Source organism: Bactrocera neohumeralis, chromosome 5 (assembly GCF_024586455.1).
Source record: "Bactrocera neohumeralis isolate Rockhampton chromosome 5, APGP_CSIRO_Bneo_wtdbg2-racon-allhic-juicebox.fasta_v2, whole genome shotgun sequence".
Lineage (NCBI taxonomy): Eukaryota > Metazoa > Arthropoda > Insecta > Diptera > Tephritidae > Bactrocera > Bactrocera neohumeralis.
In genome coordinates this window covers 9,709,040-9,850,868 of record NC_065922.1, presented here as the reverse complement: position 1 = coordinate 9,850,868, position 141,829 = coordinate 9,709,040, and the positions used below count along the sequence as shown (strand labels likewise).

At 36.0% G+C, this 141,829-nt stretch overlaps 17 protein-coding genes across 19 annotated transcripts in view; 5 read left to right on the top strand and 12 right to left on the bottom strand.

Annotated features, from left to right (window-relative positions):
- LOC126759041 (CAD protein) overlaps positions 1-17,177 on the top strand; it is a 23,958-nt gene extending 6,781 nt beyond the window's left edge. Inside the window, exons 2-8 of the mRNA XM_050473600.1 lie at positions 1-891; positions 951-3,946; positions 4,015-4,119; positions 13,294-13,433; positions 13,910-15,779; positions 15,842-16,225; positions 16,808-17,177. The exon at positions 1-891 is cut by the window's left edge and continues 114 nt beyond it. Coding sequence (XP_050329557.1) covers positions 1-891; positions 951-3,946; positions 4,015-4,119; positions 13,294-13,433; positions 13,910-15,779; positions 15,842-16,225; positions 16,808-17,008 — 6,587 coding nt within the window. The 3' untranslated portion in view covers positions 17,009-17,177. The remainder of the gene's footprint in view (positions 892-950; positions 3,947-4,014; positions 4,120-13,293; positions 13,434-13,909; positions 15,780-15,841; positions 16,226-16,807) is intronic.
- LOC126759047 (uncharacterized) lies at positions 4,846-10,512 on the bottom strand. The gene is made up of 4 exons (XM_050473611.1): positions 10,106-10,512; positions 8,219-8,350; positions 6,203-7,985; positions 4,846-6,060 (listed from the first exon to the last, which is right to left on the bottom strand). Exons 1-4 carry the CDS (start codon positions 10,495-10,497, stop codon positions 4,948-4,950), a joined length of 3,420 nt encoding a protein of 1,139 aa, XP_050329568.1. The 5' UTR covers positions 10,498-10,512; the 3' UTR covers positions 4,846-4,947.
- Positions 17,060-52,566, bottom strand: LOC126759107 (uncharacterized). Of its 2 annotated transcripts, none has more exons than XM_050473725.1 (4): positions 52,548-52,566; positions 31,874-32,077; positions 17,990-18,119; positions 17,060-17,913 (listed from the first exon to the last, which is right to left on the bottom strand). In XM_050473725.1, the coding sequence occupies exons 2-4, from the start codon at positions 31,971-31,973 to the stop codon at positions 17,589-17,591; spliced, it is 555 nt and encodes a 184-aa protein (XP_050329682.1). In that variant the 5' UTR covers positions 31,974-32,077; positions 52,548-52,566; the 3' UTR covers positions 17,060-17,588. The 2 variants fall into 2 exon arrangements, with proteins under 2 accessions (XP_050329682.1, XP_050329681.1); XM_050473724.1 differs by lacking the exon at positions 52,548-52,566 and adding an exon at positions 37,663-38,226.
- Positions 52,567-77,052: 24,486 nt separating this feature from the next.
- LOC126758184 (histone H1.0-like) lies at positions 77,053-78,024 on the bottom strand. Its single transcript, XM_050472294.1, has 3 exons — positions 77,887-78,024; positions 77,614-77,807; positions 77,053-77,385 (listed from the first exon to the last, which is right to left on the bottom strand). The coding sequence occupies exons 1-3, from the start codon at positions 78,022-78,024 to the stop codon at positions 77,130-77,132; spliced, it is 588 nt and encodes a 195-aa protein (XP_050328251.1). The 3' UTR covers positions 77,053-77,129.
- Positions 78,025-78,798: 774 nt separating this feature from the next.
- LOC126759111 (uncharacterized) lies at positions 78,799-80,629 on the bottom strand. Its single transcript, XM_050473729.1, has 3 exons — positions 80,013-80,629; positions 79,770-79,949; positions 78,799-79,714 (listed from the first exon to the last, which is right to left on the bottom strand). Exons 1-3 carry the CDS (start codon positions 80,076-80,078, stop codon positions 79,502-79,504), a joined length of 459 nt encoding a protein of 152 aa, XP_050329686.1. The 5' UTR covers positions 80,079-80,629; the 3' UTR covers positions 78,799-79,501.
- Positions 80,630-90,723: 10,094 nt separating this feature from the next.
- On the top strand, positions 90,724-91,492 carry LOC126759108 (protein singles bar). Its single transcript, XM_050473726.1, has 3 exons — positions 90,724-91,096; positions 91,202-91,342; positions 91,403-91,492. Exons 1-3 carry the CDS (start codon positions 90,785-90,787, stop codon positions 91,478-91,480), a joined length of 531 nt encoding a protein of 176 aa, XP_050329683.1. The 5' UTR covers positions 90,724-90,784; the 3' UTR covers positions 91,481-91,492.
- Position 91,493: 1 nt separating this feature from the next.
- LOC126759064 (anoctamin-8) lies at positions 91,494-96,474 on the bottom strand. 2 transcript variants are annotated; one of them, XM_050473656.1, is made up of 12 exons: positions 96,377-96,474; positions 96,147-96,312; positions 95,718-95,812; positions 95,553-95,659; positions 95,021-95,291; positions 94,743-94,955; positions 94,396-94,669; positions 94,073-94,338; positions 93,711-94,007; positions 93,515-93,648; positions 92,123-92,299; positions 91,494-92,070 (listed from the first exon to the last, which is right to left on the bottom strand). In XM_050473656.1, the coding sequence occupies exons 2-12, from the start codon at positions 96,187-96,189 to the stop codon at positions 92,040-92,042; spliced, it is 1,908 nt and encodes a 635-aa protein (XP_050329613.1). In that variant the 5' UTR covers positions 96,190-96,312; positions 96,377-96,474; the 3' UTR covers positions 91,494-92,039. The 2 variants fall into 2 exon arrangements, with proteins under 2 accessions (XP_050329613.1, XP_050329614.1); XM_050473657.1 differs by lacking the exons at positions 96,147-96,312; positions 96,377-96,474 and adding an exon at positions 95,898-96,056.
- A 558-nt stretch (positions 96,475-97,032) lies between these two features.
- Positions 97,033-99,137, top strand: LOC126759069 (mitoguardin). Its single transcript, XM_050473663.1, has 4 exons — positions 97,033-97,120; positions 97,195-98,085; positions 98,151-98,459; positions 98,736-99,137. The coding sequence occupies exons 1-4, from the start codon at positions 97,052-97,054 to the stop codon at positions 99,042-99,044; spliced, it is 1,578 nt and encodes a 525-aa protein (XP_050329620.1). The 5' UTR covers positions 97,033-97,051; the 3' UTR covers positions 99,045-99,137.
- Positions 99,138-100,159: 1,022 nt separating this feature from the next.
- On the top strand, positions 100,160-100,978 carry LOC126759110 (uncharacterized). The gene is made up of 3 exons (XM_050473728.1): positions 100,160-100,406; positions 100,480-100,659; positions 100,733-100,978. The coding sequence occupies exons 1-3, from the start codon at positions 100,353-100,355 to the stop codon at positions 100,970-100,972; spliced, it is 474 nt and encodes a 157-aa protein (XP_050329685.1). The 5' UTR covers positions 100,160-100,352; the 3' UTR covers positions 100,973-100,978.
- A 3,056-nt stretch (positions 100,979-104,034) lies between these two features.
- On the bottom strand, positions 104,035-119,124 carry LOC126759109 (uncharacterized). The gene is made up of 4 exons (XM_050473727.1): positions 118,987-119,124; positions 105,239-105,415; positions 104,758-104,931; positions 104,035-104,682 (listed from the first exon to the last, which is right to left on the bottom strand). Exons 2-4 carry the CDS (start codon positions 105,353-105,355, stop codon positions 104,485-104,487), a joined length of 489 nt encoding a protein of 162 aa, XP_050329684.1. The 5' UTR covers positions 105,356-105,415; positions 118,987-119,124; the 3' UTR covers positions 104,035-104,484.
- Positions 119,125-125,571: 6,447 nt separating this feature from the next.
- On the bottom strand, positions 125,572-126,372 carry LOC126758183 (hsc70-interacting protein 1-like). Its single transcript, XM_050472293.1, has one exon. The coding sequence runs from the start codon at positions 126,370-126,372 to the stop codon at positions 125,572-125,574; it is 801 nt and encodes a 266-aa protein (XP_050328250.1).
- Positions 126,373-126,485: 113 nt separating this feature from the next.
- LOC126760772 (uncharacterized) lies at positions 126,486-130,032 on the bottom strand. The gene is made up of 3 exons (XM_050476669.1): positions 129,516-130,032; positions 129,333-129,448; positions 126,486-129,081 (listed from the first exon to the last, which is right to left on the bottom strand). Exons 1-3 carry the CDS (start codon positions 129,695-129,697, stop codon positions 126,716-126,718), a joined length of 2,664 nt encoding a protein of 887 aa, XP_050332626.1. The 5' UTR covers positions 129,698-130,032; the 3' UTR covers positions 126,486-126,715.
- Positions 130,033-130,165: 133 nt separating this feature from the next.
- LOC126760776 (selenoprotein BthD-like) lies at positions 130,166-131,320 on the top strand. Its single transcript, XM_050476672.1, has 2 exons — positions 130,166-130,312; positions 130,419-131,320. Exons 1-2 carry the CDS (start codon positions 130,271-130,273, stop codon positions 130,881-130,883), a joined length of 507 nt encoding a protein of 168 aa, XP_050332629.1. The 5' UTR covers positions 130,166-130,270; the 3' UTR covers positions 130,884-131,320.
- LOC126760773 (probable tubulin beta chain CG32396) lies at positions 131,283-132,973 on the bottom strand. The gene is made up of 2 exons (XM_050476670.1): positions 132,705-132,973; positions 131,283-132,645 (listed from the first exon to the last, which is right to left on the bottom strand). Exons 1-2 carry the CDS (start codon positions 132,759-132,761, stop codon positions 131,353-131,355), a joined length of 1,350 nt encoding a protein of 449 aa, XP_050332627.1. The 5' UTR covers positions 132,762-132,973; the 3' UTR covers positions 131,283-131,352.
- A 100-nt stretch (positions 132,974-133,073) lies between these two features.
- Positions 133,074-134,206, bottom strand: LOC126760774 (signal peptidase complex subunit 2). Its single transcript, XM_050476671.1, has 2 exons — positions 134,034-134,206; positions 133,074-133,880 (listed from the first exon to the last, which is right to left on the bottom strand). The coding sequence occupies exons 1-2, from the start codon at positions 134,073-134,075 to the stop codon at positions 133,341-133,343; spliced, it is 582 nt and encodes a 193-aa protein (XP_050332628.1). The 5' UTR covers positions 134,076-134,206; the 3' UTR covers positions 133,074-133,340.
- Positions 134,207-134,493: 287 nt separating this feature from the next.
- On the bottom strand, positions 134,494-136,014 carry LOC126760237 (ubiquitin-like modifier-activating enzyme 5). The gene is made up of 2 exons (XM_050475718.1): positions 135,628-136,014; positions 134,494-135,546 (listed from the first exon to the last, which is right to left on the bottom strand). Exons 1-2 carry the CDS (start codon positions 135,882-135,884, stop codon positions 134,625-134,627), a joined length of 1,179 nt encoding a protein of 392 aa, XP_050331675.1. The 5' UTR covers positions 135,885-136,014; the 3' UTR covers positions 134,494-134,624.
- A 1,188-nt stretch (positions 136,015-137,202) lies between these two features.
- LOC126760236 (synaptic vesicle glycoprotein 2B) lies at positions 137,203-140,699 on the bottom strand. Its single transcript, XM_050475717.1, has 11 exons — positions 140,465-140,699; positions 140,098-140,382; positions 139,156-139,318; positions 138,909-139,087; positions 138,574-138,755; positions 138,216-138,463; positions 137,964-138,135; positions 137,787-137,898; positions 137,565-137,724; positions 137,378-137,505; positions 137,203-137,302 (listed from the first exon to the last, which is right to left on the bottom strand). The coding sequence occupies exons 1-11, from the start codon at positions 140,496-140,498 to the stop codon at positions 137,247-137,249; spliced, it is 1,719 nt and encodes a 572-aa protein (XP_050331674.1). The 5' UTR covers positions 140,499-140,699; the 3' UTR covers positions 137,203-137,246.
- Between the last annotated feature and the right edge of the window lie 1,130 nt (positions 140,700-141,829).

The following is a 141,829-nucleotide window of genomic DNA, read 5'->3' as shown; positions in this document are numbered from 1 at the left end:
TAGTTTTTCAAACTGGTATGGTGGGTTATCCCGAATCGATGACCGATCGCTCATATCGTGCACAAATACTGGTACTAACCTATCCGCTAATCGGCAATTATGGAGTGCCAGATGAGAAAGAGCTCGATGAACATGGCCTGCCGGTAAATTTTGAATGGTTCGAAGGCATTACAGTAGCTGCGCTGGTGGTGGGCGAAGTGTGCGAATCACCCTCACATTGGCGTGCAAACCAGACGCTGTCACAGTGGATGGAAGGTCATGGTGTACCAGGCATTAGCGGCATAGATACACGTGCACTCACGAAAAAGATACGCGAAAATGGTTCCATACTGGGTCGCATTGTTTACGAGAAACCAACAAATTTGGGTAGTCTCACTTTTGCCGATCCAAATTTGAGAAACTTGGTAGCCGAGTGTTCGGTTAAGGAGCCACGAGTCTTTAACGCCACTGGCACGCCACGTATTTGTGCCATCGATTGTGGTTTGAAGCTGAATCAGATTAAGTGTTTTGTGTCACGTGGTGCGCGTGTCGATTTGGTACCTTGGAATTATTCACTGAAAGAGGAGGAGTTTGATGGGCTCTTTATTAGTAACGGTCCTGGTGATCCGGTTGTCTGCAAGGACACAGTTACGCAGGTACAACGCGTTTTGAAGAATGGCAAGAAACCGATCTTCGGTATTTGTTTGGGTCATCAACTGCTCGCAACCGCTATTGGTTGCAAAACATACAAAATGAAGTATGGCAACCGTGGACACAATCTGCCATGCGTACATAACGGCACTGGACGGTGTTTCATGACCTCGCAAAATCACGGTTTCGCTGTGGACAGCAACACATTACCAGCTGAGTGGGAGCCGCTCTTCACCAATGCCAACGACAACACTAATGAAGGTACCAAGAAACAATTCACCAATTTTTTTACCATTAGTAATTCAATAAAACTCTTTTAGGTATCATTCATACAAGCAAGCCATACTTCTCGGTACAATTCCATCCTGAGCATACCGCTGGTCCTGAAGATTTAGAATTGCTTTTCGATATTTTTCTCGATGCCGTTAAACAGAAAAGTCTTGCAGGTGACGTGAGCTTACGTCAGAATTTGATCAATCGTCTTACATACCAACCGAAATACGACACCATACCCGAAAAACGTCCACGTAAAGTACTCATACTCGGCTCCGGCGGTCTGTCAATTGGGCAAGCGGGCGAATTCGATTATTCCGGCGCGCAAGCGATCAAGGCAATGAAAGAGGAGAAAATACAAACCGTTCTGATAAATCCCAACATCGCCACCGTACAAACATCGAAGGGTCTCGCCGACAAGTGCTACTTCCTGCCATTGACGCCAGAGTATGTGGAGCAGGTTATACAAGCGGAGCGTCCAAATGGCGTGCTGCTCACGTTCGGCGGTCAAACAGCGCTCAATTGTGGTGTCGAATTGGAACGTGCTGGTGTCTTCGAGAAATATAATGTACAAATATTGGGTACACCCATACAATCGATTATCGAGACGGAGGATCGTAAAATCTTCGCCGACCGCGTGGCCGAAATTGGCGAGTGTGTGGCACCATCAGAAGCTGTCTACTCTGTAGAAGAGGCATTGGAGGCCGCTAAACGTTTGGGTTATCCAGTAATGGCACGTGCGGCATTCTCATTAGGTGGTTTAGGTTCCGGTTTCGCAGACAATGAACGCGAACTAGAGACACTCGCACACCAGGCATTGGCACATTCAAGTCAGCTGATTATTGACAAATCGCTTAAAGGTTGGAAGGAGGTGGAGTATGAGGTTGTGCGTGACGCCTACGACAACTGCATAACGGTTTGTAATATGGAAAATCTTGATCCTTTGGGTATACATACCGGTGAGAGTATTGTGGTGGCGCCATCACAGACACTCTCCAACAAGGAGTACAACATGTTGCGTAGCACTGCCTTGAAGGTGATACGTCACTTCGGTGTGGTCGGCGAATGTAACATACAATATGCGCTCAATCCACATTCTGAGGAATACTACATCATCGAGGTGAACGCACGTCTTTCTCGCAGCTCCGCTTTGGCTAGCAAGGCTACGGGCTATCCGTTGGCATATGTCGCGGCCAAGTTAGCACTTGGAGTTTCCCTACCATCGATTAAGAATTCCGTTACTGGTGTGACCACAGCGTGCTTTGAGCCCAGCTTGGATTATTGTGTGGTCAAGATACCCAGATGGGATTTGGCGAAATTCATACGCGTCAGCAAAAATATTGGTAGCTCAATGAAGAGTGTAGGCGAGGTTATGGCTATTGGACGCAACTTTGAGGAGGCCTTCCAGAAAGCATTACGCATGGTGGATGGCGGCGTAAACGGTTTTGATCCCGATCAGCATCCATTGTGTAAGGAGGAACTAACTGAGCCGACAGACAAGCGTCCATTTGTGCTTGCGGCGGCGCTAAAGGCCAACTATGGTGTTGAGGAGTTACATCAGCTAACCAAAATTGATAGATGGTTCTTAAACAAGATGAAGCACATTATAGAGTTTCATAATAGCTTGGAAGAGACAGGCAATCCACTGTCGGGCGCACAAATCTTGCAAGCAAAGCAGATCGGCTTTTCTGATAAACAAATTGCTGAGGCTATTAAGAGCACGGAGTTAGCGGTACGTAAGCAGCGTCAAGAGCTGGGCATCAAACCTTTTGTCAAACAAATAGATACCGTGGCTGGCGAATGGCCTGCGGCTACCAATTACCTCTACCACACTTATAATGCTAATGAACACGATTTAGAGTTCCCAGGCGGTTTTACGATTGTGGTTGGTTCGGGCGTCTACCGTATCGGCTCATCGGTGGAATTCGATTGGTGTGCCGTTGGTTGTTTACGTGAATTGCGTAATCTCGGCAAACCCACAATTATGATAAACTATAATCCGGAGACAGTATCGACCGATTATGACATGTGCGATCGTCTCTACTTTGAGGAGATTTCTTTTGAAGTTGTCATGGATGTTTATGAAATGGAAAATTCTGAGGGAATTATACTTTCGATGGGTGGTCAATTGCCAAATAACATAGCCATGGATCTGCATCGCCAACAGGCCAAAGTGCTCGGCACATCACCGGAGTCCATCGATAGTGCTGAGAATCGCTTCAAATTCTCACGCATGTTGGACCGCAAAGGCATATTGCAACCACGTTGGAAGGAATTGACGAACTTAAAGAGCGCCATTGAATTTTGTGAAGAAGTTGGCTATCCCTGTCTTGTGCGTCCGTCTTATGTGCTCTCCGGTGCCGCTATGAATGTGGCCTATTCCAATCAAGATCTGGAGACCTACTTAAACGCTGCATCACTCGTAAGCAAGGAGCATCCAGTAGTTATATCTAAATTCTTGACAGAAGCAAAGGAGATCGATGTCGATGCCGTGGCGGCGGATGGTGAGATTTTGTGCATGGCCGTTTCGGAGCATGTAGAGAATGCTGGTGTGCATTCGGGTGATGCTACTTTAGTAACACCACCACAAGATCTAAATCATGAGACTTTAGAAACCATTAAGCGTATTACACGTGATTTGGCCGCTCTACTCGATGTGACGGGTCCATTCAATATGCAACTGATTGCTAAAAATAATGAGCTCAAGGTTATTGAGTGTAACGTGCGTGTCTCACGTTCATTCCCCTTCGTATCGAAGACATTGGATCATGATTTTGTGGCAACAGCAACGCGTGCCATTATTGGCATAGAGGTGGAACCGGTGGAGGTGTTGCATGGCGTGGGAAAAGTCGGTGTGAAGGTGCCGCAATTCAGTTTTTCACGTTTGGCTGGTGCCGACGTACAGTTGGGTGTGGAAATGGCTTCCACCGGTGAAGTGGCTTGCTTTGGTGACAATCGCTATGAGGCCTACTTGAAGGCTATGATGTCTACCGGTTTCCAGATACCGAAGAAAGCTATACTACTCTCGATAGGCAGTTTTAAGGTATATTCTGACGATGAATAAGTTAAAATTGTGGAGGTATAATAAACCGTAAATTTAACTACTTTCAGCACAAAATGGAACTATTGTCCTCGATCAGAGACTTGGCGAAAATGGGCTACAAGTTGTATGCTTCCATGGGTACTGGCGATTTCTATGCGGAACATGGTGTTGATGTGAGTACAACGAATTAAAAAAACTATTTAGATTTAAGAAGACAATTCCATATGGGGCTTAGTCGATTCCACATAAATCTAAACACTTTGGGGGTCTAAGTTCCTCGATCTAAAAAAAATTGTGAGTGGATCGACTTTCAATCTAGTTTAAGTCGAAACTAATGAGTTAATGGCTACGTTATGCCTTGCTGTTGTAGTACAAAAGCATTCCCCAAACAATTTTTAGGATTGCTGCCGAGTTGAAAGACATTGGCCATAAAAAACTTTTGGTTCAATTCTGTTATAGGTTAGGTAAGGTTAAACTGGTAGGCCTATAAGCCACGCATAGGTCAGTTTTGGTCCTTTGTAATATCAGATGGAGATCAGTTTATAGGTCCAAGAGAAATAGTCATCCTTTAGGATTCCTGCGCGTGAAGCGAAATTTAACAGACTCTGCGGCTTCACTGTCGATACCTCCTACAGTGTATCATACCACGTGGTACCCCAGAAGCTTATAGCGTAGTCTTGCCAAGAGATGATCCACTGTTTCCCTGGCGCCCTGCTCTAAACATTTCCGGCAGTCTTCTCGATATGTCAACCCCATTCTACGTGCATGTGTCCCTGAACCCGATATTCATTAGTTTCGAACAACTTAATTCAACTTATAAAGAACTCTACCTTCACACTCCATAATGGAAAATGGTAGTTAGGACATTTCTATGCAATTTTAAATCTCTTTATTTAATTTTAAGCTTATGATAATACTTTCGATCTTCTTCAATCCAAATATGTACATATACATATATGTATGTATGTACATTGCCCTTAAAAAAATAACTTAAATCAATGTCAAGACTCCGAGCACTGATTGAAAGCACCTTTCAGCTGAAATGTTTTGCGTCTTATCACCTCTTTTAACTGCGAACGTGTTTCTTCCGAGGCCATCGAAACGAATAGCTTTTCCGTTGACGTTGTAATATCTTTAATGACTTGCGAATTGCCGTGCGTTAGCTTACGCAGCATGCCAATTCTTTTACTAAAATCACCGAGTATTCTATCATCACTTGGCGTCTTTACTGCAGAATTCCGCGGGCTATCAGTTGTCTCTGTCGCTTCATCTTCGCCTTCCCCTTCCACTTGTGATTTATTGACTTCTTCACTTCCCACAATGACATCAATACGATTGTTCTCACCAACATCATCGTTCAAACTGTAGTTATCAATCGATTCATAGCTCTCATAAGCGACCTCCCGCTTGTCTCTTTCAACTGCAGGTGCATCACAAATTTCCGTTACTTCGGGATTGAAGCGCAAAATACCAACCAAACTCTGTCCCTCAGGCTTTTGTATTGGATTTGTGTCTCCTTCATGTACTTCCACCACATGTTCGGTAAACTTAATAGACTTGCGTCGCCCCAAATTGGGTGTTATGTTATCCACTAACTCGAGATCATTGTAAGAATGTGCCTGCTCAACGCTCTCCTCCAACGACTTTGCGGTGCTTTTTCTACAAGTCGCTGGAGAGTTTCCTCTTTCACTGTGCGTTACTTCAATGTCGACTCTTACGGTACGCCGCACGCTCTCTAAATGCTCGAAAACTTCTTTGGTTAGCTTAGTCTTATTGCTGGTCTCTACACTTGTGCGTATCGGCAAAGTTGGCGGTAAATTTTTAAAATCTTCATTCGTCTGCAAACCGGCAATTTCCTCCTCCAAACTACCGATAGTGTTGAGGTACTCTCTAGCACCCATATCACAACCATAATTATTGTAGAATTTGCAGAGGCGCCTCGCGTGTGCCAAGAACGTTTTAGCCAAATAACAAACACGAAACTCCATTGCCTTTTCGGTCATCGCTATTAGATGGTCGATGATTATTTCGAGTATATTTGTGCGTCGTAAGTTTTCAACACCCTGATTGAGATGCTTCAATTTGGAGTTTTTTATATTGCGCCGGAAGAAAAACTATAAGAAGGGAGAGGAAATGGTGGATTGTTTATGAAGTAAAGGATGACAGAAGAGATCATAAAATATTTGAGATCAAAGTCATGAAATATCTTAGTGATAAGTTCCAAAATATTTCCACCTCAGTGTGTTTGCAACTTACCTCGATATCTATGGACTCCTCTGACAAGCGACGCCGTTCATATTCTTGTTTCTTCTTCATTTCAATATTGTGTCGCATCACATGCGTCTTCCTTCGTAGTTTACCGTTGGTTTTCTCACGATGTTGCTTCATGCCGACCAAACCCTTTGCACCTTCGTCTTGCAAGAGTGCCGGTTCATCTTCCGCCGCATCCAAACCAACTAGACTTCGTGAATTTTTCGCTTGTATTTTCAATTTCAACATATTATTTTCGGAAATATTTTCAAATATCTTCTTAAAATTCAATTTTGGAAAAAAGTCTTCTTCAAAATCTAGATTTTTAAGTGCCACCATTAGATGCATCAAAGGATTCGCCACAATATCGGCCAGTATTGAGAATAACATGACCAAAGAGTATTCCGGTATGCTCTCGAAGAGATTACGTTCTTCAATAAAGAAGTCCTTTAAACATTTTTCGCGCAGTCGCTGCATAAATGTGCTAATAAAACGCAAAAGCACCTCACCGAGATACTCCTCCGGCCAGCCAGTGTAGTTGCGCTCGCATTCCCAGAAGAGATGCATGCGCAGATGCTCCATTATGAACGAGAGCGCCTTATGCTTCTCTTGTGGTTCGACAAATGTCTTCACCAAAGCCTTGGTCATCATGAATACTTTCACTTGTGTATTTGTTAAATGTTGCTCCAAGTAGCGTTCCGCTTTCGGAAAAACAATACGCCATTCGAGCTCACGAAAAGGATTCCGTTGTCGTTTGGGCGCATAACCAATAGGTATGACATGAAAGCCAAAAGTTTCGATACGTCTAATCATCGAACGCGTTGGCCACTGAAATTGTTGTCCCGTTAGTGGATTGGTGGAGATAGGACGCTCACGTATGCGAAATTGAAATGCGCAATCCGGCCAGTGTTGTGCATTATGCGCCACATAAATGGCGGGTATGAGTTCGAAGTATTTTGTGTAGATCGATGAACCGCGATATGTGCCCTCGCTTAATTCTTCGGGGAATATTTGTAGGCGATCGGCAAGCTGTTGACGTACCAACTCACCAAAATAACGCATAAATTCTTTGGAGTTAAGATAACATTGCTGCATCAGTACCTGACGTCGTTCCTGCTCCAACTTATACAGGCGTATGGCCTCCAACGTCTCGACATCTCGATATCGTGTCTTCTCATTGGCTCTCCTTTGCACGCCATTGTAACCTTCATCAGCGCTGTCTTCATCATCGGACTCCGGCTCAGTTTCATCTTCATCGTCATCATCATCGTCGTCGGTGTCTTCATCATTCAATGGTTCAGCAAACTGCCGCAAATTGGATACACATGAGTCTGGCAAGACTTTGGCATCCAATTTATAGTTACCACGTTGATTGTGCATCTTAAGCTCGGACAATGGATGATGTGTATTCAAATGCGCTATGTAGGTGTAGTCATACTCAGATTCAGTGTGATTTCTTGGCGCTTTAAGACTGTAGACACTCGTCGTGCTATAACCCGAGCTGCCGTCCGTATACACATCGCCATCGGTAGCCGCAATTCGTTGGGTTTTTGGCTCTTCACGTAGTTTCAGCCGTACATAGCCCTTCCATTTTGTCTCGCGCAACATTTCCACGTAGTCCTCCTTACAGGGCGTTGTGTTGTAGAAATCCGTGTCCAAATCAACTTTGCAAAGTGGTGAAATTGAATCGTAATTCGCATCGTTCGGTCGCGCTATATCGATATTTTCGAATATCACATACATTGCCAGCGGCTGGAGCGGTTGAGGTGTGTGTTTCTCTGGACCGTGGCTGTGAAGATATTGGAGAATGATTACCAAATGTATAGAGGAAAGAGTAATGTGAATATTTTTTAAACTCAAAAAGAGGATCTCATTATGTGAGACATTTTATCGAACACTGATTTTCTCTTATCACATTTACTTAAGAAAGCATCATCTAATTATCGGTGAAACACCAATGAAGATGCCACATACAATTAGAGTGTCATGAGTTTTTCTTACTCGATTTCACTTCATACTCACACTGGTTTGTATTGCATCCACTTGGAGACAGCAGCATCCAATGGCGTCGATAAGAGTATTGAATGCTCCTCGAGATTCTGATTCAAATCATTCTCTTTGGCTAGCAATTCCTCAGAAATGTTTGCCAATTCACTGGAACAATGAAATAAACATGATTAAATATTAGATAAATAATTAGTAATGTACATATGTACATATATGAAATGTGTTTATAACGCGAAACCAGAGTGTTGCACTTGCGAACCATATACCCAACAGTTACGATAACATTTGAATTGATAAGACTTTCAAGCACTTAGAAATCAATGCCAATTAAATTGCAATATTTTCAAAGAGCTTCCGGTTTTAATGGCTATTTCCTATCTCAAGTGTTCTGATGACAATTGGTTTGCGCTTGAACGAAAGCACTTGGTCTATGAAAGAGGGACTATATTAAGGAGAATTTATGGCCCCAATTATTGACTCCATTAGAGCAGTTGGAGAGTTAATCATAGTGTCAAATGACGAGAAATCGATGAAGTGACGAATTTGGTTCGCGTATTTTATTCAAATATTAATGGGATGAAACGTAAGTCCTTATTACTATAAGTTCACAAAACTGCGAAATTGAAAATTGTGTCTATAATAAGACCCTGAAAGTAAGATGTCTCCATTAACGTTTGATATCAAATAAATTTTAACTATGGGAATGGATAAAAAGAAAACCAGGAATCAAGTTTCACATTACTACGAAAAATATTCGAATTTCGATTCGATTTTCCATCATGGAAATATTTAAAAAATATATCATAAATTTCAATAATATCTTAAAACAATTACGATTTCTTTAAAAATTCCTGATCAGTGAAAAAGCACATATGTCTTGTAGAAATATTAAGTTTTTTCGAAATTGGAATATTTTGAAACAACATTCCAAATCTGTACCAAATTTGGAATTTGAGGGCTTAGAATGCTCCCACTCTTTAATTGACAAAGATTTCGAAATTAGATGTATAATTTTTTATTCTCTCTTAACATTTCATTCTGAATATCGAAAAATTTTTTTCGAAAACATGAACTGTCACAACATTTTTATAAATACATTTTATCGAATTTCGAAAACGCCTTAACATTTCATTCTGTATGTCGAAATATTTTTTTTCGCGTTTTCGAAAAACTAGTTGTCACAACTTGTTGATTAATAAATTTTTCTATATTTCGAAAATGCCCGTACATTTCATTCTGAATGTCGAAAACTTTTTTTTGAAAGCACTACATTTTTTCGAATTTCGAAAATGCGTTAACATTTCATTTTGAATTTCGAAATATTGTTTACGAAAACACGAATTGTCACAACTTGTTTATTAATACATTTTTTCAAATTTCGTAAATGCATTTCATTCTGAATGATGAAAACTGTTTTTCAAAAACAAGAATTGTCACAACTTATCGATTAATATTTTTTCGAATTTCAAAAATGTCTTTACGTTTCTTTCTGAAATTCGAAATAACGTTTTCAAAAACACGAATTGCAACAACTGGTTGATTATTACATTTTTTCGAATTTCGAAAATGCCTTAACATTTCATTCTGAATTTCGATATTGTTTTCGAAAACACGAACATCCACAACTTGTTGATTAAAATATTTTTTCGAATTTCAAAAACACCTTAACATTTCATTCTTTTCGAAAATGTATTTCATTCTGAATGTCAAAAACTGTTTTTCGAAAAAATTAGAATTTTTGAAAAGAAATTTCGAAGATCTACAAAATTTCAGAGTGACATCATTTTCGAAGCACTTTTTTTAACACGAACACAACTCTCGCCAGCAACGCGAGCTCAACTAGTTCCTCATTATATATGCTCAGTCTAATCTATACATTTTCACCACCCATTCACCACGTACTTTTCATAATTTCCGAAAAACTGCAACGTTAACGACACCTGATTCATGATGAATGTGCAGAGATCGCTATCCAAATGATTTTGTATTTGCTGCTCGATTTGTCGATTGAATTCTTCCTTATTGATTTCGTAGCTTGTGCTCTGCGAATTCAGGCTATTCGTGCGCTTCGTGCCACTAGCGTGTTTCGTGGTTATGGAAGTCTGCTTTTCGGGGTCCTTGCTCTGTTTGCTCTTCCTTTTTGTCTTCTTCGCTTGCTTCTTTTGCAATTTGGCAATTTTTTTTAGTTGCTTTTCTTGCTTGCGTTTGCGTTGCTCACGCTTACGCTCCTCAAATTGCAACTCCTGCAGAGGATTGTTGGGCGTTTCCAGCAATTTAGAGCTGGACCGACCCATTTCATAATTTCTTTATTATTCTTATGCGGATTTTTTTATTTTTATTTTTTTAAGTTTTTTTTTTTTTTGAACCTTCACATTTAACAGTTTTTTTTATATTATCTGCACTTTTATATATTTTTTTATTCATGCGCCCGTTTGCATCCACCGCCGATCGTTCTTCTACTGTTCGCAGAAATTCGCAATGATTGCAGATCGCCCGGCGAGTTATCGCTTTTTGCAATCTTTGATCGAATCTTATTTTTTTATTACTGTTTGCTGTTGTGTGTTTAAAATAGATATTCGAATGCCCGACTTGCTACCTTCTTCTGCCGCATACTTAAATTGCAATGCATTGGCTAGTCACACGCACACAAACAAAGTTAACTTCATATCGTTTGGCACGTGTGGTTGTGTTGTTTTTGTAATAATTTGATTTGATTTTCTATGTAATTGATAATTTCTGTTGTCATTTCACTTAACTTGCAGTTGTTAAATTTTTTTCCTTCATTTTTCTGCATGGTACTTTGTGATTTTTTCGTCCCTCTGAGTAATGAGTGGTGAATGCAGATGTTTATTTAACTTTATATATATATGTTTGTACATAAATATGTACTCATATGAGCACGTACAGTGCTCTCAACATTTAATTTCTGCGTAAACATCATAAATCATCTGCTCAAATAAGAGTATAGGTTAGCTGTTGGTCTACAGTTTAGGTCAATGCTACATAGTATGCAGTATCAAGGACAGCATATAAAATACCAGAAACAAGTAAAAAAATTTCCTTCGGTATTACACCCTTCACAGGTGAGGTTCTTACAGCATACAATTTTAAAAATGATATTTTTGATCGGTCGTCTTGTATGTCAGCTATATGCTTTATTGTTCTGATCTGAACATTTCGTTCGGAGGATGCAGCGAGAATATTTTCGACAATAATCTGTGTCAAAATTCGTAAAGATAACTTGTTAAACAAACAAATTTTTCTAACAGAGACTAACAGGGACTTCGATCGATCAGATTCTTTGGCAGCTATATCCTATAGTTGTCCGAAGTTAACGGAACAACTTCTTGGAGAGATGATGTAGGCAAATTTCGGGTCTTAAATCGATATCTCAAAATTGAAGGAGTAGTGCGCATATAAATACACGGTCATGACTAAATCAATTCAGCTCGTCACGTTTATCATATAAGGTGAGCCATTTCAAGGTTCTCCACTTTTTTTAAAGAAAAAACACAGAAACTTCAAATTTAATGTGGAATTTTTATTATCATTCGAAAGAATATTCTTTGACATTTATTTTATGAAGATTGTCTCTTTCAAACGTTGGCCGCGGCTACCTCTCATATAGTTCATCCGTTGAGTCTAATTTTCGATGACTTGTTCGAGCATTTCGACTGGTAACTGGCGTATGCCACGCGTTATGTTTTGCTTCAAGGCTTAAATCGAAGCAGGATTGTCCGCATAGACCTTAGACCTTATATATCTGCACAGGGAAAATTCTAACGGTATAATCGACCGGCCCAAAAAGTGAAATTATCTGCTCACCGAACTATTCTCTCAAAAAATCCATTGATAGGTGCGATGTGTGTGAAGTGGCGAAGCTTTGTTGAAACCAAATGTTGCCGGGACGAGCTGCGCTTTCAGACATAAAATAGTCGGTAATTACGGCCGATAACAGTCCTCATTGACGGTTATGTTCTCACCGGCATTATTTTTGAAGAAATGTAAACCAATGATTCCACTTCCCCACAAGCTACACCAAACCGCTGTTTTTTCTAGATGAAATGATCTTAAATCCCTTCAGGTTGCCCTACGTACCAAATGCGACAATTTTGCTTGTTTACATGCCCATATACATATGTACAATATACTTATTATGATGTCTAACGTTTCTCTCCGGGTGTTTCAAAGTTCATTCCAAACTTCCTCTGTTCAGGGTATAAAAATATAGCGCATTGTTTTATCTACAGATAGCGAGAAAATAATCGAGAATCGATACAATATTTTATTTATACTGTTAGTTAAATATATAAGTATATGTATAAGCCAAGGCAAATGGTATTGTAGCTCCAATGAAGAGTTAAAGGAAAGGTAAAGGTACAAATTTAAGCTCTTGGGCTCCTTTTTTTCGTGAGCGGTGAGACGGCAAGATCTGATTTCCAATTTGTAGAAGAATTCTCGATACTCACGTTTAATCTGGCCCTTTAGCATATCTAGCTCGGCTTTTTTCAGAAAACATTTCTTTCAAATAATTGCCATGAAATGGACTGCAATAAATCTATGTGTGATGAGCGATAAGAAACCATATTCTGTAAAACAAATTTCTCTCTAAGTATTTTCTACGGAAGGAGATTAAAAACCCAAAAAGTTGCCGATTTAATTTGCTCCTTTATATAGCAAAGACGAATAGCTGCGAAACGATGTAAATTCTATAGTATATTATATTTACTACTTCGTACTTTGGTATTTCTTGCAAAAAATTATGTTGAAAGTTCAAATCAGAAAGACTTGACTTTCCATGTTGATCCCAATTGGCATCAGTAAGCCTATATTCCTCAATATCAGTTCAAGACAATTTAGTAAAACCATTTAGTAAATAATAGGGACACTTATAGTATTTTTATTCGCTTCAACTTAGTGGGTCCCCTCACTTCCAACTTACTACGAGCTCTCGGGCTGTTTATAAATATTAATCTCACTTCTTTGCACACATTTCGACGGACAGTTTGACCGATATTTATCCACATATAGTATATTGTATTCATGTAAAAATGTATTTGTATGATTAAAATCGTTCTTATCTTCAACAGGTGGAATCCGTACAATGGACTTTCGATAGGCAATCGCCGGAAGATCCCAATGGCGAGCTGCGTCACTTGGCTGAGTTCTTGGCGAATAAACAATTTGATATGGTCATCAATTTGCCAATGAGAGGAGGAGGTGCAAGGAGGTGAGATATAATTCAAGCGTAATTAATAGTTTAATAAGCTACCGGCTTGGATATGGCAATAGAAAGGACGGCATAAAAGAGAACGAAGAGCAGTAAAGATAGAAAATAGAAGTCAAGTGAAAATTAGCTTATGCATAAAATTATCTGAATCAATTCTTTTATACATATAAGGCAGCTTCTTCAAGTTAAAAGTAGCTTGGTCATCTGAAGTTCAGAGTATAATAAGTAATCAAGGCGCCCTAATAACTCCCAAGCACATTCGAACACCCACTTTGCAAAATTTTTTAAATGCAATTTTTTTTTGGTTTAAGGAGAGACTACGTATAGTGAAGCTCGTATCATAAAATTAAAAAAACATCTTTAACATCGCCTCCTGACTTAAGTTCATGGGAAACTCGTTCTCATGGTGCTATTTTCACTGACTTTTAAAATTATCATTAAAATCTATTAATTCCGTCCTCTACTATTTCTTTCAGAGTGTCTTCCTTCATGACTCACGGCTACCGCACACGTCGTCTCGCTGTCGACTACTCCATTCCGTTGGTGACCGATGTCAAGTGCACAAAACTTTTAGTTGAGTCCATGCGCATCACAGGCCGTCGTCCAGCAATGAAGACACACACCGACTGCATGACTTCCCGCCGTATTGTTAAACTGCCCGGTTTCATTGATGTGCACGTACATTTACGTGAGCCTGGCGCCACACACAAAGAAGACTTTTCAACCGGTACTGCAGCCGCCTTGGCTGGTGGTGTGACACTGATTTGCGCTATGCCCAATACAAATCCTTCGATTGTGGATCGTAACAGCTTCCAGGTCTTCCAGGACCTGGCCAAGGCCGGCGCACGTTGCGATTATGCGCTCTACGTTGGCGCTTCCGACTCAAACTGGCAGCACATTGGCGAACTGGCCTCACAAGCTTGTGGTTTGAAGATGTATCTGAATGATACGTTTAGTACGCTGAAAATGACCGACATGACAGTATGGGAGAAGCACATGCAAAACTGGCCGAAACGTGCGCCAATCGTATGCCATGCCGAGCGTCAAACTATGGGCTCGGTTATACTAATGGCACATTTGCTTGATCGTCCCGTACATATTTGTCACATTGCGCGCAAGGAAGAGATTATGCTGATACGCGCAGCAAAGGAGAAAGGCATACGCGTAACCTGTGAGGTTTGCCCACATCACCTGTTCCTCTCCACAGATGACATTCCCGCTATTGGGGACGGGCGTGCAGAGGTACGTCCAGTTTTATGTACACCAGAAGATCAGCAGGCGCTGTGGGACAACATGAACTATATCGATGTGTTTGCTACGGATCATGCGCCACATACGTGGGAGGAGAAGAACTCTGAGAAGCCGCCACCGGGTTTCCCAGGTTTGGAAACCATACTACCACTGTTGCTCAAAGCTGTCGACGATGGTCGCCTGACATTGGAAGACATACAGAATAAATTCTATCGCAATCCGAAACGCATTTTTAGTCTACCCGAACAGCCCAACACCTACATCGAGGTGGACTTGGATGAGGAATGGACGATCAATAGAGAGGAAATGCATTCGAAGGCGAAATGGACACCATTCGAGGGCATGAAAGTGAAGGGTAAAGTGCATCGCGTTGTCTTGCGCGGCGAAGTCGCTTTCGTTGATGGTGAGGTACTCGTGCAACCCGGTTTCGGGCAGAATGTACGCAGCCAATATGGACGCAAGTCGCTAATGCAACAATCCATGGAATCACTTGATATTTTCGCCTCCATTGACGGTCTCGACAAGCCACAAGATCGTAGTACCGACTTTCTTTCCGATTCACAGGCCAACGAAGCGTTCGCCAAGCTATTGGCTGAACCACCATCAAAGGTGCATTTTGCAGGTGACCCCAGCTTATTACGTCCCATCTCACCATTGCCACGCATACGCTGCGACTCAGCTAGCAATTCGACGCTGCGTGAGCTGCTACCTAAAAGCCATCCCAATGCGCCACCAATCAGTCCCGTGGTACACAGTCTACTCAACAAGCACATACTCTCCGTTGACATGTTCAGCAAGGAGCATTTGAATGAAATCTTCAATTTGGCACAGTTACTGAAGAGCCGTGTCTCCAAAGATCGCCCACTGGATGACATTTTACGTGGCAAGATTATGGCGTCCATTTTCTATGAGGTTAGCACCCGCACCAGTTGTTCCTTTGCGGCTGCCATGCAACGTTTGGGCGGACGCGTCATCTACATGGATCAGACAAGTTCGTCGGTGAAAAAGGGTGAAACTTTGGAAGACAGCATCTCCGTCATGGCCGGCTACTCTGATGTGATTGTGTTGCGTCATCCAGAACCGGGTGCAGTTGCAGTAAGTTAAAAGCAATTTTCTCAGTTTTCTTTCTAAATAATATTATTTTTCGTTCCTCACAGCGCGCCGCTAATCACTCACGTAAACCGATCCTCAATGCCGGCGATGGTGTGGGCGAACATCCAACGCAAGCGCTGCTCGACATCTTTACCATTCGTGAGGAGATCGGTACCGTTAATGGCCTCACCATCACAATGGTTGGCGATCTAAAACATGGGCGCACGGTCCACTCGTTGGCACGTCTCCTTACCCTATACAATATCACTTTGCAGTATGTTAGTCCGCCGAATCTTGGCATGCCAGAGGAAATCGTTCGCTACTTAGCTACAAAAGGTGTCATACAGAAGACTTTCAACTCCATGGAAGAAGCTTTGCCGACAACAGATGTACTGTATATGACACGCATACAAAAGGAACGTTTCGCCACCGAGGAGGAATACAAGAAGGTAGGAAAAATATTTCAGATGGGGAGATGTAAAGGAGGAAAGTTCGAACTCGTTTTTTTGACGAGTCTATTTGGAACTTAATGGATATTAGGTTTATAGGGACAAAGGCTATACAGGTTTATCCAAATCATAACCAGATATACATATTGAACGAAGGTTTTAGTGCGTAGAGGCAAGTTTCTTGCAAAAAATAACCCAAAATACATTGCTAGGACCCTTATTCCAACTTTAAAAAAGGTTCGAAATTTGAATATTGTCTTCTAAGAGAAGATAATGAAAGAAAAACGAAACACTTTGATCTTTAGTAGATAGAATCTGTCAAGATCGAACGATCAATTACTTGGAAGTCTTTCGTTCGTATGAGGGGAGCTCTGCTCCGCTTCGCGTTTTCAATAGCGTTGAATATTCAAAGGTTTTTGCTTCAGAGAACATGTTGCTAAGGTCGCACAAAAAATTACTAGGGTGGCAGTTCTGAGCTTTTCAATGCTATTTTTTTCAGTGTACTATAAAAAAATTAGAAGATGGCTACTTCTGTAACTCTGCTTTAGTATATCTAATTTTCTCTATCTTCTCTTCTACCAGGCATGTGGTCACTTTGTTGTGACTCCCAAACTAATGACTCTGGCGAGTCGTCGCACAATCGTTATGCATCCGCTGCCACGTGTCTTCGAGATCAGCAAGGAGTTCGACTCAGATCCGCGCGCCGCCTACTTCCGTCAAGCCGAGTATGGTATGTATGTGCGCATGGCATTGCTGGCGATGGTCGTCGGTTCGAGAGGCTAAATGCCTACAGCCAATTTTTCCTACCCAATGCGAAATAAAAGACATTTTCGGTACAGTTATGTGTGTGATTTTACATATATTTTTTATAATTTGTGTAATCTTTTATAAACTAAGCAAAATATTTTGTAATAAACTACAATTTGTTGAAATAAAAAACAAATAAGTTCAATCGTGTTTTTGCTAAAAAATATTTGTTTAAAGTATTTATGATATTTTCATAGCTAAAATGCATTTAGAGATATTAACGGTGCTTATCGTGAAAATTAATTCTCCAACTATATTTACAGTTATCAGGTAATCATGTGCTTAAACTAATTGTTTAGTAATATTTTCCTTGTTACTTTTTGTGCTTAAACTGCTAAACATTGATTGCTATAAAACTAAAACAATAACAAAAAAAAACGAACGAAGTAAGCTTTTGCGAGAAAAACCTCTCCAAATCAGTCTTCACATTTCCACCAGCGCGCTCTGAACATCAACCCACACAAGCTCAATTCGCGCATGCGCATAAATTCAGCTTTATTTTACGAAATTTATTTGCTCCAACAATTTCTTCGAAGAAATTCTTCCTTCTTAAGCTTCAAAAACGCTCGATATCCACAGCGGTCTCCTTCACATGCACTTTCGCATTCACCTCGTCACTCCAGTGCGTCTTCTTTTTTGGCTTCGACAGCGTGTTCGTCAAATTCAACTCACTGCCCATAAATGCCGAGTTTAGATTACCGGAGAGATTACCAGAAGAAATCACCGAAACGGCTGGATTATATATGGGCGTTGGTGGCACGGAGTTGCCCTCTTCGAGGCTTGTGGTCGAACGTGTACTGTTCTCATCCAAACTGCAAACGCGTGCGGTGTTGCCAGCTTTTCCATTTGCGGTGCGCGGACAATTTTTACAATGTCTTACTCTGCAAAAGAGGCGGAGAGAAAAAATCCATCAATTAATTTAAATATCGGTGTTTAACTTTTGTTTATGGCACTTACTTCTTGCCGCTCTTGCAGCTCACTAGGGATACTAGTACAGCTAATATGACCATGGCAGCGAGAAGTCCAGAGAGTCCGGCGATCATGGTCATCATCTCGTGTGGTTCGCCATCGGAAGTCACTTTGGTTACTGAAATTATATGAAGAAAATACAAAATTTAGAGATATTGTTTATTTTCTTTAATTGAAAACATTAAACATTTTAAGCAATATTTATGCCTTAATCCTATTACTATAATTGATCAATTTAAAAACAAGTTTCAAAAAAAAACTATTTCTTATTCTTATAGATCATGAATATTCCCATAAATTGTTCGCAGATTGGTTAAAGTCATGGAAGAAGATATAATTGCTTGTTTTGGTAATTGTTCTATTTTAGATCTTGGGTTCCCTAAATATACAAACAGAAGTTCCAAAGAACTTATCACTCGGTGGTTGTTATTCCAAATAGTCACAATCTCCATTGATCAGTGTGGTAACTATATTAAGAAGCCTACTTTGTTCTGATTAGGAGACCGGACATTTTAGATGCATGCCCTTAAATCGTAATCCTTAGTACGTTTGCAGTGGTCGTCATCAAAAGGGGAGTATCTCAGCCAAGCTGATTTTTTCCTTTCATTCCGGGTATTTCTTTATGTTACGGGTCCTAAACACAACTCACAACCCTGGAGAGCGATGTTTCGCCTTCTTACTTTAGCTCGCCTTCAAACGGATGTTTTTTGGCTATCCAGAGGATACTTGGTCAAAGACCGGAAGTCGTGAGTTGCTTGAGCCATATGTAAGAGAATTTTTGGCAACTCCCAACTGAATGGCGCTCAGAGAACTTTCCTCACTTGCGTGAACCTCTACATCCATTCAAAAGAAGAAGTTTGTTCAGATATGAGAGCTTCAGGATCAGGGCTCATAGCCACTATATTTTATAAGAAATTATATAACTTTAAAATGATATTATATTAAGATTTCTGTAGGCTCTGAAGTGACTCTGATTCCAATACGAATGGTTGTTATAATTCTATGGTTGTTAAGTGGTTAAAATTCTCAAAGAGTTTCGATATTACATTCATTTAATGCGGTTTTTTTCGGTTATGTTGAAAATTTATATAACCTTAGATTTAAGAACCTTACTCTAATGGTGGCATAGTTAAGCTATTTCGACTTTTCTGATTATCTTGAATAAAGCTTCTTCAATCTATCGAAGTTTTATGAAATATTACTCGTAAAGTGTACAGTTTCATATCATGGAATAAAGAGAAATCGTAAAGACACCCAAGAATATTTTGTTAATTATGATCTTTTTATGCTAAGATTGAGTTGAAATTATTCGAAACCAAGTTTTTCTATGAAAAATTCCAGTTATCTGCTTGCATTTAGTTGGTTGTTTTCAATATCAGTCCCCCATAACCCATTCAATCAAGCGCAGATGAACTTCAGAAACAAGAAATAGGCGCGAGATCACACTCGTTGTGAAATATGGTAAATAATTTGGTATTAGAAGACCTATGTTGCTTTTTTTCGATTTATTTAGTATTATACATTGTGACAAAAAAGCCCCGGAAATGGTAATTAAATTCCCCGGGTAAATTAGTTGGTAGGAGTGTTCTTGATTAATATGCCAAATACCAGCGCGATCCGTCAATCAGTTTGTTTGCGGCAGCTGCTTAAGTCGGTACACCTCAGTAGTGCGTTACGATTTTTACAATGGATAGAAATATCGAACAAATAATTCATCTAAAATTTTGTATTTCTAACCAAATTTCGTCTACGGAATCGTTGCAATTGTTGGAAATGACTTATAGTGATTCAGTTTTATCAAAAACTCAAGTTTACGAGTGGTACAAAGCCTTCAAAGGTGGTCGGGAGACCGTTGAAGACACGCCTCGTTCTGGACGTCCTTCGACCTCTCCAACTGATGAAAATAATGTATTACAAAAGTTAAGGTTATAGTGCTTAAAAATCGTCCGACAGATATTAGAAAGATGGCAAAAGAGCTTGACAGCTCTCGCGAGTCCATTCGAATGATTTTGGCGAATAGTTTGGGTATGAAATGCGTTCTTGCTCGACTCGTTCCTGAATTTTTCAAAACGAGTACCGTAAACAGGTCTCTTTGGACACGCTTGATCGTGCGAATTCCGATTTCACATTCATGTAGAGCATTGTAACTGCCGATGAGACATGAGTTTAAGAGTTTGATATGCAAACAAGTAAATAATCATCGGAATGGAGGCGAAAAAAACGAGTCGTTTATGGTTTGGTGCATCATGAATTTGTTCTGGAGGGACAGAAGGTCAATAAGGAGTTCCATTTGGCCGTATTGAGCAGATTGCATGGGAACATTCGTTGAAAATGGGCGGAATTGTGAAAGAAGAAAATTCGGTGAAGGAGCAGAAGGCCATCCAAGAAAGAGCATATTAAAATTATTTCGAGGACTGGAAAAATCGTTGGCCTAAGTGTATTACATTTGGTGGGGACCACTTTGAAGGCGACAAAATAAATATTGATGAATAGTTTCATATTACCCGTTTTATCTACAATTTCCGCATACTTTTTTATCACAATGTATCAAGTTTTGGGTTTATCATTAAATATATTTATTCAATATCATAATTTGCTTGCTGTTCTTGAATTGAACTTAAAATTTGTAAGACGCATTTTCTGCAACTTGAATTTAAACTCGCACCAAAACAACATTTGCATAATTTTTTTTTATTTTTTTAATATTGTTTAGAATCTTATAAAATGTATCGTAAATACCAAAATAAAAAAATATGATAGTGTATCAAACTCATATGCAAATATATATATTCATATACCATATATATTTATGTAAGATCAAACCAAAAAACACGAATCATTAATTAATTTGGCGGCTAAACACTAATTTATTATTTGTTTTGTTTTGGCTGAAGGTCTCAATCATCTTAACTCAATCATCACCCACGCCTCAAGAGGTCAAAAAACTATCGTCACACATTATTGTACAATATAAATGCCGTTAGAAAGATATGCGAACATTTGTGTTTGGCTAATTAATATGGACACATGTCAAGCAATTTATGCAAATTTTACGGCTCATTGCTTTAATTGAGAGTTGTGTAGGAAAAATGATCGATTATTGTTGCAAATTAATATGCCAATTATAGGGCAGCTGGAAACCGCAAGGGAGCATTAAAATACCTAAAACAACAATATGCTGGTAAAAAACAAACGATTAATATGAATGTTGAGTTGGGAAACAATTTGCGCGCCCACTTCGCCGGCGCGTGTTTACACTGGGGCTGCTATCTAGAGCTGGGAGCCATTGTATGTGGTTCAAATGAGTACTAAGTGTTTGTCCAATTGCTTGATGTCACATTTGTTACAAATTACATCAGTTTCCTTATCGGAACTACATTTACCTACTAACTAACTACTTCATGGAAATACATTTGAATAAGTATAAAAATGCAAGAAATCGTAAACAAAACTAACAGCCGGCGACTGTCGTAGGATTGTGAATTGAGTGCGCGACTACTAGACAAAGTGTTAATAGCTCGAATCTCGTTATAAGGCAGTATAAACATGTAGAAAAAATATTAGTGTCTAAAAATTTTCTTAAAGTGTTTATAACATAAAGAAGTGTAATGAAAACAGTTCACCATATGATAAATCTCATTACGTATAAGGGGCGCCATATATTTGTTAAGCGCCGCGGCCCAGCAACTTTCAACTTGGTAGCGTTAAATTAAATGTGTTCTCAACTAAGAAATAAACACTTTCAATTTTCAATTGACCGCTTGTGTTGTGCAATTATGTAACTTATGCTGCTGCAATTTGCATACAACATTTGACATTCTCATTTGATATAATTTAGTACTTCCCATGACATTTCACAATCATAGTGAATACTTTGGTTCTGTACTCCTTTCACTAATCGCTTTGGCTTCGGAAGTTAATTCGATTTTAGTTGACAAACAACAAATTTAATGGTAGAATGTTGACAAGCTGACTGTATACACATATGTATATATATTTATATATTTACAATGTCGTGTAAAATGCGTGTCGGAAATGCGTTGGAAAGTGAAAGTTGCCTGCGTTGACATAACCTATTTTTAGCAACAGCCGCTGAATTTCCTAATTTTATAATTTAAAGCGGTTACTTAGAGACATGTGTCTAGTTAATCATTATTTTTAGCGAAGTATGATAATAAATATTTACAATAGTTTAATTTATTTCAATAAATTATTGCCATTTGGCTTGTAAGTCGGGCAGAACTTGCCATAAATTAATTTCCTTGTGTCGTTTTAGAAAGTAAACATGGAAATTTGCACTGTTTCCAACTGAAAGGAGTGTCTTAAAGTAATTTTTCCTGTTCCAATTTTACTTACAATCTTAAAACAATTATGCTGCACAGTGGGCTAAGTTCTAAACATACTATATCGAAAAAATAATTTGCTCTTAAACTTTTCAGAAATATATTAAAATTCTTAGTTCTGTATAAATGTATATAAAACAAGGAGTCCAAAAATAATGAAATGTATGCACATATTTAATAAAGGAAAGCATATAGATTCCTATATTAAAAAAAAAATTATAGGAAAACATATTTACCGCCTTTATATATTTTTCTGTTAATTGATTTTAGCCTGTCTTAAAGTTTTTGATCGAAAATTTATTACTATTAATTGAAAAAAAAAATTGTTCAAAAAATTATAGGAAAATTATTTTTTGCGGTCCTTATATGTATATTTTTTAACTTTTCATTGATTTTAGTCTGTTTAGAAGTTGCTGCTCGAAAATTTATTTATTTTTTATTATTTATTTATTAAAAAAAATGTTATTCAAAATATTATAGAAAGAAATATTTTTTTTGCGTCCTTAAATATTCATTAACATTATAGTTAATTTAGCTTGTTTAGCAGTTTTCTTTCGAAAATTATTCATTTATATTGTTATTAATAAATTTATTAAAATATTTTTTAAAATTATAGGAAAAATAATATTCGGCGGTCCTTGTATACTTTTTAACTTTTAATTGGTTTTAGTTGGCTTATAAGTTTTTGCTTGAAAATTTATTTATTTTCAATATTAAAAATTAAAAAAAAAAATTAAAAAAATTATAGGAAAAATATTTTTTGCACTCTTACATATTTTTTAAGTTTTCATTGATTTTAGCCTGTTTAGAAGTTTTCCTTCGAAAATTTATTGATTTATACTATTTATTAAATTTAACAAAATATTTTTCAAAAAATTATAGGAAAAATTATTTTTGGCGTTATTTTTATATATTTTAACTTTTCATTGATTTTGCTGGTTTAGAAGTTTTTGCCCGAAAACTTATTTATTGATATTATTTATTAATTAGAAAAAATATTTTTCAAAAAATTATAGGAAAAAGTATTTTTTGTAATCCTTAAATGTTTTTTAACTTTTCACTGATTTTAGTACCACTGTAGGCGTTATGAAAATGGTATTTAAAACAGCCGGCCAAACTGGTTGCTTGCAGACACTTGATCACAGCTTTCTTTAAAGTAACTACTTTTTAAATTATTTTACTATATATTATTATAAAATCAATAATGGTCAATAGGTGATTATTTATGCATTTGCTTGTCAATATATTATTCGCTGAATATGCATATTGATAAATTAAATATCAAAATTGAATAAATTGGATCCCCAAAGTAAGATTTTTGTTAAAAGTCGGTGCCCTTTTTATTTATTTTTAATATTAAAAACTACGTAACTTTCTGACTAATTGGATTTCAAATAACGCTTTAAAACTATTATATTAAAAATGTACAAATACTGAAATGAAATACAAAAAAATTTAATCCAAAGTATTCAAAAATAAAAACAATTAAATTTTTAATTTAAAAAAATTTTTACAAAAAAAAAAATGTTTAAATATTTATTTTTTAAATTTAAAACATTTTTTTATTTTTTTTTTATTTACTACAAAACAATTTTAATTTATTTTTTTATTTTTTTTTTAATTTTAAATTTTTTAGCTCAAAATTTTAATTAAAAATTTAAAGTTTTTTGCAAAATCGAAACTAAAAATTGGAATATTTTAAATTTAAAAATTAGTTATTTTTTAATAATTTAAAAACTTAAATTTTTTTTTAAATCTTAAAATTATTTTCTTTTAGTATAGATTTATGCTTAATTTTCCAATTCTTATTTTCGATTTGGCAAAAAACTTTAAATATTTAATACCACAAAATACTAAAAATTTTTTATTTAAATTTTTTTTTTTTTTAATTTAATAATTTTCTTTGAGTTTTGATTTATGATTAAATTTCCAATTTTTAGTTTCGATTTTGCAAAATCTTTCAATTTTTAATACCAACTTTAAGCTAATTCTCAGTTCAATATTTTTTAGTTAAACAAATTTCAACACTGCTGGTAAGTATACATATTCATGCCCATAAATGTACTCCGCAGAGTGACAGTTAACTTTTATTTTTGCTTATAATAAAATTCTATATAAAACAATGACAATCTTGTTCGCGGAAAAACGTTCCACTTTCAACCAATATCACTCATACCACACGTAGTACCCAATTGGTACACATTATTTAAATACATATGTATATATGTACATTTACTGCAAATTCTTCGATTGAGATTATTCTCTAAATTGATTATAAAACTTCCAAGTAATTTTTACAATCGAAACAACTTTTTATTTAAATAAAACTGGTGTCTGGCTGGAGTGCCCACATATCACATATCAGAAGCAAGCCACCAGGTCGTATGAGTAATATGAGAAACCAAATAAAAGCGCAAATAATTCCAATGATTTTCTTGATTTTCTGCTAGAACTCGTTAATTTAACAGTACGAATTGCATTATTGAACACAATCATTTACGCATTCTCATTAAATCTTCAAATCGAAGGCAGTTTTATGTTACCTCCACACCATCGATGTTTACGACCCACCAAATGCAACACTTTAGCAGCATAATTATTTGAAGTTCAAGTGATTGTAATGCCACACAGCTAATGTGAGCTGCAAAAACATAGATCACACGAGCAACTGCGTTTACACATGTGTATGATTAAAAACGTGTGTGTGTGTGTGTGTAATCTTTATTGGCGTGTTTACGATCGCAATGAATAGTAAATGAACGCGTCTGGCAATGACACTGACAATGGGACGGGTGCATGGCTGTTTACTTTCGATGCCCCCAATGGGTTAAGCAAAATATGCACCAACGCCAACACCAGCAACAAATACGCGTAATAGATATGAATACATATTTACATGCACTTGTTTTTGAGCAATTGCAAGCAAATAATTGACACCTACATATTTAAACACATACATACATATATAATATATCAGCATGCATTCAATTGTTCTCACATTATTATGAGCAGCCTGTTATGCCGAGTACACGCGTAGGTACATTTCTATTTTGTGTAACAATTGCAACAATGCTGGCTGTTGGTTTTGAAAAAATCGCGTCATTGGAGATAAACAGTTATTGGCGACATACGAAATTTTGAAATATACAGACTACCTAACAGTTACGTATTGCTCGACCCGCCGCTTTGAAACACATTTCAATTGTGCGCTTTGGTGTTGCTGTTAGGTTTTGCTTCTATTTTACATTTTCATTTTAATTTCTTAGCATTCAAAGATATGTATTTAGCTCAATTCAGTTTTTTAATATGACAGTAAAAATTGAAAAATAATTAGCTATTTATCTTACAGAATTTTAAGCTTCAAAAGCAGAAATTAATTTTTTTGAAGAAATTATATACTTGTATGTAAAAATTAGAAAATTTGGTCTGGAAATATTGATTGTAAAAAAGTCCAAAATTATCGATTGTAAAAATAAGAAACATAAGGCTTGAAAAATATAAAATTAGCGATTAAAAATAATCGAAAATTATCGATTAGTAAATATAAAAAATTATCGATTAATAAAACTAGTTCAAAATTATCGATTGTTAAAAACGAAAAACCGATTATCGATTAATACTAAAAGTCGATAATTATCGATTAATAAAAATTATTTATTGTGAAAACTAAAAAAATGGGACCGTAAATATTGGAAATGATCGTTTAATAGAAAAATAATCGATTAAAAAAAATTATCCCAAACTAGGGTTTGAAAAATACACAATTATTGATTAATAAAAATAGTCCACAATTATCGAATGTAAAAATACGAGAAACGGATTTCAAAATACTGAAAGTTATCGATTAATATAAAAAATCAAAAACTAATTATTAATAAAAAAACATTAAGAATTATTTATTGTAAAAACTAGAAAATAGGGCTCTAATAAAACATAATCTAAAATTATCGGTTAACAAAAATTAACGAAAACTATGATTTATAATAATAAGAAAAGTGGGGTTCGATACAACAAAAATTATTGCTTAATAGCATATACGTAAAATTATCGATTACTAAAAATAACTGAACATTTTTGATTTATTGTAAACACTAGAAAAATTGGCTTGAGATATTCAAAATTATTCATTAATAAAAAATAATCGAGAAATATCGATTAAAAAAGTAATCGAAAATTATTACTTGTGAAAATAAGAAAATTATGGTTCGATACATATACTGAAAATTATCGATTAATAACATTTCAGTATATATCGAAAATATTATGGACAAAGTTTTTCAAATGATAATTCAGCTAGGGTCGTGTCAGCTTCAATAGTTATTCAGATGACATAGTGACCAGAGTATACCTGAACTCCATATATTTCGTGCTCATAAAACAACTAAGACTGTGGACACAGTAAAAATTAATAGTTTTTTAGCGTAGAAGAAGAATATATAGTTTAAGCACGCATTTATCTGCAGAATCTGTCTTCAACTGAATGTAGGCTACTAAACTTACTACGTATGATACTCACATAGGCACCAAATATTCTTGCTTTGCCATTTATTGGAAAAGTAAAGCTGATATTACGAAAGACTAGTCTAAAGTCCAAATAAGCAAAAAGCCTCTACTTGAGGCCTCTCTTGTTCACTGTGTGGTACAATCACTTTCGTGCATTCGAATTTATGCAAATTTCTTTCAAATCGTATACTAAATTATAAATGAATTTCTAATTAACAATCTGTCAACATGTGCTGAATAATTCAAAATTTTTTATCTTCGCATTCATTAACATCATTAACGAAAAAAACACAGTCATTCATTATGGAAAAATTGACTAAAGCGATATCAACCATTCATTGACTGATCAGTTCTAAAGATGAAATGAGAAAATGTGAAATTAACATAATTTAACAGCGAACACGTGATAATTAAAGATTGATTTTATTATCATTTATAGTTAACAAATTTTATTACTTGATTTTATGTGAATTTGTGATTAAAAGTTGCAGCTTAACTTGCCAAAGCCTAAATTAGTTGAATGAGAACTCAAATCTTCATTGTTGCATTTATTAAATTCGAAATTAATGGCAGGCGATGAAAGTTTAATGAAACTTTGTTTTGATATGTATTTAATTAACTTATTTAAAAGTATTATTTTCATTGTTTACAGTTATTGCTTTTAATTATAATTTATATTGAAGCGACTATGTAACCCATAAAGATGACATGAGGAGAGAACGAGTTGAGACAAGCCTTTTCGTTGAACTTATTTTACACCACAATTACTCTGAACAAATTAGCATATGTTTTTGGGTTAGAGTGTATTTTAAAACTTTCCATTTTTGCGCTGCATAATCAGCTTACTAAACGCGCTGACGCCAATAACTTTATACTCGCGCGGTATTCAATTACAGAAATGTAACACACGTCATTTAGAGACGTGTTTACTGTAGCCGGTGGGAGTGTAAGCTGCATAACCGTTAGTTTAATTCCGTTCAAGACAAAGACTGACGTCTTAAAAGTGTAGTTTAAGAACAAAGCGCATTTTGCATATAAACAGATCAGATCAGTTATGTGACGTGAAAGGGGAAAACGGCAGGAGTCCACTGTAAACATGATTAAAATTAATACTAACAGTTCTTTAGTCATTACACTTTGGTCAATACTGATTGCTAACTCAGTTAGCCTATAATTAAGTTCCGCTTTATAAACCTTATGCCTGAGAAGGTAATCATATTTATATATAATAACATCTAACATTGAAACGTTTTTCCGGGGTTTAAAAAGTGGTCCTTCAACATTTGTTGGATAGGTGACTGCCTTTTGTGCAATTGAGTCTGTTAATTTTTCAGCAAAAATGTTAGTCTGAAATTTTATACTATAGAAAATTAACAACATTTTATTACAATTAACTTTTAAGATGACGGTAAAAATCCAAGAATAATTGAATATTTATCTTACAGAACTTTAAGCTTTAAAAGTAGAAAATAATTTTTTTTAAAGAAATTATGTAAAGGTTTGAAAGTTAGGTCGAGAAATATTGAAAATAATCATTTAATAGAAATAGTCCTAAATTATCGATAGTAAAAATAAGAAAAATTAAGGCTCGAAATAAATTAAAAATAATCGAAAATTATCGAGTAGTAAAAATAGTCCAAAATTATCGATTGTGAAAATACGAAAAACAGAACTTAAAATACTGAAAATTATCGATTAATAATAAAAATCGAAAAGTATCGATTAACAAAAAAAACCGAAAATTATCGATTAATAAAAACAACTGACTGTAAAAAATAGAAAAATTTGCAATTATTGAAAATTATCGATTAATAAAAAAATAATCTACAATTATCGAGTAACAAAAATAATCGTAAGTTATCACATGTAAAAAGTTTTGTACTATAGAAAAAGGAACAGCATTTTATTACAGTAATAAACTCCTTCGAATAAGAATGTATTTCAATGGCTTAAAGCTTTCAATTGGGGTCGTAAGATCACCACTGATTCATGTAAAACGTTCATAGTATACCTTGCTGGTGGTGATAATGTTTAAAAAATTAACGAAATTGTGTTCAAAAGCAGCGCGAGAGCATTAAAGCATTACCAGGGAAATCGAGGAGACCTCAGTTGCTGTATTCTCTCAGTATGTAGAAGTTTTCACTCATTTGAAACTGTAGTTTATTTTTATAAAATTTCGACAAGCTTAAAGATAAGTGGGAAATGAGAGGGAGAAATATGCGCTCGAATTGCTTTAAAAGTGTCCAACTTTGAAAATAAAGAAAGAAGGTACTCGGGTCTAAGTAACCGGAACGACCCCGAATTTTATCCAGTCAAGGACTGTCAACTCGGCACTATTCCTCGCAGAGGGTGTGAATGGATGAGAATTTCCGCGTAAGTATGCTTCGTTCTATAAGGAATTCTTGAATTGAACTGAATTTTTTTTCCCCAAGATCTACGGCAATTAGTGACTACAGAAGTGATGATTCAATCGTCAAAGTCATCGCTCAGCCGCCCTATTGGTCAGATTTGGCTATGAGAGACTTCTTGTGTTCTCTAAACTCAAATAACCGGTCGGCAAATCGCGTTGCAGGACTTGATATCGTGTATGAAGAACAAAAAACTTTTTGAATTGAGGCACGCAAAATTTAAACAATAATATTAAATTATATATGAACATGAACCCTATTTTTAAGACGGTATTTAAGGATTAATAACTTCTTTACTTCCTTCTTCGACACACCTCACATAGACTATGATAAAAATCCTTCTAAGTCCACGTAAAACTTTAAAGTTGAAAAATCCACATCTTTAATTGAATTTCACAAATATTTTCGATGCTTACAAACATTTAAATTAACTATAAAATAGTTAAAGATGTATAACAACTATCAAGATCTAGTGTTCGTCTAACATTTTCGAAATTACCCATTCTAGCTGCGTTCAAAATAAAACAAAAACTTTTATTTCACATGTGTGTATGCAAATGAGTAGCTCGTTCACACCTTTTTTTTCTTTAATGTGCGGCAATTATGCAAATTCGGAATAAAAAAAATCGCCGCAGTAAAGGAATACGATAGTCGTGCGTGGCTAACACGTTTTACCACTTTTCCGCATTTGCTGTTGGCTCGATCAATAACCATGATTCAATATCTGTATTTCAAGTGCCGCAGACAGCATGGTTTCTATTCCAAATGGCTGAAGATGAGCATCCAGTTTAGAGTAGGTAAATTAATGCGATTGCAGCATGTCAGGCAAGTGCAATTGCAGTGATGCGATAAGGCAAACAAACCTTGGCAGTGCAACAAAACTGGTCTGTTAACATTTATTTGCATTAATAATTTAATAATGGATAAGCGGTGAAGTTAAGACAACTTAATTGTTACGAATTAAAAGGGATGTACAACTATTGGCTTGCGTAAGCAGTTGGCGCAATACTGTTTGTTCAATTTAAGTTTGCGCAAACCAGCTAAATAAAATGTTGTTTTAAATAACTTTTAGAAATAAGAAAATGTTGTTCTTTACATAAATCAGTTTGCGCAATACTGTTTGTGCAGTTTGAGTTTGCGCAAATCAGCTAAATAAAATTTTGTTTTAAGTAACTTTTAGAAATAAGAAAATGTTGTTCTTTACATAAACCAGTTTGCGCAATACTGTTTGTGCAGTTTGAGTTTGCGCAAACCAACTAATTAAAAGTTTGTTTTAAACAACCTTTAAAATGAAGAGCATTTTGTTGTTTACACAAACCAGCTTGCGCAAACTCCATGCAGTTAAGTTTATAATTGTATATCTTATATATTATAGTTTTAAATTTCTTAGGACTGCAAGCACAATTATAAACAAATGCATAAATTGCATGTTTGCTTAAACTTTTCCGTGTCATCACCGTGCATCTCCAACGAGTGGGAAATTCCATTAAACATTCATGTAGTATCTACTTTGTAAATGTGTACTGCATTTTGAGTGCAACAACTGTGTTTATTTGTATGTATTTTTGTTTATTTGTATGCTTGTTGAGTTTCATAGCTTGTTCAACAGTTTGTAGACTTAAATATAAACATATAATATAGCTATACTTAATTCAAGTGCACTGATATCAAGTGTCGGAACAATTTCCGACATGCATTATGATTTTCCACTGAACTATTGTGAGCTATTGATTTTTCTATATTTATTTGAGGTTAGTCATTCTTGGGATCCTACCTCATTAGTATTTTTAAATAGCTATATCATATTAATTATTTATCACATCACCTAATTGAATTGCCTTTAATTGACAGTCAATAGACAGTTTGAGTTGCGCAAATCGATTTCAGAAGAGCCTCTTGCCATAATATCCCGCTTTTCTAGCAATTATACAGAAACAATATTGTACGAAAAATTTGAAAATAAGGCTTTGAAACACTTTGAATTAGTTTAAGTCTAATATAATGTAAAAAAACTTCAATTTCAGAAATTTATATTAATTGTTTCCAAATTAACATTGCTTATTGTATGTCAATCAATTATTTATCAGTTACTTATCAATTAGTATTTAACTGACTTTGAGTTAATGTTAAAGTTCTGATACAACCCTGTGAAGTGCAATCCTGACAGCTTGGAAATATGTTTACCGTAATAAAAAAACATGAAATTTTATTAGCAAATATCTCAGAATATCAAAATATCGTCAATATCAATAATAGGGAGAATTAAATTTATTTGACCAAAAAAGTCAATACAGACTTAGAGAAGGTTTTTTTAACCATCTGAGGCTTTTATGGACAAAAATATAGAATAAAATTCACAAAATGATTTTGAAAACCGATAAATTGACTAAATATAGACCTTTCAGACTTCGACACTATGCTTGTTGCTCGAAAATTAGCGACAATCTTATTATAAAAATGATAATAGAAAGTTCAGAGACCCTTCCTATCTTTTATCCCTCTCAATGATAACAGTTTTGCACAAAGTATCGCTCTTTACAAAAAAAAAATGCAGTTTCCTTTAAACAAAACGCATTTTTCAGTCTGCATGGTATATAAAAATATATAGTATCACTTACTTGAATCCTCCACGATAAAGCGTTTGGTATGCGTGGCCTTCATATACGGATCCATTTGCTCCTTATTTATGGATATGCCGGAATCCATGTGATGTGTCATTAAAATTTCGAAATCTCAATCGAAAACAATTAAAAAAGTAGGTTAACAACGCCTTAGCTCGAGCTGAGCGCTTGTATCTTCACCGTCAGACAAGGGTTAATGAACTGTAATAAAAGAAGCAAATGCAGGTATATTTAGTCGAATTTCAGGCTGCGTGTGTTAGCAATTTGGTGATATTTAAACAAAGAAAATGCTTTAAGTCCAAAAAAAGTAAATTATTTTCACTACCAATTTTTGGCGCAATCAAAAAACGGGTGTTTATGCACACATTAGTAATGGCAACAAGTTTTTATGAAATTGAACAATTAATTTTTTCATTGTGATTTGTCGCCAATAAATCGACATGGTGAAATTCATTTTAAACTAATGATAGTAATTTGAGCTCGCATGGAGTTCGGTTGACAAAAAATGGAAAGTAATCAACTGCTCAGTTTTTATTCGAATGAAAGTGTTCCGCTTCTATGAGCAAGTTTTTCGCATAGTAAATGATTGCCGACACTTTTTATGCCGTTATATAGTAAAGTCTATTTATAAATAATTGCAGATCTGTAAATAAAATATGCTTGACTACCTCAAATAACGGTATTAATAAAGTACTATTAGACAGAGGAGATTTAAATAAAATAAAAATAAAATAAAAATACAAATTTTAGAGCATGCGCATTAAGGAATCTGAGACAAATTTTCAGATTTTTCGCTCCTCTACATTCTTCAACTATCCTTGTCTAACTGCAGAGATCGGTTGTTCTAGTTTATACAGTATGTTTGTATGAAGTTTAAAAAATTTTAGTTTTTTGTTGTTATTGTTGTTAGTTGTTTTGTTTTTGTGTATATAGTGAAGAAATTTCTTTTAGGAAAGTTATATTAATTATCACTTCTGCTTCAGAAAAAAAGTCACACAAAAATTTGGAAGCTCTTCCAGGGTATTAAACATCCAATCGGAAAACTAATTTCATTCAATTTTTTTTCGAAAATGGAGTTAAAAAAATTTTTATCGTCACCTGAAATGCAAGACTACAGATATAACCAAAATATAACCATTTTATAACCTCAATACGAGTGTATGATAACCAAAATATAACCATTTTATAACCAAAACTCAAATTTTGATTCAATATGACTGGTTTCTATTTCGATTTTAACCTCCAGCTGACAGTTATAACCAATATATAACCATTTTATAACCTCAATATGAGTGTGTGATGACCAAAATATAACCATTTTATAAACAAACCCCAAATTTTGTTTCAATATGACTGGTTTCTATTTCGATTTTAAGCTCCAGCTGACAGTTATAACCAATATATAACCATTTTATAACCTCAATATGAGTGTATGATAACCAAAATATAACCATTTTATAACCAAAACACAAATTTTGCTTCAATATTAGTAGTTTCTATTATATCGTTATTCTTTCGTCTGTAAACTTATGAAAAGTGATTTTATGTTATTTTGCATTTTAGGTGACGATATACAGATTACTTATCGGATGATTACCGAAGATTGCCTCCAAAATTATATACATATATTAATATATAGAAATATAATATATCAAATTAATATGTAGGTATATCGGGAGCTACAACTCTAAGCGATATATCCTATCAGGGATAGTTCTAGGTTGTAAATAGAGGCAGCGGCCAAGACAATTTTATACACTACTAAGCTTGTCTCGAAAAATATCGCAATATAATGACACTGCAAAGTGGAAAACCTCAGAAATTTAAATCCTTAAAATGTTGCACTATACTTGTATACCCGCTAGATGGCGCCAGAGTAGTACTGTTATCAAAAGTCATATTTAAAGCTCAAGATTCTTCATATTAAAGCTTTGACTAATTAAATTTTAAATTTTCTTCAAGCAAACAATGAACTAAGCTGCAAATGGCATATATTCAGAACCACATACAAACATATGTATGTTATACATATATAACAGATCTCTCGTCGGCTTTCAAATAAAAAGGCGGAATGTTTTAATTAACTGCAGTAATTCATTAAGGAATATTATATGACAACTAAAAGGGCAATTAAAGCCAAAGCAATAAATTTTGAAGCGTGTGTCATACACGTAGAGACCGCAGGAAATACATTTTCATAAATCTCGGTTATCAGCTAAATAATTGAAATGTCTAAGGAATATGAAATTTATTACTTATTATATTTTAAGCATCTAAACTGTGCTATTTTTGGTTGTTCTTCCTGTCATATACTTCTACAGAGTGCTTGCGTAGCTAACTTGGGTAGCAGAAATGCAGAAATAATCACAGCTTTTTTAGATAAAGAAGTACAGATTTGCTGGCAACACTGTGTTATTTTTAATTCTGCGTCATAACTTCAACAACAATAATTATTACTAAATTTTCTTGATTAAAAATATAACTACTTAGATAAGAAATTAAATGGAATTCCAAACACTTGAGTGACGCTGAGTTATGAGGACACATTTGTCCATAGAGACAATCAAAGCGATCAAAGAAATACGATTTTTTAGTATCAATCATATCAATTAAATGATCCGAATTACTTGAAAACTAGCGCAAAAAACCTAAATTAGCATTCCATTCTGCAGTAAATATTTCATAACTGTCGGCTGCAATATTGGGTAGTCGAAAAAGTATTTTCGTATTTTGCTAATAGATGTCGTTGCAGTCGTACATCTCCAGTGCGACCAATCTCATAAGTATCGGCTGCCATATTTCATGTTATTTAAAATAAATATAATTTGTTTGAACTGCATTATTATAATCCCTTCTGGTTTCCAACGACTTTTACTAATTACACTTATCACAGTTAGGGCGGAAATCAGAGTTTCTTTGAAGAAATTTTATACAATGATTAAACTGCATTTCTGCCTTTATCACAAATTCGGAAGGAGCGTTTTAAATTGGGCAAAAAATTACAATTAAATATTTGTTGTTATCGAAATTTATATTTTGCAGCCAGACAGAAAAAACGTCAAGGCATAAAACAAATAAATAACATGAAATATAAATAAGTCGATTACTTAGAAAAGCTGTATTTATTTGTGATGTTTAGAATTAAACGAATTTATTTTTGCTGAAAAGTTAGGTCTAACACGTCACTGTAATTAAATAATGAATGTTATATTTTTTACTTTAAAAATAAATAATTATCTGAAAAATAGAAAAGAAAATATTATTAAATTATTAATTATTATTGTTTTTATACCCTGAACAGGTTATATTAAGTTTGCCACAGTGTTTGTAACTCGCAAAAGGAAACGTCAAAGACCTTATAAAAAATATAACTAAATGATCAATAAACTGAGTCGATTTAGCCATGATCATCTGTTCATCTGTTTGCCCGTATATACGAGAACTAGTCTCCAGTTTTTGAGCTATCGATCTGAAATTTTGCACACGTTATTTTCTCCACAAGAAGCTGCTCATTTACCAAAACTGTTGTGAGTGGACCACTTTTGCATATAGCTGCTTTTTGGGCGATTGCCACGCCCCTAGTAGGACTATCTAGGCAATTTATGCCTCCAAATAACTTGCTGCTCTATAGATACCTAAATTAGATAGGCAGTGTGGTCCAAGTCAAATGTCTAGGCACTAATGACCGCCAAAGTGTAACACGTATGCAGTGCAAAACGGGTTTTGATCGATTGCCACGCTCCTAATAGGACTATGTAAGTGATTTCTGGCTCCAATTAACTTGCTGCTCACTGGCCTTTTGAGTTAGTTAAGCAGTGTGAGCTGAGTTACCGTTTAGACACTAATGATCGCCAAAGGGTGACACGTATGCAGTGCAAATTGAACGACCGTAGTCAAGTGCTTGTATGAAAAACTTTTGCATTTGACCGGATATCTTCACGAAATTTGGTACGGGTTATGGCCCAGAGCAATAATGCAATATCCGAAGAAATTGTTTAGATCGGATCACTATAGCATATAGCTGCCATAGAAACTAAACGATTGGAATCAAGGCTTATAAGAAATTTATTGTATTGTGTAGGATGTTGTAGCTTTGGTATAAGAAGACTTTTCTTTATATTTTTATGACAAACTTTTTTAGAACGGTGTATCCTTGAAATATTGTTTTTAATTTTTCTCTTTTCTAGTCTAAATTGCGCTTAACTTTCGCATAAGACTTATACGAGGGCTGCTATATATGTATATTCTGGCCTAGGGCAACACTAAGTGTTGCCAGGTGCAATCTGACATTTCCATTGGAAAGTTTGACATTTTTTAGCATAACATCACTCAGAACGTTTTGTCATTTAATCGTGAATTGTTTTATTTACGGGGAATTAAAAAATTCATCTCGGCCAAAAAATGGAATTAACTCGTGAACATTTCCGTGCGATCATTTTTCACAACTTTCGACGTGGATTATCACGACAAGAGTGCATCAATGAACTAAAATCTTTGTATGGCTGTGAAGCACCATCCTATAGCACTGTGAAAAACTGGTACAACGAATTCAATCGTGGTCGACGCTCGCTCAAAGACGAATTCCGTGAAGGTCGTCCAAAAACAGCCGTTGTGCCAGAAAACATCGATGCCGGACGTGAACTGATAATGCAAGACCGTCATGTAACATACCTTCAGATAGAGGCATGTCTATGCATTTCTCCCACCAGCATACATTCGATATTGCATGAACACCTGGCCGTAAAAAAGGTTTGTTCTCGTTGGATCCCGCACAATTTGACAATCGCTCAAAAAAAGGCTCGTGTGGATTGGTGTAAAGAAATTCTGAAAAAATACGATCGCGGTGCTTCAAAAGACGTTTATAAGATCGTCACAGGTGACGAATCATGGATCTATACGTATGAGCCCGGAACAAAACAGCAATCGACAAAAAAAAATAAAAATAAAAAAAAAATAAAAAAACCATTTTCGTTGATAAATATGCTTATTTACATTAATAGGCCAGAAATATATATAGCAACCTACGTATACTGATCCTGATTTCGAAAAAAAAATTTGTTTCGAAAAAGCATAAGTCCAAATATGTAACAAAAAACTAAATTAATGTATTAATTTTATTAATTAAGTATAATTTAAGTTCAAAATCAATAAAAGTTTAAAATAAATTTTTCAAATTTAAAAACAAAATTTTCAATTCAAATTTTACATAAATAGATAACACACTCTAATTTGCTATTTTTCAATAAAATTTTTCACTAAAAAGATAATTTTTCAATTATATATAATATTTATTGCTCTCCACTAATCCTTTTTGTTTGTAGTCCTTTTTTTAGCAAAAAATATATTAAATATCTTCAAATATTTCGAAATCGAAAATATTAAATACAAAACACGTCTTACTTGTTTTCACAATTTTTAACAAAAAACGAATTATTATTATTAATTTTTTAATTTTTTTTAATAAATAATTTTTTTTTATTGTTAAAACTAAAATTATTTTTATCAATTTTTTGAACTTTTTTAATAAATATTTTGTTTTAAATAATTTTTTGCAAAAAAAATATTATTATTATCAATGTTTTATATTTATTTTAATAAATAATTTTTGATTTGTTTTTCTTTTTTTAATAATTTTTATTATTGTTTATAAATTATTTAACTTGTTTTTATTTTTTCAGTTACTTAACATTTTTCTTTTACAGTGCACAAGTGAATTATTAAACCAGTGTTTTGATATAAATAATTATTATTATTCTAAATTTAACGTGCTTAATTTTTTTACTCACACTTTTAATGCTAATTTTGTTGATTTTCAAATTCGCCTGTTTTTTCATTAAATAAATAGCTTTGCTTTCAAAATTTTTAACGCCTTCTCCAAGCGAATATTTCACTATTTTATATTCACTTGATTTCGAATTAATGCAATTCGTTAGAATATTCTTGAAACTGTTAGCACACAACACAACCGTTACCGTTGACTTACTGCGTTCAACTAAATTTGCGCGCCACTTCAAAAAGTAGGTAAGCTAACTTCGAATTCAAGCACAATCAAATTGAAAATTGGTGCACCGCGAGACGAGTCTTGCGTTTCATTTCATTACTCATTAACCAGTTTTCGGTTCGGAGCCATTCGCACGGCAATACCCACGAGCGTGCAGCAATCTACAAAATTTGATATATGCGACTGCGCGTGTGTGTGTTCGTTTGGTTTAAGTAAATCACTAATTTTTTTCAAATTTCCAAAATGCTTTCACTCGCGTGCGCTTCGGTATGCCTTATCAGATCTGCACAGCGGCGTTCTCAGGCGTTCAATGCAATTGCTGCGAGATGATATCGCACTGCTGACGCGATCATTAGAACCGCCGCTTATATTTCGCACACAACTTTGGCCAGACGACCGACTAAGCGACGCTACCCCCACATGTGTAGCAAGCTGGCGCTCGGGCTTCGAGAGCCAAACAGCGAGCTGCGGCGCATGGTTTGCGCAATGGACAAGTGTTTGCTCGCAAGCGAAAAGCGCGCGTGTGTGGGTGTTTGAGTGTGTGTCAGCGCTGTTGTTATGTCATTTAAAGCTGCGTTTATGAAAGAATTTCCATGCGAAACGCGTCAGTCAACGACACGTCTAAGGCGATAAGGCGCGCGTCACAAGTATGTACCTCTCACTTGTTGTGCGTCTCACCCTGCGCTTTCGCTTGCAGCGCATGCGCAGCGTTTGTACTTAATTTAGCATTTTTTGCGATAATTCATTCAATTTCTTTAATGATTGAAATTGAGATAACCTGCTCAATCAACAGCCGCATCAATCAAGCCATCAATTGTCTTCTTTTAAATGATTTGAGGTTGAAACTTGCGTAATTGAAGACATTCAAGTTGATCACCTTAATTAGGGGTCACCGGTATCAGTTATATAAGGCGTACAATTTAGACTTCCCTTTTGTCTGTCGTTGCTGGGTTATTTACGGTATGTGAAATCAAACCTGTAAGTTTCAATCCTTAAAACTTCAAATCTGAAGTCAAACGGATTTCTGACCTTTCAGAAAATACTTAAACCTCTATTTTGAGGAGACAGTTGATTCCCTTGACCTAATATAAAAAGTGATCCAAGTAGAGATATTTCTTCATTAGCATTTTTTTGACAGATTACCCGTGAGTCGGTTGTGGAAAACTTACGCCGGATCAACGTTTACAAATCGTTCAATTTAATCAGCCTACTGAGAGTACTATTCGCTACTCCATCACCCATCTTGAGACCCAGCATTCATCATTGGATAATATTCGATCGACTAGACGACGTCCAGTACAAAGTGAAGATAATATAGCAGCCGTAGTTGAGAATGTATTCGAAGACATTGGAGAGTCGATTCGGTGGAACGACTTGGCGCATTTTACGTCGATTTCTTGAATTCAAAGCGTACACAATAAGGCTTGTGCAAGAACTGAAGCCGCTCGACCTTCCTAAGAGACATACCTTCGCCCTAGGAGGTCTTGAAAAGCTCTCAGAAGAACCAACGTTTTCGAGCCAAACTTTGTTCAGCGATGATAACCATTTTCGGCTCAATCAATACACAAACAGGCAAAATTGCCGTATTTGAGATGAATGAATGACCTGAAGAGTTTCAAGAGCTGCCAATTCATCAATAAAAAAAAACAACAGTTTGTTGTATTATAGTTTCTGGGTCGATGGAATCATCGGTCCATATTTTTTCAAAAATGTTGCCGGTGAGAACGTAACCGTCAATGGCGACTATTATCGCGCCATGATAACCGATTATTTGATGACTTGAATTGAAGATCGTGATCTCGGCGACATTTGGTTTCAACAAGATGGCGCTACTTTCCACACATTGCATCAATCAATGGATTTATTGAGAGAACACTTCAATGAGCAGATAATTTCACGTTTTGTGCCGGTTGATTGGCCACCAAGATTGTGTATATCACAGTGTTAGACTTTTTATGTGAGGATATGTAAAGTCTAAGGTCTATGCGGACAATCCCGCTTCGATTCAGGCCTGGGAGCAAAACATCAAACGTGTCATCGCCAGTTACCGGTCGAAATACTCGAACGAGTCATCGAAAATTGGACTCAACGGAGGACTATCTAAGATGTAGCCGCGGCCAAAATTTTAAAGATGTTTCTTCGAATGATAGTAAACATTCCCCATTAAATTTAAAGTTTATATGTTTTTTCTTTAAAGATGTAGGGAACCTGGAAAGTGATCCTTTTATAATAATTTTTCACATTTTAAGAAAAAACACTAAGGCAATCGTTAGTTGGAACTGGAAGCGTTATGAAAAATTTAATTATTGTATCATATGTAGACAGGCTCAAGTTAACTGAAAAGACTTTCAGCGTGACGACTTTTTGTAAAGAATATTATCGAGGAAAAACTAGCTGAACGTAGTTTAATTATTAATCAAAACACTAGCAAGTTAACTCAGTAACAATTTGAGTTAGTTATAGAGATTACAAACAAGATAAGCTCTTGATCCCATTTAAATACGAAAAGGGGATTTTTTCAAATACTTTCGTTTATATACAAAGATATCGTTAGTCACTTCCAATTAAATAAGCATTATGCAAAGAAGGAATTTATTGCGTCATTATCTGTTGCTGTTTTCAGAAATAGATATTTTCTATAAACAAATGTAAATATTTTTTTTTCAAATGCCAAATAAATATTTTAATTTTTTCCACAAATTCCCGGAGCTCAAAAAACTTTTGTATTTTTGCTATCCGATTATAACTTCTGGCTACTTAGCGGTTAATAAAGTGAATATAAAGCGTCTTCGATTCGCCGCTCCTCTACTCGTCATGTTTGAGCTTTGTTCTCTTCTGGAAAAGTTCAAATTTGAGAGCAATAATACAGTAGGTAGAGCTGAGTTCAAGACAGAGAGAGAGGGTATGGCATTAAAGTGGTATAACTGATAGCTACTGTTACTCTATATGATTCTACCAGTCTATACCATTTATACTAGTTCGAACTGATGATTCTGCAATCTCCAAGATTTATACCAGTCTATACCATTTATACCAGTTCGAACTGATGATTCTGCAATCTCCAAGGTTTGATAAGTGGAGTAACTATAAAAAAGTTAAATTTCAATTATTTTCCTCTCTAAAATAATGATTTCATAAAACGTCAGTTCAGAAGAAAGTAAAAATTGGACCTAATATAAATAATATTTTATGGTATAAAAAACTAACTACTGAATTTGAATTGAAAAAATACAAATTATAATGTATTCAGTTCATCAGCGTGAAAAGTTTTATCTGAGTAATCTCCGAGACGTTGTCAAGAAACCCACCACCAATAGTTGCGATTGCTTTCCTATATAGAGTTTTATAATCGTATAGAAAATGTTTAATGGTATTATCTTCTTCTACCTCCTGACCGCTTCTAAAATAGAAGTTATAAGGCGTTCCTAGTCTACGGACTTGTTTGCCTATTAGACAGTGACTTGTTAGCACACCTACTACAGTTCTTATATCAAAATTCTTACCGACCATAACTCTAATTTTATGACGACCTACAACAAAGTAATAACCCAAAGGCTTACGGTTTTAACATAGAAAATCATAAATTAAAACGTTTTAAGTATACTAGTGAAACCCCACCCATTTCAGATTAAAACCAACACATTAAAGTTAGCCGATCTTAACAGCCACAGAGTCGATTTTGGAATGGTTGTAGAATTCTGGGCGCTGAAAATTAATTATGTGGATTCTTACGTAATACAGCTATTATAGAAATGTCAGATGACGCCTGGCAACAAGCTTTACTACCTACACTAATGTGAAAATCCCAAAAAATAACTAGCAATACGAAGAAATCACGCCAGACTACCGTGAATGAGCTTCCGAAAATAGCCCTTTATTTATCTCTAAAACACTCCACATTTCAATACGCACGTAGAATAAATCTTATCACAAACGAAAGTATGGCAGATTTTAGAGAGCACTTGCTTCGATTTGGTAAATTAATTAATAATTTGTTGTGATTATTAAAAACAATTGCGCATTCACACTAGTGCTTCCATACAATTGTAGTAATCACAAGACCTTTTTGAAAAGCATACAATATTGTGTAGCAATCGTGTGCCGCTTGTTTCTTGCTGTCTGTCGCAAGATTAAGAGAAGACTTGTGACTCATTGCCATTCAGATAAGTGGCGGAAAATATGAGATCAAGGCAATTTAGTCACAAGAACAGTATACACCCTGATTACCACTGATATGAAGGAATAAACCCAAGTTGTTATTGAATTAAGCCCAGCAAACAATAATATTTATGCTGACGCCGGCAACACAACAACTTTACTGATAATATTGAGTTGTATGCTCAATTATGTCTGTTGTAAGAGCACATTCAAGCTGACTTTGCAACGGAAGGAGGTTCCATATTCGTTTAAACAAAAATTTTAACTTTCAATTTCAAGCTGCTCTGAATAATATTTCACTGTAGTAAAAATTTGGACGCCTCGACTGCGTCACAAACTCGAGTTTAAGGTGTTTATGTTCAGTTGTCGAGTGTTTGCATTGAGGTAAATCAAGAGCGATCCATTTCGAGGTCCTACTTAAAAAAAAGCACGGAATCTTCAAATTGAATGAGGAATGCTTGTTATCTTTCGAAAGAACATTCTTTGGCATATATTTTTTGGACATTATCTCTTTCATCCGTTGAGTCCAACTTTCGATGACTCGTTCGAGCATTTTGACTGGTAACTAGTGAATGACACGTATGTTGTTTTGCTCCAAGGCTTGAATCGAAGCTCCAACCGTGTAATATCTCACGATCTTGGTGACCTATTGACCAGCCCAAAACGTGAAATTATCTGCTCACAGAAATGTTCTCACAATAAATCCATTGATTGATGTGTGGGAAGTGGTGCCGTCTTTTTGAAACCAAATGTCGCCGGGATCACGAGCTTCAATTTCAGGCATCAAAAAGTCGGTTATCATGGTGCGATAATGGTCGCCATTGACGGCTAAGTTCTCACTGGCATCATTTTTGAAGAAATATGGACCGATGGTTCCACGAAACCGTTGTTTTTGCTGGATGAAATGGCAGTTGTTGAATTTCTTCTCGCAAATGCGGCAATTTTGTGTGTTTACATACACTTTAAGCCAGAAATTGGCCTCCTCGCTGAATAAAATTTGACTCAAAAACGTCGGATCTTCTTGGAACTTTCTAAGAGCCGTATTTTGTAGGTATTCAATTTAAGATCTCGACGTAAAATGCGCCAAGTCGTTCAAATCGACTTTCTATGGTCTAAGTGTATATTTTCAGCTACGGCTGCTATATTTTCTTCATTTCGTGCGTAGTCTATTCAGTCGTATATTATCCAATAATGAATGATGGGTCTCAAGATGGGTGATGCCGTTGCGAATAATATGCTCTGTAGGCTGAAAACGGATTCCCCGGAGCGGCAATTTCAGCTTGGGAAACAAGAAAAAATCACATGGCGCCAAATCTGGTGAATACAGCGGTTGATTGATGGTATTAATTGTGTTTTCGGCTTTAAATGCGCTTACAATCGTGGCTCGATGCGATGGTGCATTATCATCGTGTAAAATCCATGACCTGCTCTTCTTCGCAAACGCCTCAACACGGCCAAATAGAAATCCTCATTGACCGTCTGCCCCACAAGACCAAATTCATGATGCACCAAACCACAAATATCGAAGAAACCAATGAGCATCTTCTTGATGGCTTTGGAGTGATTATTTTGGTTTCTGGTCATTTTCCCCCTCCATATCGATGATTGTAAACTTGTTTGCGTGTGAAACTTATAAACCCATGTCCCATCCGCAGTTATAATGCTCTCCATGAATGGTGGATCGGAATTTGCACGATCACACATGTCCAAAGAGACCTGTTTACGGTACTCTTTTAAAAACAAAAATCCGGCTTTATCGGGACGAGATGTCACATTTCATGCCCAAAATACCCACCAAAATCATTCGAACGGACTCGTGAGAGATCTCTCCTTCCATCTCTTTACCACTTTCCTGACGGTTTTCAAGCACCATAACCTTCACTTTTTTAATATTTTCATCAGTTGAAGGGGTCGAAGGTCGTCCAGAACCGTAAAGAAACTAGTTGACAGAATTACAATTTCTGGGTGCTTTTTTGTCACAAAGTATACCCTGTTCAGTGTATAGAAATAAATAGACAAATCAAAACCAAAGCTTGGTCAGAATTTATCCCGTAACAGGGTCTTCACAAAAGCACATAATCCAATAATACACATTACGGTACCGAGCTCATCTGTCATCTTCAATTAGTAATAAGTGTGGACAATAGTCCGCGCGACAGCATGTGATCTCACATATAATAGCGTCAATTAAAGTAGACGGATGTGCGTGGATCACGTTTTTGCGGTAATTGCATTGAGCCTCCCTTTAGCACGTCACTCGAGTGTAGCTTTTACTGATATTGTACCGTTACAAATACATGCGCATGTTTTTTGTAATTATATTAGATTGCTTTCCTAGCATTTAGCTGGCCTTTGAACTTGAAAATATTTACAGCTCTACCAATCGCGCAACACAATGGCGCCCTTCAGTGCAATTGATCTGTTTTCAAAACATTTAGACGGGCGCGTATTTTAAGTGATTTCAAAACGCGAATCTTGCAATCGAGGCTTTACTGAAGCGTAACTAAAACGCAATTGCGCGAAAGCACTTCTAAGGTTTTTCTTTTGCATAACTAAATAATACCTTTCCCATGCGCGAGTTTCTGCTGCAATATTAAGTGTAGTATTTATTATGCTGTACTACAAAGTAATTCGCGTGTTTGGGTTATTAGTAGGGTGAGCGGCCTAATTTTGAGCATGTGAAATAGAAGGGTATCAAGTATGCTAGAAATATACATATGTGCTAGAGGCTTTGGCAGGGAACTAAGGAATCTGATCGTATATTTATATTATAAAAACAAAATCATAGTCAAAAAATATTTATTGTCTGTGAGTTTCTGCGAGTTTCTGTCAAAATGAGATTTTGTGAACTCTTAAAGGATTTATGACTGGATTGAATTTAATTTAATCGGGCAACGTTAGAAATATTATATTCTCAGTAGTATTTCTTGGAGGATGGAGTCATGTGTAGAAGTTCACGCAAGTGAGGAAAGTTCTCTGAGCAGCTCACGAATTCCAGTCTTAAATCAAGTATCCTCTGGGTAGCCAAAGAATATCCGTTTGGAGGCAAGCTAAAGTGAAAAGGCGAATTATCCCTACCCAGGGTTGTGCGCTGGGTTTGGCACCCGCTATGTGAAAAAAGCCCCCATTAAAAGAAAACAACTGCCTTTCGTGCTGTTGTAAACTCTACTACAGCCCCGTAAGAAAAATACTATTTATTCTAACTCATACTCTCTACCTAGAAAAACAATCGCCTTATTTGTGAGATGAAAAAAAGGAAAGACATAAACTTCAACTTCATATGAGAACTTTATTTTGATCGATTTGTAGAGAAAAGGACGTACGAAAATTTTCATATGAAAATCTCAAAAACTGAGGGTAGTCCCTCGCATTTATATAGACAGACGGATGGACAGACGGATCTTTAATATATGTGACCTAGTCTACGAAAAGGGAGTTAACGTGCGAAAACTAGTTTTCTGGGAAAAACTGTTAAAAATAATCGTCAGTTTCTCGGTATCTCATTAATTGTTCTCCTTTTTTTGACACCTAAGCCCCCTTTCCGTAGACCAGGTCACATGTATATACTTTATAGAATCTTCGTCGTTTGATTGTTGCAAAATTCGTGATAAACTTAATATACCTCCATAAACTGTGGAAGTACACAGATGCTTATCAAAATAAGGATTAAGCTTCTGCTCTTGACTTTTTTTGAATGAACCACCTCTATGTGATAGACTCTGCTCCGGACATCTGTAGTATTTCTATTAAAAGTTATAATTCAATTCAATAATGATGAGCTTTAGCATGAGAAAGGAAAGTCTTCAAACCACGTATGAAAACGTAAGACTTGTGAGACTTCAGATAAAGATCTTTCACAAATCTAATTTAAATCCATATATTTATAATCTACTATTAGTATTACTAATGTAAACTTAAATAAATAATAAATAAAAAATTATAAAAAATAAATTTTTCTGTAAATGACAAGGATCTTGAAGTAGCTAAAAAGCTCATTGGAAGACTCTCTAGACAAAATTAAGTATTTTGATATTAATTGTTAATATGTAGCAGGTCAATTGAAAAATACCCGGCCCTACATTAAACCATATTAGAATTTAAATCATACATATGCTATTTAGTCAGCCCTAACCTTAATATACATATTTAAAAGCTGTCGGATCACTAGTTTGTATATTTAAAAGCTGTCGGCTTGTCGTGAATTATTTCATTCTGAGTGAAACAACTTTTGTGGTTGTGAAAAATTGGATAAAAAAGATATTTAACGTTTGATAAAATTTTGCTTTTTGAAAGGAAAAAATACAGTTGAAGCAAAAACTTGGCTTGGTGACGAATTTGACTGCATCAGGAAAAACAACCATGAAGGATTGGTATGCTAAGTTTAGACATAATGAAATGAGCACCGAAGATAGTGAACGCTGAGGACGCCCAAACAGGGTTGTTACCGACGAAAACATAAAATAAATCTATCAAATATTTTGGATGACCGCAGAGTGAAGTTGTTCGAGATATAAGGAGCTCTAAAAAGATCAACTGAATGTGTATATGATATCGTTTATGAATATTTGGGAAAGCTCTGTGCAAAGTGGGTCGTGCTCACTTTTGACCAAACACAATGACGAGTTTATGATTCGGAACAGTGTTTTGAGATATTCAAACGTAATGAACCCGAGTTTATGCATCGATATGTGACACGGATGAATCGTGGCTACAACACATCACTCCGAAGTCCAATCGACTGTCAACCTAGTGGAATGCATACAATGAACCCGTTGCAAACCATGGAAAAATGCATTAGTCGGCTGACAAAGTCATGCCGTTTGTATTTTGTGATACGCATGGGATGATTTAAAAAAGGAAACACAATCAACAGCGACTTTTACAAAGCCTTGTTGAACCGTTTGAAGACGAAATCGCTGAAAAACGGTCTCATTTAAAGAAAAAGAAAGTGCTTTTCACCAAAACAATGCATCGTGTCACACGTTAGTGAAAACGATAGCAAAAATCTATGATTTGGGGTTCGCATCCATTGTATTTTGCATATCTGGCCCCAACAACTATTCCCTATTTTCTGATCTTTAAAGTTTGCTCGCTAGGAAGAAATTTTCATCAAATGAAGAGGGGGTCGCCGAAACTGTGGCCTATTTAAAAGCAAAGGAAAAGTCGTACTACAAAAGTGGTATCGAAAAGTTGGTGAGTGTATCACTCTTTTGATTAAAAATATAAATTTTGCCAAAAAAATCTGTTTTACTATGGCAAGCCGGGGACTTTTCAATTGACCTGTTATGTTATTGATAACTAGGTGTTGCCTTGAAGTTTCTTTGTCCGATATATGAAAACTCTAAAAATTGTTTTTAGTTCGGTTAACGGCTGAATCGATTTGGCTGAAATTGGTGGGGAAGTAGCTTAGAACCAGAGTAAGGACATAGGATACCTTTTATCTCTTTATTTCAAAAAATAAACATTTTTTCAAAATTTGAATATTTCATTTCTTAACTGCAGTCTAATAATATTATATTTAAAACTATATCATAGTATTTAATTCAAGTTTAAATATTAAACAATTTTCAAAAACATTATTTCTAAATTAATAATCGATCACCCTAGTACAAATTTTGTATATTAATTGTTTTAAAAACGTGTAAGTTTCTTACTGCGTTATAAATTATAATAATTAAGCTACTGTTGAGTTTTGTATCACCGGCATCGTGTGCAACAACAACAGCAACAATAGCAATATAAACAAATAGCCAATCCTAATCGTAAACATATACATACATACATATGTGAATAGGTATATATGTACATATGTACCTGTATGTCTGTAATCATTCGTACGAGTATTGACTGTTGCTATCAGTTGCTAAACGCAAAAGCGCCAGTCGAACCGGTTTCTGATTTTTGTTGTGCACTAAAGTGCATACATATCTACATTAAAAATATATACAAACATATCAATACGTATTATTTTCAATTAATTACTGATTTTATAAACTGTTTATATATAATTCGGAGCAAACCGCATTGGAATTCCCCAAAATTTCAATTTTCAAGAAAAAAGGCAATCAATGTCACAGACCAGTTAAATTCGAAGTATTGTAACTGCAATATTCTTAGAAACAAAAATTAACAAGAAGTCTGTTTGTATGTTTGCAATAAGGTCGATGAAATCGGACAGCATCAGTAATTACGTAGGTAAACACAGACACACGCTTACGCCAATATTAAATAAACTAGCAGTTTCTAATTTTACGCTTTCTGAGGACAATGTGGGTATGACTTAGTGTACATACGTACCTACATATGTATGTACATAATCTTTGTAGCACCCTTGACAGCTAAAAAACTGCTTCGGTCATTAGCCAATACAAACTACTTTGATTTGATAGGGTTTATTAACCTAGAGTGCGTCTGTTTGGACATAGCTTATATGTATGTGCATATTTGTATTGATTGCGCTTATTATTATTATTATTGTGCATACCATTTTTGCGAACAATCGTGCAAATGCTTACTCTATTTCGTTACCAATTTTAGTTGTTGATTACTTCGGCCCACAAAATACAAAAGTATTTCTCGATAATTTCACGACGAAGCATTCTACTCCTAGATATTAATCATTTCGGCTTTTAAACACGGAATTAAAGGAGCCTCGAGTTTGAAACTAAGCACACCAACACCTTACGAAATGGTGATCGTTACTTTGTACTAAAGTTTCAGAGCTTAGAGGCCATGTATTAAAAATGTCTACAGAGTAAAGTAAAGGCACCAAAACTCTTTGCTCTGGACCCAGCGTGGTATAATTTTATGTCAGAAATAAGTTAATGTCTGCCCCGGAGTACCATAGTTTAGGAAGGATCCCACTTGAACAGATGTAAAAGCTGGTGCTTGGTGATAATCAAAACTCCTACATATACGAGGTGTGTTCAAAAAGTATCGCGAATTTTGAATTTTCGCGGGTTACGTATATTCGAATTTCGAATTTTTTGTGGCGTTATGTTGGTACTCATGTCTCTCATTTATGCCGACAAGATCGGTCATTTTGAATGTTCATTTAATTGTTGACATGTGTTTTGCTTGCACGTGTTTTAGATCGTCTTCGATTTTTACCTATTCAAAAAAATGGATCAAAGAACCTGTATCAAATTTTGTGTGAAAAACGAAATTAAGTGCGCGGATGCATTCCGAATGCTGACTGTGGCATACGGAGAAGCTACCTTGGACCGTAGCAACGTTTATCGGTGGTACAAAATGTTCTCAGAAGGCCGAGAAGATGTGAACGACGAAGAGCGTGCCGGACGCCCGAGCACTTCAACTACAGACGAAAAAATTAATGAAGTGGAGAAAATGCTGACAGTTGTCTTCGATTGCAGGGGCGTGGTGCATCATGAGTTCTTGCCACAGGGAAGAACGGTCAATAAGGAATATTAACTGTAAGTTATGCGCAATTTGCGCGAAGCAATCCTCCAGAAACGCCCGGATTTGTGGAAGAGCAAAAATTGGCTTTTGCTACCCGATAACGCCCCTGCTCACACATCGTTGCTTGTGCGCGACTTTTTGGCCAAAAACAAAACACTAATGATGCCGCAGCCACCATATTCCCCAGATCTGGCCCCCTGTGACTTTTTCTTGTTCCCTAAACTGAAGAGGCCCATGAAAGGACGACGTTACGCTTCTCTTGACGAGATAAAGACGGCATCGAAGGAAGAGCTGAAGAAGATAAAAAAAAATGGATTTTTTAAAGTGCTTCGAAGATTGGAAAAACCGTTGGCACAAGTGTATAATATCTCATGGGGATTACTTTGAAGAGGACAAAATAGATATTCATGAATAAATAAATAATTTTTGAAAAAACACAAAATTCGCGATACTTTTTGAACACACGCAGATCGTCAAAGAGGTTGCAGGACTGATACTCGCATCAAAGGTAAATAAATAGAAGTCGGATCCTCCGGTAAGCTGTGGACGACCAAAACTTTGTAATGAGCAACTTTACTAGATATGAATCACGAGATTCACACAGATCGTCGAAATGTTTTGAGCCTACGTCAAATTTAATAAGGCATCTAATATCAATCCCAGCCAAGTTTGTCGAAGGTATGTCTACTGAAACGTTTCAACCTTACTGCGCACGGTAGAGAAGAAAGTTACCAGATGATTCCACCACCGCAATATTTTTTTCGAATGTCAAGAATCGATTCTTAATCGACTTCGACTACTGAAGATCGATTCCGAAAAATCGATTATTTTACGAGAAAACTCAATTTTCGAGTAGAATCCGAATCGAGTTTACCATCCCTACTGGCAGCCATCGTGCACATATAATAACCTCCGCAGAATAACCACCAAAAAAAAAATGATTTTTTTTCATGTAATTTATATGGAAAACAGAAAATGAAATCTCTTAATATTAATATTAAGAGCTCATCTTTTGAGTGACCCGAAAGTTTTTAGCCTGTTTTTGTTGAAAAAAGGTTGCCTCAGAATGACACGCCCTAATATATATACTTATATACTACTGTGTTTTTCGAATCGGTAAATTTTGGTTTCTTTAATTTGGCAGTGCTGTTAGTGACATCTAACTAGGCTCTAAAAGTGAATTCTTCGATTTTTACTATGTCTGAATCCATTAACAAAGAAGTGCGATAATGCACCATCTCATACTGCATTGGTAATTCGTGATCATTTCGCCACATCTGCAACCACCGCATTCGCCTGATTTATTTTCGTCTAACTTCTGGCTATTCAGCAAGTTCAAATGACCACTCCGAGGACACCGTTTTGACTCAATTGAGGATATAAAAGCTGAATCGAAGAAGGCTCTGATGGCCATCATGACGGAGGATTTTTCCAAGCGCTATACTGACTGGAAAATTCGTTGGCACAAGTTTTGCAGATAGGGGATTTTTTGAAGGAGATGGAATGGACAAAATTCACCTTTCAATTTGATCACATTAGTACATACATGTATGAAGGAAGCTGCCACTACCTTGAAGGCGCTTAAGATTGTTAAGACAGTGTTTTGGTAGATATATTTTTGGGAAATGTTGACAGCACAGTATTTTTAAAAATGCTAGCTTTCTTTAATTATTTGAATACTGTAGTGGATTACTAATTTTCCCTTTCCTTTTTTAAATTATTCTTTACCCTATACCAATCAAAGTTTTCGCGGATAGTTCAAAGAAGATAAGGCAATTTTTAACAATATAATAACAAAAATGTAATAGCTTTTGCGGACATTTTTAAAATTTCTACAAGAATTACGCAATCAAGAGTATCTTTCTAAAAATCTAGCTGGCAGATAACAATTCGAATAGGTTGGGCTAACATGCATATTTGCCATTTTATCTGTAAAACAGACCACTTGTTAGTTTGAAAACATGATTATTTATATTCAAAGAGTCTTATTTGTAGTATAAGCACATGCCATAGTATATTCTTAATTATACGAACGAAAACATGTTCGTGATAGTTTTGGCAATAATATCGAAATTTCTTAGAATAATATATTTTTGTAATATAAGTATGTATATGTATGCGTTTAGATGAAAGTGACAGTGTAAGAATACATATATACAGCCATACAAAATTATGCATACATACATATGTATGTGTAATAACCTAGCGAAGGTTATAGTGAACTTTCTACAAGAAAAACATTTCCCAGTAATGAAAAATGTTTAGCTTAATTTTCATAGTTTCCCATACAAATAGCATGTAAAACATATATTTTCATTAAAAAGTACCCAAACCTTTTAACTGTTTATGCTTAAACATTTTTCAGAACTTTTGAATTGAAAAAAATTTCCCTCAGCGGCAATTTTTACAATTGTGGGGATATTTTTTTTTGTATGTAGGTAAAAATCTTTTGTCATAGCATTTAAATTAAAATAAAATCTTAAAAAATATCCCTCAGGGGAAATTTGTGCAATCAAAAAATTCATATACTTAGCAGTTTTCAAAAATTACACGTAAAAATCTTTTTTCATATTTTATATACCCAAAATTGTTTAACTTTGTATGCTTAGCAATGTTACTTTACTTTTAAATTATAAAAATTTCCCTAAGCGGAATTTTTACAGTTGTATAGAAATTTTTTCTCTGTATATAGGTCCATCGTAAATGGTCTTTTTTTTAATATTTCAAAAATTTGTTAAAAATATCCCTCAATGGGAAATTTTACAAATAAAAAATTCGTATAATTAAAAGCTTTACAAAATGAAAAAATTTAAACATAGTTACAAATGTTACTTTTCTTTTGAATTTTAAAAAATTTCCCTCAACGGGATTTTTTCAATTGCAGAAATATTTTTTTTTCTGTATACTATATAGTTCCAATCATCTGTTTTTGTAATATTTCAAATTTTTTTGAAAAATATCCCTCAAGTGGAAATTTTACAATTGCAAAATTCGTATACTTCAAAGCTTTAATAAATAAAGAAAATGTAAATATAATTAGAAATTTTCATATTAACAAAAATATTCCTTGCTGGAACTTTTTTCTCTGCTCACCCTAATGTTCCTGCTTATAGTATTGAGTACAGATGTGAGAAAATAATATTTTCGGGTCTGTGCACACTTTTTGATTTAGCACTTTTATAATGACGAAAGAATTTCCGCTTTCATTTATAGTTTGCCCGCACAAATATTGTGGTTAACGCGCATAAATCAAGCAAATCAACTATATTGGACGATAATGTCAAAATGTCAAAGGCAGCAAATCTTTGCTTCAGATAATTGAACTCAATTGGTGTGATAATCGCTTACATGTGAAAATTTAGTGGCGTTTTGTTAATTTAATTAAAATTTTCACAAATTTTTTTATTTTATTTTACGAAAACTGACCTTTCATTTATAAATAGACACTTACATATGTACATAAACACATGTAAGCGGGTGACTCGCATAAAATGCTATACGAAGTGAGTCAATTTACGCTCTTCTTCAACAATTTTTTATGAAAATTTCTCACGTTTAATTTTATTGCAATACAATTTCAGCTTAAATGCTTTTCGTTCACTCGAAATTCTAAGAAAATTGCACGCACTGCCGCACAAAACCACAGACTATTGGCCGTTTCGCGTTTTATGCCAGTCACATAACTTTTGTTTAAGTTTTAACGGCAAACGAAAGCACACATATTATCATTTTTTTCTCTTTTATTTGTTATTGTATATTTTTGTTTTAATTTTGAAGAGTTTTGCAGTATAAACTCAACGCCGCCACTTGACAACAATCATGCGGAAATAATTTACATACATAGAAATGCACTTTTTCACATTTTATAAAAATTATTTGCACAAATGTAGAACTTGCAGTTTATATAAATATTTTTAATTATTTTCTTTAATCAATTTATATTTATTATTTTCTTTTAAATATTCGTTTGAAATTGCGTTGTTCACTATTCGCAGCAAACTGTGGGCGCGTTTCGCCCAATTGTTTATACGAGTACAAAATAGATTGCCATTGTGTGTTTGTTTGCTTACAACAACGTTTTTTAAAAACAAAATTACTAAATTTAGTTTTTTTTGTTGCACGAATACACATACTAGCATAAAAATATTCACCCAGCCGCAAAGAGTAGCAGTAGCGGACTAGTTTAATTTGAACTACTTTGAAATTAATGCTCATGTTTCAACGTTCTTTGGCTTCATTTTTGTCATGCCCACGCAGGAATTGTCTTCCAGTTAAAACTAAACAAGAAAAAGCGGTTGCATCGAAAGGGTTATAATATTCCTTTCACATATACAAAATATTCCTTAAAGGAACTTGATTAAGATCGTTCAGTTTGTATGGCAGCTATGTTCTATATTGGGCCTATTTGAGCAATTCCATAAAATGAGCAGCTTCTTGAGCGTCTCATTCTTCGCGGAGTGCCACTTATGATGAAAATAATGTATAACTTATAACTTTTGGGGAGGGAACTCTACTCTCTCTTTGTCACAATGTATATGTACATATATACGTATGTATATATTATAGGGTCTCCAACTTGTCCTTCCGGATATTAGAAACGTCGTGACAAACTTATACACTTTTTAGGGTATACAAGTTCAAACCGTAAGACATAGTTTCTAGGAACATAAAAAAATTCTAAGAGCGATCGCCCCTAAAAATGTATACCTAACTGTGTAAGTTTTGATGAGTACCAGCAAGAATTGTCCATTGACAGTTCGTTAGCGGCTTAAAAATATATAATCATTGCAATTTGTCGCCCAGCATTTTCGAAAACACTCATTAAAATCGAAATCTAGGGAATGCATTTAGTAAGCGACAGTTATACACCTACATTTGTATATAAGTTTGTGGATAGAACTTTCACCGAAAATTTGGAAAACTTTACAAGCTGGGAAAATAACCTCAGTCACCTTATAAAGAAAGAAGCTAAAAAGCAGTAACTCTCTGAAGAATCTAGCCAGAACGTAAAATTTTATGGTAATACTTGTATAGTTGATCTACATGTGAACTAGCTCACATATTGGATGATGGGTGCGGCATAGCTCACCTATTTTATTACATGCCATTGTCAAAAATCACTGTTAGCAAAATTTTATGGTCTACCTAACATCAAGCAATGACAAAGCTATCGTTTCAAGCTTTAACACTTACGGTATTCCTGAGTTAAGGTAACTCTTTTGGTGATATCAAACAGTATTACACCTTCCCTCTAGCTGAAAAATATACAAAAAATCTTAATAAAGCAAAGCAATTTTTTTTAATAAAAAACAATCGATTCAGACCTCTCTCGACTTCTTTTATATCTAATACTAGCAGCTCACTCCAGTTGCCATTCCACTTGGGGAAAGAGGACCATATATATATATTTACAATAAAATATTTTACAAATATTTTATTTCAAACAAATAAACAACCCAACCCTTCTTTATTATATTAATATAGATGAAGTTCCTTTCAGGCTCCCAATACACCGATTTCTATGGTAGGTCAAAAATAGATGAGAGTAATCGCTAATGAATATGTACTTATATACCACGAATGGATCTAATTGATCCATACTTTTACTTTATCTCCATATACAGGGTTTGTCCGGAAAGTTATAGGACTGATTTTCTTTCGCCGCGACTGTATTCGAAGCGTGCGCGCACTGACTGGATCCGATATAGGACGTTCCTAGCTAAAGAACAAGTGGCTAGTCAATTGTCTCCGAGCACCTGGAGAGTCCAAGACAAACATTTTCGCGCGACGTGCTTGTGTGAGTGGTGCAAGCCGAAAATTCAGGTCGCTGGTGAATGAGCAAATCCAAAGTGAAAATGATGCTCATTGCTTTTTTTGACATTATCGTTCACTATAAATTTGTTCCTCCTTGACAAACCGTCAACGCCAAGTTTTACGTAGAAGTCCTCAAGAGACTCAAACGAAGGGTCAATCGGGTCCGACAAGATATCGCAGGTAATTGGAAGTTGTACCACGACAACGCCCCAGCTCACACCGTCTTTCTTGTGAACAGCTACCTAACCAAGGCCGGCATCCCCACGCTACCGCAGCCGCCCTACAGCCCAGATGTGGTCCCGGACTTTTTTTGTTACCTTGCCTGAAAAGGCCGATGAAAGGGGATCCAAGGCTATTCCGCAGAATGCCTTCCGTGCCTTAGAAATCGCGCTGGCGGTGCTGCATCGACGCAGAAGGAGCCTGTTTTGAAAGTTTTTAAAGAATTGTATCGATTGGTTCAATAAATGATTGTAAATCGACTCAGTCCAATTACTTTTCGGACAAAGCCTGTAATGTCTACATCGTTCTCTATTCATTAATTTAGCTTTAAACTGTAATGTAGTGTTTTGGATTTTGAGTTAGATATATTAGTGAAACTAGACAGTCATACTATATATATTGTATTCACATGATTTTTATATCTAATTTTTACACTTAATATCTTTTCAAAATTAAAATAAAATATTTTGGTAGTATCTTCAATTTGTATATTCGCTAGATCTTATTACTTTTGGAATACGTGACAGATAATAATGCTTTATCTAGTACACCACAGCCATAAGACTGCCCCCATTTTTCTCTGTTAGGTACATAAACGTATTTGCGTCTTTGTAGACTTTCAAGAGAATCTAAAATTAAATTTTGAATGCGTCAATAAGCAATTGTCTTTGTTTCATTCACCGGGTTTGTGTTTTTCAAGATAAAATATAGGATATACCAACTATATAAGTATGTTTAAGTACACAGTCTATATATGTACATATGTGTATTAAGGCTGCATGTAAACATATATAATATACTAACCTTAATCTGCATTTTTCTAGACAAATTTTATTTATTTCAGCTCGTTTTGAAGAAACGAAAACGAGTCTAGTAAAAAGAAATTATTTTTTTTGTAATAGATGTCTTTAGTAATCTCTATCTCGAATCGTATAAGTTTGATAGAGATTTATACTACATATATGGCCGGTGTGGCATATTTTGGTATGCGTTTGGTGAGATTGGCAGAGAATCATCCACTATAAACTGCTTTTCTACGGGCAAACTCTTAACTAGAACCTGTACGGTCAACAATTGAACCGTCTGAAATGAGATAAAAGCAGCCGGCTATGGTCAATAGGAGACGAATTGTGTTCTGTTATGACAACGTCAAGCCACACATATCGATAGTGATTCCACAGAAGAACCTCGATCTGGGTTAAGATGCATCCAACTTATAGTGCGTACCTGTCACCAAGTGATTACTTCCTGTTCCTGCTTATAGCGAATGTTTTTGCAGATGAAAAATTCGACTCAAAAGCAGCTTGTGAACATAGATACCGTTTTTTTGGTTTTACGAATGAAGGTTTCTATGAGAGAGGCGTTATTAAATTACTAAAGTGGCAATTTTCACTTAAATCGGATCATTTGCTAAATATTACATTTATCTTTTATTGCAAAAATAATGGATTTCATTAATTAAAGTTAGAAAATAAATATAAATATATATATTTTATAGAATAAATAGTACCAGTTGTTCAAACAAAGAATTTGCAATGCAACCTTGAGCTAACATGTCGTCTGACGCAAGCACAATTGTGTTACGCTGCTTTCTTCTGTGGAGAAATACTATTTTCCGCGCAGTAAAACATTTTAATAACCCCATATATACCTTTCGTTACAACTCTTTAACTAGATAATCTCTTGTATCGACTTCAGTCCGATAAGTTGTTGTTGCTTTTCCATGTCTTTTTTTTTTTTGTTTTTGCCAATATAGCAGCGCCCGAAGACATCCAGCAGAGAAGTGGCGAATCGAAGACAGCTGATATATATTATGCAAGGAGCGTTCCAAAGTAAGCAGGACTTTTTGAATCTAGCGCCTCCTATTGGCGCCATCTACATATATGTCGACTGGTGCGTTAGAATCTGTTATCTTTATCGATTGTCCAATGAGAATTTCATAACATTTCATCGATTGGAAGTGAAATTATTGCGTTTTAAGTGTCAGTAAGTTTGTGTTATCGGTGCAAAAATGAGCTTCGAACAAAGAGCCAACATTCAGTTTGGTTTTAAAATTGGTAAAACTTTTACCGAAACATTTCAATTGATGAAACAAGTTTATGGCGATGATTGCCTATCCCGCAGCAGAGTGCATGAGTGGTTTCAACGTTTTCAAAGTGGTCGTGAGCATATAAATGACGATCAACATGTGGGCCAGTCAAAATCCGTGATCATCGGAAATTCCTTCGAAACTGTGCGTAAATTCATCAAAAATCAGCCGAAATCATCATTGAAATTCATGGAAATGGAATTGAACATCTCATCGATTTATTGCATTTTTACCGAACATTTGGGCTTATGAAAGGTGTGTGCACGGTTTGTTCCGCACAAATTGACTGACGACCAAAAATTGCTTAGAATCCAACATTCGTTTCGACGCTTGTGACCGATTATTTGGCCAAAAATCACATTTTAACCATTAACCACTGCCCTCAGCAAGGCTAGCCTCTCATTAATGATGATGCTCTTGACGGGCCACTGCCCTATTGGCATACACGCTGTAAGACTGGGAATCTTACCGGACGCCGCATGCAGAAGCTGCTTGGAAGAAGATGCAGTAGAAACTAGCCAGCACTTCCTTCTTGACTGCCCTGCTTTTGGGAGATCAAGACTTAGGCACTTGGGGGCACATACCTTCAGACATTGTATTGGATACTAAACGGTTTGCCGATCTCTAAGTCCGAACACGGGAGTTCGATTTTCAATGGCTTCACAAAGGACTACCTCTAGTCCATGTGCGATCTCTGATCAGCCATCTTACCTAACCTATTAACCACTCCCCGTATTCACCTAATATGGCACCGTGCGACTTCTTCCTTTTCGGGAAAATGCATTTGCCCATAAAAGGAAAGCGCTATGCAGACGTATTGGCCATTCAAAAGGCCTGCACCGGCATACTGGCGGCCATATGAGCTAAAACACTCGTTCGACATGCTTTTGGACCGTGCAAAAAGCTGTATTGAAGCAGAAGGAGACTATTTTTAATTAAATAAATTGACTTTGCCGAAAAAATCCCTTTGTTTTGTTTTTTTTTTTTAAGTCCTGTTTACTTTGGAACGCACCTTGTATATTTAAATATTATTTTGGCTGTATGACAGCTGCCTGTGGGCGTTGCAGTACGCAATTTCAATTTTTCATATTTCTATGTATGGTATTTGAAAATAAATTTTTTAAGTATTATTGTACGCATAATTATTCATTATTCGCTTTTTAGCTCAAAAACACGAAAAACAACCTTATATTATCATATAGTATAAACAAGCCAGCTTGTTCTTTCGATATAATGGTCGAAAAAGTCTTTTCGTATTTTGTCAATAGATGTCGTTGCAGTCGTATATCTCCAGTGCTATCAATCACATTATGTCATACCATATAGTGTTCGAAAGAAGAGATTTTAAGCTTCATCAAAATTCGAGGAAGTTGAAAAAAAGTTACAGCTGTTCAAAAATTAGTGAAAATAATGAAGAAATTCGCTATATTTTGAAATTTTTTTTATAAAAAAGGGAAGAATGCTACGCAAGCCACCAATGAAATTTGTGAAGTTTACGGAGACCATGCTGTATCAGTTCATGAAGCACTGGTTCGCTCGCTTATGTTCCAGAAATCTCGATGTGAAAGATGCACCTCGCTCTGGTCGAACTATCGTTGAAAAAGTCAATGAAATGATGGAAAAGATTAACCAAGACCGTCACATAAGCAGCCATGACATCGCTAAGGAGCTTAACATTCATCATCAAACGGTTTTGAACCATTTAAAAAAGGCTGGCTACAAAAAGAAGTTCGATATATTGGTACCACATGAATTGTGTGTGAAAAATTTAATGGACCGAATTAAAATCTGCGATTTTTTGCTGAAACGAAATGAAATCGAACCATTACTGAAGCGAATAGTAACAGGAGACAAAAAGTGGATCAAATACGACAATAATGTGTGAAAAAGATCATGGTCCAAGCGTGGTGAAACTCAACAAATGGTCGCAAAGCCAGGATTGACGCCTCGAAAGGTTATGCTGAATGTTTGGTGGGATTGAAAAGGAATCATCCACTATGAGCTGCTCCAGCCTGGTCGAATGATTGATTCAACATTTTACTGTCAACAACTGATGAGATTGAAGCAAGCAATCGAAAAAGGCCAGAACTGATCAGCAGAAAGAGCTTCACCTTCCATCAGGACAACGCTAGACCACACACATCTTTGATGGCTCGGCAAAAACTGGGAGAGCTTGGCTGGGAAGTTTTGATGCATCCACCATATAGCGCTGACCTTGCACCATCGGACTACCATCGGTTTAGGTCAATGCAGAACTCCGTTAATGGAGTAAAGTTGGCTTCAAGAGAAGCCTGTGAAAAGAAAAGTTTTACACTGATGAAATAATGTCTCTAGCGGAAAAATGGCAAAAGTGGTTCACCAAAATGGTACATATTTGGTTCATTAAAGTTAATTATAAATATAAACAAGAAAAAACGTTAACTTCAGCTGCACCGAAGCTAATATACCCTTCACAGGTGCATTTCTTTTAGTAACTATGTGTTCAGTTTGTATGGAAGCTATATGCTATAGTAATCCGATCCGAACAATTTTTTTGGAGATTACATTGTTGCCTTAGAAAATAATATGTACCAAATTTGGTGAAGATATATTGTCAAATGTGAAAGTTTTCCATGCAAGAACTTGATTCCGATCGTTCAGTTTATATGGCAGCTATATGTTATAGTGGTCCGATATCGGCCGTTCCCATAAATGAGCAGCTTCTTGAAGAGAAAATGACGTTTGCAAAATTTCAAAACGATATCTTAAAAGCTGAGGGACTAGTTCGTATATATACAGACGGACGGACGGACGGACAGACAGACAGACGGACATGGTTAAATCGACTCAGCTCAATATACTGATCATTTATATATATACTTTATAGGGTCTCCGACGCTTCTTTCTGGGTGTTACAAACATCGTGACAAACTTAATGTACCCTGTTCAGGGTATAAAAAAATAGGTTGAAGTTTGATTAGAAATACGAAAAAATATTTAGAATTTCAACTGTTTCTATAACCTCTTTTGAGAGTCACATTCAATAATTTTTTTCAATTTTAAGATGTTGTCCTCCGTAACATCGTTTTTTGGACAACCAGTGGATGTAATCCTTTCAGTACTCATATGTCCTGAACGGTTTAACAAATTACGAATGGTTGCTTTATTTGGCATAGAACATGGCTAATATCTATCCACTTTTTGCTATTGTTTCATTAAAATAGGGTTTTTGCATTTTGCTTTTTTTAAAATACCAAAGTTTAAGTTCATCGAAATGATATAGGTACATTTGTAACTCCCAGTCGACTTGTTCGTAATTTATGTCGGACTTTTTGAAGATCATCTAACCTTTCATATACATATTTATATAAGTATATTTGATATAATATTTGAACATTTTTTGCCTCAGACCATAAGAATTCAGTAAAGTATTCGCAAATTTCTACAAAAATCTTTCTCGAAAGAACAATAAACAAATGTTCTTAAAATTCATATAAACTGATGCCTGCAAATATAAATGAAATAAACAAAATTCTTGGCACAAATTTTCGTAATTTTTCGGATGATTTGTTTTTTTTTTATATGACCACAATTTTCCGCCATAAAATAAAAATAATCCATACACCATAGAACAGAGAAATTTTTCTTAAAAACTGAATGTGTACATTTACCTATATTTACATGCACATTTTCCTAGATATAGATCTAAGACTCGCTCGAATTATAGTACATACAAAAAAATTAAACACATTTTAAAATCAAAAAAATATTTGATATTGAAATTCACTCACCTTCACCAAAGTTTTGTCGAACCATGAAAAGCCAGCAAAGTCAACAGGACAGGGTCGGCTATTTATTCGATTTCTTGACTTGAAGAGTTGATAAGCACCTAAGCACAAACACAATGTCATTCAATTGCCAACATTAACTTGACTTTGATAGCAGTTTGCATCTTATTGTCATGTTAGTTGACGTGCATTTGAGGTTATAAACCTCCGACTAATCCGAAACAAACATTGGCGTGTTTCCAAAGCGCTACCATTTGCGACTTATTCAGAATTCGTTGTTCATGAGTGCTTACTAACTAATATATTGTTATACTAAAAAAATCGCTAATCGCCATCCAGCGCTTCAATATAATACATATTTTTATATCTCAGCGATTTTTTCTGTAGCATGACTTTCTCAATAATTATACCTTGAACAGGGTATATTATACAAGTAATTTGCCATGAAGTTTGTAACACTCAGAAAGAAACGTGGCAAACCTTATAAAATATACATTATATAATATAAAAAATATATATACTATATAATATATGTATATGATCAGCCTGACAAACTGAGATCAGATCTTATTAAGAACTTTTGGAACCTCTAATTTGTCGTAGGCTACGAGTGGTACAAAGCCTTAAAGACCTTCAACCTCTTCAACTTATAGATAATTAAATGGGAATTGCTCCGCGACCTAGGGTCTATTGCGCCCTCTCCTAACTCATATCGACTCAGCTAGTCCCAGCAAATTTACGAGTTCCAATATACTGCTAGGTGCTATTGAGGCGATGTGATCCCTATTTGGAAACATGGATCCAAGGGTCTTTATCCTGCGTCTACGGACTGCTGTGCAGTCTAATAGCAGGTGTTCTGGAGTTTCAGACTCCAAGTCGCAAAACCGGCAATTTGCACAAGAGCTAGGCCCATGTTAAATAATTGCTTCTTGAGCTTGCAATTGCCAGTGTAGAAGACGACCAGTAGCCTGAGTTTAATTACATATTTAAACCTTTTGAGGTTGTAACCATTCATTAGAAACTTTGCATGACGCATGCCTGGGAGTTGTTGCCAATACCTCTCCCTACCCACTGTTTCATCATTACGGAGCAGCTCCTTTATGGTGTGGGGACCAACCGCTATGAAAGGTTCCGGTCCTACCATATTGGTTGATGCTGCAGAGCGGGCAAGCTTATCAGCCAGTTCATTCCCGGCTGTACCTCTGTGACCTGGATCCCAAATAAGGTGCACATGGTTACATTCAGATAAACTATTCAGTCGTTCTATATACTCCTGCACCAATAGTGATTTTATATCGTACTAAGAGATCGCTTTGAGTGCCGCTTGGCTTTCGCTTAGTATGGCTACGCGTTCATTGCGAGAGTTGCGTTGGAAGTTTAACTTTACGCACCGACTTATAGCAAATACCTCTTCTTGATGCTCGGAAACCTACCCATAGGTATGGAGAGTTTTGCGCGTGGTCCTGCGACCCCTGCGCCAATTCCCTCCGACGTTTTAGAGCCGTCGCTGTACCACCTACTTGTACAGTCCCGAAGCAGTATCTCGAGAGTGGAGTCGCTCCATTCGGCCTTGCTGTTGAGGGTGATCTTAAACTTCCTAGTGAAGTTCACCTGTTTGGTAATGCTATTCCAGGGAGAAGAGCCAGTGGTATGACGCCACTTAGCTCTTCCATCCGTTGGGAAGAGATTACCTTACCTTTACCAGTGCCCTCTGCTGTCATTTGGAGCAGAGTGTGCTTGACCAATTTTTAGGTGTAGCGGGGTGAGTTTCGGCAAGACTTCAAGTGCCGTTGTCGGACATGTGCGCATATCTCCCGTCATACAGACACAGGCGAGTCTCTGCAGCTTCGATAGTTGAAGTCCTACCGAGGTCTGCGATGCTTTCGGAGCCCAAGCCACCGCTTCATAAGGTATAATTGGCCACACTACCATGGTGTGCAACCATCTGATAATCCTTGGTTTACACCCCCAGGATTTACAAGCCAATCGATTGCACACCATCAGTGCCATTGAGGCTTTGACCATGGTCAGATCAACATGCTGCGTGGAATCCAGCGTGAGACCCAGGTATTTGACCATATTGGTCATCTCTATCTCTCTGCCCCCTGAGTGTTAGGTTCCTGAGACCAGGCAGAGACCTGTCGTTTTCAAGGGGTTGATGTTTAGTCCGACGCTACTGCAACAAACCCTTGGCCAGCCCTAATCCCCTTTGACCGATATTGCAGAGAGAGAGAGAGATAGCAAGAGAGCTCGAAATCTTCCACGAGTCCGTTCGAAAGATTTTGATGGATATTTTGAGCATGAAACACATTCTTGCTCGACTCGTCCGATTAAACTGCTTATAAAAAGTGTTTCAAGGACTGGAAAAATCGTTAGCATAAGTGTATAACACCTGGTGAGGACTACTTTGAAGGCGACAAAATAAATATTGAAGAATAATTAAATAGTTTGCGTCTCAGCTCGATTGACAGAAAAATGTATAAGTTCGTGACGTCATTAACGAAAGTTTAGAATTACTACGAAAAATTGACAGTTCAATTCGTTTATGACGAAGCTTGCTGATGTTTTGTCGCTATCAATAAAGTATCTCTGAGGAATATCTCCATAACTGTAGATCTTTTCTCATGATGTGAGATATTTAGCTGAGTTTTACATTGTACTGTTGTTTCTACAGCAATTATAATTTAATTAAATCAAAATAATCAGATATAATATTTTTTCTTTAATTGAGACTGTCAACAAAATTGTGAAATTCTCAACGGTGTGAGGCCAATTAAATGCCTACGAGATTATTCTGGAAATGCACTGGTGATAATTAAAGGGCTCCTGCTATGGACACATCGCAATGTTATGAAAACATACATTCAACCGATCGGCAATTAAATACTGCATACTCGTACCGCAGCGAATATCTTGCAATAATGAGCTTAGCGTCTAAAGTCGTCAAAACTGACAAAATAGGTGTGTGGGCAAGCTCATTTCAATAAATAAGTTATTTAAAGTTCCTAAAATATATACATATGTATGTGATACAATGTCTATCTGATTACATATACTCGTATGGGTATCATAACAGTGCACGAGCAAGGATTTACAGGCATTCGTATGCAAAACAGGTTGTTGTGATGTAAAATGCGTAGCAGCTTGAATTGAGGTGTGACGGTGATTAGTTATTATATATTTATACAAAGTTATTATTTAATAATTATTTTAAAGCGTCAAATTGAGAAGAAATTATAGAAAATTATATTAGCAATTCAAAGGTACAAAACTATTTTAATCATGCAACTTGTTATGACAATATTGAAAATATAAACAAATTTCGATACGTATTTGTAAGTAATTACGAGGCTAGTTTGTTAATGAGAACAGCTAGTTTAAAATGTAAACAAATGTTGATTTCGATAGGTTAGACCTTTAAAAATAACATACCGAAACTATAAATGGATATTTTAAATAGTTTTTGAGTTACAGCCTTCTAAATTGTTCAGTCTGCTCCATCAAATCTAAATTGTTTGAGTAATTACTCGGAGATACATAAATGATCAATCACTATCAAGTTTTCAGTTTTGCATATAGTTCTCTGTACAATTACCTACCAGTCCCTTGATCTGGTCAAATATCAAAACTTTGGGTCAACAATGGGTGATCCATTTCGAGATTCCTTACTTTTTTAAATAAAAAACACTGAAACTTCAAAGTTAATAGAGAATGTTTATTATCATTCGAAAGAACATTCTTTGGCATTTATTTTTAGAAGATTATCTCTGTCAAATGTCACGGCTACGTCTCAGATGGTCCATCCGTTGAGTCCAATTTTCGATGACTTGTTCAAGCATTTCGACTGGTCCGAATGACACACGTGTTGTTTTACTTAATCGAAACGGAATTGTTCGCGTGGCCTTATACTTTACATATCAGCACAGGAAAAAAACTAACGGTGTGATATCACATGATCTTGGTGACAAATCGACCAGCCCAAAACGTGAAATTATCTGCTCACCGAAGTGTTCTGTCAATAAATCCATTGATTGATGCGATGTGTGGAAAGTGGCGCCTATTTGTTGAAACCAACTGACGCCGAGATCACGAGCTTCAATTTCAGGCATCAAATAGTCGGTTTTCATGGCGCGATAACGGTCGTCATTGACGGTTACGTTCTTCTCACCGGCATCATTTTTTAAGAAATATGAACCGATGATTCCACCAACCACAACAAACCGTTGTTTTTTCTGGATGAAATGGCAACTCTTGAATTTCTTCAGTTTTCTCTTCGTCCCAATTGCGGCAATTTTACTTATTTATATACCCATGAAGTCAGAAATAGGCTTGCTCGCTGAACAAAATTTGGCTCGAAAACGTCAGATATTCTTGGAACTTTTCAAGAGTCAATAAAGCGAAACTATGTCGCTTGGGAAGGTCGAGCGGCTTCAGTTCTTGCACAAGTTGTACTTTGTATGCTTTCAATTTCAGATCTTGGAGTAAAATGTTACAAGTCGTTCCATGCGTCAATCCGAGTTGCTGCGAACGGGACCTATTCGACCCTTCACGGTCTTCGTTTACACACTCAGATACGACTGCTATATTTACTTCACTATGTACTGAACGTGGTCTATTCGCTCGAATATTATCCAATAATGAATGTTGGATCTCAATATGGGCGATGAACGCTCAGTAGGCCAATTATGTTGACCATAAGTTGACACATTCTTTACAGAACGTGATTTTCGCAATAAAGTTGAACGATTTGTGAACGTTGTTCAGACGTAAGTCTTTCCATAATGAAATGCCAAACAATACTGAACAAAAATAACATGACAGCTTGACAAGACTCTCGCGTGATCTGTCAAAAAAAGGCTATTGAAAAAAGTACCTCTACTTGGATCTCACCTTACTTTAAAAAAACGCCACCGTTTGTAAGTTTTTAGGTTTTATATACGAAGGAGGCCGGAACCACTGGAACAATTACGAAAATGTTCTTTAATGCCCTCAGAAAAAGATATAACTTGATTGTTATTTCTATTTTATTATCCCAGTCCATATGAATTATAGCAGTTAATTGATCGATTTGTTTCTCTACAAGGAAGATAGATTTGTGATGCACTCAATATATGAGCGCTTCCGACAATAAATGAGGCGCTATTGACCAATACCTAGAGGTTTTTAGTATCACAAAAGTCCGGGGTTTCAAGTAAAGTATAAAAGGAGGATCATTTTATGAGTGCAATATTTAATCTGCAAATGTTTGTGTAATGATTTTATGACAGCACTTAACGGTTGTGTCCTGTAATCGCACAAGCACATATAGAATTATATAAGCGCACGGTAGGCAACTTGACAATGGCAGTGAAATTACATTGATTAACTTTTTCCCATTTCATTTTGAACAGAGTGTGGAATTAAAATTAATCGCATCAATTAAGCGGAGAAAACGTCAAAAATTCAAGTAGCGATAATAACAACAAATAAATAACTGGCATGCTGACAATGCGATTCTCATTCTTTTTGTTATTGTACACACTCCGATATACATATAGTATGCATATAAATTATATGAAACAAAGTGGCAACAACAATGGATGTAAAGCACAACGTTGTAAATAGAAAGTTTGTGCAAATAAATAACGATATAATCGTAATACCGTTGCGCATTGTGCGATAATCGCGGCTAAGTAATAGTTAATAAGGTAAAAGTGAGATAATATTTGCCATGAACAGTGCCAGATCTAAATATACATACATACATACATATGTATGTACTATATGGCATCAACTGCGCATCTCCATTATGTTCTTGTTCTTGTTTGCTTATTGTTTTTGTTTTTAGAACAATTAGGTGTTCGCCTATTCTATGGGACTCACTAGCCTGTTTCCGGTTTGTTTATACGTTTTCAAGTCTTTTCACCAATACAGAAGCTAACCGGTATTATTTAATTTACCTTACGCCAATCTCTACTTTTCTCATCTATTGTTTTTGGAACAGTTGAAATCAAGCTATTGTTGATCAACGTTTTCAAAAATAGGATAAAAAATAGTAGACTTATTGGCGAATACTTCGTTATGACATAAAGTTTTTTTATAGAACCTCCTGTCAATTGTCATATCCATCGAAAGATGGTTGTCAACCTTCTTCTTAATTGCCGTAGACACCGCTTACGCGATTATAGCCGAGTTAACAACAGCGCGCCAGTCGTTTCTTCTTTTCGCTACGTGGCGCGAATTGGATATTCCAAGCGTAGTCAGGTCCTTCTCCACTTGGTCCTTCCAACGGAGTGAAGATCTTCCTCTTCCTCTGCTTCCCCCGGCGGGTATGGCGTCGAATACTCTCAGAGCTGGAGTGTTTCCGTCCATTCGGACAACATCACCTAGCCAGCGTAGCCGCTGTCTTTAAATTCGCTGAACTATGTCAATGTCGTCGTATATCTCATACAGCTCATCGTTCCATCGAATGCGATATTGGCCGTGGCCAACGCGCAAAGGACCGTAAATCTTTTGCAGAACTTTTCTCTCGAAAACTCGCAACGTCAACTCATCCGTTGTTGTCATCGTCCAAGCCTCTGCACCATATAGTAGGACGGGAATTATGAGTGACTTATAGAGTTTGGCTTTTGTTCGTCGAGAGAGGACTTTGCTTCTCAATTGCCTACTCAGTCCGAAGTAGCACCTGTTGGCAATAGTTATTCTGCGTTGGATTTCTAGGCTGACATTGTTGGTGGTGTTAATGCTGGTTCCAAGATAGACGAAATGATCTACGACTTCAAAGTTTTGACTGTCAACCATGACGTGAGGGCCAAGCCGCGAGTGCGACAACTGTTTGTTTGATGACAGGAGATACATTTCATCATGCCCTCGTTCACTACCGGACCCATTTGCTTTGCTTCCTTGTCCAGTCTGGAGAAAGCAGAACTAACGGCGAGTTGAGGTGTTGTGCAGCAGCTGTACACTCTTATAAAAGATTGTACCTGTTCGATTAAGTTCTGCAGCTCGAATTATTTTCTCCAGCAGTAGATTGAAGAAGTCGCACGATAGGGAGTCGCCTTGTCTGAAACCTCGTTTGGTATCGAACGGCTCGGAGAGGTCCTTCCCGATCCTGACGGAGCTTTTGGTGTTGCTCAACGTCAGTTTGCACAGCCGTATTAGTTTTGCGAGGATACCAAATTCAGACATCGTGGCATAGAGGCAACTCCTTTTCGTGCTGTCGAAAGCAGCTTTGAAATCGACGAAGAGGTGGTGTGTGTCGATTCTCCTTTCACGGGTCTTTTCCAAAATTTGACGTATGTATGGTGAATATCTGGTCGGTTGCTGGTTTTCCCAAAGCCACACAGGTCCAATCAGTTTGTTGACGGTGGGCTTTAATCTTTCTAACAATACGCTCGATAGAACCTTATACGCGATGTTAAGGTGGCTTATCCCACGGTGGCGCAGATTGTGTGGTCTCCCTTTTTGTGGATTGGTCATAGCACACTTAAATTCCAAACGTTGGGCGTGCTTTCGTCCGACCATATTTTACAAAGACCGTGTTTGAATAGTTCGGCCGGCAATCCATCGGCCCCCGCCGCTTTGTTGTTCTTCAGGCGGGTAATTGCCATTCGCACTTCTTCTTGGTCGGGCAATGGAACGTCTGCTCCATCGGGGACCATTAACTAACAAAAAAAATATATATATATATATATAAATATATCGCTTATAATTACAATTTACAACTCAACTCAGTTGAATGGAAATTGAAATAACTTTGTTTTTACATTACAACTGATAACCTTGACGTTTTGTTGATGTTTCTTGTAGCATTGACAGACGGCAGCGTAAATTCGGATTAACTGGTACAAATATGGGTTATCTGCAATAACCCGGATTAATGGCCAACTTTAATCTATTATGAATGAAAAATAAGCAACACTGACAGCCGATTTTTCAAATTTTCAATAATAAAACAAGAATTTTTATGTTATTATGCAATTAATATTTAAAAATAACGTGTTGATATGTTGGTTTTGTAAAAATTGGTCGGCTAACAACTGCAATCAACCGCAATGTTTATCTTATATCCATTTTCATTGAAAATTTTATAAAAATGACAATCAGCTGTTTACGAGAATTTCAAACTCGCATAGCTGCCGTCTGTCACCTACAAATTTGGATCTGATTAAGTGCACAGTTAATCCGGATTAACGCTGCCGTCTGTCAAGGCTATAAGCTAAAATAGCCGTTTGGTAAATGTTTGCGGAGGAATGAATAAATATAAAACTTAAAATTGACTCATTAGAAAAAAGCTTTAGGATCTCTAAGTTATCAGTTTCCAATTTTTGCTGCTGTTGATAACCACACTAACACAGGGTTGTAAACGTTAGTATCAAAGTTGAAAGTGAAAATTTGTGACCACTTGAGTTGTTATCTCTAATACCAAACTATGAGACTTCAACTGAAATGAGAATGTTAATTAATAATAAAAAATATGGGTTTTTGTGTTGTATTTTTGTATGTTCTGAAGTGTCAAAAACTAAAAAAAAATCTTTTTTTGCAATAACATTTTACATTATTTCTGTTTCTTATAACAAAAATTACCTCAATTTCCTTCAGATCTTCTTTATTATAAATGCTGTCCTATAATAGTTTAGAAATTGAACTTAAAGGGTTTTAATATCTTCTTCGAATAATTCAACCCATCTTAATAAAATTTTGTGAGTGTGTAGTCGATAAAATTGTACGTATTCCTATTCTTGTTAAGCTATCGAGTCTTGTTCAAGTTATAACTCAATTGAAGGTTGTCCAATCGAGACCTATAACATATTCATAGTGTAAATCTTTTGAAAATTTGTATACACCTTTAAATATCTCACTTTGAATGCTATAATAATTAATTATCTCTGAAAAGCGAAGCTATTTACCATACACTGTGCATAACGCGATTTATTTAAGGGGCTATACCAGCGTGGCACTTTCTAAGAAATTTTTGTTTTTACCTTTTCGACAGCTTCTATTTCCAAAAATATCCTGTGAAATCGGCAAGGTCAAATAGTTTTTGAAGCGTTCTAAAGAGCGACCGCACGCAGGTATAAACGTATTTATATAATTGAAACTTTAAACGCGTTTTTCTCGAAATAAAATTTTTCAAAATTGCTGACATCATAACTCAACGAAAAATGGACCGATCGACTTCAAATTAAAATGTAATGTAAGTAATGTTGAAAAATTTACTATGCAATGACCTACGATCTTTTGATTTTTGTCAATTTGGCATTAAAAAAACGAACATTTTTTACCTAAAAAAACATTTTTTTTTCAAAACTACGCCATTTTGTTAATTTTTTATTTTTTTCGAAAATCGTAAGCCATTGTATAGGAAATACCTTTAGCTTTAATAACCTTTTTGAATTTATATGTTTCAGCTACCCATTCGGCCGGAATCATGTCAGCAGTTGAGTCCATTTAGTCTATACATACGAGCACGAGACCCTCAGTTTTTAAGATAACAATCTGAAATTTTGCCTAGATCTTCCGCTCCCGGCAAACCTGCTCATTTGTTTGGAAACGCCAATAACGTACCACCAAAGATATAACTGCCATATAAATTGACCAATCAAATTCGAATCTTTGCGTGGAAAACTTCCTCATTTGTGAAGGGTATTTCAGCTTGAGTTTTTTGTTAAGTAAATTGCGTTGATGCCATTTAATTTGTTTATAGTTTAGTTGCAAATAAATAATAGAGCAAATGTGTTTACAAAAATGCTCAGGAATACATACATACATACATACATTTGTGTATACTGTATTATGAAATACCCAATTTAACAAAGAATCGTCAGCGGAGATTACACCGGAACCGTTGGCTAGAACTTTCTATATACCACAGTACATATATATGTACCTATTAATAAGAATTGCAATCGAGTTCACAGCCAGGCCCCTCTAATTACAGCCAAAGCGGTATTTTATGAGAAAATTGTTTTAGGGTGGTACTTAAAAAGTCAAACGACTTGTTATACTCTCGCAACAAAGTTACTAAGGAGAGTATTATAGTTTTGTTCACATAACGGTTGTTTGTAAGTCCTAAAACTAAAGAGTCAGATATAGGGTTAATATACCAAAGTGATCAGGGTGATATCTAAATCCGGATGTCTGTCTGTCCGTCCGTCCGTCCGTGCAAGCTGTAACTTGAGTGAGATATATATGAAACTTATACACGTATTCCCTGGCTCCATAAGAAGGTTAAGTTCGAAGATGGGCAAATTGCCACGCCCACAAAATGGCGGAAACCGAAAACCTATAAAGTGTCATAACTAAGCCATAAATAAAGATATTAAAGTGAAATTTAATTAAAGGATCGCATTAGGGAGGGCATATTTGAACGCAATTTTTTTGGAAAAGTGGGCGTGGCCCCGCCCCCTACTAAGTTTTTTATACATATCTCAGAAACTACTATAGCTATGTAGAGTCGTTTCCTTCAGGCATTTCCATATACAGTTCAAAAATGGAAGAAATCGGATAATAACCACGCCCACCTCCCATACAAAGGTTATGTTGAAAATCACTAAAAGTGCGTTAACCGACTAACCAAAAGGAATGGAAGAAATGGCAAAAGCTGCACCCAGGCTTTTTTTAAAAATTGAAAATGGACATGGCGTCGCCCACTTATGGACTAAAAACCATCAGGAACTACTAGACCGATTTCAATGAAATTCGGTATATAATATTTTCTTAACACCCTGATGACATGTACGAAATATGGGTGAAATCGGTTCACAACCACGCCTTCTTCCAATATAACGCTATTTTGAATTCCATCTGATGCCTTCTCTGTATAATATATATACATTAGTAACCAATGATGATAGCGGAATAAAACTTTACAAAAATACGGTATTTGAAAAATATGTAAATGACGTATAATGAAATCTCGATTATCACTTTATCATGCGAGAGTATAAAATGTTCGGTGACACCCGAACTTAGCCCTTCCTTACTTGATTTTCTCATTCTTTCATTCGATTAGAAAAATACTCTTAAAGATGAGGCCACTGACTCCGTATTTCTGTAGTAAGTTTTAATCATTCGTTGTTGGATCGTACATCTTTCCATGATGAAATGGCAAACTTTACTGAAGGGAAATGCCAAAAGAGCGGGAAATTGAAAAACCCTATATAAGTAAATTAGTTAAAGATAAGTGGGCACCTTACATGGTTAAAGATCTTATTATTATAAGGATACAAGCAAAGTTAAATTATTGTATATTTTAGACTTTGTATTCATTATAATTATAACAAATATATTGCTATTTCATACAGTATATGAAAAATATAATATGTTTTATTCTACAGTAGCGGACAATGAAATCGGGACAACTAAAAAATCATAGTTTTTCCTAATTATTTTAGTGGAATGTTTAAATTTTTTATTTTAAAACAATAATATATATTTACTACATTAGTATTAAGCGTATTTTTTTGTTTGCATTAGAGAAATTCACAGTTTTAGTTTAAGGAAACATTAATCTATACAAAAACACTCTTTTTAGTATTTTGTCAAACCTCATTTGCTCTTCATAGCGGCTTTTAAGCGCTCGGGCATTGAATTTATGAGTCTTTCTCCAATACCGTTATAGCACGCTTCTTCGAGAATTCCATCCAATTCTGCTAAATTCTTTGGTCTCTTCTGTGATACCTAAGCCCTCATTATAAACCAAGGGTACTCAATGGAATTGAGATCCGGACGGTTACCTAGCCACACCAAAGGCGAGACCACGATTTTTGATAAATAATTTTTCACCTTAATGAAATAAAAAAGGAAAAGTATAAGATGTGTAATTAAAATTATAGTAATACGAGTATACTCTAGTTGTACAAAAGAATTGATAATTACTATTTTGGCATGATGGCAGGGCGCAGAGTCATCTTGAAAAATAAGGACATCTGCTTGTGAAAAATGATTTTCCATTGAGGGTTTTAATTTTATCACAATTATCTCCTGATACTTAGTCCCATTGATGGTTCCTTCTATTAGGGCTAGTTGCCTAAGGTCATAGCAGGAAAAGCAATCCCAGATCATTCGGCTGCCTCTCTGCTTAACAGTTCTTTGAACACATTCGTCCTTGAACCGCTCGCCAGTTCTCTTTCTCACGTAGGACATACCGTCGCTGCAAAAAGGTCAAATTTGGACTCATCTGAGAAGATTGATATTTCGCCAATCAATTTGAGTCCAATTTTGTTGTTCTTTCCCCATCGTAAATGATTTTGACGCATTTTTGAGGTAAAAAGTGGCTTTTTGGCGGCCCGATGAGCGTTCAAAGCAACCTCTTAAAGCCTTCGACGAACAGTTCTTGCGCTAACTTCCATACCGACATCTTCAAATAACTCCACTTTAATGTCCTCAGCACTTTTGAAACGATCCCTCAAGCTGATACGTTCTATCACCCGATCTTTTCTAGAACTTCTTTGCTCCTAAGCCAGTTTTTCTCTTAAGAGCCCTGGTTTTAACGCAATTTTTTAGAAATTCTCCGATGGGAGACTTGTCCCAACCCTATCACTAATTTCCCGAAAGGTCAGATTTTCTTTTCGCAAAATCAAAATATTACATTTTTGCAATTCGGACATTTTTTTTTAAATTTGGCATATTTAAGCTTTAACGAAGCACGAAATAAACTTTGAATTTATTAAAAAAAAAATTAAAAGTTGTTATAAAACGTGTACAGAGCAAAAATTTATGTGAAAAAATTACGCTTGTCGGTTACAATCGTGCTTTAAATACAAACCGACAGGTTGTCCGGATTTCACTGTCCGCTACTGTACTACGCAAAACGAACTAATAAGAGATATTAAATTGTCTTTAATATAAAATACAGTTGAACTTCCATAACACGAACTACATTAACTGTAAGTTCTCCACAACTCGAACTCTTGAATTGGCAACAGAAGTCAAATTGCATTCAAATTTCCTTGCATCACTCGAAGTCTCTCTAAATCGGAGTTTATTATGGATTATGGTGATTCGATAGAATTTGAACTGTATTTAAAAAACATGTTAATACTTCTAGTATTTAGTTATTTAGTTAGTAATTTTTCCTTTGCTGATAAAAAATATTGTTGGAATTCTGTTCATTGGATGGAAACAAATACTTTTTCATTCCTTATAAAGAAATTTGAATTTTATATAACACGGCGTTATCACCCTCAAAACTCTCTGAAATATTTTCGTTAAGCATAGTTATGTTTTTGTTTTAAATTTGCTTTAAAATAGTTTAAGTACCACCCTAATGTCTATACATACATTTTTCTATTGTTCTAGAAGCTGCTATCAAGTAAGCCGCTAGTATCATCATTTATAATCCAACTAGGCGGTGGTCAATTGTGTGCATGCAGGTGTGTTTGTATGTGTGTACCTAAAAATATGTGTACGTATGTATGTGTATCTATGAATGGTTCCCTGCATAATAAGCCGGCGGCGGCGTATTGCATAAATTGTTGGTAATAATTACCGCATAACTGTCGTAACTCGCATTTTAAATTATGCAAAATATTTAAATGCACCTGATGTTAGCGCATACATATGTACTTTATTAGGTAAAAATGTGTACAGCTAAGTGCGGCGAGCAATAAAATTCGCCGGCCATTGCGCAGAAGCAAACATTTTTAATCGTTTTTGTATGAAACGTTTTGTTGTGTTGTTATAAAGAATATTACATTATTCTGTCGTCACGACTTTTGCACGTGAATACGCGAGAGCGAATGTTACAGCACAGACCCTCGTATACAAGTATATGTACATACATATGTATGTGCAGGTGAATGTGTCTATGTGTAGTTGTGCTGTGTTGTGGCGCTGTTTTATTGCGTTATTTGCCGGTGGTTACTTAGGAATGCGAGTCGTGTGGTTTGCGGCTGAATTGAGCTGGGATTTCCGATAATTTCAAAACTATTTACAGACAATAAAGTTGGGTTTGTAAACCGCGCTCATCTTGATTTTACATTTAATGCCGATTTAATTGACACTAATGGCTTAAACAAAGATTCGCAACGTACCAACGGTATGTATGTAGGCTTGGATTTCTATACTTGAAGCTTGCGCGCGTATTTAAGTAGACTCTATTTAAATTTTATTTGCTAAATTTGAGCAAAATATATTAGTTTATACTTCTGTTTAAGTAAGTACCTATTATTGAGTACCTTATTGCAGTCAATAAGCCCTTAAAAACAATTTTTATTTCCACCTTAAAAAAAATTTCCTTCTCCATATAAACGAACTATTAAACAATTAGTTACTCATACGTAGCGTAACCCTTAAAAGATGAAAAAATCAGCAGCTGTTTGCATTCTTTCGCAGAATGGCTAACTTTCATATCTTGAACAGGGTCGATGCTGTTTGCCAAGGTGCAACATTCTGAAGGAAACGTGGAAGACCTTATAAAGTATATATATACTTTAGCTCACCTACAAGCGGAAGTTTTTTGGTTACTCAGAGGATACTGGAGCTAAAACGGGAAGTCGTCAGCCATATCTAAAAGAATCCTTTTTGGTCACTCCCAAGTGATTGCCGATCATAGAATTTTCCTCACTTGCGTGAGCTTCGACACATAACTCCATCCTCTAATCACCCGTCTGAAGAATAACAAAATGGCGCGAGCCGATGGATTGACGGCCGAACTATTCAACTATAGCAACAAAGAACTGATAAGAAGCATGCATCAGCTTCTTTGCTGAATATGGTGGGACGAAAGCGTTTACGATGATTAGAATCCACAAAAAGGGAGACCCCACAATCTGCGCCAACTACCGTGAAATAAGCCACCTCAACATCGCACGTAAGGTTTTATCGAACGAACTGTGTGAAAGATTAAAGCCCACCGTCAACAAACTGATTGGACCTTAACAATGTGGTTTCAGGCCTGGAAGATCTGACTACATATTCACCAAGCTCTAAATTTTGAAAAAGAACCGTGAAAATGGGATCGATACCAAATCTTCGTCGACTTTAAAGTTGCTTTTGACATCACTAATAGAGGCTGCCTTTACGCCGTAGTAGTCGACGCAGTACCCGCCGGGGGAAGCAAAGGAAGAGGAAGACTTTCACTCCGTTGGAAATACCAGGTGGAGAAGGACCTGGCTACACTTGAAATCTGCAATTGGCGCCAAACAGTGAAAAAGAAGAACGACTGGCGCGTTGTTATGAACTCGGCTATAACCGCGTAAGCATTGTTTTCGCCAGTAAAGAGAAGTTCTTGGACCGCTTGAAGGACGAAATCGACGAAAAACAGCCGTATTTGAAGAAAAAGAAAGTGCTGTTTCACCAAGACAATGCACCCTGTTTCAAGTCAATGAAAACATCATTCTTCAAATCTGGTCCCCAGCTACTATTTCCTGTTCTCAAATCTCACAAGAAACTTTAGACTAATGAAGAGGTGGTCGGCAAAACTGAGGCCTTTGAAGCAAAGAATTAATCGTACATTATACAAAAATGGTATCGAAAAGTTGAAGCGTCGCTGTCATCAGTGTATCAGCCTTGAAGGGATAAGAATTTTGAATAAGAAATCGAATTTTCTTCAAAAAAAATGTGTTTTACTATGGTAGGCCGGACATTTTTCATTTGACCTGTTATACGATTGCCTTCCAAGTGGCAGTCCCAAAGCTCTGAATACATTTCTGACAAGAAAGTCAAGTTATAAAAGTTCAAAACCAATTCTCACTCCATGTAACCATGTTGGAAACATTTATTTTAAAATTGAATTAAATGTTTATTAACTAAACCAACTAGAATTCTTTCTTAGCTCTAATTTACGTTTCCCCACTATTTTTCTTAGCATTTTTCTGCGGACTTTGATTTTGTTTTCTTTTCTGGTTTCTTTTCAGCTTTCTTTTCCGACTTTTTGTCCGGTTTTTTATCGGTCTTCTTCTCGGGTTTCTTTTCAGCCTTCTTGTCAGCCTTCTTGTCAGGTTTCTTTTCAGCTTTCTTGTCGGGCTTCTTTTCCGCTTTGCCTTTTTTAGCTGGTTTCGCTTGTTTCTTCTTATCCTTCGGCGCTTTCTTGGGTTTAGAACGGCGCGGTTTGTAATATCTAATATGAATTTACAAATACGTTAAACAGATGTTAGTTAATAAAGGTGTAACAGAATGCAGTGAAAATTTATAAAATACAAAGTTGTGCCGAATTAACCAAGTTAATTTTTTGACCGACTAATTTCAGGCAGAAAAGTTGAATGACAATTCGCTAAAGTGACGTCACCACTTTACAGCGCCACGATCAACATAAACCTTGTGTTCTATCATTCGCAAGCAAACTCACCTCTCCGACTTGGGTATCGCCTTGTGACACATACAGGCATTCATCAAATGAAATACGCCCGAGCAAACGCTTAAGGCACCAGCAATCACCAAAAGGAATTGTGCATAAAACCCACAAAACGAAATGATTACCATTATAAGACTTACACCAATCAAAATGCACAAGACACCTATAATAAAGTTGAACATAACACCCTGTATTAAGAAAGAAATAGCGAACACGACAAACGTTTCATTGAATTTGTGGAACAAAGAAGTTAACAATGTACCTTACCAACGGATCAATACCCAACGTATGCAGTTTCGGCGTAAGTAGATAATAGTACAAATCGGGTATGAAAGCGGGAAATATGAACAGCAAAAATATGTAAACGGGTCCACTAACTTCATTGCCAAGCACACAGCTGGCCATGAATGTGCAATATAAAACTAAGCCAGTCGCTAATCCTTCCGTGATCTAAAGCAAAAGCCGAAAGCAAAAATGAATGCAGAATTTCCGGAGCTTTAGAAATTCATTTTTGGCTTACAGCATTTAGGAGGAAGAAAAATCTGCTCTTCTTGCGTTTCTTCCTATTTTGATCGATCCTTGTGGTTTTCATTATAAGTTATGTTTTGCAAATGCCGTTGAAATGTAAAGAACTCAAAGAACGTTTATGATTTGTTGAAAGGAAGTACTTTTTGAGTCTTTGGAATGTTTTGATATTTTTTACATTTCTAGTAATTCTATTTCTTTCCATGTGTCAAACCATGATTTATGCTTGAATCGATTTTACAACGAATTACCCGGTAGAAATTGCTTAGAAAAATGATCTGTGTGAATCTATATGATATATACATAGTATATCGTTACGTAAAATGCAAAATAATGTAACATCACTTTTCATAAGTTTAAAGGCGAATTAAAAACGATATAATAGAAACCACTAATATTGAAACAAAATTTGAGTTTTGGTTATAATATGGTTATATATTGGTTATTATATACTCATTTTGAAACAAAATTAGAGTATCTTCCAACATTATATGGTATGACAGAATGTGATGATGTGCAGCACTAGAGATATACGACTGCAACGACATCTATTGACAAAATACGAAAAGACCTTTTCGACTAACCAATATATTGGTTATTATATCTGACAACGATTTTCAATTTTTTTGTAATACGTTGTTTTGCATTTTAGGTGACGTGAACTATAGGATTTATATGATGAGCTTTTCGAACGGATTGATTGCATTATTACCAGCATTCATGGATCCAACCAACATGAACCGATTTGATATATAGACTTACATGAGCAAGTAATGCGAAGTGAAGAAGCAGTAATATACGAATTTGTTGTTCGAAATTTTCGCACCTTTTTTCTAAATTGGCTGCCAGAAACTAATTTTTGAATGAATCAGAATATACAAGAGACAATCGATTTGCTCAGTGTGAGTGCTAGAAAGTAGTTTCAATGGATCGGTTCAGCTTGAACGCCACTGATGTCGGGTTTCAACGAGAACCGTGAATTCTGTAAACCATTCAATAGGGTTACAACTAAGTAAAGACTTCTATAGGCTAGTCAAAAAAATCCAAAGTGGTTTAGGAACTGAAAATACCTTAAGGCAGGCATATATAGAATAAAGATTCCAACTTAACAAATAATGCAAATTAAGAACTCTCTTGGAATCGTGTGGAGCCGTGAATAACGACTACCTCCTATAAGTACTGCAAAATCTTTATAAAATTCAGTTTCTGGTCACTTCACTATCTATACATATAGTCTTACTTCCAACACACTAGAAACACTAATTAATTAAAAGCAATATTCTGCCCATTTTTCCACATATTATAATATGAAAGGCTCGTAGATTACATATATAAACATTAGTCGCCAACATTTGCTTTAAAAATTTTTACTAAATAAAACTTCGCCTTCATCGAGATTCTCCTTGATAAACCATATGAATACCAGATGTACTATGCCAGCAATAAGTTCAATTATACCAACTACTAAAACTGTCGTCTGTTTCGGATTTCCACAACCCGTAACCGAGAGAAAGGCAAATATGCAGGCCAATACGCACACACAGAACATCACAATGTTATAGCAGCCGCCCTAGGGCAAAGAAAAATCGGCATAAAAAAGGATAAGGAATATAACTGGCACTCACCAGTGCTGCATAGAATGGCTCCGATATTAGTATGCCCATGATGCAGTACAATATATCCGGTATAATGGGAATAAAGACTAAAAGACCTGACCACCACATGAATGTAGAGATCTCACGCGCTCCTATGCAGTCGGAGTCGGTCATGTCGTAGATGAGCGCACAAGCCACAATTTCAAGAATCTGCCGAGAAACGAAACAAATTATTTTTTGTTTGGAACTCGATAAAGTGCGCGTAATACCCACGAAGCACACAACATAAAATGCCGTCGAGATGATGCAGCGTTGCAAATGCGTTAGGTTTAACGGCATTTTGAATAACACAAACAAAAGTAAGTATTATCAATAATAAAAGTTTTCTTACTCGCAAATAATTTTTCTTTCAATTGTCAGTGTTTTTGTTTTGATTCAGAAATCCGGCGATATAGTGTATGTGAGTAGAAACAAGTTAGAAAACTCGAGTGAGTTTTCAGCAATGTGTTTTTGTACGCAAATTGTAATATGTTATCGAAAAAATAAATACTCCTTTTTACATGTAATATTCTGGGCAATGAGATAGTTTCAGTGGAAATAATACCTGTTTGCGTGAGATACTTCTATATCTGAAAAAGTCATTTCCGGCGTAAATAATGATCAATTATCGAACATCACTTCTGTCCATGCAGATATGCTAGGATCCCCTCTATGTCTATCTCGCTTTTTGAATGAAAGAATGGTTAAAGCTTTCCTCTATTCAGACGGCTAAGTAATACCAAACATCCCTAAAAGCTGCATTCAAAAACAATAAAGGTAGGTATTGCAATGTAAGGTTTCACTTGTCGGCCTCAGGAATCTGCATGGCAACAAGAAAACTCGCGAACTATTCTATATTTAGGTACTATCTGAGGTACTATGGTTATTTAAGCGACAGAACACATTCACCTGTAGTCCTTGATCTGACTAAAATCCAGATTCACTCCGCTTAGGTAATCTCGACTGTCGAGGTAACAATATCTAAGGCAATTGCGATACAGTTTGTACTAAGATCTATCCAAACGTAGCTACCAATGTTCGGATGTTGTTATTTGAGGATACCTATATTGTGAATATGGCCATAAATATATGGCCGTTTAATTACAACGACAGATTTTATTGAATTTTTTCGCATCCAACTTCGCACTTAGTCACTTTATCGTTAAATATTTGAACAGCTGATATAGTAAGACTTGTTTCTAAAAATATTTTTTAAATTTTTTGGAATAGTTTTTATTCGGTGCCCTGTCGATCATGGAATATAGAAAACAGCATTTTCACATATTGTACTGTTTTACTATCAAAAGGGTCAAAATGCAGTTCAAGCACGGCAAAAAAAAAATGCGATGTGTACGGAAGAGATATTTTAACCGAACGCCAGGTCTTATTGAAGCCGATGTGGATGAAATAAAGTCGATCATCGTATAACAACTCTAGAGATTGTCTAGAGATTAACTTTGTCTAATGCGACCGTTCACAAGCACATGAAACGTCTAGGATTAATTTCGCAGCTTGACATAAGGGTTCCTCATGTTCTTACGGAACGAAATTTGCTTTGTCTCATTAACAACTGTGACTAATCAAACGTCAAAGAAGATCCATTTATGAAACGCATTGTTACTGTCGATGAAAAGTGAGTTGTTTACAAGAATGTAAAGCGCAAAAGGGTTATGGATGAACCAGTTCAAACCACTTCAAAGGCCGATATTCACCAAAAACAGATTATTTTGTCTGTTTGGTAGGATTGCAAAGATATTGTTTATTTTGAGCTTTTGCGCAACAATACCACGATTAATTCTGAAGGGTATTATGAGCAGCTCGAGAAATTTAGTGATTCTTCTTCTTCTTCTTAATTGGCGTAGACACCGCTTACGCGATTATAGCCGAGTTAACAACAGCGCGCCAGTCGTTTCTTCTTTTCGCTACGTGGCGCCAATTGGATATTCCAAGCGAAGCCAGGTCCTTCTCCACTTGGTCCTTCCAACGGAGTGGAGGTCTTCCTCTTCCTCTGCTTCCCCCGGCGGGTACTGCGTCGAATACTTTCAGAGCTGGAGTGTTTTCATCCATCCGGACAACATGACCCAGCCAGCGTAGCCGCTGCCTTTTAATTCGCTGAACTATGTCGATGTCGTCGTATATCTCGTACAGCTCATCGTTCCATCGAATGCGATATTCGCCTTGGCCAATGCGCAAAGGACCATAAATCTTTCGCAGAATTTTTCTCTCGAAAACTCGTAACGTCGACTCATCGGTTGTTGTCATCGCCCAAGCCTCTGCACCATACAGCAGGACGGGAATTATGAGCGACTTATAGAGTTTAGCTTTTGTTCGTCGAGAGAGGACTTTACTTTTCAATTGCCTACTCAGTCCGAAGTAGCACCTGTTGGCAAGAGCAATCCTGCGTTGGATTTCCAGGCTGACATTGTTGGTGGTGTTAATGCTGGTTCCTAAATAGACGAAATTATCTACAACTTCAAAGTTATGACTGTCAACAGTGACGTGAGAGCCAAGTCGCGAGTGCGACGACTGTTTGTTTGATGACAGGAGATATTTCGTTTTGCCCTCGTTCACTGCAAGACCCATTTTCTTTGCTTCCTTGTCCAGCCTGGAGAAAGCAGAACTAACGGCGCGGGTGTTGAGGCCGATGATATCAATACCATCGGCATACGCCAGCAGCTGTACACTCTTATAGAAGATGGTACCTTCTCTATTTAGTTCTGCAGCTCGAACTATTTTCTCCAGAAGCAGGTTGAAGAAGTCGCACGATAGGGAGTCGCCTTGTCTGAAACCTCGTTTGGTATCGAACGGCTCGGAGAGGTCCTTCCCGATCCTGATGGAGCTTTTGGTGTTACTCAACGTCAGTTTACACAGCCGTATTAGTTTTGCGGGGATACCAAATTCAGACATCGTGGCATAGAGGCAGCTCCTTTTCGTGCTGTCGAAAGCATCTTTGAAATCGACGAAGAGGTGGTGTGTGTCGATTCTTCTTTCACGGGTCTTTTCCAAGATTTGGCGCATGGTGAATATCTGGTCGGTTGTTGATTTTCCAGGTCTGAAGCCACACTGATAAGGTCCAATAAGTTTGTTGACGGTGGGCTTTAATCTTTCACACAATACGCTCGATAGAACTTATATGCGATGTTGAGGAGGCTAATCCCACGGTAGTTGGCGCAGATTGTGGGGTCTCCTTTTTTATGGATTGGGCATAGCGCACTTAAATTCCAATCGTTGGGCATGCTTTCGTCCGACCATATTTTACAAAGAAGCAGATGCATGCTCCTTATCAGTTCTTCGCCGCCGTGTTTGAATAGCTCGGCCGGCAATCCGTCGGCCCCTGCCGCTTTGTTGTTCTTCAGGCGGGCAATTGCTATTCGAACTTCTTCATGGTCTTCTTCATAGTGATTCACTCAAATAAAAGAGGCGAAATTTGATCAATAGAACAGGTGTAATGTTCGCCAAAGTAATGGGAGATCTCGTACTAATTAGATTACTCGCTAAAAGCTTTTGCAGCTTGAATGGGATGTGCTACTACAACCAACATATTCTCCAGACTTGGCTCCTTCGAACTATTATTTGTTCCGGTCTCTGCGAAAATGTTTGGAAATGGAACCTACACCTCAAATCGAGATGTCCATAAACCACTTGGAACAGTTTTTTGCTTAAAATTTTTATGAGCGTGGATTCAATCTCTTGCCCGACTAATGGCAAATGGTATTAGATCAAAATGGAGAATACGACTACTTTCATAAAATATTTTACACAGTAAAAAAATCTTGTTTGAATTGCACTAAAAAACAAAGTTACTTAGTGAACAACCCAATAACAATTTTGTTCGTGACCGGCAGCAGTTCTAATTCAGTTCTAGTTGTAATAATCCTAGGCTCCGTTTTGTGCAAAACAGCAGACTTTGTTTAACTGTACTTAAGCCTATCTTATAAACTCAAACCGCAGCTAAAACTTTTCCCCGAGGCCGGAAGTCCGAAGCTGCTTGAATAGAATGTGAGAGAATATTGCTTTGTTGTGATCACACCCTTGAAGAAAGTTGTTAGTGCTATTTTCATGTGTGCTCAACGGAAAAGTCGTTAAATTCTTATCTGATCCCTTAAATATTCAATGCTTATTTTTAAGCACTTGAATGTCTAAATTTATCCCCCCATAAGTAATTATTAGAACTGACGTCAATTGTGAAAACTAAGGGCTATCTTTATTCAAAACAGTGTATTGTGCCCTTTATGACCCATGAAATGCTCGATTTTAAATTAAACAGCGTCACAATTAAGTGATGCAATAAAGTTTCACCCAATTTTCGAACTTTCTCAGTCGGAAAACAATCAAGCTTAATTGATTTGTTTTGAAGAGCTTTAAAATCCGCTCATGAATAATAATGATGTAATAAGCATTGTTGGTGTTTCTGTGTGAGAATACCGCAAATTCTTAGCTTTCTCAGCCGTATTTTATATACATATGTAATTTTATAGAAAACAACAACAATAATAATTGTGTGATGTGAAAGCTTCCAATAATTGCTTTAATTAAATGATAGTGTTACAATAATTAAACTTAATTAACTGCCTATTATTTGTGGCGCAGTAGAAAATAACACTTAATTAGAAATTTCAGAAATGTGATTTTTCTGGAAAACAAAGTTGATAACAATCTGTTTTATAAATACATTTGTAAAATAACGAAAGCAAGTAATAAAAATTTGTACGCAAAGTATTGAAAATTACAGATAACTACTAATTCTTAGAAGACATTTTCGTATGAAACAAATTAAGATGCTAAGAATCTATCAAGGGTTACTGAAATAGTGAAATATTTTAATTTTCTTACTGAAAAATCAGACTTAAAAACAATGGGTTAAGTTGGAGCAATCCCAGACTGGTCTAACTGAACGCTCAAACCCCCTCAATAAATATGGCTTTCCTAGATTGTCTTTTTGGCATAAGAGAGCTAGCAAAGGATCTCAACAACTCAAGACCAATGGATGAACTCAACACACTTTGGTTATGAATGCTAGACTCCTAAAAAGAGGTGCTTGATTTTGAGGCTTGAGGATCGTACGCACATCAAACGCATCTTTACTGGTGGTGCGACGTGGGTTTGTAAATAAGAGATCGAAATTCTCCAAATATTTAGCGGAAGGCGCTTCAAAAATGAGCTTAAACCGAAAAAAAATCGCAGAAGGCACTGATGACCATCCCACTCGAGGATATAACAAGTGCATGGGAAATTGGATTAGGCTTACTTGGCTCAAAAGAACCATATTTTGAAAGGCTATAATAAAAAATGGTATTAAAATACCGAATTTGCAGTTTTTCGTCAGTCCGAGTCAAATTTGAGCGAATATTCAGCTAGTATAATATTTAATAATCTTCTTCTGAATTGGTGTAGACACCACTTACGCCAACTGGAGATTCCAAGTGTAGCCAGGTTGTTGTTGGTGTTAATGCTGGTTCCAAGATAGATCATCGGCATATCATCGGCATACGCCAGCAGCTGTACACTCTTATAAAAGATTGCACCTGCTCGATTAAGTTCTGCAGCTCGAATTATTTTCTCCAGCAGTAGATTGTAGAAGTCGCACGATAGGGAGTCGCCTTGTCTGAAACCTCGTTTGGTATCGAACGGCTCGGAGAGGTCCTTCCCGATCCTGACGGAGCTTTTGGTGTTGCTCAACGTCAGTTTACACAGCCGTATTAGTTTTGCGGGGATACCAAATTCAGACATCGCAGCGTAAAGGCAGCTCGAAAGCAGCTTTGAAATCGATGAAGAGGTAGTGTGTTTCGATCTTCTTTTCAAGGGTATTTTCCAAGAATTTTCGTTTGTTGATTTTCGAGGCCTAAAGCCACACTGATAAGGTTCAATCAGTTTGTTGACGGTGGGCTTTAATCTTTCACACAATACGCTCGATAGAACCTTATACGCGATGTTTAGGAGACTTATCCCACGGTAGTTGGCGCAGATTGTGGGGTCTCCTTTTTGTGGTTTAGACGGAGCACAGTTAAATTCTAGTCCTCGGGCTTTCGTCCGACCATATTTTACAAAGAAACTGATGCATGCTTTTTCTCAGTTCTTCGCCGCCGTATTTGAATAGCTCGGCCGGCAACCGGTCGAACACACCCGAGCCAGAGAAAGACTCTCATTAATAAATCGATAAGAAATAGTCAATATTCTCCCTCACAAACTCAATCGTAGAGGGAATAAGCACTCATAATCAGAGCTTTTATATATATAATAAACGATATCGGTGGAAGATATCCAGATTGAACCCATATCACTAACAAGGCTTTTAGTATTTAACCATATTGATTTTTCCATGCTTTTAGCTATGGTAGAGAAGTCTTTAAGTGTTGGGTTTTTACAAGAAGCGCTTATTATTATGGCTCAAATTTTATGCCGGAAAGAAGAATATGCGCAAAATATTACAAAAACAAGAATAATTTTTTTATTCCATTTTTTATGATGCAATTTGGGCGAAATCTTAACTCAGACAGTATCAAAGATAATTGGGAAAAGAAAGAGCTGATGATTTTGCGTTTCTCACAAAAGTTTCTAAATATAAATACGGCTCCTCCAGGCCCAGAAAGCGCGCTAAATTTTAAGCCTAACTGCGCTGAAGACAATTTTACCATGCAATACTGCACCTACATTTAATTACATACTTATGTACATATGTAAGTACATGGAAGTATGTATGTATAATCAGCAAACTGCCGGCGAATTTCTTGCTTCGCCTTTTTAAAATCGGGTTTAAGTGCGCTTGGCGGCTGAAGGCGTGAATAAAAATTGCATAATCTTTTGTTTGTTTACATTGGCATACGTAATGACTAACAGTAAATTACAGAGCACCGCATAGCGTAAATTAGCACATCCAACTATTATTTAATGGCAGCGTTAATAACGCTTTTTATTTTAATTTTATTGCGATTTAAACACCGGTACCCGCATGCGCCCCCGTTTAATCCGAAGTGCTGCTGAAAAGTGGAAAGATTTATGCAGCAATTAATTCCTACCGATGTAAGATAAATGGCAATAAAAACTTGTTAAACTCTAGACAAACAGATCCCCTCGAAATTTATTCCGACAAATGATTGCTTGGCAGCACGGAAAGGTTTTTACAAAGGTTGTGAAATACTGAAATGCCACACACACACACACACACACACCCAAATACAAAAGCACTGGGCGTAGGTGAGAAAAGCCAGGCTTCGCTGATAGCTTTGGTTGCGATTTATTAAGTTGTAACTCAATATTTGTATATACAAACTGACATACGTATTTGATGGGAGGGCATAAGTATATATATATGTATGTATGTATATGTAGATCTCGTAGCCTCATTATAATCATTATATGTATATCATACATACTATCTATTCCCACATATTTTTCCGTGAAATTCATGTACATTTGAATTCCGAAGAAAATTATGCATTTATCTCATAGCTGTGCATTCTTAAACTGAGCAATACCAAAAACCCCGTCAGGATCGGGAAGGACTACTCCGACCTTTCGATATCAAACGAGTTTGCAGACAAGGCGACTCACTATCGTGCGACTTATTCAATCTACTCCTGGAGAAAATAGTTCAAGCTGTAGATCTGAATAGAGAAGATACAATCTTCTATAAGAGTGCTCAACTGCTGGCGTACGCCGATGATATTAAGTATATCACTGGCCATAACAACCGCGCCATTACTTCTGCTTTTTCCAGAATGGTTAAGGAAGCAATATAAATGACTCTGGTGGTGGCCGATGGCAATACGAAATATTTCATCTCATCGTTGCACTAGCGACTAGGCTCCCACGTCACTCTTGACAGTCATAACTGCGAAGTTGTAGATAATTTCGTCTATCTTGGAAATAGAGAACGTCGGCGTCGATTTCATCAAATTCCATGAAAAAATTCGGTCAACATCGCGTTAGAACGCTCGATATTGAATGTAACAGCATTTCCTGTCTTATTTCAATGAGTGGTGGCACCAAATGGTCAATAGAAAATGGACGCAAATGCGCCTCCTATAACACACGAGCATTTGATTCTCCCCGATAGCGATTGTTTGTTAACGAAGCTATTAAGCCAGGAGTTCATCTCATAAGATGATTTTGATAAGAAATAGGGACCCATGGCTGGTTAAACACAACGTTTTTTTCCTGTAGAGAAGAATACGCCAACGGCTCTTTTATCGTCAATAACAAGGGCAACACTGTGTTCACCGATAGATCAAGTGTGTTATTTCTATATCCCTCATCGGAGAATTATGTTTCCTGTGCATACCGCATATTACTCTGCTTAACTAATTTTTAGGACTTGATTTGAAAGTAAAATTAGAAACATCGTAATCACAATTTGCGTAACGTTAATCCAAAAGAATGTTCATTCATTTCACTTAATTACGAATCGTGTCTGCCTCGAGACTAATTTAACATATTATCAAGGCTTCACCAAATTAAGCTCTTCCATAAATAATTATTTATTTATATCATCTTAAGTGTGCTAAAGGAATACCATTGATGCAAAGATGGTGTTATGGTTAAAGAGTTAATATACATATGAATTTAGCATGATTTTACACGATCGAAAGAGCGGCCTCGTAAATTAGTCCATTTTAATAAAGACTCTATATTCTCTTTAATGCAAAGAGAAAGCAGAGAATAAGAGGAGACAGGATTGTTTTCGTTTATCAAATCAAGTCCATAATGCATGTGACGATGAGCTCTTGACCAACCAGAAAATCAGTAAGAAGGAAGGCTGCGACCAAAATTTGCCGAGGACCAGAAAACGAAAGTGTACGCGAAATTTTAGACTTGGGAGAGTGTCGTAATACCAGATGGAGATACAATTTAATTTGAGCTGAAGTATTCGCCATGCAAGATGTTAACGCCTTTTATAGGAGCGACTTGATATCTAACTTCATTTAGCCCCTTGAACTGCAAAGCTACCAGATAGGCTACAGGCTTAGTCCAAAGGGTAATAGATAGATCTTCCGCCGCAACTGTACTTCAAAGAGTGCGCGGACTTACTGGATTCGGTAGAAAGCGTTCTTAGCTAACGATCGAGCGGCTGGTCAGTTGTCTACGAGCACCTGGAGAGTCAGAACAAACATTTTCCCGCGACGTGTTTCTGTGAGTGGTGCAAGCCGAAAATACGTTCTTTAGAGCAGAGGTACGCCATTAAATTCTTTGTGAAACTCTGTAAATCTGCGACAAAGACGTTTGATATGATCAAGCAGGCTTACCCAGATGTTCCTTTAGCAAGAAGTGGTGTGTTTCGGTGGCACCAGGCCTTTTTGGAGGACTGGAAAGAGATCGCTGATGAAGACCGCAATTGCAAATTCCACCACGACAATGCCCCCACTCACAACGCCTTTCTTTTGAACAGCTACATAACCAACGCTTCGGCAGCCGCCCTACTGCCCAGATGCAGTCCCCTCGGACTTTTTTTGTTTCCTTGCCTGAAAAGACCGATGAAAGGCAAGCATTTTGAGACGACAGAAAGGATCTAAACAGCATGCACCTCGGCTCTCAAGGCTATTCCGGAGGATGCCTTCCGTAACGCTTTCAATGCTTGGAATCGCGCTAGCAGCGCTGCATCGACGCAGAAAGAGTCTATTTTGAAAGTTTTTAAAAAATTGTGAAGATTGGTTCAATAAAATTTTTTTTAATCGACTCAGTCCTATCACTTTCCAGACAAACCCAGTAAAATGCCGAACTGAAGCATAGGAGGTACTTTCTGCATGTATCGTCGGTTCTCATACCTATCCGGCTCGCATGTGCTGCCAGTAGGTTTTAACCTGTTAAGAGGCCAACAGCCGTCCAGCAGTCCTTTCGAAACGATATGTGAGTAAAAAGCATGCGTGTTTCCTTCACCTTGATCCATCTGTCAGCTCTTTCGGAAATATCATTCAATTAAATCTTTTTTTAATTAGCCCTAACCCTCAATAGGCACGTTTATAAATTTGACAGCAATAAAGCATTGCTTTTTGGGGAGAAGAAAGTACTGTTGATACCAGGGTTTAAATCAATCAGCATTATTTGGACTCTGCACCAGGGAAATCAACTGCTGTGATTTAGACCCACAGGCTTTTAGACAAAGTTGTGCAGAATGACCCGTCGAACATTTCCTGCATAAGCGATTGTATAGAAAAAAATCGACCCGCTCTAATGTACATACGTACTTGAGTATTTGATTTCGCATGCGTTTATGAATCTACTTAAGAATATACATATGTATATAACATATATAACATGTAATATTTATGTATATATGTACAAATATATGCATGTGTATGTGTACATTCACGTGCAGGCGATTGCATTTAGTCGAATTTATTTTCGTGCCTTGCAATTTGTAAACAAAAACGAAAAGAAAGACGCGGCTGCAGTAAACGATCTGTTTAGGTCAGGGACCACAATAGCGGCAGTCTGCTTGGGGGATCGAAAAGGAAACTATTTTTAGCATATCCTGTTGTGCATTTGCTTAGCTATGGAATGAAGGCGCATTTGACAAACAGTGCGTGAGTGAGAGCGCAGCGCGTATTTTTACAATTCGGCTTTGTTCATAAATAACCAAATATTTGTATGTTGCAATAAAGAAAATAAGAAGTTTTTAAAAGTAAAGAAAATATAAATTTAAAAATTAATAAAACAAAAATTAATTAAAAAAAAAATTAATTTAAAAAAAAAATTAAAAAAAAAATTAATTAAAAAAAATTAATTAAAAAAAATTAATTTAAAAAAAATTAATGAAAAAAAATTATTTTAAATGAAAAATTTACTTCATATTAAAGTTTTTAAAAACTAAAATTAAAAAAAAAATAATAATTAATTAAAAACTAATAATTAATTGAAAAAAATTAATTAATTAAAAAATTATAATTAATTGAAAAAAAAAAAAAAAATTACACCAAAAATTTAATTAACAAATATTTTATAAAAAAATTTTTATTACAAAAAAATATATATTAAAAAAGTTATTAACAAACTTGTGATTCCCTGGTGCCATGTCTTCATTTGGTATGCGTGGCATTGGCCAAAATTTTGGTTTCAAACTTTGTTGTTGTCGCGTGTGCACTTGCGTCAATTTCGGTTTCGTGAATTCGCGCGTGGGCCTGCTCAAAATACTCCAACTAACTTTGGCCTTCCTATGTGAGGGCCTACTAGTGCGTTATGGCGTGCCGGCAGCGGATACAATTGGACAAGCTTTGACCAGCATGCTGACGACGACCGCCTACTGCTTCACAACCACAACCATACTGATGATATGCTACTGCTTCTCCGAGAAGTCCTCCAGTCTTATTAGACAATCACTCTTCGTAAGTGGCTTTTAAGGGGTACTAAGCATATTTGCTTCAAAAATATGTACTCGAACTGTTTCACAGACCTTTTTTCTCATTTGAAATATTTATTTTCTTCGCCAGGAGACGCTCTTCAATGCAGTCGCTTGCAGCATGTACTTCAGCTCCTCCAGCTATATGGGTTTCGCCTGTGTTGTTTGGCTGCAACCGCAGTTTCTGGTGCGTCCCGGTTTTTGGGCCTATCCCGCAATGACGGCGACTTATGTAAGTGAGACAACCGTTATACTGACATGCAATATAATTAATTATAACGTTACTTTGCAGTATATGGGCTATGCGGCGGGCATTTTGCATGCCATCGACGCCTATTTGGCTTTCAGATATTACAGAGGGAGTCATTGACTTGAAAGTTAAGTATAGCAAAATAGTTGTTATGACTTTATTTAAAACATGTTTGTATGTATGTAAGTATAATACATTAATTTGTAAGAAATTCACATAAAACTTAAGTTGTTACATTGTGTGTGGCACACTTGAGGCACATAAGTGTGAGTATTTGTCTTAGCAATAATATTAATATTTGGTGGCATTTTTATATACAAAATAATTAAAATAATAATTTAGAAAGTAAAAGAATAACATAATTAATAATAAGTATAAAGTTTGTTATTAAAATATGATAATAAATAATTATAAATATTTTTTTAATAATAAAATATTATATTGTCAACTGCTTTCGGCAAAATAATGTTTTGGAAAAAAAAAATAAAATTATTAAAAAAAACTTTAAATTAAAATTAAAAGGAATAAAAAAAATTATTAAGAAAAATAAAAATTAATAAAAAAATATTATTTAACACATAACTGATTCACCACTAGTACTCAAGTGGATACAGATAGTGCATCTGCGCTCATTTGCCACTTTTAAGAGATTATTTTTTAGTCCATATTTCACATAGTTTTAGTCCATTTTGTTAAGCGCCTTGAATTTTCTGCAAATATATATTTATTATTTATGCTTTTCATATACCAAATCGAGCTTACTTCAGTTTTTTGTACGCCTCGTCCGATTCGTAGTCAGCCTTCAGCAAGGCTATGCGCACCCAACGCGGACGCTCGTGTATCACTTTGTGTATAACGAATTTTAAACCCAACAGCAGATGTTCGAAGAGTATAAACGTGATGTCGGGCATTTGTGGAAATAGTTTTGAGAAAAATCCTCTGCAAATGAAAGAGTTAGTATTAGTATAGGATACAGTTTAAATGTTTATAAAATTTTAAAATTTTTAAACACAAAATTGGAATTAAAATTTTGAAAATCTAATTTTTATTCTAAAAAGGTTTTTTAATTAATAAATTAAAATTTTGATCACAAACTTGGAATTAAAATTTTGAAAATCTAATTTTATACTAAAAGTTTTTTTTAAAAAAAAAATTCCCAAAATTTTAAAAGATGAAAATCTAATTAAAATTTTGAAAAGTGTTTGGGATTTGAAAATTAAATATGTATATGTAGTTATTTAAATTAATTGGAAAATCGGAATTAAATATTGAAAAATACATTTTTAACCCCAAAATCAAAATTATAAATTGATAAAACATATGTAAGTTTGGGATTTGAAAATTAAATATAGTTTTTTAAATTAATTGGAAAATCGGAATTAAATATTGAAAAATACATTTTTAACCCCAAAATCAAAATTATAAATTGATAAAACATAGTATGTAAATAGTTTAAATGTGTAAGTTCGCTTTAGAGTATTGAAGATGATAGCTCGGTTCGAGCTCTAATTCGAAGTTTTAAAACGCGAACTTCAATAGTGCAAAAAAATGCAAATTCAAAAACTTTTTTTTTACAATTACAATTACAATTTTTTTAACTTACAACTTTTCTTTTAAACTAAAAACTTTTTTTGAACTTACAACTTTTCTTTTAAACTAAAAACTTTTTTTTTTGAATATTGAATTAAATATTAGGAATTAATATTAATCTTTTTTAGTTTTCAACCCGATATTTGGAATTAAATTATTATTTTTTTAATCAAGTAACAGTACTTTTAATTTTATTTTTAATATTTAAATACGGAAATAGAAATAATAGAAATGGAAAAAGTTATCTAAGATTTTCGAGATTACTAAATAAAAAAAATTAATTTAAATTTAAAATATAAATAAATTAATTTTAATAATTAAATTTTTTTATTTAGTAATCTCGAAAATCTTAAATAAAATTTAAATAATTATATTATTTTTTAAGACATCATTTGCAACCTTGGCTCTAATATTTGGCATATCATGAACCATCTAGCAAAATTTCCACAAATAGGTATCCGTTATTAATGGTTGCTTCAACATCTATTTCCTCCACACTAATATAAATTGACACACATAACCAAACACTATAAAACAAAACTGCATAAATATTTTCTTACTCACTTCACATTTGGCTGCAAATAGAGCAAACCACAGTTGCTCAGAATCGCCATCACCGAAAGCAATTCAAAGGCCGACTGCCAAGCGCCAGTATTCTTCGCGCGTCTACCGAATGGACGTTTGAATATGTTACAGAGCTATAACGGAGGCATAACAAGTTACGATATATACAACATGTAAACTAAAAAAATCAATTTACCTTGAACAAATCGATATGCATGGCGAAAATGTTGTTGATTAACGCGCCCAAAGCAGCAAATGGCGCTACGGCGGCGAAGAGCACCACATAACCGAACTGTATGCACATCTGTAGGTAATCCTCATAGGTCGATTGATACTGATCGAGTCCAGCTTCATAAAAGCATTGTTCGTAGCGTGCCAAATCGCTGACATTAGACTTTACATCCTCATCGATTTCCTTATGCATATACTTTACGAATTTCTGACGCACCACAGCCAAGAGAGGAATGCCAATTTCTTGTGCAATGCAAACAATCTGTTGATGTGAAAAATAAAAGCATTATGTAGTGTATTTTTAAATGCAAAAATTATCATAAGCACCTGAAAGATGAGCAACTGCATCATTAGCTGATATTTTAATTGTTGCAAGTCCCGCAGCACAAATGCAATGTAGAATAGTGAAAAGAAATTATTGACAATTTCAAAAAGCATTAACTTATTCACACGATGACGATCGTATTGGGAGCGTGTGCGATGATTTTCCTGGTCAGTCAAAAAGGTAGCTAACTTCTCGTAAGCCCACGAGAAAATAGCGATGAGTATTGATTGTACGATAACGGGTATGTATAGTAACCAAGAGTCAGGACCTGGAAAAATTAGCTTTATTAAAAAATATATATTTTTAAGAGTATTTTCACACCTACCAAAATCTGCTAGTACCTCGGCTTCTATCTGAAACTGGTACAGAGCAAAATAAGATGCTGCTGCGACGCACATTAGCACGACAGGATATGAAACACAATACATTTGTAAATAAGTATAACGCATGGGATATTGCAACATCATTTTGCCCGTGATGGGATCCGGTTTTAAGACGCCATAATACGCTGTGCGCGGTTTGTCCAGACTACTCATCTCAATATTACCCCAACGGTATGAATAACCAGAGCACTTGCGCTTCCACAGTTCCAGAAAAATCTAAACCATATAAAATATTAATTTTGAGAGAAAATAAAAAAATATATTTTTTTTTCATAAAAACTACAACTACCGTTGTCCAAAGCACATAGAAACTGCAAACCAATGACAAATTCACATTCCACACACATTGCAGCATACCGAAAATGGCGGGAAATATTAGTGCCTTCGTGTAGAACTCAGTAAAACCGAAGTAGAGTGCAATGCTTGCGCCAAAATAATTGCATATATCTTCAATGGGCAATTGGCGACGTTTCCAATCAAATGCGAATCTATCTAGATACTCCTAGAAATAATAGTAGAAAGAAACAAAATAAGTAAATAAAATATTAAGTAATTTGCAACACTTACAATATTGTGTAGTGGGAAGAAATCTTCTACTATGCCATTTTTTATATAGGACAGAATTGCTGGCTTGACGATATCTTTAATCAGCACTGGACCTTCGAACTCACGCACAATATCTGCAGGGGTCATGCCAGGCAGCAAATAATCGGATATGCAATCGCAATTGAACTTCTGCATGCTCCCGGTGATGGTGAGCTTACTCAATTCGGCCTCATCGGCGAATCGCAGCAGTGTGTCCGTAGAGGCAGATAGATAAAGATACTTTTCAGTTTTGCTACAACAGAAGACAGGAAATGTCATTAATATTTTTACTTGTTTGATCATCAATCAATTTCGGATCAGACCAGAATATTTAAAAACTCATTTTAAAATTACAGGGACCTTGATTCTCTTCTTTTATTACAATTTTGGTATTTCTTTTTATTACATTACCGTAAATTTCTTAAGCAGAATATTTTTGTTTAAATATTGCAGTTATTAGAGGTTAGGAAAAGGCAAACACACACACACACACAACACCATAATTTGCACATACCTTACAACCTCAAGCGTTGTAAGCACTTTGAATTCTTGTATTATCTTCTCCACATCTTGGCAGTGGCGCAATTTGGCCTTGTCCGAGAAAATTATTACGGCATATGTCTGAAAAAGTTCATAGTAATTGAAATACGTGCAACTTAAATGGGGTGAGATCACTTACCCTCTCGAAATCGGGTACATCAATTGATTGCTTTTGTCGTATGCTCCGTTGGCGCCGGAACAACTGATTCTCGATAATCGAGGTAATGCGTGGACCTTGTAAAATAATAATAAATTGAAATTATGTATTTCATAATCATTTGGAGAAATAGAAGAAAATTTTTAAATACAAAATACACACTTTTGGCACCATCTGACATTCTTCACTCTTTATTGTATTAATAAATATATGTATCTAATAATTTTGGCCACCTCTTCACCACCAACAATTATCACCTACAACAACTTTTTGGCAATGTATGAATATGCAGCAAAAATACTTCAAAAATACATAAATACAGTATAAGTATGAACCTACTTGATATGGTGTAAGAGAAATAAACAAATAAACAATAAACATGCAGTAAGAATTGTCAAAATCACTAAGCACCAGCAACAACAATTCGATATAACGTTGTCATCTTTGCCGGCATTTGTGTTTTTGTTACGAAGGGGCGCCTTTTCGCCCTTTGGTGGCTTGCTAGCAGCACCGCCTGGCATGCGATCCCATTCCCATAGAACTTCAGCTTCCGGATCAGGGTCGTAATTATTGCTTTCTGTAATAATTGAAAAATACATTCATACTTTTTTGCAAAAATATTAAAATACTGTTCATAATACTGGGTGAATTTGGAGCGCTGTGAGGGAAAAACATTTGTAATTGAGGCAGATGGTTTTTGTCTGATTGGCAGCACCACTGTTATTCTATAGAAATGTCAATTGAACGTGATTTCCAAACTTTACACCGTTTGTGTTTTTCTTTTTCCTCCGCTGTTATTGTTATTTGGGAATCTTTCAAGTCTTTCGCTAATCGCTGTGATGCAATAGAAAGTGTTGTTGGCTTTTATTTAATAAATTCCGCAGGTGAAAGTGAAAATCGCAGCCGTGAAAAAATAAAACAAATATTTTTCTTTCAAAAGAGCAGAGAAAAGTGTGAAACTGTTTTCAAAACTAAAGTGCAAAGTGTGAAAAATCGAAGTGTGTTTGACATGGAGCAACTGAATATAGTGAAAGATACATGAAGTAAAGGGTTATTCCATTTAGGTAATATGAACTCACTTTAGAGGACTTTGAGATTTACCTTTGTATTGATTCGGCGCTTTCATGTAGGCAATTATATATTTGCCGGTTGCATGACTTTCTTTACAGCAACGCTTACCGACCTCGCCGCAACCACTGACACAACTGCAGCACCTAACCTACAAAGAGCGATCGGGCGTAACCGAAGCAATGGTTGAGAGCGTATGAACAAATATTAAATTTCTAGTATAAAATAATATAAGACGCTCAAACAAAATGCAGGGCTTAATTCCAAAATGGTCAAACATTCGCGTGCTTCCCTTCCGTATGACTACCTCGCAAAAGGTAATTGCAATTAGTGTTTACATATTTAATTATAACGTATACTTGTATACTAAGTAAAATTTTTTCACAAACAGGTTGTTTTCTTCTCGCTAACGGCGGGCGTAGCCTTACTTGGTGTGCTCGCACGCTTTCTACGGCGTAGAAAACCACCGCGTCCGCCTCGTCGTACGCGCAAATATACCGGACGACGCACACGAAACAGTATGCGCAGCCCTAACGATATGATATCTATAGCCGGTTCCAAGGCATCTGCACGTTCCGGCAGTCCACCCGGTTCAACGGTCGCCTATTCGGACCGTATGTCACTTGCGTCTGGATCCATAGGTGCTGGAGCACTAGTATCTACTACGCAAAGCCAGACAGGTGCCATAGTTGTACACTTAACCGCACAACAATTAGGTGTAATGGGCATGGAGGCTTTGGATACAGTTATAAATTATTGGGAAGATGCTTTAGCTGCGCATAATTCACCCGGTGGCGTGCCGGCATTACTTACCACTGCTGAAGAGTCTGAATTTTGTCGTGAAATACAAAATTTACTTGACATGGCCTACACGTTGCAGGAACAAAGTGAATTGCTGTTCTTAGATCAGCGTTCCGTGCTATTTCGGGACGAACCGTCTATAGATGAGCTGGAAGAAGATGGTCATGCGCTAGATGATGGCATAGAGGACGACAAACGTTCGCACAGATCGATTATGAGCCGCACCGGTTCCGATCCAAATTTCGATTCGGCTGAAAGTTTTGCTTCGGCTTTAGACCAAGTAGCCGATATGCGCGATTTTGAGGAATTTGTAGACACATCGTATGATCAATATCCATTATACAATGCAGCGTTGAAACATCATGACGAAACGCCTATACCTTACCGCACTATACGCGCTGATCTGGTGAACTGTTCCAGTGACACGGAATATTTGGTGAAGTTGCACTGCGTGCGTTTAGCATTTCAATACTTGTTCAAGGTTAGTGCTTGCGAACTGACATGCATATATTTGTAGAGTTTTATATTTATATGCATCTCTTTCAGGATCCAGCAATTGGTCAATGGGTCTGCGACACAGGACGTCAAATACTTACCGACCTACTTTGCCTGGGCGATAAGGACACTAAGGAATTTCTCGTTGGTTACGAGGATATGGTGAACTATTTGCAAAATCCGAGTAATTGGGATGAGATACAAAAAGAACTGGAGGCGCGCAACGTCAAAGCGATGACTTTTTACGACATTTGCCTGGACTTCATTGTATTGGACTCGTTTAGAGATCTAGATGCGCCACCCGCCAGTGTAACGGCGGTCGTACAAAATCGTTTTCTCTCCAATGGATTCAAAGAAATGGTGAGTTATATAATTTTATTCAATTTATGTGGTATGCTTGTGTTATCCGACGCAATATGCGCTTAACAACGGATGCTGCAAAATACAAACATTGCACGCATATAAGTATCTTCAAATATATGATAAGAATACGCGTATTTATTGTTAAAGCAACACGTTATCACGCACATTGCGCGATAAGCAAACGTTTGTGCTGCTGTCATAAGTTTGAAACCACTGTTACTCTGAAAATCTTGCATACCTTTAGGCGCTCATTTTAATCATTCTTTCTTGCAGGCACTCAGCACAGCAGTTTGGTCGGTGCTAAAGGCCAAAAAACATGGACTCAAATATACTAACGGATTTATGGCTCACTTTTATGTTATCTCCGAGCAATTATCACCACTCATGGCCTGGGGTTTCTTCGGACCCGATGAAAATTTGCGCGACATTTGCCATTACTTCCGCGATCAAATGCTGGGCTTTCTAGCGGATATATTTAGCTTTCAAGCCAGCCGCTATACAACTGTCGAAGAGTTTGCCGAAGATATACTGCAACACATGAAGACGCGTGTCAATAATATTGGTGTGAAGTTTAGTCAATAGTTGCATAACAAAAGTTAAAAATTGACGATTTACAAAATAAATTTAGGAAAACTAAATCAAATAGATTTGAAAGGATTTAGAAGTAATTTCAAATTATTATTTTTTATTTGGTTAAGTATATTTTAGTTAAGCGCTTAATTTTAGCTAAGACATTAATTTTAGTATTGAACAATTTAAAATAATTACTGCAAAATTTGTAGCATAAGCGCGTTGAAACAATTTTTTTTTGTATATACTTTTGTACATATGTATGTCGATATGTATGCATACATTTTGTTTTTGCAATGAATAATGTACTACCAATTCCATAATGTTGTGAACAGCTTTTACTATTCCAATTGTCGGCGCGTGTGCTTGCTCAATTTGTGTATATGAAATGCTATGGTGTGAGTATGTGTGGAGTCTCTGCCGCCATTTTAGTGTGTTCCTCGCCATGCAACTCGCATATGAATTTGTATATTTGCATTGCTGCGAAAATAATTATGTTACCAATGTACACGCGCTAGATCTTCATACTTTCTTGTAATTTTTGATTTTTTTGTAGGTTATAAGAGAAAAATATTTTAAAGCGAAATATAAATGAATTTTGAATTAATTAATTATATGCCATAAGCAATTGTTATTAAAAACTGAAATGCATATTTCTTTAAATATTTAGTTATTACTTTTAACTAGTACAAAATGTATAAAAATTGTTATAGGTCCACATTAAGCCAGCTCAGCATGTAGTTGCCGTGAATATTTCATTATTATTAATATTATCGGCCTCAGCTGCAACGGTTGCGTGGCAGTTATATTTTCTTACAAATTTCGTAGCCAAATAAGCCAACACTCACAACTACATACATACGCGTATACTTACTCGTTAAAGCAAGCACTACAATTTGTTAATATTTGCAATATGCTATACTTTAAAAAAAAAATTAAGAACAAAAAACTTCTGGAATTAATGTTAACAAGTAGCAAAAGCATTTAAACTCTTTATAATTATTCTCTACACACATTCGTTGTGGGATTTTCATTATTTTATATGCAATAAAATTATATATATTATAACAATAATATTTCAACTAAAATATATAGTAAATTTATTTTATAAAAAAATAAACAAATCTTTTTAAAATAATTGCTAAAAATCACTGTAAATGAGAATATAACCTAGAAATCAAGGCGGCGAAATTGTGGCAGGTTTATTGACAAAAAGTGAGTTACAAAAACAAAAAAAAAACAGTTGTAAAGCTGTACGCACAAACATTTGTGTTTAAAAATACATAAAGCAAATACTTGTAAAAGAGCATTGCGTGCAGTATGAAGTGTCCTGCGGTGAAGGAGTGGATCTCCATTCTTGAAATCATAATTGCAGTAAGATTGACTACATATACATATGTATATACAAGTAATAATATCACTTTATATATACAAACGTACAATGTAGGTGCTGTGCCTGCTTGCCATTTTGTTGCTGTCATGCGTGATCACCTTCCCGGACGATATGCATATGTTCTTGTATCAGTGCTCACTGGCCACAACAATGGTGCTGTGCTTGATCTTTGGCTTCAGCACCTGGTTCTACAGTTCTAACTATCCGAAAACGCGTTTTCATGTGCGCATATTTGTAAGTACCCACATATGTACATATGTATATCTTGTAAGGATGCTGGAGTTGGAGGAGTTGCTTTCATTTGCAGATTGTTATTGTGCTATGGACGATGTTTGTTTTTGGACTTGTCACCGCAATCCTATTTGATATGCAATTCTTCGGGGAGTATGTGTACGAGCATTTCGAACGCGATATTTTCGATAAATCGGAGTATTTGCTCTTGTATATTGCTATGCTGTTGGGCATCGTGGCGCTGTTTTTACTCTTTGTTGTCAATATAATATTAACTGTAGGCGTTTGTCGAAGAGCTAGAAAGAATCGCAAATAAAATGAGTGCTACCTATAATATGCAGTGTATTAAATTCATGTGTCCAAGTGAGTTGTGTGTGTGACCACTAGCAGGAGCCTAACGAGTTCATGCTTTCGAAGCATATGAAGCTTTTCTCCAAGAATTCAACAACGGTGCGGAACTTATGTGAAATTGGTTGCTCTCTACAATTTATCGGATAAGAAAGAAAGATACATAACACGTACATATAAGTGGATTGGCTTGTTCAAATATTTTGCCAAAGTGTGAAGACACGTGTGACAGCTTCTTTGTAGATTGGAAAAAGGTATGAATGGAAAGGACGTTGTTGTATTTCTTGTAGTGGCAGAAAATATTCCTGAAGTAATGGCCTTAACCAGAAACCACCCTGCGACGCTGCCTCCAGGACTGAAGAGGTGGATCATGAACTATCTGAGCAGTCGTCACACCACATCCCTACAACGACCAGAGAGAGTTTCCATTACCTAGTACACTGATGATTGCACGATATTGACATCGGGCAATGGGATCAATGCCATGTGTTCAAAGGTAAACGGCTATCTCTTCGACCTTTTACGCTTCTTCGCTGCACGGAACTTAACACTCTTCCCCCCTTAATCCACAGCGACCATATTCACAAACTTTACGAAGCAGTACAGACTTGACCTTAATACCGCAGTCGATGGCGTTAAGTTTCCGACTGTCAATAATCGTAAAATTTTAGGTGTGTCCTTCACTCCTCATACGACCGTGATTATCACCAAAGTACAGAGTCGCAACAAAATCCTCAAGTCGCTAGTCGGCCGCACATGGGGAAAGAACAAAGAAACGTTATTAGCAACTTACAAGGCAATCGGCCGGCCGGTCTTTAGTTACGCCGCATCAATATGGTCGCCTAGATACAGTGAAACGTAGACGAAAAAGCTCCAGACTTGTGAGAATACTGCACTCCGGACTACGACAGGATGCCTCTTGATGTCTCCTACCGAACACCTTCATAGTGAGACCCATATGATCTCAGTTAAGGAGCATAATGGACTCCTTTCTAAGCAGTTCCTACAGGAGTACTGTCGCATAAATCATCCTTGCAGTCACCTTCTTGGAGCGGAAATGCCTCCTGGGAGCATCTAGAGGTCATTCCTCAACTACGTCGACATCAAACAATACGCCGACCAGACTTCGGACGCAACTAACTTCCGACAAGCACTGACTGCCTCACGGCGGAGCTATCAATACCTTCACCGACTCCCTCTCGCGTACTTGGAGTCAAACCACCAACCATTGCAGACGAAGAGCGCGTGTTCCCTCGAGAAACACGAGTGACCGTAGCGCAGCTTCGTTCTGGATACTGTAGCAGGTTAAACTCCTACTTGTCCAAAATAGACCACAACATACCTTATATATGTCCTGCGTGCAATGAGTATCCGCATGATACTGGCCACCTCTTTCCATGTCCCACTAACCCTACTCATCTGACACCGCTCTTCCTTTGGTCCGACCCAATCGAAACAGCACGTTTCTAGGGCCTACCGTTGGATGACATCGACGGCAACTTATATAATCCTTACCATTACAACGGGTATCAGGTACGCGTTACAACAACAACATTCCTGAAGTAATTTCGAGGTATGAGAGCCGAGTTAACAGTCTTTCGCTGGATAAAAATCAGGGTCCGTATCGGCTACTTAGAACCGACTGTGGTGGAAAGGTCGTCGAGTACCGCATCGAAGCTATCAATATTAGCCGCCTTAATAAATTCGTGGTCGGCTCAAAGCTTACCATTTATACATTAGTATCCATTAAACCTCACATAAGAGTTTTAGACATCCCAAAGATCAGTGCTTCAACTATGTGAGTAGGATCATTCTCAGGTTTGAGAGATTAATCCGAAACCTAGCCCGAAAAAAAGTGATATTTTTGAATATCTTGTTGATTTAAGTCTCCGCCTCAGTTGAAGATAGAAATTAAGCGTATAAAGCTGCGGTATATAAACCTTTTGAGAACACTTATGGACGTGGTTCTACTTATAATCTCAAACCATACTTATTAAGAAGAAAAGAAACTTTGAACCCACTGCATCCTGTGGCGAAATGAGACTGACTGACTTTGCCGGAGTACGTTATTTGCTATTTTCGAGGGCTATTCTTGTTGTTGTAACTCTTAGCTAAAACCTGTTTGGAGGAAAACTAATTGTTGGCGAAGTCATAGATTGATAAACGAGGAATGTATCGCGACATGAGATCTATTGTGCCCTCTTCTAAATCACAAAGACTCACCTGGCCCCAGCATATTGATAAAGTCCAATATTCTGTAGGATGCTAGCGAAGCCATGTGATCCTTATTTGGAAACATGGATCCAAGGGCGGTCAATTAGCAGGAGTTCTGGTGTTTTAGGCTCCCTGTCGCAGTGAAGAGTTCAGGTCCTACTATGTTCGTGGATGCTGTGGAGGGTGCTGCGACGAGACTACCTTGCTTCTGCCACATCCTTCTGCCGTAATTTGTAGAAGTGTGTGTTTCGCTACCTGACCGATCACTAGATGAAGCGGTGTGAGCTTAAGTATGACTTCAAGTGCTGCCGTCAGATAAGTGCGCATTGCACGCGACATGCAAGTCGTTTCAACTTCGGTAGTTGGAGCCCTAACGAGGTCTGCGAAGCTTTTGAGGCCCAGGCCATCGTTCCATACATGATTATCGGTCGCACGATCACCTAACGATCCTTGACTTGCAGCGCTAGTATTTTCCAGCCAGCCGATTACACCCCAATAGTGCTTTAGTCGCCTTGACCAAAGTCCGGTACACATGCTGCTTCCACCGCAGAGAGGAATCCAGCGTGAGACCAAGGATTTTGACATTGCTGATGCTCTCTGCTTCCAGTTGTAAGGTTCCTAAGACCGGGCAGAGACCTACATCTCGTGAATGGCGAAGTTATATCACGAGTGGCCCAGAAAATGAGCTGTATTGCCAGCGCACATATGCTTAGTCTGAGTAAACTCATAATTTCTAGCGAAACATCGCGCCAACTTCAGAGTTCTGTCGAATGTAAAATAATTATTGGACACATGTGACTACGGAAAAACTTAAACAAATTTTCACGTGATTTTATTTAAAATTTTACATAAAAATACATTCCACACAAAATATTTATTTTTGTTAAAATTTTATATAGTATATAGTATATGTATACATAGCAAAACATGTACATAATAGTCGAGTATTTATAAAAAATGGTGACAGTACTTATATAATTTTTAGTAAGTATTTTTGGTTTGCTTTTGCATTTAAATCTTTCGCTTGCTGCATTTTCGGACTTTTGCAAACTATGACTGAAAAATTGGTCACACAATTTTAGATAAGTATGTATGTAGATTCCGCTGTGTGCTTCCTAAATATTTAAATAAATCTTATATTTATTATAACTTAATTAATCGTAGTAAAAAAAGACGAATTCCAGCAATGAACACCCTCGGAAACGCGCCACACACGAAGTGAAATCAAACGTCGCAAATTCGGTGACTTCAGTTGGCCGAGCAACTTTAGATGCCGCGATATGATCGGTGAGCCAAGAATGCGCTAATGAAGTAGAGCACCGTGTTCACAAGTCCCATAATACCGGCCGCCATGTAGGCGTCGTATTGCTTGCCGTGTCGGAAGTATCTGTCGTTCAACACGATGACGAGATTCAAAGAAGCGGCCAACAGCAAAATGGCAGCTACGCTGTGATAGATAAGTTCCTATTGGTGGAGAAAAATACCGTTAAAAATGCCGTTTACATATGTTTCAAACTCATGCCAGTGCTTGCAACTTACATAAATGGTCTTCGATATGATGCCGCCCGTGCTGAGCGACGTTAAACAGGATAGTAGAAGGCAAAATGTTCCTATCAGGAATGTCGTGGCCATGAGGAAGAAGAAGATTTCAGCCGAAGAAGCACTTCCGTTCCAGTAATAGCCGAAGATGCCGACTGTGGCAATACCGATCAGCTGTATGGATGGAAAATTCGGATTGTGAATTTTTACAAAGTAAAGTTTACTAATACAGTTGAACCTCCAGAACTCGAATCAGCATAATCCACGAAAAAACTTCGAGATAGAGCGACCTCGAGTAATGGAAGGAAATTTGTATGAAAATTCAACAGTTCGAGTTATGGAGAACTTCGAGCTATAGAAGTTTGGGTTATGGAGAACTTCAAGTTATAGCAGTTCGAGTAATGGAAGTTCAACTGTATGTATGTATGTATGTTTTACATAATTATTTATATCCTCTATCGGTTAATTCAGAGTTACTCACCATTTCGAATAATTTTAATAGACCCGTGAATGACTTCAAGTATCCAGTATTAAGTACAATATACGATGTATTTGTTGTGCTGGTGGTCGTTCTGGTGATTGTCACTGAGTGAGACATTTTTGCGGTTTTCTGTAAATGCTTTAGTGGTGCTGAGAGGGTACAGTAATCGTTTTATAGCTAAAAATATACAAGTACATACAAAAAATGTAAATTATTAAATAGTCTTTAAATAATTTTATATAATTTTTAGTTCTTCGAAAATGTTGAGCGATTAAGTCGAATTCATATATCAATCACGCCTTCAGTAGCAATCTTTCTTAGTTTTTTAGGCATACAGTTTGAAATAAAGTTTTTAAAAACAAAGAAGGGTGTATATTTTTGAGTCGATAGAGAGAGAGAGAGAGAGAGAGAGAGAGAGCGGGAGAGAAAAGTACAATACCCGAAATATTTTGAAGCGCTGAATCGCCGAAAGGTTCAGTGAGCTTTGTAAGTAAACTATTATAAAACGAAAAAAATCAGAGGTTATAACGTCTTTTTCAAGAAGAAACAGAAGTTATTATATATGGAATTCGATTTCTTTTACATGGCCACGGGCACGCTTGCAGAAGTCCAGACCCTGAACCCAATTTTCGACGGTTTTCAAGCATAAAAGTAAATTGGCCGAAACTGCTGCAATTTTAGGTTCGATATTCGGCCGACGTTCATCAATCGTCGCTGGCTTGTTGATATAGACCATAGACTTGACGTAACCCACTGAAAATAATCTAAAGGCGTCAAATCGCACGACCGAGTCGGCCAATTGACTGGGCCATTTCGTGAGATAACACGTTCAATCGTTTGTGACATTTGCTGTGTGGCTTGCGGCGCCGTCGTGTTGGAACCACATAGTGTCCAAGTCCAATTCGGCACAAAATATTTTGTTATCATTGAGCGGTCTCGATTCCCATTCACAGTAACGTGCCGGTCTTGAGCATCACGGAAGAAGTACAGTACCCCCGCCAACCCGTAAACCGCACCAAACCTTAATTTTTCCGGGATGCAATGGTGACTCATGGAGTACGTGTGGATTGCTGCCTGACCAATAACTCATATTTTGCTTATTGACGAAGCCATTCCGCCAGAAATGAGCCTAATCACTGAAGATGATTTTTCGATAAAAATCCGAATCACTTTCAAGTTGTTGCTCAGCCCAATTCACGAACATACGACGATTTTGGTGGTCAAACGGTTTCAGTTCTTGCGTCAATTTGATCTTGTAAGGATGTAGACCAAGATCTTTTCGCAAAATTCACCACAACGACGTCACAGATGTGCCACTGACTCCGAATTTCAGCAGTAAATTTTAATATTTTCGACTCGTTGTTGGATCGTATATCTTTCCATGATGAAATGGCAAACCTTACTAAAGAGAAAATTCAAAATAGCTGGAAAAAATATGGCGTCGTTTGCTATTCTGATCGGTCTACTTTGTAGCGTCTCTATTGAAAACCCCTTTAGATTAGGCATATCCAACCAAGGAAGAAATTTTTCATAACAAATTTTCCTCTAATTCGAAATTATTTATGGTTCTGTCCAAGTCTTAAATTTATTAACTTCCTAAATGCCAGTCTCTGACTTCACACGCATTTTTAACGGCGTGTCGACTTATCTAAAACACGCAGGGTTTAAAAAATTAAATTTTTTTTGTTAAACAAAATCAAAAATTTTGTGCACAAATTCGCTCGGAAGAGAGCGTGAAAAAACGGTTCATTGCTCGCAAAAACAGGCACAGGCGGTGACCTAGATACATCTGTATGTATATTATTAGGTATTTATTTACTTTTTAAACAATTTGTGCATATTTTTAGACCTGAAGAAATACATATTTACATACGAACACATATATATGGTACCCATATTACTAGGTATTCGTGCTTTGTATCTCGAAAGGTGTGCACAGCGCTGCCTAACGATATTCTATACAAATACTGAAATTAAGTCGAATTTTCGAAATGAAATATTTCATTTTAAATATTTCGGGATAAATTTATTATATGGTATAAATACAAAATCTCGGCTTTCTAATTTAATTTAGATAATTCATATCCAAAATTTGGAAAAAATCGTCAAATTTTGTTGAGTAGTCAATCGAACACACCACTGGTATAACTTACAAAAACTAGCATAATCAAATAACCGAAAAGTAATAGAATGGCAAGCGGGTTTCGACTTAAAATGCGAAAAATATAAATCATCTGATTTCCTATTTTTTTTTTATTCCCCTGCAGAATTATCTCAAAGCATTGCTGAGCGAAAATGAGTACCCCAAACCTTCACTCCAAGCGAATGGCTACTTTAAATGCAAATATTTCAAAATAAGTAGTAATTCTAAAAATAATATTTGACCTAGACTTGTCTTTTGCAATCAAAACGTGCAATGATCGCATGAAGGACTCATCGGCAATGTAATAATAGTTTACAAGTGGCATGGGAAATGTAGGCATATATATGTACATACATACATACATATGTATGTTAGCAATATAGACGCCTACACAAATAATAAAAGCAAATACAAAGTGTTTTTGCGAAAATACTAATGTGTTTAATTGATTCTGACAATTTCCGTCTCACCCACGAAGCATTTGTTTGTTTGTGTGTGTGCGTAGTGCAATGACAATTTTTACGTCATTTAAACATTTTGTTTACAAAAATTACATAGACTAGTGCAGAAGTCTTTGAATTTTCGGAGAAAATTTACCATAGTAATGTACTACTTATGGGCAAAAAGTAGTAAGACTTTGTTTATAATTTTAAAATGCTTAACTTATTCTTCAAAATACATACAAGCATATGTCTTCCCTCTCAAAATAATTCCCCTTGGCACCAAATACACTTGTGCCTACGTATTTTCCAATGCTCAAAGCAGTTATTAAAGTTAATTTCAGGAATAGCCTTCAAACCGTTTAGCGATTCAAGTTTAAAACGATTTCCTCGGAGTGGTCGTTTGAGTTTGTTGAATAACCAGAAGTCACGCGGAGCTAAATCTGGCGAATGCGGTGGTTGCGGCACGATATTGATTGAAAATTTGGCTATAGTATGCGACGATGCATTATCGTGGGACAAAAACCAATAGTTGTCAGCCTCTTTTTGGGAATAGTTTCGCCCAAAACGACGCATAACACTCAAATAGTATTGCTTGTTGTCGAAAGAAATTCGAAGGCAACATAACCTTGATTTTTGGCCTGCTTTGACCTGGCTTTTTCGGCTTCGGCTCACCTTTGCCACTTTATTCGCCCGATTGATCGCCTGTTTCCGGTTCATAAGCATAGATTCAAAACTCATCGCCAGTAATAATACGTTTCAAGGCATCCTGGTAGTCGGAAAACATTGTCACACATGCCCAAATGATTTTTCAAAATGGTTTTCACTTATCCTTCCGATATTCCAACTATGCCAGTAAGATCTCTGAATTTTAATCGTCGTTTTTCAAGCACCAATTACTTTACTTGCTTGACTGTTAATCATCAGTTGATGTTGATGGCCGTTCTGGACGTGATGCGATGTCAACGCGTTCTGGACCCGCTTTGGATAATTTGAACTAAGCAAAAACATTTGCTCGCGAGAAAAAATTATCACCCAAGCCCTTTTTCAGCATTCGAATTTCTTTGTTGAATAATTTCGCTTATCGTATAAATCTTTTAACCTCAAAATTCGTATATAAATGCAAATTTTCTATGTTGTACAGGGCAGCTAACGTCTCATTGGGATACACAATAGGGTTACGGATTACCTAGGATGTTGGAGCGATATATTTATGTTTCCTTTAAAATTGTGTCTAGTGGTCCGATATCGGCGGTTCCGACAAACAAAGAGCAGGCACAGGAAGTTTCAGAAGAGGTTGTGTTCTGAATAAGACAATTAAATTCTTCAGTCCGACAAAATTCATGAAATTCTTTTTCTATTTTGCAAAATAAGCCGTAGACCACGGACTTCGCGAGATAAGAAGCAAAACTTAATCAATTTACAGCATGACATCATTTGTGGTGTACATATCTGTATACATACTGATTTTACAAAACTGGAGCAAGAAGAAATTCTTACATTTGCGGAGGCCCTGACCTAAAATTGTCATGAACGAGAACAATTCGTCACCACTGACCTCGTTTTCACTTGTTATACACACATTTATGTGCTGCAATGAGACTAAGTACATATGTACATGTACATTTGTACATATATAATTATGTTGTTGTAATTGTAATTATTTTTATATCAATTATAGTATGGAAGTTTGTATATAGATATAAGTTTGTGTTGGTCAAATGGTTTTTTATGAGAATAGAGAGAAACCGGCATTGGCAAAACTCGCCGGTTGTTTCTCGCTGATAACTGCATAACAAATGGTTTATAATGTGCACATACCCACATACATACATACATATATGCATGTTTGTATATTTTATTACTCGCGATCGTGTCGGCGTTGCGGATCAGTGAGTGGGATAGTAGGCGCTTGGCTCAAAGCTAACAACATTTGCATTTACTATATATAAATGAGTGGGAGAATAGACACAGCCATATACGGGGACTGCATATATGAATATATACAAGCACACAGATATTTATAATATATGTATGTATGTATGTAAGGCTAGACAACGGTACAACAATAACAATGTCGTTCATAAATATTGATAAGTGAGAAAAACTGATTTCCATCAAAAAGATTGATTCATTATTGTCTCGGCATTGCCGCCAACAGTAACCAGGTATGTACATATGTACATACCTATGTATGTATGTAAAATAGCTAAAAAAGTGTACTATTCATATAAACATACCGATTTTTATTTCTGTCTATTGATGCATAAAGAATTTCTTTGTTGATAGCGGGACTTGCGAAAATGTGTTCTTTGATAAGAGCACTAATTAAAAGACACGAACATACACACATACACTTGTATTTCCAGTGCAGTGAAAAATGATGAATGTTGGTTTATTTCTGGTTCTGAATGTGTCATTAACATTTTAAATGGAATTCTTAAACGATAATGAAATATCACAATTATTTAGACTGTATAGAGTATTTATCGAAAATACTCTACATATGGAATTCAATCTAAATTTTGGAGATGAAAGCTGATGATTTTTTGTTGATATCGTCGATCTCTAATTATTTTTATTTTTTCCTTAAAAAAGTTCTTATCCGTTAATTTACAAACAAATTTTTTAGTTTTAACTAAACTTGATTTCGACAATTCTCTGGTATATACTTTCTACGTCCAAGTATTCTCAAATAACCTTTAACTTATGTATGGAAAACATTAAGGGCCGTCTTCCCAAATCTGATTAGCAGTCAACTGTCAGTTAAGTTCCGGTTAACTTAACCATGACAGCTTCTTTCGGAACTTAACCATGACAGCTTCTTTCGGTAAAGAACCTTTTTTTTTAACAATAAGGACCGTTTTCTCAATGTCTGGCTAGCAGCTATTTGTCAGTTAAGTTCTGGTTAACTTAACCAAGACTCTTCTCTCAGTAACGAACCGTTTTTTTCAATTTCTGTTTACCTGCTATTTGTCAGTTAAGTTCCGGTTAACTTAACCAAAACTCCTTCCTTCGGTAAATAACGTTTTTTTTGAACCAGAACTTAACTAATAGATGGACATTGAGAAAACTGCCCTAAGCATGGTAAGCTCATCTTTAAGATTATGAACCGTTCTATAGTTTATATTTTAGGCATTCGAAATCACTACTTCAAAGGTAGAATGACGCATTTATACTATGAGCCCAAGAATAATAGAATATAATGGAATGTATTTTATAGTACTTGCTATGAGCCAATAGTTATAGCAGTCGAAATTACGACTGCTTCGTACTGTTCTCCGTTTTGGGGAGCATTTGTCGGAAAATAGCTTTGCTTCATAAACGAAAGAAGATGAAGTGTTGGTATAAAGTTTGATCTCCATTTGTCAATTAGTGTTTGGCAACTGTTTGTTTACGACGCGAAAAGTTTATCTGCTGATTTTTGCCATGACAAAAAAATTGGAGAACGAGTTTGCCTGTAATTTTTTTTGCCCATTGAATCACGTCTAGGGAATCGTTGAAAATATTGCGGAAATACTTCCCCAAAGTATCTGAGTGGCACGAAGTTTGGAGTGAAAGTCGTTCAGTCAACGAAAAATCTGAAGCGAGTCGTCCATCAACCTTTGTTGATTCACTCCACACATTTTCGTGGGCTTGAAGCTTGTCAATGCTACAAGTCAAGCAAAGGACCTTCTGGTTAGGTGCAAAAAGACACGTCGCAAAAGAGATGACAACGTACCTGCGAACCTTATATTCATCATTACTGGTTTAAAAAACGTGAGTTTATGAATATGACGTCGACACTGTGCAACAATTTAGTAGTAATTTTATAAGTGGGCCGAAATCAAAAAAAAAAAAAAATTATCTTAAAGTTGAAGACCATCCCAAACAAGGCTTATAACAAGTGAAAATTGGATAAAACGTCGGCATGCTTGTACTGACCTAGGAGCCTACTATTTTAAAGGCGATAATAAAGATTTATATTAAAATACGAGAAAATGTAGTGGTTTTTTTTTTTTTTTGATCCGGGTCAAATTTGATCAGAAGTACACATAGGCTAACTTTGGCGGAAGTTTGCTTTTCGAAATATTTAAATTAAAAATTTAAATTAAAAATCGTGATTTATTTAAAAATTCCTAGAAATTCGAATTATATGAACTTCTTGAGAGCTACGTACATAAATATATACTATATATGAACACCTATATATGTAAGTACTTGTAAGTATATACAAACATGTGTTTTAATGGAATGGAAAAATTATATTAAAAAACTGGTTCATTCGATTTTTTCTGTATATAAATTATCGGCACTCATTACCCATGTACATATGTATTGATTAATGGGTTCTGTAAACACTAAAAATATGGAACATTGAACAGATGGTGAGGTTTCAAAGAGGCAACAATAAAACGTTTTTAAAAAGATCAATTAAGAGCATACATATATATGTGTATATAAAAATATGTATATATGTATGTATGTTTAAATATAAGCATATAAAAAACTGTGCTCTGCGAATTGTCTACAAAAATTCAAATTTTCAAAAACAAATAAAATACAAAAAAATCAAAATAAAATGTCCATACATTCTTTACAAAATATGGTAGCTCAGCTCCAAAAAACGTTCTGCGCCGCAATCGTGAGTGTTTTCACGTATTTCTTGTTATTCGCAATTCAATATTTATTTTGATTTCACGGCACCAGGCGGCATACAAACAAGTTCTGACTCCTGTTTCATTGTAAATTCAAGTAAACAAACACTTTGTATGTATGTAAGTGTGAGTTTATATAGTACAAGAATGTAGATATGTTGAAGCATTAAATACGCTTTTAATTCGGGTTATGAGGTAATCGCAAAAAAATGATCTCATCAATGGAATGCCATGAATTTTTTTGCCTTCAATTTTTTATGCTTTTTTCATGAAGTGTAAATATGTATGTGCGAATGACAGCGACTTTAAACAATCGATCACACTTTTTAATGCAAAAATGCATAAAAGCATGTATGTATATATGTATGTATATGTAGTTACTTTTGTAAATATGTATTTAATTGTGAGGAGACAAGGACAGATGGGTGAGTTATGTTCCTTACTGGCTTCAGACACAAAAATATATTTTGCTATATTATATGTTTGTATATGTATGTATTTAAATATTGGTAAATTTTATGTTTTAGATAATATAATATTTTTTCTTAATAAAATTATATTTTTTACACATTTTTATATAATTATTTGTATTACTTTAAGATTTTTTTTCAAATTGATATTATATTTTTTGCGTATATATCGAATAGAAAAATATACATTGTGTCAAAAAGTGCCCGGAAATTGTAAATATTCCAGTCCTCGAAACACTTTCCATAAGCACTTTTTGGGATGGCCTTCAGCTCCTTCGGCGAATTTTGTTTAATCTCTTCGACCGACTGAAAACGGGTTCCTTTTCAATGATTATTGACTTGCTTGAATGTCAAATTCATAAATCTATGTCTCATCGGCAGTTATAATGCTCTCCATGAATATAGGATTGGAATTCGCACGATCAAGCACGCCCAAAGAGATCTATTTACGGTACTCATTTTTGAAAAAAAAATCAGCTTAATGGGGAAGAGTCGAGCTAGAATGCGTTTCATACCGAAAATAGTACATTCGAATCGACTCATGAGAGATGTCGAGCTCTCTTGCCATCTCTCCAACACTTGCCTGACGATTTTCAAGAACCATATCCTACACTTTTTCGATATTTTCATCAATTGAAACTCTATCTATCCCTACAAAGCGATTATACTCTATGCAAAATGTTGTCAGCGTATAAAAATCAATATTCGGCATTTTGGTGACGCTTCATCGACTAAATTTATTCATTTGTGACGCCCCTGTGTAATCGTTGGATCACTTCCATATGTACATATGTAAATATACATACATACATATATGTATATATGTACATGTAAGTGGTTGCATACGTACGATCGGTATTTTGAGTTTCCTGATTTCATTGCAATTGAAAAACATGAAAAACACGCTTGAGCAGCTCAGGTGCAAGGTTGGGCAATTTCAATTTCCATCGACACACATCATTTTCGAATAAAAAAAACTTTACAAGTTCAAACGTGCATATGTATATCATTTATAGTTTTTGTTATGAATGTTAAAATGTAAAAAAAATCAGAAAAAAGTGCAATTAATGAAATTTTGTAAACGCAAATTGCTGAAAATAACGAGAAAAAATTTTAAGTTATTCGAAAACGAAGAAAAATTTATAAATTTGCCATAATAAAAACGTTGCATTTGCTTTTTTTGTATAAGTTGTAAGGCTGCAACTCTGCATACCATTTACATATATATGTAGATCATTTCCGGTTTGTATTAGTTACAAATGAACTTTGCTCAAAACATGCTCCCAATAATGAGAGAGACCCTTATACATAAGATTCATGTATGTATGTAAATAAAATTATTTCGAAAAAACAAGTTCAAAAACGGTTAAAATTTTAACCTTATAAAATATCATCTTTGTAGCTCATAAATAATATGACACTTTTACATTATGTACATACATATGTGCATGACATAACTATATGACGTGCATGTTCAAAGCGCCACTTAGGGCAAGCCAATGAAAGCGAAAGTGCAGTCACAATAAAACACACACTGGAATTCATAATTATATAACTGTATGCATTCCATATGTACATATGTATATACTAGTTCATTATTACAAAATGCGCCGGGAATGCCTGCTCTGTCTGCATCTAGGCCGTACGCGACTTGGGTGCGGCAGAAATGCCGTTAACAAGTGATGCATGCATAATGCAAAACCAAAACAATAAAGCTATACAACTCTTTAACTTTGCTTAGTATATATATATTTATGTATATATTAAAAATATCTATAACTAATTGTGTATAACAATTGCTTGATAATTAACAGTTTCTACTGAGGAAATCACTTTTGATCAACTGCTTAAGGGCTTACATGGGTTTACGGGTTTCAAAAAATCCTTTTTTTTGTTATGTTACTAAATTCTAATATACCTCTAGAATATTTTCAAAAATTTTCAAGTTGATCCGAGTAATAGTTGCGAAGATACAGCCTTGAGAACTTGTGCGCTCGAGGCTAGCTAGGCTAAGCTCGCCGTCTTTAAAAGCGTTTTTTCTCGAAACCGTGTTTTTGAAGTCAGTTGGCAAAATTTCTCGAGAACTATTCCACCGATCTTTATGAAATTTTCACAGGTCTTTGAGATACAACTCTTAAGGACTTGGATGGAGCACTTTTTTTTGGATAACAACTGTTCGAAAAAAATTATCACGATTTTTTTTTTGTAAAAATGTCTGCCAACAATTTTCATTTTTTTCCTTCGTCCAAGTTCTAAGTTAAGGTTTTAACTAAAACACTTATTTTTCCACTTCAGATGATCCCGTAAGGAGTTATCCTGCCAACGCGGGCTCATCTTTTTTTCCGAGGGTTCACCGGAAATGGCGTCGCAATGGCCGAACTTAAAATATTTTTCCAAAAATTTCAGAATTTCTTTGTCAATAAAAAATTCGAATTAAATATTTCATTTTTATATGAGAAAAATTCTTTAAAAACGCTGTTTTTTGCCCGAGGAAAACCTTGTAGTGAGATTATAGGCGGGTGAGAAAAAAGTTCCTTTCCCGCACTTTTTGACATCACTTTCGTTATTGGTTGAAGATTTGATATTCGGAGGCTAAATAAATATATGAATGTTTTATTCAAGTTTTAAATACATAGTATATTTATATCGTTCGATATTTTTGGTTTTGGCTTATGAATATGTAGCTTACATACACATATATAACAGTATTCATATGTATATATGTACCTATACGCGTTTAAGTATATATATATGTGATTCCCAAGGCTTCCAAAATACTTTAGAAACAATTCTACAATAATAATGTTTATTTATTCGAGTGAAATGCAAATAAAAATGCGGTAAACACCATTTGTTGCTATTAGTCATTTTTGCGTTGGAGTCGGCTAAACAATCTCAAGTATATAGAGTATATGTACTCACATACATATGCACGTACTTTAAATGAGTCAATAACAGCTTCACCAAGCAACATAGCTTAATAAAAAACATAAAAAATGATGCCGAGAGCCACGGTTAATTACATTTACTACATAGAGTTACAGGGCGTATGAGTGATTATTTATAATATTCATATACAATATTACTGGAAAAAGCACAACTGCTGTTCTTTGCAAAAATCGTGGAAATTCAGAGTGAAAATAGTATTTAATTTTATTGAGAACCCGTTAGTTTCAGCTTGCAAGAACAAAAAACGGCTGTCAACAGTAAGTAATTGCGATTTCGATAACACAAAGGGAAGTATACTTGGAAAGGTAAACAAAAAAATACAAATAATAATAAAAAAGACAAACGAGCTTTGCAAATTCCTGCCGGCTTTCTGTATATTTATCACTTTAGATATTATTATTATCACTCTTGCTTGCTCTCGCTGGATTTCTGTGCTCTGAGCGAGAAATAGCTATTATAAAAATTGGTGAAGCTTTTTTGAACGAAATGAAAAAACTGTATTAAAACAAGAAAAAACTTTAACTTCGGTTGCACCGAAGCTAAATACCCTTCACAGGTGCATTTCTGTTAGTAACTATGTGTTCAGTTTGTATGGAAGCTATATGCTATAGTAATCCGTTCTGAACAAGTTTTTTAGAGATTACATTGTTGCCTTAAAAAATAATCTATACCAAATTTCGTGAATATATCTTGTCAAATGTGAAAGTTTTCCATGCAAGCATTTGATTCCAATCGTTCAGTTTGGCAGCTATGTATATGTTATAGTGGTCTGATATCGGCCGTTCCGACAAATGAGCAGCTTCTTGAAGAGAAAATAACATTTGCAAAATTTCAAAACGATATCTTAAAAACTGAGTGACTAGTTCTTATATATTCAGACAGACAGACAGACGGACATGGCTAAATCGACTCAGCTCGACATACTGCTCATTTATATATATACTTTATAGGGTCTCCGACGATTCCTTCTGGGTGTTACAAACTTCGTGACAAACTTAATATACCCTGTTCAGGGTATAAAAATATATAATCAAATTTCAACTTATTTTTTTTACCTATTGACAAAATACGAAACAGACTTTTTCGACTACCCAATATCTTACACTCGCCTCAAATTAAACACAAAGTTAATCGAGAAATTACTTTTTTTCAATATAGATGAAGCGATATTAGGTGAACTAGAAAAATCAGAAACCAAACAAGTTGTTTCTCACCTCCAACTTTGCTTATTGACAGCTTAACAATGAAACTCAGTCATTATCTGAGGTCTCGGGAAATAAAAATCTAAAAACACCATTCCCGTTAGGGGCTTTGAAAATTCAATTTTATACTTTTTAAATGGACGATACTTCAGGCTTGAAGTTTAAAATTATTTTCTAACACATAGATTTCATTACTAACTTTTAGAAATAAATTTTGTAAGCAAAAATTTCAAATTTGAATATTCAAGCAGCTGAACAACGGCATGAGATCATCTTAGACAGTAAATATATTTGCCTGTATGTGCGTGTGCTCACCTCATATGAGCGTTCAGTGTGTTGGTTTCTACGTATGTATGTATATGTGTGTGTTTACAAATGCGAAAAAGTGGAAAAATAGCAAAATAAACATAAAATGAAAATAGAACTTTGAAGATCACAAACGAGTACACATGTATTTCCAAAATACACACATTTCATTGCGGCATATATACATACAAACACACCCAAAAGAAAGCACACGTCAAAATATAGAATATACCTACTTACATACATATGTATGTATATAACAGTATTTTTTCAATACCCTAGCGGCATTAAAGGCGCACCCAGGCTTATGGCTGAAGAGTTCCAAATAATTGCAATCATTATTTAATTACTGGCCTATATGTGTATATGTGTATCTGTATATGTATGTATTTGTTAGGGTTAAGTTCATTGGACACCGTGAAGCATTCCCAGCCACAGCTGGCCGTTTATATGTCAAGAGGCATATATAAAGATATGTTGGCAAGTACCTATATACTCGAGTGCTTGAGAAAATTTGGACTTCTGGGCAGCTTAGCAGCTCTTTACTTAGTTAGTCAGCCGCATGCTCAATCACTTTGCGCACACACACTCACTTACAATCCATAACAATTTTATTTTCGGCGAAATTAGCGAATAAAAAAAACAAAACCAACGCCCACACCCGAAAAGTGGTGATAGACCAAGGTGACTACTGGCAGCGCAGATAGCGAAGTGGCGAGGACAATGATGAGCAAGAATAGCCGCCAAGTGATTTGAAACATTTGGCGGACCAAAATACAAGCAAAACAAACAATTTTTGGGTATAAGATATGTATGTATGTATGTACATATGTCCATATATAAACTCAATTTTCAGGACTGTTAATGCATTAGGGTGAGCGGAAAAATTTTCAAAAATTTGCTAATCATATCAGACGATATTTTCAGGGTATCTAAGGAAAAGTAATAATTTTTTTCGGGAATATATGTATGTATGTATATGTATTAGGGTGGGCAAAATTTTTTTTCCAAAAATGTGTTCCTCATTGCAGACGATATTTTCAGGGTGTCTAAGGAAAAAATATTGATTTTTTTTTAACCACCCTAATGTAATAAAACATGTATGTGAAATTACTAAAACGCATTTAATATTAATGTGCAATATACATATAAATGTATACATACATATTTTATGTATTTCCAGAAATATATAGTCTTTTAATTATTATAATTTATGTTCGTGATAATGTTTATAGTTGCTTTTTGTTTTAATATTTGAGTTAAAAATTTTTTTTAACAAAAACTTTTAAATTATTTTTTTTCTTTTAATTATTGTTTTAAATAATTGTTTTTAACAAATGTTTCTTAAATTTATTTTTTAAATTATTTATTTTAATTGTTATTATTTTTTTAATACTTTATTTTGTTATTTTATTTTTAAATATTTTTTATTAACTTCTAATATTCTATTAAAAACTTTTTCATTATTATTTTTAAAATATTTTTTTATATTTAAATTTTTTTTTACAAAATTGACTTCCACTAAACTGCACCGTTATTTGAAACACAAAAATATTTCCTCTCATAAAAATTAGCAAAAATAATTAACAAATTCGGCTTACATTTTCAGAAATGTTTGTTTTTCGTTTTTGCGCTTTTATTCACGAATGTCAATTCTCCACTTATGATCGCTCGAGGAGCTTTTCTTCTTTACTACGTCTTTACGCGCGTGCACTATAGGCAAAACTGATACTGAAATTTCGCTTTCAGCGCTCGAAAGTGCGAGTACGATGCGTCGTCTCCCGACCAATTCATCCATTCGCTGGTTTGTTTTGCTCAGGCGGTGACGTCATAAGATTCCAACAAGTTGAAGTGATGACTAAAATGTTCCAACGCAATTAATAATACACATACATACTTACACATATACCAGATATGTGTAAATAAGCGCGTTTTGTTGTAACAACGGAAGTAACAAAGCTTTGCGACGACGCCGACGCCGACGCGCTCCATGAACGCAAGCAGTACATATAAATGGCGCACATAGCCATTGTATCTGTATCGGTGGAGTTTATGTATACACGTACAAAAATATATGTATATACAGGTAAACAAATTTATTGTTATTGCTTAGGTAATGCCACCGAACTTGGACATTTGGTTCGTATGATTACTTGATATGATAATGAATTAGGGTGACCGTCTAAAATAATTTTTTTTTTTTGGATTTACTAAGATCGTTACCAAAAAATTTTCAGTAAATTTCTCAGAATCTCGAAGGTCAAAAGTAGTGCTCCCATAGGTGAAAAATCTGACTGAAGACATTCCTACCAAACGCTGCAAATTTACCTATAGGCGTGGCAGAAATTCAGTATGCTAAGGCGCCATTGAAGTGTGCGACAACCACAACAGCCCTAGTAAGTTATCGTCTAAAAGTTTTTAGAAAGAGTAGTAGTAAGAATTCAAACGTTTCTAGGTCAACTTGAAAACGCTACTCGAAGGGAGAGATCGGTTTTCAAGCAGTTAAAACTCACTAATATATGTACAGTAGGTAGGTGGCCAAACTCCAGAAAAAATTGACAAAGGGTATGGCTATCACTTCTTTTATTGTACTTTTGCTGAAGGGGTCAAAGGCCCGTTTTGTTTTAGTTTTTATGGTTGAAATGAAAAATGTCAGAGCTTCCACATTTTCACTACATACATATAGTATATTTATTAAGCCTTTAGCAGTAATTTTAATTTTTTTTAGTAAAAATAAAGGGTGATCCATTTCGAGCTTCCCTACCTTTTTAAAGAAGGAGCACAGAAATTTCAAATTTAAAAGGGAATGTTTGTTATCACTAGAAAAGACATTATTTGGCATTTATTTTTTGAAAATTACGGCTAAGTCTCAGATGATCCATTCGTTCAATCCAATTTTCGATGACTCGTTCGAGCATTTCGACTGGTAACTGGCGAATGACACGCGTGATGTTTTGTTCCAGGATCTGACTCGAAGCAGGATTGTCCAAATAGACTTTAAATTTTACATATCCCCACCGACACAAAGTATGAATTTATCTACTCACCGAAGTGTTCTCTCAATAAAACCTTAATTGATGCAATGTGTGGAAAGTAGCTTCGACCTGTTGAAACCAAATGTCACCCAGATCACGAGCTTCAATTTAAGGCATCAAATAGTCGGTTGTTATGGCACAATAACGGTCGCCATCGACGGTTGCATTCTCACCGGAATTATTTAAAAAAAAATATGGACCGATGATACCACCGGCCCACAAAACACAACAAAACGTTGTTTTTTTTTTGGATGAAATGAAACCTCTTGAATCTGTTTTTGTTGCTCTTCGTTCGAAAAGCGGCGATTTTGCTTGTTTACATACCTATTGAGCCAAAATAGATCTCATCACTGAACAAAATTTGGCCCAAAACGTCCAATCCTCTTGGAACTTTTCAAGAGCCCATAGAGGGAAGCGATGTCGCTTTGAAAGATCGAGCGGCTTCAGTTCTTGCACAAGCTGTACTTTCTTTTAGTTTATGATCTCGACGTAAAATGCGCCAAGTCGTTCCATACGTCAATCCGAGTTACTGCGAATCGACTCTCCATGGTTTTCGCTCTCAGCAACGACTGCTATATTTTCTTCACTGCGTGCTGGACGTGGTCTATTCGGTCGAATGTTATCCAATAATGAATGCTGGGTCTTAAGATGGGTGATGGTGTTGCGAACACTAAGCTCAGTAGGCCGATTAGGTTTCGAGAAAAACACTCCACGCGCTCTAAAGAACTTATGTTCTCACTCCTGTAACTTTCCAACTACATTCAATTTTCGAAAATAACTTTACCAGCAGATTCAATGAAAGCTCTAGATTGGATTTATGCAAAAAAGAATCGATTTTTTGAAACCGTCACATGGGATGAGCCCCTTAATTGCAATAATTCGAAAGAAAGGAATTGGCCAGCCGTTCATAAGCTAGACAATACCTCTATGGTATTCAGGGTATATTGTATAGAGGAGTAAAGCGGTATGATTGGAAGAAAAAAGGCATACAAAAATATTTTAGCGTGTTAATTAATGCTCAACCACCACAGCTTGGATACGTCATCTTCCCAGTGCTGTATATATTCAATGCGGAAGTCAGAAACGAAAGCCCTCTTAAGGTGTGTGACTTGTTAAGGTAGTGACACTTCACCTTTTCCAAAAAGTTCTCAGTCGTTCTCTGTGTTTATCAATATCTGTTCAAATAATGCCGAATTCAAACGTCTCCTAAGTCACAGTTAATCAGAATGCAAGTGTGTCAATTGCGGAGCGTGAGATCACTGATTACAAATAGTAAAGATTTTGAAGGTTCTAAGCAATTATTAATATTAATACATCATAACTTTATGGAATCGCTTACAATTTATGCAAATCTTATTAATAGATTTTGAATCAAGCGTTTTGAGTGAGTAACTCAATCAAAAAACGTAAATGAAATGAGTAAACAGACACACGAATACGAGCACTTACATACATCGGTAAGTGCAAGTACATACATAGTTCTAGTATGTGGAGGCTGAATTATTCTGACTCATTGTTTGATTCAATTGTATTTTATTGTCTGGAAAAGTGAAATTTGTTTCTGTTTTTGTATGAATTTTGTCTAGCTCACTTTCGTAACAAAACACCCCTAGTCGAAGGCAATGAACTTTCACTCAAAGAAGGCGAGAATATGTTATCCTTTATGAAGGGTGGACCAAGAGTTTGTTTACCTTTGAACTGATAAAGTAGAGCTTGGGCTGACGGAGTTAAAAAATGCAATAGAAGGACTATCGAAACGACGAAATGAAGCTCAAAGATACAATTCATTGGTAAATTGATGCAAAAATTTGAGAAGACAAGTTCAACCATTAACTAATCATATTCTGGTCCAACTAATAGAATGGGATTTTGAAAACCTATACGAAGGAAACCTATACATCAGAAAAGGATTCTCGCTGACCATATATTCAATGTAGATCTCACATATTAATCGATATTTTCGGAAAAAAATCAGACTTTTGCACTAGGGTCTACATATTTGGTATTTGGGGGCTTCCATATTTATGTTCAGATTTCGACAATTTTCGCCCTTTAATAGGTTTAATGTACATATCTCTCAAAGCGTTCAGGCTATTATAACCAAATTCGCTCAAGATAAATCCTATAAAAACCCCTACCGACAGTGTGAAATGAATTAATTCGGATTATTATTAGATAATATTATTATTAGATAATATTATTTTAATATTCTTATGTCGCAGTGTGTGAAACCAGCATTAACACCAACCACAATGTCAGCCTCGAAATCCAACGCAGAGTGGCTCTTGTCAACAGGTGCTACTCATTATTCCTGTCCTGCTATATGGTGCAGTCTGATAAGTCGGCCTCACGAGTTTTCGAGAGAAAGGTTTTGCGGAAGATTGGCTATGCTGGCTAGGTCATGTCGTCCGATTGAACGAAAACAATCCAGCTCTGAAGGTATTCGACACCGAGGGAAGCAGAGGAAGAGGTAGACCTCCACTTCTTTGAAAAGACCAGGTGAAAAACACCTGGAATCTCCAACTGGCGCAAAACATCGAAAATAAAGAACGACTAGAGCGTTGTTGTAAACTCGGCTATAAAGAAGAAAGTGTCACGGTGTGAAAATGGGTGAAATCGGACTACAACCACTCCTACATTCCATATAACACAATTTTACAGTCCTTTTGAATCTCTCACTTTCCGGTATACAAATCAAGAAGTAATTAATATAACGCGACAAAACTTTGCACCACTAGTGCCTTTGAAGTATGATATCCCATGACCAAAACTGTTCAAACGCCTAGGTACTGAATATGCGGACTCCAGTACCTATAGTATAAATAATATTTTCGTTATTCTAAAAACCTTATGCCAATTATGGTGGTCAGTGTACGAGTTATATAAGTACATATCGTACATACTTATGTACATATACATATATATATATAATTGCTTGGATTCCGAACTTCTGGTTAAAATTTTGCAACTTAAGGTACTTCCCTGGCCTTAATTCTAACAAGTAGCAAGAGTATGAAATTTTCGGTTATACTCGAACTTAGCTCTTCCTTACTTGTTTTAATTTAAACCCCAAATGCTCATCTACAATAAGGATACGAAGAAGTTTCAATTTTGACTCAAGTTATCGCTTGCTGGGACAGATTAACCGTTCCTGCGACAGTCGGGTCTACGTAACCGGAACGGACCCTGATTTTTATTAGGCCAAGGAGTGTCAACTCGGCAGAATTCTTATCATCTCGGTCAGAATTAGTTTTAAGTGTTACAAAACATCTTTAGATTTACAGGTGCTGAAAGTATGCAGAGGCAAAAGAAAAGGCGAGCCCATTTTCGATTCATTCTTAATGCAACATAAAAGTGGTATTTTGTCTGATTACTTATGGATGAGTTCTTTTCGATGACAATTGGTTCGAATTTATTTTCTGAGCCGATGAGGAAATTTTCTACGAAACGGCTGAATCAACGAATTGAAACTTGCAGACGACCTTCCCAGATATGTATATCTGTCGGATAATAATCGAAATGATATGATTTATAAGAGTTTTAATAATAATTTCGATTTAAGCTAATCTGGATTTTAAATTTAAAGCAATATTTTTTTTTTTTTTTTGAAACCCGCCATTTTGAAAAAGTAAATGAATTTTGACCAGGCTTTTCACATTAAGGGTTTACATGGGTTTCCTCGGGTAAAAAACAGCCTTTTTTCAACAATTTTTTTTTCATATAATAATCGAAATATTTTATTAGATTTTTTATTGTTACAAACATATACTATTAACAAAGAAATTCTGAAATTTTTAAAAAATAAATTTTAACTCGGCTATTGTGGCGCCATTTCCGGTGACCTCTCGGAAAAACGATGTGACTGTGTTAGCAAGATAACTCCTTACAGGATCATCTAAAGTGAATAAATACGTGTTTTTGTTAAAACCTTAACTTAGAACTTGGACAAAAGAAAAAAAATGAAAATTGGATTTTTGGCAAACATTTTTACAAAAAAATGGAAATCTCTCGACATTTTGTTTTTTTTTTTCAAACAGTTGTAATCGAAAAAAATACTTTGTCCAAGTCTTTAAGAATTGTATCTCAAATACCTGTGTAAAATTTCATGAAGATTGGTTGAGTAGTTCTCGAGAAATCTTGCCAACCAACTTCAAAAACGCAGTTTCGAGAAAAACGCGTTTAAAGACGGCGCACTTAGCCAAGCTACCCTCGAGCGCACAAGTTCTCAAGGCTGTATCTCCGAAACTTTTACTCGAATCAATTTGAAAATTTAGGACAATATTCGAGAGGTGTTGTAAAATTTAATAAGACAATAAAAAAATTCAATTTTTTAAATCCGAAAACCATGTTAATGTAAGAGTTTTGCCTCTCTAGTTTTCGCCTGATTTAAAGTTTCCATAAGAGCGAAGAAATAAGTGAAGTAAGAATTTCCCGTTATAATTTTAATGCATGCTTTCCTTTATTTTAATTTCTATTATTACATATTGTTATTAATATTTGCAATATAATTCAGTATGACTTTATTGCTTGCAGTGCTTATTAGTTTTTTTTTTGTTTTTCTTTTGCCTACAAAATGAAAAATCTGTAGCTTTCGTTAGCTGCACATAAACAATAAATATGTATGAGTGTATGTATGTATATAAACATGGCCACTAGTGGTTAACTTTTTCGTTGATTTTATTGTTTAAAATTATGAATTCATTTTCGCAATGCGTGACATAAATTACTGTCATTTAATAAACCTAGGCGGGCTGCTTAGACATAGCAATTCACGGCAAATTAGTGCAAGTTTATAATTTAGAACAATTTAAATATATAAATAACTTTTGAAATGCTTTGAGAGTCTCAGAGACTACAAAATTACAAACTAAAACAAATTTCAATATTTTTTTGACAATTTCATTGTTCAACATATAGGTAAAGCGACTTAAGGAATATTTTATATTTGAATTCTTAATGTTACAAAGTGATGCTCAGAGCATAACCTCAAATCCAGACATTTTTGCTTTCACCGATTTCATTGAAAGTACGACGCACACCTTCGCCATTGAAAAACTTATAGTTAATATTATAACATATTGATTGATTAATAAACCAGAAGAGTGCGCGACACAGCGCTAAGTAGTTAAACAGTCAAAGACATTGTTGTTTCTAATCTAAATTATCATCGAAATCTTGTGGTTTCGGCTCGGCTTTGGGTTCTGGTTTAGGAGGTGGCGCTTGTGTTCTGTTCAAGCCCTCGAACATCTTGGCAACATTTTCTAAACCAATTTTGTTGCCGAACTCGGCGATTTTAGCGAATTTCGGATTGCTCTTGTACTTCTCAATATTCTCTGGACTCTTTGCAATGTCCATCAGCATCTGCTGAAACTCTTTATCCTGAAGGGCGGTCAAAAACTCTGGATCGAAGCGTATATCATTTGCTGGTTTTTGCTCTTGTGGCTGCTGTTGTTGCTGTTGCTTACGTTCTTTAGCGTGGGCACGAGCCTTGTGCTGTGCCTTCTTGCTTTCGCGCTCGGCACGCTTCCGTTCCTGCTTAATACGGTGCTGTTCGAGTTTCTTGGCGTTGGGTGTTACTTCACGCAACCATTCGTCTGCCTCCTCATCGAAATCTAACTTGCAAGCTTGCCGCAAATCGTTGGCAGATTTCTCCCAATTACCCAACAAACGGTGAGCACGGCCGCGGAACTTGTAGGCCGCCGCTGAATCACAATTCAACTCCAACGCTTTGTCACAGTCACGAATACAAGCATTGGGCTTCTTTAGTTTGAGAAATGCCTGACCGCGCTTGGCATGGAACAAGGCATTGCCGGGATTCAGCTCGATAGCTTTGGTATATAGATCGATGGCTTCATCAAATTTCTGTTCGGAATAAGCAGCGGCCGCTTGTGAACGCAAATCGCTTGCCTGATCAATTTCCTCCTCTGTCGGTGTCTTATTCGTGTCACCCATCGGCTGATCGGCTTCGGTGTCGGCTTCGATAACACCTATAAATAAATAAAGGAAGGAAGCGAATACGTCAGACTACTAATAGTGGGATGGACAATACTAGAAACACACCTGGCGGCTTGGCCTTGCTAAACTCAAGCTGTTTATTTCATAATTGTAGCTAATTCTTATTACACTTATCAATAGATATACATATATAGGCAAAATATACCGAATATGTAAAATAAAAATTCCCAGTTTGCTTAAAGTAAAGTTCCCTTTATATGACTGAACTCTTAAATTTATATTAAATTACTTAATATTATACAACTTATATTCTTACTTATAACTAAATGTTTTTCATACTTTAAAGCATATGAAAATTTTGTGCTCGCTCTTCGCTTTCGTAGCCGGCGTTCATGATGTGCGGCTGGTGTACATAGCCGGCGGCTTGTGGTAGCAGCTGATAGGCAGATGTAGGCATAAGTGTGGGTGGCAACTGTTGTTGTTGTTGCTGTTGCTGTGGTTGCATTTGCGTTGTTGGTGGTGGAGGTTGCTGTGCTGACAGTTGCTGTTGGTGATGATATATTGTGGGCACAATAACAGGCGTAGTCGCTTGTGGCGCATAGCGCTGCTGCAAGAACCGCATGGTTTCAGTTGCATTTGGCGTCAGTTGCGTCCAAAAGCCGCCCTCTTCACCGGTGAATGCGGAAATGTTCGGATTGAGTTTTTTCGTTATAGGCGCTGCGTTTACCTTGATAAGCGTGCTTTCAGTCGCCAATGAAGGATCAACATTTGCATTGGTGATGTTCTTGGTAGTGTCAGTTTTAACGGTCTCAATGCATTTTCGCTGTGAGCTTACTTTGTGCGCATGCTTGGAAGTAGGTTGCAAAAAAGCCAACTTGAAATCCTTATGGAACACCCTACGAAAATAGCTGGGACTGAGCGCAATTTTATTTTGGCGTTCACAATCCTCTTTATACTCGGCATACATTTTCATTATGTTCAATGAACTGTGCAGAAAGCGTGTTTTGTAGTTTTTGTGCGGCACCCATGTTGGATAGCTGTTGATATGTTCGCGCACACCGGCAATAAGTTCCTCTGGAAATTTATTCTTTTTACCATTACGCCCCCGCCGGTCTTCGCCAGCATAGGCACCGGTTTGCTTATCGACATTCTTCTGTGCATTGGCGAGAAAGTGACTGCCGATGCAGAGCGTTGTATTGAAGAAACGTGAACAGACTCGTACATTTTCACCGCGTTCGCCACGTAGAAAATACCGATTTGTGTATACACGTACACGATTTGTCTTTCGGTGCTCTGCTGCAGTCGTACTGGTGTTTTCATGCACTTCAACCCGTGATAGCACAAAGTCTTTACGCCTTTTATAACTCAAACGCCAAAATGCTGCGCATAGTAGGCAACGTTGCTCTTCGGTGAATTTTGTGTGACATTTAAATCGACATGATTCGGCGCAATTGACTGGTTGTGGCACACGATCTTTCTTTATAGAGATACCTTTTCGATTATAAGCTTTGGACTTAGTTTTCTGTATAGATGAGGTTACGGCTTCAGTATGTCCCGCTGGCACTACCTCAGTTTCAGCGCTGTTGTTTTCCTGTGCAGCTAATGAGGAAGTCTTTTCTATTGTACTTTCATCAGTTGTCTTCTCTTGTACTGGTTCATTTTCTTCAGTTTGTTTATTTGTTTTTTGATGCAGTAGGTCCGCATTATTTGTAGCCACCTGCTTTGCGGCAAAATCTTCTATCTGTTCACTAGTCTCTTCAGTTACCGAATTATCTTCAGTAGAAACCGGATCCTCCACCGAATTATCACGCCTCTGTTTTGCTATTTCAGTTTTTAAACGCCGCCCCTCGCCGCTGCCGCCACGCAAATCTATACCGGTATAATGTCCTTTACCGTCGTTGTGCTCTAGCGCATCCTTTACCAAGTAACCACTTATGACAAGTGTTTTCAAAAAGAAACCTAAGCACACCCTTACACGTTCACCGTCACTGGAAGGCATGAAATAGTGATTCGTGTGCTGGCGTGCTTCTTTTACTCTCTTTATTATGCGCATTTTTCCAAGCGGTTTTTTCTCTACACATGACAGTAAATAGTTTTTTCGTTCGACGAATCCCAGTGACCAGAACTCTTTACACAATTTCATCCGCTGATCCTCATCAATTTTACTACACTGTTTTTTGCACTTTCCATTGCAATTAACCGGTTTAGGTTTTCTAACTTTTTTTTCGGGTTTCAATTCTGTGTAAAAATGCCGGTTCTTTGTATAACGCTTTCCTTTCTTGCTCTGTAATTTACGTCTACAACTACGTGTTTTTATTCGAGGAAGAACAATTTCGGAAGACTCATCGCTATAGCTAACGTCTTCGCCTTTATAGTTTTCATCCTGTAAATCTTCATTTTCGCAATCACTATCTATCTCGAATTTCAACGCAACTGGCGCAGCATTAGTTTTGATAGGATCCTCCTCCCCAATATTATCCCTTTCATCAGTGTCATAAATAGCTTCAACTTGACACTCATACTCCTCGATATTGTTTTCTTCACAATCAGAGTTTTCTCGTTCAGTTTTTATAGGCTCTTGTTTTCTAATTACTTTAGTTTCCTCGAGATAAACTGTACTTGTATTGATGAAATTATCGCCAATAATAGATCTATCCGCCAAATCCGGTCCGCTCTTCTGCTTTTTCCGTTTATGTTTTGTTTTGACTGAAAGCAAAAGTGCGTATACAAGAGCCGTGTCAGGCATAACTCGATAAGTAATATTATAATTAAAAAGTTTTCTACCTACAAGAAATTAATATAGTGTTGACCCTATAATTTTCCTGACACGCCTCTGTACAGAAATTCGCAAAGCTACTTTAATAAAAATAAATAATTCCTTTGGCAAAGTAATCAACTACTACATGAAACATAACCTTGTATAATGTATTTACCAACCCATAATTCTAAAAACTTACCTTCCATGTCCAATTCCACCTCCGACTCTGGTTCCGATTCTTCCAATTCGGATTCCTCTGACTCGTCAACATTCATGCCACTACCACCGGCTGCGTCCCCACCAAATGGGCATTTTCTATAAATCGAATCAATTTTTTACCATTTTTTTTCTTTCAAATGGAGGTTATTCTAATATAACTTACCCTCCAGCAGCACCAGTCGGCATCTTAAATTCTCCCGTCGGTACTTTACCTCCAAATTTCTCCAAAAACTCTTTTACAAACTGTAGTTGCGGCAAATTAAGAACAGTTGGATTTTCAGACACGAAATTTATGAAAAACTTCAACTTTTCCAAGTCGGCATGGGACAAATTAGGCATAGCCATTTTTGCGTATTTTTGTCTAATAAGATTGCCAAAGTGTTTCTAAACAATTATGCTGATGGCGTTTTGTGTTAAGAACAATAAAATCACGTTTATTTTCTGTATTTCTTATAATTGGAAAATTTCTTTACTTTAATTAGTCGGTAAAATGTTATCGCGAAACTTCTTTTTTGATTAATGGCGCAGGGTTGATATTCTATTACAAGCGAAAAATAACCAATACTGCCAGCCTCAACTTGGCGTACCGTTCTTCAAAGTTCACGCGCCCCGAACTTTTCGTGTTATCAAACTTTTAAAACGATAAATGAATCTTGAATATGAATTCTATCCCTTTTAGTTATTCATAACTGCTATTATTACTTTTCTCAACAGTTTTATATTTAAAGTAATATATATGCATGTGTACTAAAAACAAAGTCTACAATTTGGTATCGATAATTTTTCCATCGATTATCATTATATATCTGCAAATTGGAGACTGAAGTTGAACAATCCACTTTGAATAAAAACTACCGCGCAAAACAGTAAAGAAGATTAAAGAAATCAATTACATGTTTCTGAAACAAACACTATAAAATGGCTCCGAAACGTAAACGTAAAGCCCAAAATCAACCTGTGGTATGTATTTATTTATACTATATAAAAAGTGTAATGAAAATCTCAAAGCCATGAATTCGTTATAAGTGGTGATAAATTGATTTATTCTATAACACTTTAATTGCAGTTGACCACAGGCAGTGCTGTAACAAAATCCAAGGTTTTAAAAACGGAAGATCCAGTATTAGATGCTAATCTTCCAGTTTTGTATATAGAACATTGCCGATCCTGAAACGTATTTCGCCGCCGGGCTCTTCAAGTTCATGCTGATCTGCTTGAACAACTGCGTGCATTAAAGCCAGATGTAGAACTTCAATTGCTTATGAATGTCGAACGTCCACCACGGCGAGGTTCATTTGAGATATCTATTGCCACAAGTCCTACCGAAGAACGACAAGAAATATGGTCAGGATTAAATAGGAAACCGCGAGCACAAAAATTTCCACCTATTAATGAGTTAACTGAGGCGGCAAGCCGAGTTTTGGGCTTAAATGCGGTCAAGGACAAGGAAGGTGAGAATGACGCTCCTAAAGATCAGACTGAGCAAAAAGAGAGTACTAAATCTGGTAATAAGCGGAAACGTTCTATATAAAAAATGTTTTAATTTTTGAAAACAGCGTAGCATTTATGACTATCGTTTGGTAAAATCTCTAATAGAGAAGCTAAACGGTATGATGCTTTTTTGCTCATAACGTTTGATGAAATTAAAATATTAAAAAAATATGCATAATTTAAATGTTATTGCTGTAAGTTGGAATACGTTTCATTACTTCATTACAAATACTTGAAATGTACGCATATAATTTTGTTAAACTAAGTTATTTGTTGCTGACTTTCATTATTACTTAAACACAGTATTACAAGTTAAGTTGACCACATACTAATTAACGGTTATAATGAGGGCCGAGGGGGAATCTGCTTTAATAAGCAGTAATTAAACAATTGTTAAAACAGCTAAAATGAATCACATTTTTTTATTCTTGTAAAAAACGTATGAATTTTTGAAATTAAAATATCTTTGTTCAAAAAGCTTAGTGTCTACTCTACTTCTTATTTGTTTCTCACTTTAGATCGTTAGTGTCATTGCATTGTGCACAAGAATTGGCCTCCACATTTTCACCTTCCGGAATGTCTTCGCCGCTCTGTTTATATAAATCGAGCGTATCTTGCAGATCATGTTGCGCATCTATGAACTCTTGCTCTTCCATACCCTCCCCCGTATACCAATGTAAATGGGCTTTGCGCCTCAACATTATACCGCTGCCATCCAAAATACGTTGCAAGAGCTTATATATTGCTGAAGTGTTGCCAATGAAAGTTGCTGACATCTTAAGTCCTCTTGGTGGTATATCACATATAGCGGTCTTTATGTTATTGGGTATCCATTCTACGAAGCTACTCAAATTCTTGTTACGTACATTTGTCATTAATTGATCAACCTCGCGAGGAGACATGCGGCCACGAAAAATACCAGCTGCAGTTAAAAGCTTTCCATGACGCAAATCAACAGCACATAATAAGTTGTTGGATGAGAAGATTTGCTGTACCAACTCGGCGACAGTACCCTGGGAAAACTCTTTTTGCTTGCAACTAACAAGTGGGGCAAAACCAGGAATGAGGAAATGTAATTGTGGAAATGGTACCATGTTGACGTAGAGCTTACGAAGTCCAGCGTTAAGTTGACCTGGAAACCGCAAGCAAGTGGTTATGCCTGACATGGTAAGTGCCACAATATGATTGATGTGTTCATAACCGCTGACAGCCATTTTCAAATTTCGCGAAACTATTTGGAAAAGCGCCTCATTGTCGAGGCAGAATGTTAAATGGGAATTATGAATTAGCGACGGCATACTCAGCAAGGCATTATAAGGTTCAACCACCACTTGTGACATTTGAGGTGAAGGTATGGAGACATAATTCGAGATAAGATTATCGGGATATTCATCCACAAGTGCATTCATGACGAGCGCTGTTAAACCGGAACCAGTGCCACCCCCTATAGAGTGTAGGATTTGGAATCCTTGCAATGAGTCCACAGATTCTGCTTCACGCCGTATTGAGTTTAGAACAGCGTCCAGAATTTCCGCACCGTCTGTGTGATAACCTCGAGCAAAGTTGTTCCCTGCGCTGTCAGTGCCTGCTACGAAATTCTCAGGCCTGTACAATGAGGAGCGCTTGTGTAGGTTTTCAATAGTAGTCGCCTCCGTATCCACACAAATAGCGCGTGCATAGAATCGTTTACTCGCGGTGGCATTGAAGAAGACGTTGATGCGTTCCAATTGTAAAGCGCTAGTGCCTTGGAAGCGTCCAGATGCATAGTCTACTCCATGCTCGTGAGAGATCACATGCCAGAACTGGTGATAAAGATTTAAATAATAATCCCTGTGTGAAGTACAGAAATGCTTTAGCTTACAGCATCTCCTATAGAATTTCCGCTGGCTCCTATTTGGATAGTAATAATTTCGCGCATTTTTAAACCCTTTATGGAACTTCAAATTTATTTACAGGCAATTTTGTGAATATGTATGTTTTTTCAAAATTTATTTTATATGCATTTTATATTTCACCAAAATTGTTTTTCGAATGTATATTTCTAACATTTTCAATGTGTTGCTAAGAAATCGATTTCTTTTCTTTACTGGAAGGTCTAAAATATTCAACATTAGCGAGTAAATGTCGATACTTTTGTTACGCTTTATCTTACTTAAGTTTTATAAAAATCCAAATACTTACATAACATTCATGAATATCTAAAAATATAAACATTTAAAACAGCCACCTCTATTTTTGGACAAAATGATTATTGGCGAAATGCATTCAAAGGCTTACAAATTATTTGGAAATATTCAATTACTAATGTAAAACGATATACATTTATTTTGTTATTATACACACAATGGCTGCAACTCTAAATCAGCTACATCCATAACGCCTTCACGAACTCGTTCAACTTTTTCGTCGCCATCATCATCGACATTATTGCCTTTTTCATTGTGTGTACTATAATTTAAATATGTTATTACACTCGTACTTCATCCGACAGAGCTAGCTACTCATCCTTTTTCCCAGCTGACAAGGAGTTAAACAAACGATTGACTTCATTTGCAACCAAGTTATCCAACACAACACCATTGGCGTCAATAAAATTGGCACATGATTTAGTGCTGCTTACTTCACGCACACCTTTGGTATCCGTTACAGTAAAGGTGAGTATGTACTTGTCGTCGTATTTCTTCATATCGGAGCTAGCTTCCCAGGTTCGTGGTCCATTGTTACCATTCTTTTGGACTGCAACCGCAAAAGTACCTTTTTCGCGGAATGTTGTATGAAGTGTGAGAATTCCCATTAGCGCGAAATAGGCAATTACGCTAAAAAGCAAGACTGGGCGAGATTCTGGGAAAGGGTGTGTGTAATCCCAACCATGCGCTAGAACTGCAACACCTACGGCCAGTGCGCACAACACTAGCCGGGTGTTGATCAAACCGAATTGTTCCTTTAATTGTGGACGATCGCATAATAGACAATTCTTCACTGCATCATCTAGAGCATGTTTCACAGCAGATCCATCCCATTTGTTTATTTTTACAACCTGTGATGAAAATCGAAAATATAATTTTAATGATTGATTTGTGCCGTTGTATGTCGCTTGTCTGGGAGTTGACGTGTACAAAAAATAACATAAAGCGGCTTTCGAGTTACAATCGGCACCGCCACGAAAAACGGGTTTCAACTTTAGACTCACCTCAATTTCCAGTTGGGGCTTTTCTTCTTTTTTATTAGTCATTATAAAATTAGAACTTGGTTGAAACAGTAAAGTTGAAATGTGAAAAATATTTAACAACGCGATCACAAATTACTTTCGGTACACGACAACAAATAATTTGCCGCTTGACAGATTGCGTACGGGGTGTTCAGTGAGTTTGCTGTGGATATGTTCCTTACCATAAATCATGCAATTATATATAGGGTTGCATTCCCTTGGAACTACTATTTAAAAAATTCGTTAAAACTACAATTAAATAAATAAATAAAATATATTTAAAAATTAAATGTAATAAAAAAAAAAATTATTAAAAAAAAAATTTATTAAAAAAAATATTAAATTTAACAAAATAATAATAAAAATAAATAAAAGGAAATAAAAAAAATAAAATTTAATAAAAATACAAAATTTTATAAAAAAAATTAATACAAAAATAGCATTTTCAAAACAGCTTTTTTTATTTTATTTATCGCTTAGAACACTATCATTATCAAAGCAGTAACTATAAAAAAATAATGCAATATGGTTTAACCTTAATTATTGGAATAAATAGCAGTTGTATCACTTTTCTTATAATGCCTTCATTTGAGCAAATAAATCATCTAAATCCACATTAGCAGCAGCGGCAACTGTAGGCACGCTTTCCGTGGTAGTTTCTGGTGCCTCATATGCTAAACGTAGACCCGTTGCAACTTCTTTGCTTGCTTCAGTTGCTTCTGCGACGGGTGGAGAATCATCGACTAGCTCAATGCCCCATTCATTTGTTTCGTGCAATGGCGTATCATCCTCTAGAGCACTCTCTTCTGCTACCACTTTTGGACGAGCTTGGTATTCTTTTTGACGTTCTTGACAGTGCCGGTCATCACATTGAGTATTCGGTTTCAGACTCATACGTGGAAAGAAATCATTCATTGCATTATAACCCAAGTAATCGGACACTTCCCCGAAATTGAGCAAATATTTGAGTGTATTCTGCACCAACATACCGGCGGTTATACCCATAGTGGTAGGTAGGGAAGCAGCACACACTCCTTCACGTTTCAATGTTTTCTCGTCAATATTTTCTGCAACAACTAATGGTGGGGCACAACCAAAACATGCCGTTTCACCGGGACGTATAAATTGTATATGTCCGGAAACAGCATTCTCAGATACACCTGATTCGAACCAATTCAAACCTAGCTCATTACATGCAGTGTTGATAGCCATGCGAGCCTCAAAATTGTCAACACAACTTAACACTAAATCAACAGGTGTATCGGGTTGTATACCACCGTGAGATATAGTATTCAAGAATTTATCGAATGATTCCACAGTAGTTATGTTATAGTTGTGAGTTTCGATCCGCACATCAGGATTAATAAAGCTTAAGGTGCGCGCAGCTGCTTCCACTTTGGACAAACCAGCCTGGTCAGGTGTAAAAAATAACCGATTCATATTTGCCAGTTCCACTTTGTCATAGTCAAAAAGGATTAATTTGCCGATGCCACACCTGGTAGATTATTAAAATAGAGAAATTATTTTGTTTATAATGTTAACAGATGTGTGTGCTCTACGCACAGTTATCGCTAACCTTGTTAACATATCAGCTGTTACGCTACCAACACCACCAATCCCGACCACAGCCACTGTTTTTTCACGTATGCGCTCATACTCCTTAACAATTCCCATACGTTGTAGCGCCATAAGACGACTATAAGGATTGGAGTCCACTACTTCTGCAGACATTTTATCAATTCGTTCTCGTGCTGCGCGTGTCGCGCTTTTCTGTTGCTCCAATTCATTTTTCAGTTCGGCGATTTTCGCCTGTAATTCATCGAGGGCCGACATTAGAACTTACTATTGAACTTAACTTTATTTTTGTGGTATTTTAATGGCAGAGCTCTATGATAAGAATTTGTTTGCGTGTCACTTTCACTATTGGGAGGACTTTACCAAACTTGACAAACTGCATTTACTACTGTCAAATAGAGCAGCTGTTGTTTTTTGTTGTTATAAAAGAGCTGCCAATTTCCAATAATAATTGTAAACAAAGCAACAAAGCAGGTGCGAAAGCAATAAGAAAATTACGGAAACGTAATATAACGGAAATGTGGTTTCGTGCATAGGAAGAAATATCGTATAAGATTTCAGTTTTTTCACTTTAATTTCACCCATAACTTATTAAATAAGTATTATTCATATTTAGACTTTAAATTTATACTGGTAGGCGGTATACAGTGTGTATACAAGAATGAAAAGGAGGAAGTAAAATGTTAACGTGTGTGTGTGAAAAGTATACGGAAAAGGAAACGTCAATTGGAAATCATGAAGACAGCATAGTTGGTTGAATTTCATTGAGCGAATTTTGAAACAAATTTCGCCAAAATTTTCTACAAGCAAAAATATTTTTATTTCGTTTTTTGGCACAAAGTATGAAGTTTCAATTTCGTTGTGTGTATATATTGCTTTTGTATGGAAATGTGAGGTCAGTATAAATTTCATTCTTATAAATTTCCGATTTTTATGGTTATAAGAGGCATGTCTAGTAGAAGCTCCTACATTTATTTTGCTTGTGAAATTCGATAACGAGTGCATTAGATGCATGCATTTCCACAACCTAATCTGACAAATAAATAGAAATGTTTATCTTCTGTGGTTTTACAGTCTGCAAGTATTTGTTTACATATTCACACACGTATGTATGTACATATATGTATATATTAATATAATTATATGATTGGGTTTTTACTTTTTCTTCACAGTAGATATAAGTACACTCAAGTAATAAGCTTGCTTAGCAAATATTTACGTTCTCTCTTATTTGTAGTGATTCTAAATATCTGTTGGTTTTTTAATATAAAATATTTAAATCTCGGACTGTAGAAACCTAAGCTGTTTTGTCACAAAGGGCTATAATTGTGGGAATAAGCTACTACTTGTATATAATTATTATGTAAAAGTTAATTATGTTGTAACATGTTTAACACAAAAACTCAATTATTGTCTAGTTTATTATTTATTTGTAAATAACAATATATTTTTCACAATAAAATATTGAATAGTCTTAATAATAGAATAAATAATCCCTCATAATCTAATATTATGTTAGTTACACATTTGGACATATAAAAATTCCCACACATCTATTTCATAACCACCTTCTAATATTATGTTAGTTACACATTTGGACATATAAAAATTCCCACACATCTATTTCATAACCACCTTCCTGGTATTTGGTAAAAATGCTGACATAATTGCGGCCGCTGAAATTGAAAAAAGTGTTTTAGTTTTGTAATCAAAATGTGCGTTATTTTTCCGAAAATTTCATTGCAACTTACACCACATCACGAACGTGAGCATAATGAATGGTGGCACACAGCCAAATGACATGAAAATGGGAAACAATATATTGCCCAATATAGATCCAACGCGTCCAATCATCATAGCCAAAGAGACAACCATTGTTCTATAAAACGAAAAATAAATATGTTTTTGAGAAATAAATAAATTTGTTATAAAACTTACCTCAACGATGTCGGAAATAGATCGACCGATGAGCTAAGAATGGACATGGCTGATATGCTTCCCATTGTCACTGATATTGCAGCAACAATTGATGTACTCAAAGAGGATACTGAGAAATAAAGACCAACACCACAAAGACCAGCTGCCGTGGCACCAATTGCTATTGAAAAGAAAAATATATAAAGTATTGTTCACTTTTTGTTGTTGTGATTTGGCACTTACTAAGCATTATTCTACTGCCAATTCGATTAACAATGAAACCAGCTAAAAAGTAGCCTATGAAACTGGCTACTGCTACCGTTATATTGTTGGTAAAGGAGGCGGCTGTAATAACCTATAAAATAATTGGGATTTAATTCAAATAAATATATTAACAATTAATTTTTTTCTATAACTCACAACTTCACATTTTGCCGTTTCTAAATCTGCAAAATCACTTTTCAACAATTGCGTCTTGTTAACACTGTACTCCAAAATGGTACACATGCTAGAACCAGCACTGCCATGCATCTGTTCGTATTCCTCAATAGAAGCAAACATTTGGGGAATCCACAAACGCAAAGTATTTTGGCTAAATAATAAATAATTTATAATAGTTAAAATATGTTAATATATGTAAGCCATTAATAATTTTGTAAAAGCAAAGCTTACCCAAACAAAATAGCGAAATTCATGAGATAAACACGAGCGGAGAGGCCAAGATAAGGTTTGGAAAGTAGCGGACGTAACTGTTCCCAACCTTGACGCAAGGTGATTTTGGGCTTTTTCTCTTTTACGTGCTCGTTAGAGGACATGACCTGCTTCTCCTTTGGAATCGAACTTTCAATCGTAGCTATGCTCACAGTCGAAGCATCGCTCTCCTTTTCTGCACTAGGCAGTTCATTCATGAGTTCTTTGATCTATTAAAAATGAAATTTAATTAAAAATTGGCATTTTTGTTAACATTTATTGTTGTTATAAAAGCAATAATAAACTAATATGAGTACGCATTGAAGGAGTGTTGCCTTACCGGAAAATCTTCGCGTGGCTTCCAATGATTGAGCGCGTAGATTCGCTGAAAAGCACGCATAGCTTCCGCATTGCGACCTTGTGACATTAAAAACTTCGGACTTTCGGGGAAGAAATTGAGCAAAATACCGCCAAGTAGATTGGGTATCATGGTAATCGCCAAAAACACTTGCCATGAATGAACTGCGAACAATAATGAAATTATTACGAAATGTTAAGAAGCAAAAATGCAGCAAAAGAGGTTATGTAAAACATGAAAATAATAGATCTTTGAAAACTGAATTAAATTCATAAAAATTGTGAAAAAACAAATAATTATGAAAAGGTTCCACTTACACTGCAAACCCAGCAATTCGAAATCCCAATGTTTGGGTAACACCGTTAAAGCAATTATTGGCAGTAATATGTTGCCCACCGAAAACATTAGGCCCATAAGCATAACTATGCGCGAACGAAATTTCTTGCCATGCAATTCAGTCAAGTAACTCATAAGTATCGCGAATGGACCACACATACTGCGGAAGATAAAAATTCGTCAACTTAAAATACATACAAACAAAAAAATATTATGAAATGCAATTACATAAAACCGGCTATGAATTTGAAGATCATCAGTTGTATGACATTTTGACTGCTAACTGCACCTAATCCTGGTATAAGATTACTTAGATAACCGAGAATTAGTAGTTTTTTGCGTCCCTTTGTGTCGGCCAAATAACCCCACAGCACCGCCGAACTGATCATGCCTGTTGAATATTTTAATAAATTATGCTATTGTGTGATCATAAATAATAATGGTTAAAAATTAAAAAAAAAATAACTTTTTATGACTAAATTGTTATAAAAAATATTTTTTAACGTATTCCTATATTTGCTTTGGTTTTATGGAATTAATGTCAAAAATATTTTCAACCCTTCAGCTAATAGCAATAACAGTTTTCCATATTTAAACTACTACTGTGGGCAGTGAAATTAAAATTCCAAGCTATCAAAAAATTGTTTGTCGCATTGTTAATAATATATAGAATGTTGCTTAAAAAATATAATTAAATCTGCTTAATTCAATATTCAGTAGTGAAAATAATTGTTTGTTTATAAATATAAATACAACCTTTGAAATTTGACACCTTACGAAACAAAGTGGCCAGATGATTCACTCGCAAATATTTTTTATTAATAAGTAAACAAAAAAATAATATTGCAAAAACAGCTGTTCTATTTAAAGTCAATTAAAGAAATAAGAAAAAATTACAAATCAAAAAAAGTTAACTTCGGCTTACAGAAGCGAATTACATTGCCTTGCACTATCCGAATAATCTATGCCGAATTTCGTAAAGATATTTTGTTAAATGAAAAACTTTTTATTATGAGAACTTGCTTTTGACCGGTCTGTTTGTTTGAAAGCGATATGCTAACGTGGTCGGATCTGAGAGTTCCATTATATAATATATAAAAAATGAAGATGTACTAACTCATTGAGCTCTAATATTTCAGACCGCTTAAAACTACGTGTATTTATTATTACCTGCATAGGTGATGGCATTTAGCAGTCCTTTATGAAGCAGCGTTAGCTTGAGATCACATTCAGCACTCGGCAGTATGAAGGACATAGTCGACGTCTCGGACACCGTGGCTATAGCAGCGGGACACGCGCAGATCAATAGCAAAATATTGAACGTACCAAAACCCGCTGCTTCCATAGCTGTCTCGAAATCCGCTGGCACATCCTTTTTTTGCTCTGATTCTGCTTGCTTTTCAGAGCTTTGCAACACGCTTGGGAGCGTTCGATTTGGCGGTGTGTCATTGTCGGCTGTAGAAAAATTTCCATTACGAAATCAAATTGAACAAGTGCGCACAAAGAAGGGCGGGCGCTATCATTGCATATTATTTACCAGGCGCTTTGTCTGTTGTCGTTTCTGCGGCCATTTCTTTTAATATGTTTCGTTTTTTATTCACACGCGTATTAAAATATTTTTGATAACATTAATTTTTTCTTTACTTTTAATAAACACGATCTGTATATTTTTCCAGTTGTTCACTTTTGTTTAGCCACGCTTCGAATTGCCGCGTTTGTCATTTGCCAAGGGAATTGGCTTGTCTGAGGTGATCTTACACCCAGTAGCATCTTTTGTACTCCTTACAATGCCGTTGTTGTTGATATTTTTGTTCTACTTAATTAGTTAAATTATATTTGTTTTGTAGAGTAATATTATCAAGATTAGCAACAGCGTTTATCTGAGTGACGGTTGCCCGTATATACTTATGTATGTTGGCATGTAAATATGTATTTGAAGTGATGTGGGAAAGCCACCAACTTTTATTACGTAGTTATCTTATTTAATATTTCTAAAATATATAAAAGTGTCTAAATATATTGCTGAATTCCGTCCTTTTGTTGCAATGAACATGTTCAATTTTGAACAAGTCGTGATAAGCTTCCTGCCACGAATGTAACAGGTGTTTTTAAGAGAAACAATACTGCTGTCAATATTTACAAAATATTAAAAAAGAAATGGCGGAAAGTAAATAAACAAAAGGCTTAGAACATTCGCTTACGCAGAAAGCTTTCAAGTGACCTTTAACCCACTATAGTGACGTTTTAACGCTACACAACCTAAATGTTTTTAGTTTTACCGATAAAAATCGCGTCATTATTGCCATCAACTTTTACCTATGTTGTGGTATTCTATTTTTTTAATAAACACTGATGACGAATATGGAGGATGGAGTCATGTATAGAAGTTCACGCAAGTAAGCAAAGTTCTCTGATCGCCATTCACTTGGGAGTGGCCAGAAACGATTCTATTACATATGGCTCAAGCAGCTCACGACTTCCGGTATTTGACCAAGTATAATTTGGGTAGTCAAAGAACATCCGTTTGAAGGCGAGCTAAAATGAGAACCATCCCTCCTAAGGGTTGTGCGCTGGGTTTGGGACCCGCCACGTAAAAAACGCCCACAATGAAAAATTACCAACAGCTTCGGAAGAGAAACCCCGCCTGCAAAGATCAGGTGGAGAAGAACCTAGCTTCGTTTGGAATCTCCAATTGGCGTCACATTGCAAAAAGAAGAAACGAGTGGCACACTGTTGTTAACTCGGCTATAACCGCGTAGCTTACGCCATATGGCAATTAGACAATGAGAAAACAGTTATAAATTAAAGAAATTTGTCATCAGATCTTTTTCACTATTCTTTTAATATTTCTACGCCACAGACCATATTCATTTCATCAGATTTCTAATGCAAATATAATGAA

Bases quoted from the DNA above. Each gene is read 5' to 3' on its own strand.
- LOC126759108 (XM_050473726.1), top strand. From the start codon at position 90,785: ATGTCTTCATTTGGTATGCGTGGCATTGGCCAAAATTTTGGTTTCAAA. The intron at 91,097-91,201 runs GTAAGTGGCTTT...TTTCTTCGCCAG, and splicing joins TTATTAGACAATCACTCTTC to GAGACGCTCTTCAATGCAGT. The intron at 91,343-91,402 runs GTAAGTGAGACA...GTTACTTTGCAG, and splicing joins CCGCAATGACGGCGACTTAT to TATATGGGCTATGCGGCGGG.
- LOC126760237 (XM_050475718.1), bottom strand. From the start codon at position 135,884: ATGTCGGCCCTCGATGAATTACAGGCGAAAATCGCCGAACTGAAAAAT. The intron at 135,547-135,627 runs GTTAGCGATAAC...ATAATCTACCAG, and splicing joins ACAGCTGATATGTTAACAAG to GTGTGGCATCGGCAAATTAA.
- LOC126759069 (XM_050473663.1), top strand. From the start codon at position 97,052: ATGCAGGGCTTAATTCCAAAATGGTCAAACATTCGCGTGCTTCCCTTC. The intron at 97,121-97,194 runs GTAATTGCAATT...TTTCACAAACAG, and splicing joins GTATGACTACCTCGCAAAAG to GTTGTTTTCTTCTCGCTAAC. The intron at 98,086-98,150 runs GTTAGTGCTTGC...CATCTCTTTCAG, and splicing joins CATTTCAATACTTGTTCAAG to GATCCAGCAATTGGTCAATG.
- LOC126759109 (XM_050473727.1), bottom strand. From the start codon at position 105,355: ATGTCTCACTCAGTGACAATCACCAGAACGACCACCAGCACAACAAAT. The intron at 104,932-105,238 runs GTGAGTAACTCT...CCATCCATACAG, and splicing joins TATTAAAATTATTCGAAATG to CTGATCGGTATTGCCACAGT. The intron at 104,683-104,757 runs GTAAGTTGCAAG...CTCCACCAATAG, and splicing joins TCATATCGAAGACCATTTAT to GAACTTATCTATCACAGCGT.
- LOC126759064 (XM_050473656.1), bottom strand. From the start codon at position 96,189: ATGCCGGCAAAGATGACAACGTTATATCGAATTGTTGTTGCTG. The intron at 95,660-95,717 runs GTAAGTGATCTC...GAACTTTTTCAG, and splicing joins ATGTACCCGATTTCGAGAGG to ACATATGCCGTAATAATTTT. The intron at 94,008-94,072 runs GTGCTTATGATA...TCACATCAACAG, and splicing joins TGCAGTTGCTCATCTTTCAG to ATTGTTTGCATTGCACAAGA.
- LOC126760236 (XM_050475717.1), bottom strand. From the start codon at position 140,498: ATGGCCGCAGAAACGACAACAGACAAAGCGCCTG. The intron at 138,756-138,908 runs GTAAGTGGAACC...TATTGTTCGCAG, and splicing joins CGAATTGCTGGGTTTGCAGT to TTCATTCATGGCAAGTGTTT. The intron at 137,506-137,564 runs GTAAGTTTTATA...TTCGTTTTATAG, and splicing joins CTATTTCCGACATCGTTGAG to AACAATGGTTGTCTCTTTGG.
- LOC126759047 (XM_050473611.1), bottom strand. From the start codon at position 10,497: ATGGGTCGGTCCAGCTCTAAATTGCTGGAAACGCCCAACAATCCTCTG. The intron at 8,351-10,105 runs GTACGTGGTGAA...TCATTGTTCCAG, and splicing joins TTTTTCGGAAATTATGAAAA to TGAATTGGCAAACATTTCTG. The intron at 6,061-6,202 runs GTAAGTTGCAAA...CCCTTCTTATAG, and splicing joins AGGAGTCCATAGATATCGAG to TTTTTCTTCCGGCGCAATAT.
- LOC126760774 (XM_050476671.1), bottom strand. From the start codon at position 134,075: ATGACTAATAAAAAAGAAGAAAAGCCCCAACTGGAAATTGAG. The intron at 133,881-134,033 runs GTGAGTCTAAAG...TTTTCATCACAG, and splicing joins AGCCCCAACTGGAAATTGAG to GTTGTAAAAATAAACAAATG.
- LOC126759110 (XM_050473728.1), top strand. From the start codon at position 100,353: ATGAAGTGTCCTGCGGTGAAGGAGTGGATCTCCATTCTTGAAATCATA. The intron at 100,407-100,479 runs GTAAGATTGACT...CGTACAATGTAG, and splicing joins TTCTTGAAATCATAATTGCA to GTGCTGTGCCTGCTTGCCAT. The intron at 100,660-100,732 runs GTAAGTACCCAC...TTTCATTTGCAG, and splicing joins GTTTTCATGTGCGCATATTT to ATTGTTATTGTGCTATGGAC.
- LOC126760773 (XM_050476670.1), bottom strand. From the start codon at position 132,761: ATGCGCGAAATTATTACTATCCAAATAGGAGCCAGCGGAAATTCTATA. The intron at 132,646-132,704 runs GTAAGCTAAAGC...CTTTATCACCAG, and splicing joins GAAATTCTATAGGAGATGCT to TTCTGGCATGTGATCTCTCA.
- LOC126759111 (XM_050473729.1), bottom strand. From the start codon at position 80,078: ATGCCGTTAAACCTAACGCATTTGCAACGCTGCATCATCTCGACGGCA. The intron at 79,950-80,012 runs GTGGGTATTACG...GTTTCTCGGCAG, and splicing joins CATTTTATGTTGTGTGCTTC to ATTCTTGAAATTGTGGCTTG. The intron at 79,715-79,769 runs GTGAGTGCCAGT...TCTTTGCCCTAG, and splicing joins AGCCATTCTATGCAGCACTG to GGCGGCTGCTATAACATTGT.
- LOC126758183 (XM_050472293.1), bottom strand. From the start codon at position 126,372: ATGGGTGACACGAATAAGACACCGACAGAGGAGGAAATTGATCAGGCA.
- LOC126758184 (XM_050472294.1), bottom strand. From the start codon at position 78,024: ATGGCCAGCTGTGTGCTTGGCAATGAAGTTAGTGGACCCGTTTACATA. The intron at 77,808-77,886 runs GTAAGGTACATT...TTCTTAATACAG, and splicing joins CGTTGGGTATTGATCCGTTG to GGTGTTATGTTCAACTTTAT. The intron at 77,386-77,613 runs GTGAGTTTGCTT...AATTCATATTAG, and splicing joins GCGATACCCAAGTCGGAGAG to ATATTACAAACCGCGCCGTT.
- LOC126759107 (XM_050473725.1), bottom strand. From the start codon at position 31,973: ATGACACATCACATGGATTCCGGCATATCCATAAATAAGGAGCAAATG. The intron at 18,120-31,873 runs GTAAGTGATACT...ATATAATTTCAG, and splicing joins CTTTATCGTGGAGGATTCAA to TAACCAAAGTGACTTCCGAT. The intron at 17,914-17,989 runs GTAAGTGCCATA...CCTCTTTTGCAG, and splicing joins AGCTGCAAGAGCGGCAAGAA to AGTAAGACATTGTAAAAATT.
- LOC126760772 (XM_050476669.1), bottom strand. From the start codon at position 129,697: ATGGCTATGCCTAATTTGTCCCATGCCGACTTGGAAAAGTTGAAGTTT. The intron at 129,449-129,515 runs GTAAGTTATATT...TTCGATTTATAG, and splicing joins CCGACTGGTGCTGCTGGAGG to AAAATGCCCATTTGGTGGGG. The intron at 129,082-129,332 runs GTAAGTTTTTAG...TTTTGCTTTCAG, and splicing joins GGTGGAATTGGACATGGAAG to TCAAAACAAAACATAAACGG.